At 38.7% G+C, this 108,062-nt stretch overlaps 1 protein-coding gene and 1 long non-coding RNA gene across 2 annotated transcripts in view; both read right to left on the reverse strand.

Annotated features, from left to right (window-relative positions):
- LOC140530932 (uncharacterized) overlaps nucleotides 1–4,280 on the reverse strand; it is an 8,805-nt gene extending 4,525 nt beyond the window's left edge. The window contains exons 1-2 of the long non-coding RNA XR_011976181.1: nucleotides 3,268–4,280; nucleotides 1,204–1,289 (exon numbers count right to left, since the gene is read on the reverse strand). This is a non-coding gene — a long non-coding RNA (uncharacterized lncRNA). The remainder of the gene's footprint in view (nucleotides 1–1,203; nucleotides 1,290–3,267) is intronic.
- A 12,367-nt stretch (nucleotides 4,281–16,647) lies between these two features.
- Nucleotides 16,648–107,226, reverse strand: LOC140531807 (A-kinase anchor protein 9-like). Its single transcript, XM_072650519.1, has 20 exons — nucleotides 107,170–107,226; nucleotides 106,564–107,016; nucleotides 91,464–91,709; nucleotides 81,380–81,424; nucleotides 78,418–78,468; nucleotides 77,912–78,082; nucleotides 70,875–71,030; nucleotides 63,386–63,589; nucleotides 57,932–60,337; nucleotides 56,085–56,171; nucleotides 52,916–53,016; nucleotides 50,518–50,714; nucleotides 46,976–47,202; nucleotides 33,499–33,649; nucleotides 27,578–27,787; nucleotides 26,565–26,603; nucleotides 25,093–25,328; nucleotides 23,538–23,657; nucleotides 20,969–21,025; nucleotides 16,648–18,532 (listed from the first exon to the last, which is right to left on the reverse strand). Exons 1-19 carry the CDS (start codon nucleotides 107,224–107,226, stop codon nucleotides 20,978–20,980), a joined length of 5,205 nt encoding a protein of 1,734 aa, XP_072506620.1. The 3' UTR covers nucleotides 16,648–18,532; nucleotides 20,969–20,977.
- Nucleotides 107,227–108,062: the final 836 nt, after the last annotated feature.

Genomic DNA, 108,062 nt, shown 5'->3' on the forward strand with positions numbered 1-108,062 from the left:
GCAAAGCTCCTTGAAGGCAAAGACTCTTTTTATTTCTGTTTGTATTTGTATTTCCAATAATTACTCAGTGCTGATGGAGCCACATTGATTAGTGATAAGGACATGATCCTAGAGAGATGGGCTGAACACTTCCATTGTATTCTCAACAGACTATCATCGATCAATGCTGAGGCCATTGACTGTTTACCTCAGGTTGAAGTCAATCCCTCCTTAGCTGAACTTCCAACTGAAGAAGAGGTTTTGAGGGCCATTAGGCTCCTTTCATGTGACAAAGCATCTGGTGCTCATTCTATTCCAGCTGAGATCTACAAGATCTACAAGATCGTACAAAAACTGACTGAGATTTTCCAGGTTATATGGCAAGAAGAAGTTATCCCCCAGGAGTTCAAGGATGCCTCCATTGTCTGTCTCTATAAAGGTAAAGGGAATAGATATTCCTGCGACAATCACAGGGGGGTCTCTCTCTTCGTCATTGCTGGCAAGATTCTTGCAAGAGTCCTCCTTAATAGACTGATCCTTCACCTGGAAGATGGTCATCTATCTGAGAACCAGTGTGGCTTCAGAAAGGGCCAAGGAACAGTCAATATGGTGTTTGCTGCCCGACAACTCCATGATAAATGTCAGGAGCAGAACAGAGGTCTGTACACAACGTGTGACATTGTTAGTCTTGAGGGCTTATGGAAAATTATGTCAAAATTTGGTTGCCTAGAGAAGTTCATCAGTATTGCGCGTCAATTTCATGTTGGCATGTTTGCCTGGGTTTTGGACAGTGGACAAAGCTCTTGTGCCTTCCCAGTCACCAGTGGAGTGAAACAGGGCTGTGTGCTTGCTCCCATGCTTTTTAGCATGATGTTTTCAGCCATGTTGTCAAATGCTTTCACTGAGGATGAACACGACATCAAGGTCAACCACCATAGTGATGGTAAGTTCTTCAGTTTGAAAAGGCTATAAGCCAAGACCAAAGTGGAGGGAGTGTTGGTGCATGATTTTCTGTTTGCAGATGATTGTGCACTCAATGCAGCCTCTGAAGCTGAGATGCAACAAAGTATGGATCAGTTCTCTGCTGCCTGTGCTCATTTTGGCCTAACAATTAACACCAAGAAAACACAGGTGCTCCATCAGCCACCAGCACACCATCCATACTTGAAACCATTGATTACAACAAATGGAGAAGTTTTGAATGCTGTGGATAAGTTCACTTACCTTAGTAGTGTACCTTCCAGGGATGGACACATTGACAATGAAGTTGATGCATGCGTTGCCAGAGCTAACTCAGTGTTTGGGAGACTCTGAAGAAAAGTTTGGGAGAGAAGAGGTATTAGACTGACTACCAAACTGAAGGTCTACAGAGCTGTTGTGCTGACCTCATTGTTGTATGCCTGTGAAACATGGATGGTTTACCAGCGCCATGCCAAGAAACCAAATCGCTTCCCTTTGAACTGTCTTAGGAAGATTCTGAGGATCACCTGGCAGGATAAGGTACCAGACACTGAAGTCCTTGCTCGGGTGAACTGCCAAGCATTCAAACTATGCTTCAGAGAGTGCAACTCTGATGGGCTGGCCATGTTGTTTGAATGCAAAATACACGCTTTCGAAAAATACTATTTTATGGAGAATTCACATGAGGCAGGCGATCACATGGTGGTCAGAAGAAGCGATACAAGGACACTCTCAAGGTCTCTCTCAAGAACTTTGGATTTGACTGTGCCAAATGGGAGACACTGGCACAGGACCGCTCAGCATGATGTGCCCACATCAGAAACGGTGCTGTGTTATATGAGCAAAGCAGAATTGAGACAGCACAAAGTAAAATGTGGGATGCGCAAATTTTGAGTATCTCCCCCAAAAATTCATACGGAGTATTACAGATTGTAATCTACCCATGTCTTCTTATCTTTTGTGACTGTTGTCTATATCCTTCCATAAGTACATCATGGAGGCTCTGCTTGTTCTCACCCTAGAATATTATTATATTACAGACCAATTATGTTAAAGACAAATGATAAGTGAGAGAGTGGCGATAATAGAAGAGGCAATCTTCTGATGAGTACCCTAGTCTAGAACCTGAGCTAGTAGCTGCCCTCTGGGAACCCAGTTCCACTGAGTGCAAATTGGATGAAGCAGCTGAGAGAGGGTGTCACACATAAATGAACTGATACAAAATGAAGAACCAGAAAACAAAGTACACAATGACCATGATGATATAAATAGAAACAACAACAACAACAATAAAATTGAAACTGAATGCTGTTTAATTATAATGATTAAGTTTGTCCCCAGAGAAGAGAGGAGGAAATGGACCTCTTCCCCTTTATGGAAAAGGGGGACTGTGGGTTTGGAATATTGCCATCAGACTTAGTTGATACATTTGGTTATTTACATTGTCCTTCTTTGTCACAAAGGATGGCTCTTGGGGTTCGGGAGGACTTTCTGGGATCTTGGGATTTTGTGAAATGGTGAGATGAAAGTGACTTGGAAATCAAGATGATGAAAAGATTTTTTTTTTTAAAGTAACTGAAGGAATTTTACTTATTTATTTTTACAAAAAGATTTTTTAAAAATCCTTTTTAAGACTCTCATATTTGGAAAGATCACAGGGATAATGATTCTTTACTGGCAATTAATCCCTGCCGTTTAACACGGTGTCTGGCATTTAATAAGTGTTTAATGCCTGACTGAACTAATCCAGCCCTGGACATCATTCCCAGTGCTGTCTCTAACCACCCTCTCTCCATTCCCCCCTCATTTTCTTTTAAGGACAGCTTGATCTGTAATCGAAGTGTCAATCACATTTTTAACGTCTCGGTAGTACTGTCTTTCTAATCAGTTTCATTTTTTTCCACAACAAAGAGGAGATGGCTGTTCTGAACTCTTTTCTCCAGCAGATTTGAATGCAGCACAGTGAGGCAGACCAGACACCAGCCAGTGGCAGTCCCAAAGCCAGAGAAGCCTTTTGTTGGAGATAGTAGCAGCCCGCACAATGAATGTAGGCGGAAGCTTCACGAGATCGCTACCCTGAGGCTTGCTTCCTTTGACTTCTTCCAAATTATTATTACTTTTTAGTTAAACATTCTAACCCACAAACATATTAAAAACAAACGCATAATCTTTTCAAAATATTATGCCTCAGAAACAATTAATTCCTGGAATCAGGAAAAGTCTACCAAGACACAAACAGTACTCCAACCTCAAACCCTCATAGGGTGAAAGAATGCAGGACTGACCAGTTGGTCTCTGCTAACGAAATTCGATCTACGAGTTGCTTACCTATTGTTTATCGAGCTGATTTTGCTAAACTGTAAGGTGCACCGCCGGTGGGCTCAGATCACACACGGTCTCCAGTGTTAACCTCCAAGTTTGATGCGCGCACAAAATGGCATTTTTTGGACGGTTGATTGCCAACAAAATAATAATGAAAGCCTTCAAATCGATATCTTTACCACCTGAGCCAGCTTCTACAACCCTGGGAGTGTATGCGTGTGTGGAACAATCATGGGTGGAGCAATCTCTCTCTCTCTCTGCCTCCCGCCCCCCACCCCCCCATCTCTGGTGTAGAACAATTGTGGGGGCAGCAGCCGTTGAATAAACCAAGAAACGCAGAATTAAGGATGGATGTAAAGCTCTTTGAGAGGCTTTCAGCGCTCGGTAAATGCCGGCTGTGGTTCATGTCGTCATTATTGTCATCACGACTGCTGGTTGCCGCTGCGAATGAGCAGCAGCGCGATGGAGATGAGGCAGGTGGTCCTCCCGGCGCACGCTGCGTGACCACAGGTAGAGACAAGGCAGGCGTGGGCATGCTGCTGCATCCTCCCGTGGTCTCCTGCTGCCATCTGCTGGCACCTGCTCTACTGGACCTTGATGCATTCCCCCGGCCTAGAAAAGCGGCCGGAGCTGCTGAGGACAGGACGGCTACCCTGGCTGCATCGGCGAGGGCTGCACTCCATTTTGGTTCCTTCCTAAATTCCTTGCTAACTTCTCCTTTGGACTCTCAGCTCCGCAGGAGTTTGTGGCTGTGTGCAGGGGCCTCCACCCGGGCTGTGACCAGTGGTGAGGGGAGAAAGAGTTGCAAGTCATTGCGGCGGCTTAGACATCGTGACCGTGACCTTAGCCATGATACAACTCTTTATGGTACCCAGCCCATTGGAGCCTGGATTACTACTTTGACCCAGGGCAGGATAAAAAGACCCTAAGCTGTTCTCCTCAGCCTCCTGTTAGCTATGAGTGTGGCACTATTGGCTGGACCTGGGGTAGTGGTGGGAACGAGTTTGAACCCCTTCCAGGACTCCCAGGGTCCCTCTTCTGCTTCTTTTTCCTAGGGATTGGGGTATGGGATTAGAACTTTTATCCCTGTCCTCGCTTCTATTTCCTCTTTCCTCAGTCAACCGACATGCATTTATGAAATGTTTACTGTATACCAGGCCTTGGGAATGAAAATACAAACATGGAAACAATCCCTCCTGGTAAGGAGCTTTCTGTTTCCAAATGGGAACCATTTCCCAGAGACTCGGTACTTAGAATCATAGGCTGATCGATTTACAGCTAGAAGGGTCACTTAAACTTACCTAGTTTGATTCACTTTTCCCATTTTACAGGTGAACAACCACGGTATGGAAAGGGAAAGGGATATGCCTAAGATCAGTCAATAAACATTTACTGCTGACGTAAAGAAAGGCAAAAGATTGTCCCTACCCTCAAAGAGTTTATAATCTTAAGGAGGAAGAAAACATGCAAAAGGAAGCTGAAAAGGGAGGGGAGGAAGGCAGTGTGTGTGTGTGTGTGTGTGTGTGTGTGTGTGTGTGTGTGTGTGTGTGTATGTTGTTATCTCCATTCTGCCCTCCAATCAAAAAGGATCTCAGACACAGAGGATCCTGACAAGGCATGAGTTCCAGGTCTGATGTGATGTTGCAGGATGAAAGGGTTCCTGGGGACATGATAGAGAAATGTCCAGCAGTGGGAAATGAAGGCACTATTTAGCTAGTACGTACCAGGGTCAGGATTTGAACCTCTAACTACAAATCCACAAGGTCTCTCGTAGCATGTTGTTATGGTTAGTCTCTGGACACAGTGACCTGCCCTCCCACGAAGGAGGGTGCTGGTGCATTTCCGGTAGTGGCCATTCATTAGAACTGTATCTCTATACCTTTTTCATGTTAGGTGGTTAGGTGATTCAGTGTATCTAGCACTGGGCCTAGAGTCTGGGAGACAGGAGTTCCATCTCCCTCTCCTGCTCATATTTACTAGCTATGTGACCTTGGGCAAGTCAGTTTACCTTTGTTTGTCTTGGTTTCTTCAGCTGTGAAATGGAGATAATAGTATGACCCAACTCCCAAGGTTGTTGTGGAAATCAAAAGAAATGATATATGTAGAACACTTAGCCCAGGGCCTTGCAGATAGTAGGAGCTGTACACATGTTTGTTCTCTTCCTGTTATGTCTGGATGAGGCTTTTCTCGTGTGGGGTGATCTGACTTCCGAAATGCTGTTTGGGAGTTGGGAAGATGGGTGATGGTAGTTTCTCAGAATGCATTCCTCCTGCAAAGTAAAAGGACTTTAGCTGTTGTTGCTGTTGCTGACTTGTTTCAGTCCTGTTGGACTCTTCATGACCCCATCTGGGGTTTTCTTGGCAAAGATACTAGAGTGGTTTGCCATTTTCCTCTTCAGCTTCTTTTACAGATGAGGAAACTGAGGCAAATAGGGTTAAGTGACTTGCCCAAAGTCACACAGCTTGCATGTGTCAGAGGTCAGATCTGAATTCAAGATCAATCTTCCTCACTTTAGGTGTGGTACTTTATGCAATAGCTGCCCCCAAGAAGGATTTGTGTCTCCACTATTTTCTATTGGAGTACAATTGTTACAGATATTAAGATTAGACAGAATTTCATTATGGATAGTAATTACTTGAAGAAAAAAAAGCCTTAATTTTTTTTTTTACATTGTTTTTAGTTTTCACATTCTCTGTTACTATAGGATATTCCACTTTTTAAACTTTTATAAAGTAAAAGTCGCAACTGTTATTTAAATAACAAAATCAAGGATGGTTGTATTTCAGAAAACTAACCTACCTAACCTGGGTTTCAACTACCTTTTCAGCCTTTTGGGAAGTTTCTCTCCCTCTAAAACTCTGGGAATCAGCCTGTCTTTCTTCATTCACCAGATCATCTCTTATTTCTTTGTCCTTGCACTGACTGGCTCCCATGCCTGGAATACATTTCTTTCTTGCCTCTACTTCAAGAGGTCCCTCTCCTTCTTTGAAATGTGACTTAGGCACCTTCTTCTGCCCTCAGACCCCTGCCTCCCTCCCAAATTCCCTTGTATTTAACTACTTTGTGGGTGTATAAGTGTAAATACGTAAATGCACATGCACATACATATATGTATCAGCTTTATATCTGTGATGAATATATTTTTATACATATTTGTCCTTTCCCCTTCCTGCCATTAGATTGTAAAGTCATTTCAAGTAGGATCATTTCATTCTTTCTCCTTTATCCCCAGCACCCAGCTACAGTGCTTGGAGCAAAGTAGATGCTTAATAACACTTTATGAGTAATCTATTGATTGATTGGTCAACCATGCAGCATTTATCCAGTGCCCACTATACATCTGGTACAGTTCAGTTAAATCCTTTAGATGTGTGGAAAAGGAAATAGATTTGAAAACCTGCTTTGCAGAGGGTTCACCTAGAAGAGTTAGCTTATGCTGCCACCTGGTGGATCAGCTTGAAAATGGATGATGATAATTAGGATTAGAACTTTAGAACTGGAAGCTTTGAGAGATAATTGGATCAAACCTCCTCATTTTACAGAGAAGGAAACTGAGGCCCAGAGAACTTCAGTCATCCAAGGTCACACAGCTAGTAAGTAGCTGAGTCAAGAGTTGAAGCCAGGTTCTCTGAGTCCAAATCTAGCATATCTTCCACTGTGCTTCACAAGTACTCTGTGGGTGTTGTTATCCCCAGGTAGTATACCCATTTTACAGATGAGAGAATTAAGGACCAGAATTAAATGTTTTATGCATGCCAGATAATGTACCAGGTTTTGGAATACTAAGATAAAAATGAAAAACATTCATAGGATCTTAGATCTGGAGCTTGGAGGGGGAACCTTAGAGACCATGTAGTCCAAAATTCATTCTATGTCTGAGGAAATTGAGACCTAGGGATGTTAAGTTGCTTCAGTCAGACCTGAGTAAGGTGCCAGCATGGGGCACTGAATACTTGGGAGAGAGAAACTTACCAATTGTGTCACCTTGAGCAAGTCACTTAACCCTGTTTGCCTCAGTTTCCTAATTTGTAAAATGAGCTGGAGAAGGAAATAACAACTCAGTATTTTTGCCAAGAAAACCTCAAATGTGGACAGGAAGAATTCAATGTGATTGAAAATGACTGAACACATGCAATGCCTCATAAGTTTGCCAAGGAGGGGCCTCTACTAGAATGTAATGTGCCTCCACAACAGGATTTAAACTCAGGTGTGGCTCCATGATACTTTCCATTATATTAAGTTACCTCCTTTCCTATCTTTTCCTTAATATGTATTTTATATTTTTAAAAGCATTTTCCCTTTCATTTTGGCTAAATCTCTTGAGAAAGGCATCTATGATCAGCGCCTCCATTTCCCTCTCACTTGATCCCAAGCCCTCTGTAATCTCACTTTTGCAATTGAAATGGCTCTCCCCAAAGTTTCCAGTGATCTCTTAATGGCCAGATCTTTTGGGTTTTTTCAATTCTCTTGCACCTTGTTCTCTCCTGGATACTCTGTCCTCCCTAGGTTTCTGTGATACTGCTTACTCCTGACTTCTCCTTCATAGACTCCTTTACTGGTTCTTTGTTCATGTCATGCCCGCTAACCTTGAGTATCCCTTTAGGTGCTATCTCAGGACATCTTCCCTTTTCTCTCTATACTGTTCGTATAGATCTCAGCAGCTCCCATAAATTCAATTATCATCTCTATGTAGGATGATTCCCAGATGAAGAAATTTAGTCCTAGTGTCTGATGAGTTTCAGTATCATATCTCCAACTCCCTCTTGGATATTTCAAACTAGATGTCCCATAGATATCTTCAGCTTAACAAGGTCCAAAACAGAATCCACTATCTCTGCCCCTCCTGCCCAACTTTCTTTCTTTCTGAATTCCCCATGTTCTGTCCATGGTACTGCCACTCTTCCAGTGACATAGGGTTGCACCCTTGGTGTTATCTGGACTTCTCACTTGGGAGCCTCTCATCCTCCCTACCTACTCTGTTGACAAATCTTGTTTGTTTCTACTTTCCCAATATCTTCTATGTATAATCCTCTTTCTCTACACACATAGGCACAACTCCATTCAGTCCCTAGATTACTGCAGCAGTTTTCTAGCATGTCTTTTTGCCTTAGGTCTCTTCCCCACTCTGGTTATCCTCCATTTAGCTGTCAAGGAGATTTATCTAAAGTATAAGTGGTGACCAGGTTCCCTTGTTCAGTAAACACCAGTGATTCCCTATCACTTCCAGGATTAAATATGAAGTCCTTTGGCATTTAAAACTTTTCACAATCTGGCCTCTCTCTCTTTCCAGTCTTATTCCCCTCTACACATTGACCTATTTGTAGTTCCTCAAACACAACACTCCATGTCCCACCTCCATGCCTTTGCACCAGCTCTTCTCCTTGATTGGAAGGCTGTCCCTTGTCATCTCTGCTTCTTAGCTGCCCTGTGCTCATCTCATTGCTTGTCTCAAATCCCATCTGCAGGAGGCTTTTATACCTTTTCTCTCCCCTCCCCTCCTCCCTCAGCTTCTAATGCCTCTCCCTTTCAGATTACCTTCGTCTACACTGTGAATATTCTCTGTGTACCTAGATATTTACATATTCTCTCCTCTGTTATATTGAAGGCCCACATGAAGGATAGGAGTGTTGGTTTTTATTTTTTTACCTTTCTTTGTATCTCTAATGCTTAGTGAAGGCTTGTCGGGCACATAATAAGGGCTTAATGCTGGCTGACTGACATTACTTAATTGGATCCTCAGACTAGCTCTGTAAGACTGGCAGGGCTGATGTCATTCCTCCCCTCCCCATTCTCTCATTTAAAAAAAATTAGATCTTTGATTTTCTTGGTATAGGAAACTTCCTCTCCCCATCTAGATCTGCATCAGCCCTGTAATTTATAGTTTTATAGAGTTTTCTGGGGGCACAGGGTCATACAGCCAATATACGTCATGGACATATTTTGAACTCAGGTCTTCCAAACTCTGAGGGCAGCCCTCTGTCCACTTAGAACCTTTGCTTCCTAGGTCACTGTTCTTTCCATGAATTCTGAACTGGTTGCAAAAATAGAAGATTTGATTTGTTTTATATATGGACCAGGAGGTTTATGCCCTTTGGAACATATGTGCTATGCTAAGTCCTACTAACATATCTGTGACTTATTTTTGTATTTCACATAAGCTTAAAAAGAAGCAAACATTGATTTTTCTTGGTTACGTTGGAGGGTGCATTCGTAGGGAAAATACTTTTGAATTATTTTACTAACGATGTCTTAGGAAAGTTCTTGTTTCTCTCCCCCTCCTCTTCCATTCTTATGGTTAGTGAAACATTTAAGCAGCTTGATAAATATGACATGATTTTGGGAAGAGGAGAACACAAACAAATTAGGGGAATCAAGGAAGACTTCTTGTAGGAGGTAATACCTGAACTAGACCTTGAAGGAAGCTAAGGGTTCTAAGAGGGGAGGGAAGAGAAAGGACATTCCAAGCATATCAGAGAGCCTATGCAAAGGCATGGTGGTGGGAAGTGAAATCTCCCTTCCACCTTTCAGCCTCTGTCACACAGTAGAGACCCACAGTTCACGACATCCATGACTAGGATTTCTCAGCTAGAGAAACAAACACCATAAAATATCAACAAAAAATATTCAAATGTGGCTTTTCTCACAGATGGCAATTATTCAGCAACTGGCAAATGGATGAAAGTTAGGTCCTACGGGCCAACTGCTGGGCCAACTCCCGAAGCCTCATGTGCTCCAGGCATGACCGCAGAGGGACGGAGGTTTGCCTGGTAGAGGTTCTCCTAGGTAACATTTTCAAACAGAGTTCCTTATAAGCCCCACTGCTAATTAGAACTAAGCAAAGACTCCTTTAAATACCCAAAGGGAAAACTGGCAGCAGGCCACTTGATCTGTGAAATGTGTTAGCCTCAAGCAGAGAGAAAACACACTGATAACTCTTGGATGCATTTCTGTTTATTTTCCTCATACTTTAGTGTCTGTTTAAAAGAATGCACAAGCTGTTGGCTTTGTACGGTTAGTCGTCCTTCTATTCCCCCTTGAATAAATCCACTGCCAGTTAGCTGTGCTGGGCAGTTCTGGAATGGGCTACACTTGGGTGCTCTGTGTGCGCTTCAGTCTGGGCTGAAATAGTCTCAGGAAGCTTGTCTCATTTGAATATTGAAACAGAAGTCGTCTAAGGCTTTCTTGACCTGATCCAATCACCAGGCTAGGCCCAGTCCTCTAGCCTAATTTTCATTATCCAACCTCCAGGCAAGTCCATTGTCTCAAGTGGAAGGAAGCCAAACATTAGCACAAGTCAGTATAGGGCCCAGCTTGGTGCTGAAGCTGTATCCAGTGGTTTGGATGTCAAGTCTAGCTTAGCCACTTCTGCCCATGGGACCTCAGGCAAGAGAGCTAACCTCTTTGGGTCTCAGTTTCACATCTCTAAAATTAGGGGTTTGGGTTAAAGTCCTTTCCAGCTCTACATCCATGATCCCATGGGACAGTGGAGAAGGAACTGCCCTGTTAAATGGTCTCTGTTTCCTTCAAACTATGAATGCTGAAGCTGGAAAGAATCTTAGAGACTGTCTTATAGGTGGCTAGGAGTCCAAATCCAGCCATAGATACGTACTAGCTGTATGACCTTGGGCAACTCATTTAACCTCTGTTTGCCTCAGTGTCCTCATCTGTAAAATGGGGATAATAATAGTACCTGCCTCCTAGGGTTGTTGCGAACATAATAATTGTTCACATCACACAGTGCCAGGCCCATAGTAGGCAGCTAATATTTCCCCTTCCCCCAACCCCCTAAACTGATCCAGAGCTCTCATTTCATACATGAAAAGACTGAGTCCCTGATTCCATGATCAAACCCACCCATTCTCTCTGCCAGGTGCCTTGAGAGGTGTGCTTGTTTTCCATTTTTTTGTCAAGGCCTTAATGATAATACCTGTGATTCACCAACCTAGATTGCAGTTAATAAGTTTCCATTTCTAGCCAGAGAGGGAAATGTATACATATTAAACCATGGGTTTCTCTCTTATCCAGAAGACCATTTAAATGAATATACCAGCAGTATAGCTTCCAGGAGTGTTAGTCATTATCCATCTACTATTTTATTGCAATACATTGATTATTCCCACCAGCCCAAAAGTACTTACTAATCAGCATGGCTTTGAAAATCAAGGTGCATGGAAAAATAGGGGATCTAAGGATATAAAATGTCGCAGAAAAGGAGGTAGTTCCAAACATGTATAGCTATAAAAGCACTTATAGAATACTTTAAGATTTGCAAAATGCTTTACAAATGTTATCTCACCTGATCCTTGAAATAGGTGCAGTTATTATTTTCCTTTTACAGGTGGGGAAACTGAGGCAAATAGAGGTTAAGTGACTTGCCCAAGGTCACACAGCTGGTAAGTGTCTGAGGTTGGATTCAAACTCCTGTCTTTTTGATTCCAGACACAGGGCTCTATCCACTGTGCCACCTGGCTATTTAAGCACAGATCACAGAATGTGATGTACTATTGATTATGTTAGTGGTAGAAGTAGACAACCTCCTGACATAATCATAATGAAAAGATCCCTGGGGTTTTCTAGTATGGACCCCTTCTCAGAAGAATGTTTTTTAATGTGTAAAATAAAATGTCTAGGATTACAAAGTAAGCCAATCATATTGAAGTACAGTTGTTAAAATATTAAAAAATACCTAGTTCATAGACCCCCTCAGTGAAAGGAGCCCTGATTTAAAGGGCGTTGAGGTCTTGTTAAGTCACCACACCTGTGACTCCATACTCAGCTTCTTCTTCCAGTCTTCTAATGCCAAGCAGTATGAGGAACCAGAACAAAGATTCTGCGATGCAAGTGGTCTGGGTGAGGTGGGGAGGTGGTGAGTGCAACTGAACGGGTGGCCTACTAAAGATGAGCCTGTAGCATGCCAACCTGTCAGGAGTTTCAGTGATCAAGGTCTAGTCAGTGTGGCAATGGTGTGGATCCATGGCCAGAAACCTTTAGAGAGTCAGCTTGGTGAGTGAACCCTTGTTGCCATGCAAATCAGAAATCTGAACAGACCACCCCATTCTGACCCAATGCAAAGACTGAAAATTTGGGGAAACTGAGAATCTCAAAGGGGTTAAAACCCCCTAAATACTTAGGTTTTGGGGGGTTGACATCAAAGTGGCATATTTTTAAACTTTGAAGTGAGTTTGAGACTTATTAACACTGACATCCTACCATCTTTCTGGTGCTTCCTCTTCCATGCCTTAAGTCTTGATTGAGTATTTCCATAATAATGAAACAGTCTTCCCCCAGCCTGCTGTATAGCCTACTGTATACAGTAAACACACCCTTGCCTATGGTAACCTGAGTTCCCCAAAACACAACTTTAGGTAAAATGCTGTGTTAGGAGGAAGTTAGTTTCAAAGCAACCATGTAATAAAATTCATAAGATAAATAGAATTATAAATTATAAAATTAATATAATGAAAAGTTTGTGAATAGCTAAAACTTGGGCTTTTATTAAAATTGGTCTTCACAGAGACCTGAGACCCTATTCGACTTGAACTGGGCAGCACTTCTAAGGGCAGAAGTAGAAACTCAACAGGTCAAGACACCAGGGACGTTGGGGCAGAGCAATGAAAGATAGTCAGAAACCAAGAAGCCAAGAATCCGGCTACATCCTGGAAGGAGAAGGGAAAAGAGGTTAAGTTCCTCCCTTGGAATCCTCCAACTTTTAGTTTAAATTCGAGCTAGGGATGATAGCTCTTGGGTGAGTCTGGATATTGTTTCTGTAAACAAGGGGCTGAAAGAGTGAAGGAAATAAAATCTATAGTCCACAACTTGGGCAGATACATTCCTTTCCCCAGGAAAATAGCAACTGCGAAGTAATGAGAGCTGGAGGTTGGGGATTCAGGAACCAAACCCCCCAGATATCCCACCCTCTCTTTTCAAGGGACTGAAGAGCAGGGCAGCCAATGGGGTAGTAATTTAGAGTAAAAGGTTTAAAAAAAATTCAAGAATTTCGTGTGTGTGTGTGTGTGTGTGTGTGTGTGTGTGTGTGTGTGTTCCAAAAGCAGCTAGGTGGAACAATTAACTCAATAGTCTTTCTAGTAAATGGGGCCCTGACCGGTTTGTAGAAAATGTTTTCACGTCAGTGACATTTAACTTTGCTCCTTGCGAAAAGCAGACTCAGACTGGGCACTAGAACTGAGTCGAGCAGGTCTTCTGGATTCATTACTGTCCGGAAATTCTGACTTTAGGGTGGGGCTTAGTTATGATGCATTAATGATGTTATTGCAAAGTGATGTTGGCCAGAACAACTTTTTTAGAGAAGTATGCCTGCACATTTTAAAATTATACTCCCAAGTATGCTGTATTTAGACATGTTTATTTTGATTTTGTGTCTTGAGGCAGTGTGCTGTAGTTAAAGGAGCCTTAGGCTGGCAGTCAGGAAACCTGGATGCTGGCCTCATTCTGCCACCAGCAGCAAAACAAAAGGTTCTAACTCAAGGATTTTCTTCCAGCTGGTCTGAGATCTTCCTCTGGATTCTCTCTTTGGTACTTCAAGTGCCTGTCCAGTAGAGGCGGTGGGGCAGAGTATATGGCATGTTAAGTTTGAAGAAGAGAATGCAAGGGTTCAAATCTTGTCTCTGACACTTACTAACCATGTGTCCTTAGCAAGACACTTAACGTGGCTGACCCCGGGGTTCTTTATTTGTAAAATGAAGGAGTTAGAGTACATCAGAGGTTGCCAACTAGGAATATGTATATCTCTAGCAAGTGTAAGGTACTTGTCAAGGGGTTATGAAGCATATAGCTATACTATCCTACTGAGATATTACTAAAATAGTAGAGGAAGCTAGGTCACATAGTAGATAGAGTGCTGGGTCTGGAGTTCAAATCCAGCCTCAGACACCTTGGGCGAGTCACTTAACTTCTGTTTACCTTAGTTTCCCTAACTGTAAAATGGGGATAATAATAGCACCTATCTCCCTACCTGGTTGTGAGGATCAAAGGGGATAATATTTGTAAAGTGCTTAGCACAATGCCTACCACATAGGTATGTAAATGCTATCTATTATCATTGTAACAAGTAAAAAAAAATTACAGATCTGAGAGAGAATGGTGTAGAGGCTTCCAGTGGGTTGGAAGGGAAGGGAGCATTGTGGAACATTTGAGTAATCTGAAAGACACTGAAAGAATAATTTCTATTGACCAGAACCAAATGAAATGAGGTTTAGATATAAAACCGTTTTCATATTTAGTTAGAAAAAGTCAGCCACAATGACCTAGTGAAAGATGTGCTTACTGATCTCCATAATACCCACAGACTCTCCCTGATTTTTAGTTTCCTTTTGTGTCTTGTTCCACCCCTCCTCCCCTACCCCAGGTTGTAAGCTCCTTGAGATCAGCCATTGCTTTTTGCCTTTTTTTTTTGTATCCCTGGTGCCTGGCATAAAGTAGACGCTTAATAAATGCTTATTAATTGATTGACTCTAAACCGATATTCAGTCAGTGAAGCTACCAAATGTTTTGTGTACCTTTGGTGTATATATCCCATTCTGTGCTTCTCCCAGTGCTTTCATTCTGTTTGTAACAACTTACCTCTGTGAATCAAGAATCTCCATCCTGTTCTCAGTCAAATCCAAAGCAACAAATGAATTGGAGGTTGAATATGAAATTTAGATATCTCTTTCAAAAATTATACTGAGAATTAAACTCTTGGTCAACAAGCAACAGAATCAAGATTCTCCCTAATTTAGTTAACTATGGTCTGATAAACACCAACTTCAAGACACTAAAAATGCTATCTACCAAATAAAGTTTTCTTTATGAAAAATCACTTTCTTTCATTTCCTACATGAAAATTAATAATAGAAAAAAGCATTTATTATGTGATTTTATGTGCTGGCCATATAGCAAAAATGTTGATCTTAATCTGAATCATGTAAGTTCTAAGTGTTGGGGGAACAACAAACAAATACAAATACAGGCAAACAAGACGGTTCCTGTCCAATAAGGAAGAGCATGGGAAGGTCGTATGGAGTGGCAGGATGTTAGGGGCTGGCTGCTCAGGCTGCCACACGGTTATTTTGATGTTAGAGTGAAGTGAGTCATTTGATAGTTAACAAAGGGAGGTTTTTTTAGCCATAGCCTACAAAGGATGTTCAACAAAGACACTCCAGCATGTAGAACCGGATGTGGTCTGAGCAGCAGGGTGTGGTGACTTGGGCAATTTTGGAATATCTACCAAGTCTGAACGTCCCCAACGCTATGTGAGTGGGCCTTATAATAATATCCGTAGTTGACCAGGAAGTCATGTCAATATGGCCAATATGGCGCCTTGAGACTGCATCAGGGGAGGCACAACTTGACCTTTGGCCACCAAATGCTGGGATAACTTTGGCATCTTTCAGGGAAAAACTAGCCTAATTCATGTTGCAGGAGTATGGGGGAGCCTTAGTAGATAGTGGTCTGATCAGAGACTGCTTGGAAATGTCTAGGAGGTAGCGCGATGGGCCCAGGACTGACTGAGATAAGGTGAAAACTTACCCATCAGAGCGCAGGATCCCAGGGGGAGAAAGATCCAGTTCTTTTAGAAGGAGAAAAGAGAAGGCCAGAGTACAAATTAGATGACCAGAAAGTTTATCATATGGATGAACTTAGCATTTATTTCCTTTCATATTTGGTCAGTCACTAAACATTGTTTAAGTGCTTGCTGTGTGGCAGGAACTATGCTAAGGGCTGGAGATATAAATACCAAGGGAAAAAATGTCCTTGCCCTGAAGGAGCTTATAATCTAATGAGGGAAAATAACACTCAAAAGGAAATGAAAAAAGCAAGGGAGAGAGGGAAGGAAGGGAAAGTACCCAGCACAGAAGCATGCTGGATAAGTCCAAAGGAATGCAGTCAGATGGTGAATGAATTTATAAGGGGAATGGGAAATTTTCTGAAAGTCAAGGGGTAGGAGAACCAAATATGATTGGGAATGCTTAGAATAAAGGATTCCCTTCCAGATTTCAATTTGTGATCCTATATTTGATCGTTAAATACTAGTGCGTAAAAATAAGCATTTGCTTATTAGAGCCCACAAGCAAGATGATAAATTAAGGGTAAAGCTATTCATTAGACCATGTGATCTGTTCATTAGAGCATTATGCCTCTTAATTGGCCAAATTTTGGCAGACATCTGTCATTTGCCAGAGGCTCGTGACCAGGCAAAGGCTTGTGACTGTTACCCATCACAACCGAGCATGTTTCAAGGTGCCAGCCCTAAAATTTGACATTTCACAGTACAGGACAGCGGTCTGTGACTGCTGGCATGCCTTCTTTGGACACAAATGACAACCGAAGTGGATTGTCCCAAGATCTCCTTCCTTGATGCTGTAGACTTTGGGTTTCCACATGCTACCCTTTTCCCTTCTTCTTCATCAAATGATCAATCAACAAGTATTCATTAAGTACCTATTATATGCCATGCACTGTTCTAGGCAGTAGGGATACAAAAACATGAATGAAGCAGTCCCTACTCCCAAGGAACTTACATTTTATCAGAGGAGGCAGATCTGGTCTCTTGTTTTTGGTGCAGACCAGATGAGAGTGGAGTGGAAAGCTCCCCTCAGAACCTCCATTTAAGGAGCACACCCAGGTTGGCCAACTCTTCATTTCCCATCCAACTGTACTTCTTTAGGCTTCATCATCCTCCCATCCTCACCTCAGCTCAGAAACAAGAAAGCAGTACCCAGGATGCCATTCCTGGCTCCCAGAAACTCCCCCTAATGTACCAAACTCATGCTGGATCTCTTCCAGGGACAAGAGGAGAGGAGGGAAAAATGGGGATACTGCTGTTGTCTCTCAGGTCTCTTGTTGAATCCATGGACAGGAGAACCAAGGGGTTTAGCCCTTTTATCATTGAAACTATAGAAGAAATGATACCTCACATTTCTAGAGCTTTACTCTGGTAGGAGTAGCTAACTGCTAATATTATTCTCATTTTGCAGACTAGGAAGCTGAGGTTCTTACAAGATGAGCTTGGGCTTATCTAAACTAATCAATGCCAGAAACGGGACTTTGATGTTAGTGGGTGATTCTAAATCTAGTGCTCTTCTCTATAGAAAATGTGAGTGAGAGTGAGAGCCATGGCCTCTCACATGCAGAATATTTGGGGAAAGAAAAAAATCATAGATTTAGAGCTAGAAGGGACTGTGATGTTCATTTGATCCGATCCACCCATTTTAAAGATGAGGAAACTGAGGTTCATTGAAGAGGAAGTGACTTGCTCATGGTCACATACTAAATGGCATAACTAGAAATATCTAATAGATAGGGGGAATATCTAATAGATATCATCTAATATTGTTTAATAGACAGAGGGAATATTTAATAGATTGCATCTAGTATTTAATAGAGGGAATATCTAGTAGATAGTATCTAATATTGTTTAATAGAGGGAATATTTAATAGATTGCATCTAGTATTTAATAGAGGGAATATCTAATAGATATTATCTAATATTATGTAGTAGAGGGAATGCCTAATACATATTATCTAATATCTAACAGATACTATCTAATTGTGTGTTCATCCTTCGTTGCCAAAGAAGGCCATGCCATCAGAGAAATAATGACATGACTTGCGCTTGACTTTGTTTTTGAGTGAGGGAGGGCTGTGCAGGTCACCAGCCTCACTTCTCCTCCAGAGCCATCTGAATCCAGTGACCAGATATTCATCAGGATGACTGGAGATGACCCAGGAGGAGGTAATTGGGGTTAAGTGACTTGCCCAAGGTCACACAGCTAGTGAGTGTCAAGTGTCTGAGGTGAGAACTCAGGTCCTCCTGACTCCTGGGCTGGTGCTTTATCCACTGCACCACCTAGCTGCCCCTATTATCTAATTATGTAGTAGAAGGAATATCTACTAGATATTATCCACTATTATCTAATAGACAAAGGAAAGAACTGGAGTATCCATTAGAGTGAGGGGAAAAAGTCTAGCACATTAAGGGACTCTACGTGAGAACGGTCTGATCTAACCCTAAAGAGAGAACAGAACCTCTCTCCATTTATAAACACCAGGAACAACTTATTAAAACCAGTTTCCCCATAGCTTGTCATTTTACTCCATGTATCTTTTAATCCCTTAGAAAACTTTTAAAAGGTTGTGAGCTTCTTATAGGAACAAGAAGATGGCAGAGAAGATATAAAGCATGTTTTCTCCTTGTTGTGGGCCATGGAGGAGAGGGATCCTGGTTGAAAGCATCATTTGATAATAGCACAGACAAGCCAATCCTTGGGACCTTTAGGGAAAAAAAAGAACTAGGTTAAGGGTGGCATACATAGCATCCAGAAAGTGACAGGTGACAGTCCTGTTGTTTCACCAAGAGGTGGTGTGGCATAGTGGGACTCTTGAGTCAGGAGAGACTAGTCTTCACCAGTAATTACTGGTGTGTGTCCATGGGCAAACCAATTAAGTTTTCTGGGCCTCACTCAGTTTGTAAAATGGGGATAGTAATACCTATCACACACATAGGGTTGAGCGAATACCTATAATGGGCTATGAAAGCTTTGAGAGATGTCATTGTAGGGCGTCTTTTCCTAATTTTCCTGTTTGGTGTGGCTATTTTGAGTTGTGTTTTTCACTAAACTCAGGGCCTGAGGTCCCCCCCTTCCCTCCACCCCCATCTAGTCATTTCTCTGCTGTTCAGCTGTTGAAGACACAAATCCACCCCTGGCTTAAGCAGGTAAGGGAATGAATCAGTAAAATAAACCCCAGCACCCAGACACAAACAGAAATGGTCTTCTACCCTAACAGGGGATTTATGGCCTAATACGCCTTAAATCTCTTTGATTCTCTATCACAGTGGGAAGTCATGGTTTCTTTAGAATTCATTGATCTTGTGGCAAAGCTTAGGGTATGGGGTCATCTATCCCTTATAGTTTCTTGAAAACCTCTCGGGGGGCAATCTGGAGAATGCTGACAGCCTTTCCCTTTGCTTTGGAATCATCAGGTATCAGCTTCAGCTCCCCAGTCCCAGATTCCTTGGTCATGTTCCCTTCAGTCCACTGTTTTGACTGTATGTTTGCTCTTAGACTTTCCTGGATCTGCTCCAGTCCACTCTGCTCTTCTCTTCCCCATTCATACCTTCCTTGCTTATTCAAGTGATTCATTTTTTCATTCTCTCACCTTGTAGACACTCCCCCCAATTGGAATCTTTACCGGTGACATCACCAGGTTGAGGCCAGGCCAGAAATTTTGGGAGATGTTGTCCAGTCAATTTCTCTGAGAGAATGATGCCTTTTCGGATCCAAGCATTGCAGAAAATAAAATTCCAAAGACTGATTGATTGATTGATTGATTGGTTTATGTATTTATTACCCTTTTGCTCTGGTCAGACCACATCTGGAATGCAGTGTTTACTTTTGGGGAGTCACATTTTAGGAAAGATATTGCCTCTCTGGTTAGCAGTCAAAGAACAACCTTAAGGGTGGTGAAGGGCTTTGTGATCGTTCTATATACTTATAGTTGAAAAAAGTGCAGGTATTATTTAGAAAAAAACTTAGGTCAGACAGCATAGCTGTCTGCAAGCATTTGAAGGTTTCTCATGTAGACTTGGTCTACTTGATCCCATAGGGAAGGAAGGAAGGAAGCAAACTAAGCCTTTATTGAGTACCTACTATGTACTGGCACTGTGCTAAGAATTTTACAAACATTCTCTCATTTAATCCCCGCAACAACTTTGAGAGGTAGGTAGATGTTATTCTTAACCTCATTTTACAGATAATAAAACTGAGGCAGACAGAGGTCAATTGACGTTCTCGTGGTTAGATAGATATTAAGTGTCTGAGGCTGGATTTGAATTGAGGTTCTTCCAGACTCCAGGTCCGGGGCTCCATCTACTGGGCCACCTAGCTGCCCTATTAGGGAAGAATTCAGAATAACTAGTGGTAGCTACAGATAACCAGATGGAGGCTATATGGTAGGAAAACTTGCTATCCTTTAGAATTATTCAAAAGTGGAATTGGCTGCCTCAGGAGGTAATAACAATAATAGTATTTATATAAAATTTTAAGATTTTCAAGGCCCTTTATGAATATTATCTCATCTCATCCTCACCAACAACACTGAAAGCGAGGCGCTATCATTATCTCTATTTTATTGGAGAGTAAACAGAGGTTAAGTGACTTGCCCAGGATCACACACGTAGGTTCAGGGTCTATCTTGACTCTGAGCATCTAGTTCCCTGGCAGTGGCTTTTTTCTCATTTGAGGTATTAAAGGGAAGGCTGGAGGATCATTTGTTTGGGCATATTATAAAAGGGGTGAGTTACAACCCAAGGTCCTTTGCCACTCTGAGATTTTGCAGGAAGGAGGAGCAATGGCCCCTGCACATGTGAATAAGCAGAAGGCCCCTGCTAAGGAGAGAAAGGATGAGGTACACCTTTGATCGGTTACCTTGGCCCCCTTCTTCTAACCCTTTACAGGCTTAGCTGCCATCAGTGACTCTGAGTGAGGAGAGACAGGAGGTCCTGTGGTATAGGGGCAGTGGCGCAGGATTCAGAATCCAAGGACCTGGGTTTACTCCTAGCCCTGACACTTAATCCTTATATGATGCTTAGGCTTTTGCAGGTTGGTCTGGGAACCCAGCCACCATTTATAGCATTGTTTTAATGGGAAAGCATCATACAACTTCCAAAGCAGGAGACTTAGAATCTAATTCTTGGAACACAACCCACCTGTGCTCTTCATGTCTCGGAGCTGCTCACCCTCTCTCTTGAGCTCGAGTATCCATCCTGTACAAAGGAAGCAAAGTCTTTTATAAGGACAGACAGGCCCAAATAGTCAGTCTCTTGTAAGATAGGCTGTCTTATTTAAAGTAGGTCATATGTAATGGAACGTGGCATAAAATGGGCCTGTTTTAAATGAGGCGGTCCGTATGACATTCTACATTTTCAATCAACCATGTGTTTAGTTTTGTGTGAAAGCAAAAATTTCAGCCTTATTTTGGATCACAAATGTCGGCTGCTCAGATAAGGGGTGCAAATATCACCAAGTAAAAAAGAAAAGCAGAAATTGGGCCTTAATTTCTCCTGGTTGCCACTTTTAATAAGGAGCGTGTCAAACACAGAGATTCCAAGGGATGGTGAAGATGGTGTTGTTCACTGAAGTCATGCTTTATTGGATCCTTATTTTTTTTTTAATATATGAATGCATTATATCACCCATCAGGATAAGTTAACATGTCCTGTGCCTTTAAAGCTTGGTAGAAAAATAATTTTAATGGCTCCAATAACAAGTCCAGATTAATGCTGGAAAATAGATACTCCAAATTGTCAAATTGCATATGCATTCTTTGGCTCCATTGGAGTCAAGAGTAAATGCTGCTTTTGTACTGAGTTTTCCTGACTGCCAGTGGAAGGACTGTAACACATTTATGAAGAACCAAAATTGGAATGAAGCATGTTACAACAGAACTCCAATTCATTCCTTCTTGCCAATTGGATTGAATTGAAATAATAAATCATTAGTACAATAAAGGAAGACAAGTTGAAAGGGTGTCTGGTTAAAAGCAGGAATAATTTAATTAAAGAGATTTGGGAAAAAAGAAAAAAGAGTTCATAAACAAGCCATTTGTGATCCCAAGTTTCCATTAAAAAGCAACAATGATAAATGTGTTTTTCTTGCTATCTTAGAAGTAGAGGAAATAGAAATAAATGTGTATGTTTAAATGGAAAAAAACCTGAAGAGTTACAGTTGTGAGTTTAACTGCAGTGGGAAAAATAGCTGAAAATCATTCCTTACAAAGGTCATCTCCTTCTGTTGTTCACAGCAGATCCAAGTGCACATGGTACAGTTCTTTGTGGAAGAGAGGATTCATCTTATAAATTAATTACTGCTGTTTGTGAAGAACACAGTGTGTTGCAAAGCAAGGCTGAGTAATCCATGATGACCTTTCCTGATAATCAAAGCTGTTGTCAATTAGATGCCACTGATTTTAAGTTCTAAGCACTCCCTGGGCCATCAAAGGCAGCTTACTTTGGGAGATAAGCTAAGGATGAGGTGACTTTTAGGCAGGCCTTCAAACTCTGGAATAGTTTTCCAAAGTGTCAGAGGGTAGCCTACAACTCCATCAGCTGCAGGAGATCTCTGATTTCCTCAAGGCACATGTCCTCCACTCTTTATGCTAATACTCCACAACCTTGTTGGAGCTGCAAGAAGCAGGGCAGTAGAGTGGAATGGAGGATGAACTTTGGAGCCTGGGAAACCTGGGCTGCCATTTTATAGATAAGGAAACAGAGGATCTGAGTGTTCCGTGTTCTTGGCCACAGTGATGAGGTGGCCCTCTATACTCCAGGTCTATTGCTCTTCCCACTCCAACAGATTCCCTGGAGTCAAGAGTTTGAAAGGCTGTCACGGGAAAGATGGCCTCCTGAGTATAGGACTGGAGCAGGAGGTAGAAGTAGCAGAGAGGGAGACAGAGGTTCAATGGAAGGAAAAGATTTCTAACAGTAAGAGCTATCCCAAAGGGGGATGGGGCCATTTCAGCAGGAATGAGTAAGCAGAGGATGTGTGACCAACGGTCAGCAGGACTATAGAACAACTTTTTGGTACAAGAGTTAGACTAGATGGCCTCTTGGATTCCTTTCAACTCTTGGGATTCTGTGATACAGTGAGTAATCAGTTTGCCCATAGAAAATCCTACCTCTGACAAACAGGGCTGAGTCACCCAAGTGGCCTAGGCAGTTAACTCTTCATGTTGAAGTTTCAGATGAATTGCTGATGCACATTTGGAAAGAGTTTCCCCATTCGGAATTCCCTATGAAACCACACAGTTTTAGTCAAAGAAATGGTCTCCTTATTTGTACATATTTTGAAATCACTGAAGTGCTTAATTCAAGAAAAGTGGAGCACAGAGGTATGTATATTTGACATTTCATTTTAACGAGTGAAAACAAATTTGATTACAAATACAGTAAGTGAGAAGCTGCCTCCCTGTGTCTGCAGCCAAATGTTTATTGAAAATGGAATAAACAAAGCCCCAATGCTGTTAAACGAAACCATGGACAGCATGAGGCAGTGACAACTACGCTGCAGCTCTCCCTATCCCCACAAAGAGATCCAAAGAGAAGATTCCAAATTTCAGTAAGTGCATCAAGGGCATTTGGAAGACACGGAAAACTTTCTACAGAGAAACAATATCAATTTCCCCGTTTTACTTTCTTGTTCTGAAGAATTATTTGTTAGACTAGATTTCTGGCTTTCCCAGCACAGCTGTTTGTTTGGACCCCTGGTCCCAAGCCTTACCTCTCTTGTCTGGTCTTCACTGACAGGCTGGAACTTAGGGGTAGCCTTCAGCTTCTGTTCTAGTTTCTGAATTTCTTGCTGGAACACATCTCTTTCATGTTCTCGATCGAATGCTTGTTCCTAAAATTTGAGTATAAGATTAATAGAAGAAACAGTCATTTAGGTGCTATTTTTCTTTAACATGATTTTAGACAGTCTAGCTTCAGGTACAGTGCTGATTGAACGCGAGGAGCTACAAGAGATGACAGCATGAAGACTTGGCTAGCTCTACAGTTCTTATGATGGTGCACTCAAAGCAATGAAGCTTGACTTACAACTTCAGACAGAGAGATAAAATGAAGTCAAAATGAATGTCAAAAGCATAATGAGTCAATCGAATTCAAATGATGTGAAATGCAGGGAGAAAGAAAATAAGCACGTTATAATAATAACAGCTAATATTTATTGAGTGCTCACTATGTCAGGCCCTGTATTAAGATCCTCAAGTGACATGCCCAGTGTAACACAGCTAGTAAGTATCAAAGGCCAGATTTAAACAAAGGTCTTCCCGGATCCAGGCCCAGTGCTCTATCCACTGTGCCAACAGCTGCCTCCATACAGAATACAAAATGTGAAAAAACTTGCTAACTATATTCTTAAAATTTATTTAATTTCCTGCACAAGAGGAACACTATAACATTAACTTGGGATCAACTGCCTGCAAGGTAATAAGAATTCTTTTATAAAGGCATACTGAATAAATGAACATTTCTAATCTGGTAATATGTCAATTCTAAAACACTTAAGTGTTTGGAGTATAGACTAGAAGAGAATTTTGAAACCTTCAGGACAGCCCCCAATACCTCTTTCTTCCTTAAGAAAAATAAAAAAAAATTAAAACCTATATAGTACACAAAGGGCACTATAGATACATACTTTTATTTTGCCAGGCATACACCTGGTTGTGCAAGCATCTAAAGGATTTTCCCAAAGTAAAAAAAAACACAAACCAGCACACGCCTGACTAGAATGTTTTTCATGAAAATCTCCCAGTGGCATGACGTGATGCTGGTGGGGTCACTGGCTACTAAAGGCCTCAGCCCTGGAAGAAGAGTCACTATTTACGTGCCACCACCTGTGCGCTGGACTTTTCTCTGTTCAACTGCTGGCACCAACGGTACTGCACTGTTCTCAATGCTGAAAACCCTTAGCACTTTGAATTGATATAGAAAACATCTGCAGATTTTAAAAGCAGCCATTTTTACACATGTGATATTGAACTGTCACGAGGTTAAGGTTGGAACCTGGAAGGTTATAACTGTCATTCTACTGGATGCAGTGGAAAGAATGCTGGATCTGGAGTGAGAAGCCAGGGGTTCGAATCACAGTTCTGGGTAATCCTACCAGTCATTACAGGTTCCTGGGCCTCATTCTTCTCATTTGTAAAATGGAGTGGTCTATTAATGATGCGATCTCACATTCTCTCCATCTCTAAATCTATGACACTGCCAAGACAAAATCCTCCAGATCTTCAAAAAAAGAAGGCAGATACACCTCCATTTTTCTTCATACTTACATCTAAAAATTTTCGCATTTTCTCCAGCTGCTTCTCCAGGAACTGGTTTTGCTGTCTCAGATCCATCACTTCAGTAGTCTTTTCTTGTTCCAGCTCCTTAAAGCGGCTGACTTGTTCCTCTACGTCTATTTCCAGAGCTTTCACTTGTTTCTGAAGGTCACCACAGACCTTTTCTGCTTGACGCTGAACTTCTAGTTTTTCCCTCGCTAGTCTTCCTGTTTCTTCCAGTAGTTCTGCTAACAAATGAAAAGTCACTGCAGGTTTTGTTACCAAGTTAATGATGGAGCACACCACAATTCTACGTACAGGATTAAACCACATGAAACAGACAGAAAACCTGGATTTTAATTCAAACACACAAAAGAGGCAATGAGCTATGCTTTCTTTTTCTCTTTAAAATATTCAGAATATCTAAACTTACCATGTATCATGCCACCATAGATCATCATTATAAGCATTATAAGCACAAGAGTACTATCACTAAATGGTGATTCTTATGGGGAAAAAAAGCAAAGAAAGTCAAAGTTATATGTTTTTACTCTAGGGAAAGGACAAAGTTACCTAATGCAAAAACCATCACTTGATTTACACAAAGTGGTTAATTTGTTCTCAATCCAAAAATCTATTTTTTATATCCATGCATTTCCCTCATTTGAAGAACCAATACTATAAACCTTTATGTAGGACCGCTGAGAAATATAGAAAGAGCAATGATTTGATTAGAATGAGATTTTCTATTTTGTCCTTTTTCAGATACCCATTCCTGAATTACCTTTCACGTGCAGCAAGGGAGGACTGGCAAGTGTGTATCCAATGCAAAGCTCCTCTGCTGGGAAAAGATGTAAGTCATGCTGGTGCCCAGAGACCAGATCATTGACTGACATCTGTGATATTAATGTGGTCAGTGCTAGGAAGCTGGAGACACTGACCCCCTTTCTTTTATTTCTGCAAACACTACTGATGTTAATAAGGAATATAAACACAAAAAAACCCCAGAAAACTTTTGTTCACTACACATCAAAGATTCTTCTGATGCCATCATCTTATATGCTACTTAACCAATTCCTCATTTAGACAATTATCACGAATCGATGTCAACAGCACTTGGCAAAAGTAATTAATTGTCTATATTAATTGTATTTGGAAGTTAAGAGACACTAAGTTTTATGAAACTAAGGTAGTCGTAATTACTTAACTACTTAACTTAATTACTTAATAACTTAATTACTGTTCAAAAATGAATACAATAAGATGATGGTGAATATGAATCTCTTGTTAATTTCAAAAAAAGGAATATGCTTTTTAACTGTAAGAAAATTTTTGTTAAAGGAAAAGACTAAGTGTGAAATACAACAGCAAAGTTTCAGAGTTAGAGAAATGGTTAGTTGGAAGTCCAAGAATCATTATTTACTTAATTTTAGGAAGTAAGTCTATCACCCGATTAAAGACAGCTATGTAGTACACAAACACACCTGCTTCTGGTGCTGCATCGACTGCAGCATCTACTAGCCCTAAGAGAAAAGGAAAAGGAAACAAAAGCAGAATAATTTACACACCATCTCTTCTTCAAGTGGGTTAATATAAAAAGGGAAAATGAAGCAAAAGACAAGACTGAAGTTCACTGACATTAGCAGCTTTTCTTGGAAATTCTAAATATTTCTCATTAGTTCACTCAACATTTATTAAGCACATACTAGATACAAGGCATCATCAGATTTGTTCTTCAGATGTGAAAAATGCCAACATTACACTTGAAATTTTTCAATACATTAATTTGAGCAACCACAACACCACAAACAGTTCTTCACTGTAGGTCAGAAATTTCAGCATTATTTAAACATTGCTAAGGAAGTTTGTGGGGCCACAAAATTTGTAATTGATTGTAATCTGTAATGTAAAATGGACATGGCTTGAAAGAGACAAAATTGGGAATTCACTGCAAGTAATTCAAATGCCGTACTCACAAAAAACTTACGTTTTCTAAATAATTAGTTTTCACCCTTACCCCTGAACTCTAACTGTAATTATTATTATTAAAAACAGATTAAACTAGGTGGCAACCTGCTTTTAGAAGTCATTAACTTTCTCACTCTGCTCTACTCTACAATCAACTATCTCACCCCTCCAAACTGCTCATCATTTGTCAGGAAGTACTGCTCAGTAACCAACTAATTTTTTTTTTTCATTCTCTGCCATTAGAGTATATACTTTTCACAAGTTCTTTCATATTCTGCATTATCAGCAACTTCCACTTGGGGTTAAGTGCATAAAGTTGAAGGAGGAAGTATTCTTTCCTACTGATACCTGGGGAAAAAAATAGCTATATCCCAGCTACTGACTAATAATACCAATAACATGCTCTAACATCTTTAAAGCAAATGTAACGTGCTAAAGCCACCAAAGGGAAAACTGAAGTGAGTCAACTCAAAATGAATGTGCATATAAATATCATATCTCATAAAAAAATAGTCCAAATAATACATACCTTGGTGAGCTTGTAGTTTTTCAGCTTTCCATATAGCTATCTCTCTAGAGAAAAGTTTTCTTTCTTCCTCTATTTGCTCTTTTTCTTCTTCTAACTCTTCTAATTTTCTACCTACACATAACAACTCCTCCGCAAGGTAGTCAATTAGGTTACCCTTTTCCTCAAATTCACGTTCAAAAAGAGCTTTTTCTTCTTCACCACCAATGATGTCTGGGAAATAAAATTATCAGAAGAACAGGATTGTTTTAGCCTGTGGTTTTATCACTGGATTTTCAAAAGAAGAACTGATGCAGTATCATGACAATTTATAACTTGCCTACATACCATTTCAAATAATACTGAATTGTTTATTAAGAATATTAAAAGCTTATGTCTTGACATGGTAATTAAAGTGCTATTTGGTTTTTTTCTTGGTGCTTAAATGCTATTCTAACTTACAAATGTCCCTCATAATAACAGTTTACTTTCACACACTTTACATGTTGCTTTTTGGAGACTTAGAAGGACTATATTTACAGGTGGAACAAGGAGGGGGTATGGTCCAATGAAAAGTATACTGGATTGTAAAAAAATGTTTTATGGATGTGTTTTGTTTTTATATTGAGAATAATTGCAGATCACCTTCACTCCATGAGCGGTCTGTTTAACAGAGTGAAACAATTAGGCAAAACTAATAATATGACGATGTCATCTAAAAAGTGCATCACATGCCACATTCCCCATGTGCAGCACCTGCCTCACCTTTTTACTTTTAAAAGTTAACAGAAGTCTAATTTCTCTCCCTTCCATCCAGTATCCCACTGGGGGCAGGGCGGGGGGAAGAAGAAAAACATTTCTTGTAACAAATGTGCACAGACACGCAGAACAAATTCCTTCCTGGTCTATATTGAAATATAAATGCAAATATAGTCTATTACGTATATGTATAGATACGTGTGTGTGTCTCATTATACACCTTAACTCTGTCCTCTCTCTGACATGGAGAGCGTGTTTCATCACTGGTCTTCCAGAATCATGAATGGCCATTAAATTTGTCGTAATTTTCTGTGCTTTTAAACTTGTTTTTCTACTATTGTTGTTACAGTATAGACTCTTCTCTTGGTTTTGCTCATCTCATTCTCTATCAGATTATGAAGTCGGTATATCCTTTGAGCCAGCTATACTACTGCTAGGTATCTATACCCAAAAGAGAGCAAAGACAAAAAAAGGTACATGCGCGCGCGCGCACGCACACACACACTCTCTCACACATTAATAGCAGCTTTTTTGCGGCAACAAAAAACTGGAAACTAAGAGGTGTTACATAATCGAGCAATGACTGAGTGAGTTGTAATATATGACTGTGATGGAATACTATTGTGAAATAAAGAAACAGATTTCAAAAAAACATGGAGAACCTTAAATGAAGTGATACAGGGTGAAATAAGCAGAAACAGAAGAAAAATTTGTACAATTAGTATCAATATCCTCACATTTTTTTGGAAGACTTTGATAACCTACTGAAGAGGCTGGGTCTGTCCTAGGGGATGTGGCCCCAAACTGCATCTCCGCCCCTTTCTCCTGATGTGACTGAGGTCATGTCCCTTGTCTTTTCTGGATCTAATTTTCTTGTAGGGAAAATGGAGGACTTGGACCAGTCTGAAATCTGAGATTTGCAGTTCAGTATCAACATGTGATTATCAGCTACAATTTATAGATGAGGAAACTGTCTTGCAGCTGTAGGGCTCGAACTGAAGTCCTGACTCCAAGTCATTCATTCACTTGTTCATTTAACCAGGGTTGGTTTTTTTTAATAAGTTTTCTTAGTGTCTTTTGTTTCTATGCCACAAGCATTCAATCATTTTTAGAAATACCATTCCCTTCTGAAACTCCCAACCTTATGGAACTGAACACTCTTTTATACAAAGAAAAACAGTTAAGCAAAAGCAACTGCTAACCATCGCTACATCTGATAATGTGGGTTTCAATCAGCCCTTGCCTCCCTACCAAGAAGAAGGAAGTATGTTTCATTCTACTCAGAAGTTTTTTTAATAATGCAAAATTAATTCTTCTTTTGGTTTACACTGTGGTAGTCAGTGTACATGTTATCCTTCTTGCTTTCCTTCTCTCATTCTGTATTCCTTCACACACATCTCAGATTACTCAGTTTCTCATGTGTCTAATTTCTTATTGCACAATCCAATGCCACCATATTCAGACTGTAAAGGGCTTTAGACACCAAGCAGAACAATCAACATTCTATCCTAGAGGATTCAGTTTTGTTTTTTTTTTTGAGCAGAGATCTATGTTTTGGAAATATAACTCTACCATCTATGGAAGATCAATGGAAGAGAGGAGAGGTGATGAACAGATGTGAGTAAAGAGAAGGCACTGGATGTGAGGATGTGAAGGCTTATCTGGTAAGACCTGTCATCTATGATTTGATAGGAGAGGATGGAGTTACAACCAAAGGTGTTATTTGAATTATTATTCAGTGGGCACAGTAGTACATGAAAAAGTGACCTGACGCAGTATTACAAAATAGCAAAATGAGAAGAATATTTGCAGAGTTCCTTGGACAGAAAAGAATTTCAGAGGCAAAAACAACATAGTATATACAATAGAAAGAACACCGAATTTAAGAGCCAGAAAGCCCAGGTACAAATTATAGTTTCAATATTTATTGGAAGTGTGACCAAGGTCAAATGACTTTACCTTGCTAAGAATATTTCCACACCTATAAAATAGGGATTAACAATTTATTTATGTACTGTGTGGGAAGAAAAGAAGGAGGAGGGGCAGAGACAGAACCGTATTAATTCCTCTCTCGATATGAAATGTTCCTGGGAAAATGACTATTTTCTCTCTGTGGCCCTTCCCTGTGTCTCTTCTCCACCCATGTATCGATCTCTAATAATGAACATACTGGTAGGGTCGTTCAGTGGTTTGAGAGTCAGAGTGCCTGAGTTCATTCACAGGCAGATACCGGATCTGTCTAGCCCTGGATTATTCATGTTAAACTCTTGGAGTCACAGTTTCCTTGTCTTCAAATGTTGCCAGGCCTAGAGGCCTGCGTGGGCTACCCGAGTCTTCTTACCTCACCTCCGAGGTCTTCGGTTGGCCAAAACCGGATGCTCATATGAGAGAAAGGACGTTCCAGAGTCGAACAAGGGCTGAGCTTTATTTCAGGGTCTCGGTTACAAGTGCAGGGGGGTCTTCCTTAGGAGGAAGAGGGGGAGATTTCCTAAGGAGGCTAAGATCTTAAGGGATTAGAAGTAGAAGTACAAGCGGGGAGAGAGGGGGAGGGGAGAGAGGAAAGAAGAGAAGAGGAGCCTACTGTCCTCTTGGCTCCTCACGTGCTAAGAGAGCTTTCAGGCTTCCTCAATCCTACTTAACCTTCAGCCGCATAGTTTGCATCTGAATACCATGCTGTTAGATAACAATAGTGTGCCCAGATCCGGGACAATCTCGAGGGCGGGGAGATCTCTCTCCCATCACGTTTCTCACAGGAAGAGGCGGAATTACTCGAGATGGCTCGGTTCACCTCGATTCCCAGCCGTTTCCTGGGGGGGTCTCGTGAGAGCTCTAACATTTAGAAGCTCCCACCTTTACCCGCCCGAGACTGTCCACACGGAATTGAGCTTCCAATCCCAACAAAATGTCAATACTTCAGTGGAGTTTCTGTCACATTAAAGAGGAGCTCCATCCAATGGTTTGGATTGTGCATAGCCCCTAGGGCATCTACCAGCATGCAGGGGCCTTCCTTTGACACTGTAGGCATTGCTGTCCAATGACAGATGCAGCTTTTGCTTCTGTGCCTGTCCTGGTGATGTGTTATAGAATCTTCATGCCCCAAATGCCTCTCTTGTGCTGCCCCTTTGGAGTAACCCGCAATTTTATTTCTTAGCCTGTGATGTTCCATGCTCCACAGCCAAATAGAATCAGCAGAAAAATATGGGTGTTAAAAAGATGGAATTTTGTTTCAAAGAGAACACTGGGAGTTATGAAAAGGAAATCCAATCTACTACTCAATTCTAGGGCCAGTTTACTGTCCAACTGCAACATATGACCTAGCCATATGTCCTTCAGGACTACCTCTCTGAGCTGTGCGTCCAACTGTATAAAAGAGCCAGACAAGAGTACTACATTTATTTGCTTTGTCCTGATTGGACAGTGAGTCAGCCTGAAGACCTTCTCTGGGTAGACTTGGTCTCATCCAGTTACTTACTCTTCATATAGCACACTGGGAGCCAAAAATGGTGACTCCACTCTCACTAAAAGAGAAATTAGTTTGTTAGAGATATCTTGACAGATCTTTCCATTTATTGTCATTGTCCTCCTGGTTTCATCTTTGACGATTCTTGAGATAACTGTGGAATGATCCACAAAATTTTACAAACGAGCTTATCCTAACTGGTCTAGGTCTTGCCCACCCTATTTCTCCATGTGTTAAGAAAATCAACTCTTTGTTGGCTTTAAGCTCTTTAGATTCCTCACTGTGGCAACTGATTTATACTGGTTAAGCTTCCTTGGAAAATTGTGAAAACACCTAAAAAAGGACCTGCTCTCTCTCCACATAGAGGAGATCATATCAGACAAGTGTCATTCAGATTTTACTTAAAGACTAAGTGAATGTGAATCTTCTACTCCTGAGACTGCTCTTTTCACTTATGGATAGCTCTAACTGTCACTAAATTATTCTCTAAATCAGCAGTTCTTAAATTGTGTGCCATGGAATTCCAAGGCACCACAGCAAACTCACAGGGAACACCACACAAACCACTAGTTCAAAGTAGATTGCACTACAATTCTCTCTCTCCATGATGTTCTCAAATGTCTGAGATGGGGTTCTATTCACTTGTACTTTCAGCAATGCCAGCAACTTCTTGAACCTCCTTTATGAGATCCTATTGTTTCAAGTTGGATTTTCAGTGCATAAAAAGCTGTGATAAAAAGCAAGCACCTTAAGAAAATCATTGTGGAACACAAAATGAAAATGGTAGTGTCCAATCTGATTCCAAGGTTTAAGAAGTAATTCAGAGCCCAACAGGTGCAGACATCTCATTAGTAATTGTGGCTTTTTAAGGATAGATGAAAAATATTTTTTCTTCAATTTCTGTATATTATTTTTTCAAATGGCCACTACATTATTGGGACGTAAATACTTATTAAGTTGTTTGGACCTAATTACTTAATAACCAGAACTGTAAGATATATTTTGTGGCCTAGGATGCCATAAAAAAGTTACTTATACAATAAGGTGCCATGAACTGAGAACATTTAAAAACCTCTGTCTTCCATCAAGCTAAAATTAACGTACACAACTTCCACCCACTGATGCACATTCTGGCCAATGGACCAGAATAAATAAATAATAGGTCATGAAGGTACTGAAATAAATATTCAAATTAAAATTTATAAATTATAATTTATAGGATTTTATATAATATATTTATACATATACATTATAAATTAAAATTTATCTTTGACCATATAAAATGTGGATATTTATAGTATTCATTAACACTGTTTTGCTTAAACAACGAGATGCACGGCTAACATATCTGGGGAAAAGATTTTATAGAATGAAATGAGGCCATTTTATTAATACAAGTTAAAGATTTAATTAATAAGTCTTGTATTTTTAGAAACACCTCTGCAAACCAGAAGGAGATAAAATTCTAGCTTCATGCTTTAGGAAAAACTTCTCAACTTTGGTCATAAGCATTTAATAATCATAAAAAAATGTCACATCACATGAATTCATAACAACGTTTCATAAAACCTAACTGTTTACAGTTTTCCATAATTTCATTTAATTTACATTTTACTCCTCATCCATTTAGGAGAGTGAGCTAAACAATAACTGGTGAGCAAAGCCAAGCCTCCCAGTATGTGCATCACACTACGTGTCAACACCCCCAAACCTCTCTAGAACTCACATTCTGTTCTGCCCAGTTCTGAGTCCAGATGCTCCCTGGCTTTCTGCTCTTCACTGACTGGCTCTTGGAATTTCAGAAATTTTGAGGTCTTCTTGTTCCGCCTGAAAGACTCGCACACCAACTCTGTCTGTGTGACTTTGGCGTGTTCAAGCTAAATTAGGAGAAAAGTTGCGCTGATGAGGAATTCATTGCATAACAAGTAAACTGAGGAAATTAAATGCATGCTTGCCTCTCAGAGGCAAAAGTTAGAATTCATGCTTAAAAATAAAGTGAAGAACAGCCTTACTCTATTTTTTTATTATAATTTATATGGAATGAATCCCAGGATAATTTGGTATAAATTAAAAGGAGATATCAATAAAAAAAGACAAGCCTAAGAAATTTGCATTAATTAGTCAAATCAGTCTTTTATTTAAATCCTTTCAATGAATGTTATTTATTATTAGCATGTAGAAATTACAGGGACCCTGTTCTGTGCTGTCTTCTCTCATCAGAGTGTGTGATCCTTGAGGACATGTACTTGTATTCCCACTGCTTAACATAATACTTAGTGTATAGTAAACACAGTAAATAAATGCTCCATCTGTATGTTTTATGAGACTGAATTTATATAATTGATCTGCTTGGTGGGAACAGAGAGGGGATTATACTTGTAACTCAGAGAAACTGTGTTGACATACTAGACCAACTCAATTGCATATAGTTACATATAGTTACAAAGCTAAGTTTAAGTTCAGATTCAAAATCAGGTCTTCTGACTTCAAGTCCAATATGTTTTTTTTTTTTTTAACAACTGACATAATTGTTTAATCAGCTTCTCCACTACAGATAGAGTGATTTCACACATACAGTGCTGGCACCATGGAAGTCAGAATTTAGGTACACAAGGGTTTGAATGTCACCAAGGTGGAAAACTTTAGAGCTGTACCCCATCCAGGCTTTGGTTTCCCTCCTAAACCAACTCCAGTGAATTCCTGGAACAACAGTCCCGTCAGGCATTCCAGACAAAGCAAATGCCCCATTAGGAAAAACTCAATGGCCTAGCATACTAAGGGTCTGGCTTGTTAAATGGCTCTTCAAAAACAAAGAGATAAATAGACAGGAAGGCAACAAATACCCAGACACCCAACATGCAAGTAAGGAAACCTCCAAGAATAACAGTTTGACACTTAAGAAATCACATCCAAGTTTGATCCAAGTAACTGGTTTTCTTCCCAATGATCAAAAAAGGTTAACTCTGCAGTTTTTCCCACACCTTTTTTCTTTACAGACTTTCACAACTTGGGAAAATGAATCAGTATGAGATCTACTCTGGAGTGTTAGCTTAGATAGGGAGGCCTGTGCCTTACCCTCCTCTCAAGGAACACCACAATACACTTCCACTAGCAACAGAGAATGCTTTGGTCTTGGTAGTTCAGCAACTAGAACAACAAAGAAACACATGGCTCCTATTTGCTTTCAAATCACAATCTCTCCATTCTCCAGTTTATGCCACTCCATTACAAAGTGGTGGAGAACAGCGGATAATAAAAGCAGGATCTAAATCAAGGACCCTCGTATTCACACAGAAAAAGGTAGAACATTCAGCCTTACCTCCTTTTCCACTATGGGAAAACAAACAGTAGGATCGAATGGCTCTGAAACAGATTGGGGGAGAAGCAAATTTTGTTTGGATAAAAGCTCCAAATGTGAGCCCATATGAGCTGGGGGCCAGGCTACCTCCTCAGGGGAGTGAGTTCTCAGCTACTTGTACTATCTTTGGCAAAAGCATAAGACATGCTCCAGTACACCCAACAGGAACAGGTAGTACTTGCTGGGTGGCTAGGTGGAGCTCACCAGTATTCAGACAAGTTTAATATATTAATGGACTATAACTTGTTTATTTTTCAGTTGGTAAAGAAGGAAAAAATCAGCTCATTTCAGTTCCTTATTAATTTTTCTTGAAAAAAATAAAACCATGCTAACCTTCAGCTAAATAGTTTTGTCCTTAAAAGATGCATACAATCTATCTATACTATGTGGTGCTGTGTCCTTTATCTTCGTCTACTTGGGACACTTCTAGGAAATGTTAGCCCAGATTATAATTGCCCAAATGTGGGCAAACTACCAGAGCAAGACCCAGTAGCTGCACCAGAGCTACTGCAATTTGGAGACCAAGGAGCCTCTCTCGAGCTATAAGGTTCCAAGTTTGCTTATTTGCTTGCTTGCCCTGATAATACTCTTTATGAATATTTAAATAACATTGATTGATTTCACCTATTTCTGTGACTTTTGCTTCTAATTTACGTTGCGTTTGCTTAGAAAGCAGTTAAAAATTCAAACCAGCTAAGCCACAAGATTTTTGTTTATTTGTTTCTTTTCAATTTTACAGAATAAGTCAAGAGAATACAAACTTGATACACATGCTTTAAAATAACTCTGGTTATAACTACACTTAGGTTTTATATTAAATCAGATTTTGGCTAAAAAAATAAGTAAGCCTTACTAAATCCAATATGACACTATAAAATTACCAATAACGAATTAATTTTCCCATTTGAAATACAAAGTTTTACTTATAGCCAAACTAATTTGCTGTAATAGGTATTTAATAAAATAAAAACAGAGCAGAAGGTAGTGTGATATGGTACAAACGCCATTTAGCTTGAAGTCACAGGTCACTTAAAATCCATGCAATTTTGGGAAAGTTCCTTAACTTCTCTGACCCTCAACTGTCCTAATATATAAAGTGATGGAGTTGGGGAGGGTGACCTCTAAGTTGCCCTCCAGCTTTCTTGCTATCTTCCTTTTGTCCTATAAAGTCATAAAATCTTTTCTTAAAGAAGCAATATTTCAGTTTATGAGAACTGTGTGATATGATACACTTTAGTTGAAATGATTTACTACTACTTTGCATAATAATATCAAATCTTAAACATTTTCACCTAAATATTTTAAAAAAATACTTAGTGAATTTGTGAATTACTACTGAACTTTAAATGAGCGTTTTCAATATCCCTGATAAAATTCACTGTCACTTTAATATAAGTTACAGGAAGGATAATAAAAGTTTTGAAAGCCACCTGGCTTGGGTGGTTAACATTTGTTAAATATTAGCTAAGTATATTATAGTTTAAGCCCTGAACTTCACAAGAATGTGGTTTATGTCACATTAAAGAACATGGAGGGGTGATCAAAATATCTATTTTAGCAGTAATGAACTTAAGGCAAAAATACTAAATATATAGTATTACTTATGAGAAATACTTACTGTATAATGATGTTACATTTCCTGTAAAGAAAGCACAATATTTTCTCACAGTGGTATATTAAGTATTTTTAAAATAGAAAAGGTTCCACATAGAATTTCTTTCTAATTAATCTTATTAGATAAAATAATTAAATATCTAATTAGATAAAATTATTAAAATTTCTTTATTTAAAGATAATCTAATTAAGACATTTTCAATAAATGCACTGAAGGAAGCCAAAAGGGGTGGCATAAACAAATGGAACAGCTCTACTACTACACTGTTAAATTTGATACATTTATTTCTTAAGAAAACACAATTGTACATAAATTCATAGTTTCGTATACAAGCTTATTTCTTTTTGGTATACTGAAAAGTTTGTTGAAGATTAAGTTCAAAATTTAAATAAAATTTAATTAAAAAAATACACCCCTTGACTCCTGTTATCATTTCATAGACTGAACAACTTTTCCTAAGGCCAACCACAGTAAACTTCTCCAGAAAGTGCCTAGTAGGTCACTTGAACTGGAGAACAGTTACACCAGTCTATTTTTCCTCAGATTCAGAGCACACTCATGCATTAGGTCACTGAAAGTCACCCAAACCTAATTCACCTAAAGCTGAATGGCAATGATATAAACGAAAAACCAAAACAAACTCAGAATCACCAATGAATAATTTCAGTACTTACTGAGTATGGTGGGGTAGGCAAGCAGATTTTAGAAATGAGCTTTACTATATGCCCATTTCTTTTATTACTAAAATGAAAAATAGAAGTGTTAACAACGATTGAATTATTTTCATCCAGCTGTTCACTGAGAGGAAATGGATCTGGTCAAGGCACTCGCGATTCAACCTCATACATGTCTTCATCCTGCTCTTCCAACCACAAGCCACTGAGGGTATCTGAGGCCCAGTAAGTTCTATAGGAATCCATTCTAGAGACGGAGTCACTGATGATCTGTTTGACTGACTAAGCAGGTTGGCTACCTACGGTTGATTAAAGAGGGTTTCTCTCCGAGATTCTGAAGATAAACACCAGGACAGCATCAAAAAAGTCTCCTTGTCACTGTCTTAGGCAGTGAATCTTCGACAATTAATGAACGCACCTGAGCAATTGAAAGGTCCAACATAACCTCACTTTTCAAAAACTAGATGAGTGCCATTCTTCTCACAAGTGATAAAATCCTTGAAAAGCCAAAGAACGAGACCAGAAGCAGCTAGTCAGCAAAGCAATAAATATTGGCACCAACCCTGTAAGGTGCAAAAAGCAAGAGACGCAAGCACAACTTGGCAGGGAAAGTCAACATTTGAAATCTCCATAGAAGCAAAGGACGAGAAGTGTAGCTCATCTTGGTTCTGGCTGCTTGACTTGGTTCAAAAGGAAAAGCTCTTCTGAATTGTTACTCAAATAGGCCATCGGGCTATGCAAAAGAATTCTTCTAGTCAATGTTCCCTCAGGAAAAGTTCAAGGCAGAGGGAGTGGTTTTAATGTCCTTACCTCTAGGTGAACCAGAAGGTGGAATCTGAATTACTACGCCCACAAAGAAGCCAGCCTAACAGGATCCAAGGACCACGTCAGAGCTTTGCAAAAGGTGTTTACACAAGTTTGTGTTTGTAAAATAATCTGGTCATTTTTCTCTACGTTAAAAAGCTAAAAGACATATACACTGAATTCATGGGACCATTTTATCAAAGAGCTTATTCAAAGCCTGTAGCATGCCCATTATTTAATTTGGGGAAATTTTACTGACATTCTACCTCACATTTCACTGACAAACAAGATCCATCCTCTTGAGCAGTTAGTTGATAAAAGTAAATGGCTCAACTATAAACCATTTTCATATTCAAACATATATAGACTAAGATTTGTTCACCAAATTCACATTTGTTCACTAAGATTTGTTTTAAAAACGAAGGTGCACAGTGCACCCAGCTGCTGAAGTGAATCCAGTTTGTGCACTCTGTGAAACAGCGCATAACGACACAACAGGTGTGAACCAGTGTAATTAGGGGCTCTAAAATGAATACTGACTCTAGCAAGCCACTTTCAATTTTTTAAAAAGTACATTAAAAATTAAATGATATGAGTTTAGATTAAACAAAAGACATTCTTGAAGTATCTTCTCTGAGGCAACTATCAAATTATCTTGAACTTGACAATTCTTTCTCACATACAATAAGCATTAGTCAGGCAAGCAGATGGCTCTAATAAAATTCAATACCACTTACAAATTCCATTAATGGGTATCTTTGTTTTATTAGATGTTGAATAAGCAAGGAAAATCCCCAAATACCTCAAGGAGAGTTTTTTTGGTAGTGGAAGGAGATTTTTAATTGGAGTGGGGTATCTGACCCAGAGTCTAAAGGCAGATGACCTTCAACTTCTTCAAGTGAGTCTGTTGTTCTCAACATGGCCTGCTGTGGAATTTGTCTGGATTAAAATCTGTTGCATGGACAGAGAATTAATTTTGCCATTCCCAATGCTTGTCAACTGGCTTTTTAGCAAAACAACATCTAGATGCTACAGTTATTAGTGAATCTTCTTAAAACTGTTCAATGTTATCAAATAAGTGAAATTATTTCTTGGTGGATCAGACAGATATATGGCTGAAAAAGCACACCTTTTCATAGGACCATTACAGATGGTACTCTCCAGTCAAAAGACTGGAAATGGCATTCATTGGAGAACAGGACTGATTATACAGTTAAAGCTGGGAAGAGCTACGTAGCTCATGTAGTTAGCTCAGGTTACAGATGAGGAAACTGAGGCCCAGAGAGGTGAAGGCTTCCTAGGTGGACAGCAGCAGAGCTGAGATACGTCCAACATTCTTCCCACTTTTTCGAGCTGCCTCTGTGATTGGTTTTCTCTGACTGTTACACTATTCAGAAGCTAGCCCTGCTCTTCCTGTTCTTTGTGAAAATAAGTGCAGAACTGCAAACCCCTTCTTATTGATTAACATTTCCTCTGTGACTTGTTATTTAGCCACCTTGACTACCCTGAATGCAACCAGGAATCAGCAAATCAGCAAACTAGGTACAAGTCAAAATAGATGCTACAGAGGACGTACATTAAAGCTCATGTACTTTAGGATCTTAGAGAAGAGCATTTTTATGATGATATATATGACAAAACAGGCTTGGTTCACTGGTTTTCAAACCCATAGAAGCATTAAATCAATTAATTAATAAGCATTTATTAGGTTACTATTATATACTCTGTGCTAGGTGCCAGGCCTTCAGATGTCAAGAATAAAACAATCCCTGACCTCAAGGAGCTTATAGAAGCAGGAAACTGAAATGAATGTATTTATATTTGAAACTCTGTTTCAGGCAGACATAATGCTGATGGCAATTAAAAGTATTAGGTAACCTTATAAAGCGAAAGAGAATGCTTAGAGGCAACGAAAAGCACAGAAGCACCTAGGCTACCTTGAATTTCACAAATTTATATCTGTGCTGTGTGTATTTTTACATGTATTTATTATCTCATATAAGCTCAATGCAAAGGCACACAGTAGGCACTTAAGAAATACTTGATTAACTTTGAATCAAACAAGGCTCAATTTTGTTAAGTACATTCTATTTAAACAGTAAGGGGTATGTATAAAACACATTAAAATATAAAACACAACAAACTGCAGTGAGAGAGGATGACTGGATTCTTGGGGGTTTCACGTGGCTGATGTTCTACTAACCTTCCAAACTGGTTAACTGTAAGGCCAAATCCTGCACACAGAGCACAACCAAAACTCTGACTAATGCTCACCAGAGTGGGAGGAGGACCATACAAACTTTCTGTTTGCTATAATTCTATCTAAGCTTTTCAAAAAGCAAACAACTCAATAGCTGATCATTATGTAGCTCACTCATTTTCAGAAATACCCTCCCTTCTGAGAAAACAAAACTGTTGACTATTTTAATGGGTCACATGACATTTTTCTCAGATGTGGAATCAGTAAAACTCTAAAGACTTTATCAGATAATGAAGGAAACATTCTGTAGGAGTAAACAGCTCATTCATTAATTTCTCCAGGCCCTAAGGACATCACTTGGAAGATTATCATCTTTGGTCCTAAAATTCTGAAAAGCATCTGTGGGTGGAAAACTACTCCTGTAAAGTAAGTAGCTACCTGTAGTTCATTCAGTTTGTGAAAGCTGCATCCAAAGCTTACCACCAAAAAAGATCACCTTTCAAGGAAGAGTAACACTCTATATTAAAAAAAAAAACCCAGCTTCTTAAAAAGATACTTTTCTGCTAGTGTGAGGGAAGTCTTTACTGTATGCTAATTACACAGCCTCTGATTTACTGTTTTCAAATAGACCTGAACCTATAATTAGCTAGTCTGGGCAAAATCCAGCAGGACTATATTATAATAGCTAATTATGACATGGAGCTGGATACAAAACAACTACATATAATAAGTCATTAGCCTCTAAGATGTATATTAATTCTCTATCTTGATACTCATGTTATAATCATCATCTATCTTCTTAAAGTAAAAACTCATTCGTTAACTCATCCAGTGAAAGAAAGACATACCTATCAAACCCTGGAACAGCACAGACACTTGCACAGGGTATCCCAAAAGTCTCTGTGCTGTTTTAATATGCTTTATAAAAAATGCTTTAGTAGCTTAAAACAATACAGCATATAATATAATGTGTTAGCGTACGGTTGGTTGGTAGGTTGGTTGTCATCCTTTGTTCTCAAAGTGGACCAAAATGACATCACCATGATAAACTCAGGTTTCACTGTGTCTGACTGTGGCTGATCAGACCAGTCCAAGCTCAGAATGCTCTACCACAGGTTGGGCACAGATAGTCCGGGTGAACATTTGGGGTAGATACTCCAAATTTGTGCCTCCTGAGTTTACTTTGTGCTGTCTCAATTCTCCTTCGCTCATACAGTACACCACCCTTTCTGATGTGGGCACTCCATGCTGAGCGGTCCTATGTCAGTGTTTCCTATGTTGCACAGTCAAATCCAAAGTTCTTGAAAGAGACCTTGAGGGTGTCCTTGTATTGCTTCTTCTGACCATCATGTGATCACCTGCCCCGTGCGAGTTCTCCATAAAATAATCTTTTAGGCAAGCACACATTTTTCATTCGAACAACGTGGCCAGCCCATCAGCATTGTACTGTCTGAAGCATAGTCTGAATGCTTGGCAGTTCAGTTCAAGCAAGGACTTCAATGTTGTCTGGTACCTTATCCTGCCAGGTGATTCTCAGAATTTTCCTAAGACAGTTCAAATGGAAGTCATTCAGTTTCCTGGCATGGTGCTTGTAGACCGTCCATGTCTCACAGGCATATAGCAATGAGGTCAGCACAATGGCTCTGTAGACCTTCAGTTTGGTAGTCAATCTAATACCTCTTCTCTCCCAAACTTTTTGTCTGAGCTTCCCAAACACTGAGCTAGCTTTGGCAATGCATGGATCAATTTCATTGTCAATGTGTACATCCCTGAAAAGTACACCACTAAGGTAAGTGAACTTATCCACAGCATTCAAAACTTCTCCATTTGTTGTAATCGATGGTTCCACCTAGGGATGGTGTGCTGGTGGCTAAGGGAGCACCTGTGTTTTCTTGGTGTTAATTACTAGGCCAAAATGAGCACAGGCAGTAGAGAATTGATCCATACTTTGTTGCATCTTAGTTTCAGAGGCTGCACTGAGTGCACAATCATCTGCAGACAGAAAATCATGCACCAACACTTCCTCCACTTTGGTCTTGGTTTGTAGCCTTTTCAAATGGAAGAGCTTACCATCAGTATGGCAGTTGACCTTGATGCCGTGTTCTTCCTCACTGAAAGCATTTGTCAGCATGGCTGAAAACATCATGCTAAAAAGCATGGGAGTAAGCACATAGCCCTGTTTCACTCCCTTGGTGACTGCGAAGGCATGAGAGCTTTGTCCATTATCCAGAACCCAGGCAAACATGCCACTATGAAACTGACGTGCAATATTGATGAACTTCTCCAGGCAACCAAATTATGACATGATTTTCCATAAGCCCTCATGACTAACAGTGTCAAAGGCTTTGGTCAGATCCACAGACGTTGTGTACAGACCTCTGTTCTGCTCCTGACATTTCTCCTGGAGTTGTCAGGCAGCAAACACCATATCGACTGTTTCTCAGTCCTTTCTGAAGCCACACTGACTCTCAGATAGATGACCATCTTCCAGGTGAAGGATCAGCCTATTAAGAAGGGCTCTTGCAAGAATCTTGCCAGCAATGACTAAGAGAGAGACACCTCTGTGATTGTTGGAGGACAATCTATTCCCTTTACCTTTATAAAGATGGACAATGGAGGCATCCTTGAACTCCTGGGGGATAACTTCCTTTTGCCATATAACCTAGAAAATTTCAAAAAGCTTTTGCATGAGCAATGGTCCCCCTACCTTATAGATCTCACCTGGAATAGAATGAGCACCAGGTGCTGTGCCACAAAAAGGAGCCTAATGGCCCTCAAAACCTCTTCTTCAGTTGCAAGTTCAGCTAAGGAGGGATTTTCAACCTAAGGTAAACAGTCAATGGACTCAGCACTGATTGATGATGTTCTGTTGAGAACACAATGGAAGTGTTCAGCCCATCTCTCTAGGATCATGTCCTTATCACTAATCAATATGAGTCCATCAGCACTGAGCAGTTGTGATACACCATAGGTTTTTGGTCCATACATAGCTTTCAGGGAATCATAAAAGCACTTTGGATTTTATGCTGATAGTAGAGTATATAATATAATGCATAGCATATAGTATAGAATACTTTAATATTATATGCATGTGTTTTGGGCCAAGAGTGTAGGGAGAGGAGGGACTGAGAGAGGCTTAAGGACGGATGGAGAGGTATGGAAAAACCACTGTGGTAAATGGGATAGCAAGTTAATTAGGAAAGTATAAAAGAATCTGCCTTGTAGCAACACAGGGCCCAGATGAATTTAGGTAATTAATCTGTAGTGGACCAAGGTAGCATGGTTTCATGATTTTCTCCAGCTTTGTTCAGTAGCACATGCATAGAAAAGAAGGCAGTGGATGGTAGAGGCGATAAAAGGCTGAAGCTTGGCAGGCAAAGTCTAGTGACTTGTGAAGGGGGCAAGAAGACAGTGAAGAGTTGAACTGATTCACTAAAGAGTCAAGATGGGGAAGGGAGGAGAGCATAGCTCCTACAGGGATGAAGGCCAGGGACTGGAGGTCACAGTATGATCAAAGAAAAAGATTTGGGGTTAGAGGGGAGAAATGGACTGAAGACAGATTATGATCAGATAAAGAAATGTCAGAATTCATGAACATGGAAGTGGAACCTTTGTGGGTGATGACAAGTTCAGGAGTTTGACCCTTTGGTATGGCTCAGGTGGGGTGGAGAAGTAGGTCATGAGACATGAGTAAGTTGAGGAACTGTGAAGTTGGGGGATTGGAGTATCACTATATATGTTCAAGTCCCCAAGTATAAAGGCAAGACTTGAGGAAAAAAGACGATGAGTCAGACACTGAACTCAGTTAGGAAGAAGGGGAATATCTTGGACATTGGTTGATCACAGTGACTAGAATTCTGATTTGGTGATGTTTCTGGACTGAATGCACCACAAAGGAGCAGAGGTGACTGAGTGACGGTGGTAAAGACAGAACCAAGGCGTACTCCCAACTTCCCTCCCTCTACCAGAGAGTGAAAGGGCAGCCAGGGATGCTGTCATCAAGGAGGTATCTTCTCTCAGTGAAAAGTAGAAGCTGGAAGGGGTGAGAGAGAAAAATATCTAAGAGGAAAGGAAGTCTGCTGCCTATGGAGCAGGCCTTCTAGAGGGAACTGGGAAAGAGACAGAACATCCTGGTGGAACACTGCATGCCAGTGTGGACCTTCCCTCTTTTCATGTGAATAACTTCATCTTATGCACAATACTCTCCTTCAGCGAAATCAAGGGAGTTTATAACCTTGATTGTTCGTGTATTAGAACGTCTCTTTTCCAATAACACAGCTATTATTATAAATAAAAAGTCTCATGCGCAGTAAGGAACAGCGATAGTCTGTCTTCACACTCTCCACACTCTGCTAAATACAAGCTCTATACAGTACGAACGTTCCCTGCAAAGTGCCTTTAACTCTATTCACATTTTGAGATATATCTCTGAGTCTAGAAAAAGACCATAAGAGTTCCATTTCCAGGTTTCTTTGTGAATATGAGTTCAGCACCTAACGAAAGAGCACCTCAGAATGGTTCCTGGTTGTTCAGATATATTGTGAAAAAACCAAAGTCAAAGTGAAACATTCTATTACAAAGAAACCAGATTAAAATATATGATGAAGGCAAAAAAACCCCATTCATTTAGGCTGTTGATTTGTGTTGCTTTAACTACCAAATATATGCATCAAGTTCAAGATCATTTTAATTACTGATTATCTTGGAAGTGCAGCTGAATAAATCAGAAGCTATCATAACTATTTCACATCTTCCTAAGAATTCAAAACAGATTCCGAGATGAACTATATTTAGGTTATAGTAATATCTGGGGAAATTCCAGAGTCTTTACAATATCTTGAGGATGCAGTTGAAACATTCAGATTCAGTCATGACACTTCCAATCTAACCTGAACAGCTACTTTAGCCTTACTGGACCTGGCAGACACTTTCCTGGGAAACCCAAAAACTTCATTTAGATGAACAGTGAAAAAGGTTAATATTATGTGAACAACCTCTATAGGAATATTTAATGGTTTACTCTGTAATCTTTACATCAAACTGAGTACAACCATTCAGAAAGCCAAAGAATTCTGGAGGTAGAAGAAACCTTAAAGAAATATATTCATAAACTGAGTACAGACCGTTCTCATTTTACATAAGTAGACTGTTCTGCAAACCTCTATGTAAAGACATTTTTATGTGATGTGAATTTGCCTGCAGAGGTGAGGAAAGGAGAGAGGGAAGCAGGAAGGTGGCCACATACTAAAGGAAGAAGGGGGCTGGCACACTGTGCAAAGACGTGCAGGGGCCAGGGACAAAAAGTAAAAGCAGGAGGAGGAACATGTGAGGGCCTGGTTGATATTAAGACAAACAACACACAGAGGGCAGACATGTGACGGCCAGACATGGATGCAGACAGGAGAGGATGGGTGACATGTGTGGGGCAGGGACAGGCATGAAGTATTCAAGCTCAAACAGATGGAAGACAGAGATGCAGGGGCCGGACACATGAGTAGGTGGGAGCAGTGGGGCCAAGCTCTATCTTGCCAAGCCCCATTCAGTGGTGGTGGTAGCATCTCCAGGCATCTGTTCTGCCTTCACTCAGAGGATTTTTCTCTTTAAAAAGGTTTTTTTTGGGGGGAGTGGGAGGTCTCCAAGAGCTGAGCTAAGGGGAAGGAGCTGAGAGACAGAAACAGAGACAGATAGAGAGAAACAGAGAAATAGAGACAGAGAGAGAGAGAAAGCGACCAAGCATGGTACTGTATAGCAAAATTAACATACATTTCTTCTGAAATGCAAAGTTCTTTCAGAATTCGAATTTGTACAATAAAAATTTACATAAAAAGCCTGAACTATCTGCCTATCTATGCCAGGCAGGCAGTAGCATTCTGTAAATGCATGCCATCTATTGTAGAATTTTCATTAGTTGATAAATAGTCTGAAATAATTTTTAAGTTGTTGGTTACTCTGAATCCATGGTTCTACTGACAGTGATCTCTTGGATGCAGAAACTTCCCCGACCGATGCAGATCAGCAACTTCTCTGCAGCTTGTTGGATGAAGAGAGTTTCTTAGGTCACTGGGAGGTTCAGTGACTCTCCCAGGGTGACACAGCTAGGATGTGCTCAGGGGGCCTGAACCCCAGTCTTCTGTGGTTCAAGGCCAGCTCTCTTACAGTCTCCTACAGTCCATCACACCATTTCTTAATTAAGGAGGTGGGAGAGTCAGTGTGGAGGAGCAAATGGCCAGGCTTGGAGTCAGGAAAAGCTGATTTCCAGTCCTGCTTCTGACGCATCTTGGCTGTGTGACCTTGGGCAACCCTCTTAACCCTGCGATGCTTTAGGCCATTCCCTAAGACTTTAAGATGAAGAGAAAGAATCCATGTGATCTTCACTGATTGAAGGTATTGCCTAGACCAGTAAAATCAGAGGTTGGGCAACCCTGCTCAGAATCCTAGTGCTCCTTCACTCCTTTGGAGGAGGCTTGTGGATTCAGGATGCCATCTCTTCCAGCAGTTTAAACCGGAGCCTACTAGAGCCTCAAGAGGCATTCAACACATAACAAGTCTTACCTGACTATTTGGTCCTTTTACGGCTTCGAGAAGTTTTTCAACTACAGCCTGCAGCCGACAGCTAACATTTAAGATTAGTTCTTCACTTTTAAGATTGATTTTAGCTCCAGAAAGTTTGCATTGTAGAAGGTGCTGACACAGCTCTTTTTTCTCCTCGGTGATTTCTGATGATGTGCCAGGGGCATTACTTGGTGTGCCACTTCCGCAGCAAGAGACTAGGGGCTCTTCTGTAAGAAGAATAAGGTACTATCATGAAATTCACATTTAGAAACTACAACACATTTTGAAAATTAAACAAGATATTAAATTACAAAGTCCATTTATGAAAATAACTATGTGGTCATTTGGGGCAGTGCACCACAGTGCACAGAGCACCAGGCCTGGAGTCAGGAAGACTAATCTTCCTGAGTTCAAACCTGGCTAGCTGTTTAATCCTAGACAAGTCATTTCACTCTGTTTGCCTCAGTTTCCTCATCTGTAAAATGAGCCGGAGAAGGAAAGGGCAAACCACTCCTGTACCTTTGGCAGGAAAATCCCAAATGGGATCATGAAGAGTCAGACGTGACTGAAAACGACTGAACAACAACAGGCAGTAATTATATTACTGTTATACATTGATAATCATATGAATATATACCTTTCACAATTGTAATGCCATCAAACAAATTAGGACATATTTAACAAATTTATATCTGATTGGACACATTTGACAATAAAAAAAATGTAATGCTACTTTTCTGCTCAACAGCTAGCAAAGAAAAGGGTAAAAGAGAGAGCAATAGAAGCTTCGTAGAAAAAAAAGTTTGGATTATTTAGGATTTTTGACGTTTTCTCCTTGTCTTGCTTTTGATTGTTTCACTGGGTATATCCACTTTTTCAGGTGGGAACTGAAAAAGAAACTATTTAAACTCAGACACATTTTATACTTGCTGATTTGTTAAAAGGTTCAGTTAATGTACTAAACTGTAACAAAAACAGAATTTCTAATATAACTCAATTTAATTCATCTATACTATTCCTGTTTCCTAGATAATATAAGTTGATTCTATGTATTCAAAATTTATAAAGCATGTGTGTGCCTTCTATGAAGGAAAACTAGAGTGTAGTGCACCCATTCCTGCCACTTGTGAGAATTACGTCACACAGCATTCGTGACAGACTGAAATATGGGGAACAGCTGGAGCTCAGGGGGAAGAACCAGAAAAGAATATATCTATCTGATCTCTCTTCCTCATGACAGTCCGGCACAGTCTCAATAGTGAACATGGCAGAGCAGAGACAAGAAGATCAGGATTCAAATCCTTCCCTTCATTGGCTAGGTGATCACAGACAAGTCACTGTGCTTCCTAACTGTCCTTTTCAAATATGAGTGCACCCAAAGACTCACTCTTGGCTCCCTTTCTCTTTCTCTACTCTCCATGACTTCATCCACTTAATTATTATCTTGATGCTGATGACCCACAGAGCATAACAAGTCATGTAAAAAGACAGATGAGAAGGGGTTTCATTAACCCAATTAAGAACCTAAAAAATGTCCTATCTCAAATTCAATATTCAAAACAATCTGGTACTGGTGGATCAGTGTAACAGGTTAGGTACGCAGTACACTGTAGTAAATGACCATAGTAATCTAGCATAGAAGATCCCAAGTTTTTGGGACCAAAAACTCATTATTTAACAAAAACTGCTGGAAAAATCAGAAAGCATTTGGCAGAAACTAGGTATAGATTAACATCTCACACCACATACCAAGATAAGGTCAATATGGGTACATGATTTACACATAAAAGGAGAGCATGGAATAGTTTATCCCTCAGATCTAAGGATAAGGGAAGAATTTAGAACCAAAAACATTTTAAAAAAACAACAGCTAACCGATGAAAATTTTGAACATACACTTCATCCTCCTCAGAGGAGTTCCATTAAAAATACTACGGTCTAAAGCAGAAGGTTTTCTTAAAGGATGAGATGTGCTGATGAAAAAAACTCCGGTCCAGAGAGGTTCAGGGACCTGTCAGACCAGTCACTTGATGCTCCACCAGGTGTAAGTGGCAGAATCAGAGTCTGAGCCCTCTACTCCACATCTAATACTCTTTGTACCATACCACAATACTATGATGCCTCCCTCATGTCAGTCCTCTGCTCAAGAACACTTCCCTATCATCTCTAGAACAAGATATAAAAGCCTTGATGTGGCTCTTAAAATTCTTCGCAATTCAGCTCTCCCTTGCCTTTCCAGGCTTATTTCACAACTTGCCTCCTTCACAAATCCTTACTCTAGCCAGATGGGTCCCTCTGCTATTGCCTGTATCCAGTCTTCTGTAACCAGACTCTCTGCTCTGGTCCAGGTTGGTTCTCTTGCTGAAAAGTGCAACATTCTTTCCTTGACTCTGAGGATCTTTAGCTTTTTTCCATGTCTACTCAGGTACTAGTTGAGAAACAATTCTTCCTAATTTCCTTTATTGGTAATGCTTTTTTCCTTTCCCAAATTACCTCCTATTTGCTTATCTATTTATATGTTATATCCCTTAGTAGAATATAAGCTCCTTGGTAAAATGAATTGAACCTCAACAATGAAAGAGTAGAAAAAAAGGAAAGATGTTATTTCTGCAGAGCTGGACGATAATTAGTGGATATGTTCAAAACAGACCTGGGGATTAATTGAATTAGACTGGATGTGTGTAGAGAACATATACTGGGCACTCATAAAAAGGAGTGGACAAAAATAATACTTTAAGGAAATGTTGAAATAGAACTTAAAATTAAATGTGAGAACCTATAGATGAAAATAGTCATGGCTTTCTTCATGTGGCCATAAGGGGCAGCTGTCCTCCACGCTAAACTAAGGTATACAGCCATTTTCTTTCTACCTCCTCCAGAATCCAATCTTTCCCTGTCCTCTGACTCTTACAGCTTTGCCCATCCTTACAAAACACGGACATGGGGAAAGAGAAGAATCAGAGGCCAGAAAGCAAAGATAAAAATGTGAGATGGGCTTGTATAACTTCTAGAACTACTGCTGGTGCATTAGCCAAAGTTAGTCTCACGCTCTGGCATAGGACTCTTTCCTCTTAAATATCCTTCTCACCTTTGAACAACCTTATGTTTATATAGGGGTTTTCTTCTGGGAGCCTTGAAACCTTAATTTTTATTTCTTTACAGCTTCTCAAATTATGACGCATTTCAGGAGGATGCTGATGGTATGTACGTGTTCTGGGCAGGGAGGTGGATATTTTCTGTCACTGGTTGAGAATTTGGTCACACAGCGACTTCTCTTGTTCAGGTGTCTTCCTGACCTTCCAGGAAGTGTATTGTTGGAGGCACCCTACAGAGCAGCACTCTGATCGAGACTAAGCGCTAACTCTGAAATACTGTGAAGAATGTATTTAGAAGAACAGCCCCTCAGGTTGATTTCGGGGCCTTTTGTGTTGGCAGGTGCTTTGATAGCTTCCCAATGCAGACTTTGTACTGCTTTTCACCTCAGAGATACTTAACAGATGTTTATCAATGAAAATGACAGCAAGATTCTCAAGAACTGGTACCTTCTTTACAGATGTAGTACTGCACTCTTCCTTCCGTCTCTGTCTCCCAAAGGACGTTGGCTGGTGATGTGACTCTATAAGATGGATCCAAAACACCAAGAACGTCAGGGCCAGCTGTTTCCTCAACAGCTGCTATGGTCTTTACAACTTGTAAAAGGATCTTTACAAGTCGGTTATTAGCTTCCTGGAGAGGATTTCTATACATGTAAATAAAGATTAATTAGATTATTTGACACGTCATGAAGTGTCATATACATAAAGTGCAGTATATAAGGAAATATTCATTAATTTTCAGAGTATAAACCAGTATGACTGACAACACTGTCATTTTTAGTGAAGCCTTTGGATGTTTGTATTTTTTAATTAATTTATTAAAATGTCTATTTTAATTGATTCTTTTAACTAAGTGATTTGGGTCAATTACATATAATATTTCGAGATGCACAAACTCTGAAACAAATGAAGGGACTTTATAATTCGTAGGCCTGCCAGCCCACAAAGAACACTTTACGGGGACCTGTCTAAAAAGCAGGCTCCCCTTCCACACTCTTTCTGTGCTGCTCTAGGGGTGATAGTCCAGATTTCCAAACACTGCAAGCTCCAGCTCTGCAGAGGCCAGATCAAGATGGTCAGAACTGAGTGGAGGTAGTAGGACAGGAGAGGCCGCATCCAAAAACACAAAGCACAGATGCAATGAATGTCAGGAAACTTAACTGAGAAATCTTTTAATAATCCAATACCTGACTGCTTCTAACAGCTAAATTCAGCAAAGACACTCCAGTGTCTCTCCTTACATTGTATTTATATTTTTATATGCACACCTATGGAGGTTAATGGACAGAATTTCTGGGTGGACAGTATGTCTCTGAAACTAATTTCTTTTCATAGCTTCATACTGTAGGAGTGGACTACTAAGAATAAATGACACATCAGGCATGTGGCGTTTTCAGAGTGATAGAAAATTTTCCTTCCGTTTCTGTTAAAGAAATAGTGATTATGCTGTTTGTACACGTTAAGTCACATTCTCTGACTATGTTATTATTATTCATTCACATACCTTCACACTGAAAAATTAAAATCAAGATCACTTAAAAAAGAATTTTCATTTTGTTTTACTTATTTTTTCCAAACTTCTTTACTACCAACACAAGAGGGGTAAATTTCCCCCATTAGAAAAATTATTTATTTCTAAAGGTTCCTTAAGAATAAACAAAAGTAACTGCCTTTATGTACAGCTAGAAAAACAAAACCATCAAAACTACTTATTACCCAAATTTATACAAATATTCTACATTTAGTAACCAAGTCTACTGATTAGAGAAGAAATATAAAATAAATCATGTTATTTTATATTTCTATGGAAATTTTAGTTTTCGTACACTGATACACTGTTCTTGTCTGAGCTCCACACTGATTGTGTGCCACGCTGAGGATCCAACGGGGGAGCCAAAATCTTAGGGGCCAAATGCCTCCATGCAAGCTGAGGAAAGGGATTAGGAGGATTTGAGAGGGGAGGCAATTACGGGAGTCAGGAAGGGAGAAAATGAAGTTAGTAGACATTAACTGCAGTTTGAAATCATATAATTTATACTCATTTGAATAACAATAGATTTAAATGTAATTTAAAAATTCTTAAGTAACACAGACATGGTTTATATTTTGTACTGATGTTATAAAATGTAATCACTCATTCACAATATTTATATAAATAGGTGAAATAAGAAAAGTTTTTGACATTTGGCTCATTTTTTTTAATGTACTGGTACATGAATTAAACATGTTTGTATGTTGTGCTAAAATGAACTGACTAAAAGGAAGAAATCTTAAGAAAGAATTACACAATGTTTTGAGTATGAAAAACAGAAAGGAACTATTCTGTGATGCATCTCTCTATATATTAAATAATGAAATGTTCTGTGATGAATCACTACAATTGTATTCCTGTGGTAGTGAAATGATATATAAAGCTGTAAAAGTGAGACAAGAGAAATTCTAAGCAATCAGAAGGCCAAAAAAGGGATGGTTTTAGGATCACTAGCAAGGTCTTTCAAAGTCATCTATCTGGGACAATTCCTTAATTTTTCAAATGAGGAAACTGAAATCTAGTCTCTTGCCCATGGGCACAAAAGTCGTAAGGACCGGAAGCAACTTCTCTGACTCCAAATCGAGTATTCTTCAAGGCTGCTTGTCAGTTTCAGTTTGTCTAACACAACTTGGAGAAGACCTGGCACTACTCTTCATACGTATTGATAGCTTTGCTGCAGAAGGGGCATGTTGTTTCTCAGACAAAATATAAAAGATCAACCACGCAATAGTGCTACCACTAAATGGTTTAATGTAAACAAAATAACCGTTCAAAAATAATCAAAGTATAAAACTACACACACGTCTTCCGTACCTGTCTTTAGTGACGCTGTCAGGAGACACAGCTGGACCACACTCTTTCAGTTTCTCTGGACACAGCTGTACTTCTTCCACTCCTTGTTTCTCACTTCCATCCTGCATTAGTTTTTGTAAAGGGAGGGAGAATAAGAGAAACAAAACCATTTTTTGAGCGATCATTTTGGAAATGGCTAGTTGTTCTTCTGCTTAGTCACAAAGTGAAACCAAAAAGTTTATATACAAATTAGATGCTCTTTGAAATAATATTTAATTAGACCTTAGCAAGAGACTAGTATTATCAAGAAATGACAAAACACTGAAACACAGAACTGAAAAAAGATAACCATACTTCACAATTACAGAATACTGACTAGAAACCAACACTGTTACTTTTTATATTTAACATTCCTTTGACAAAGGACAAATCTGGAGGGGAACAAAATGATTTACAAAAGGCAATTAGAAGGAAAATAAAACACTTTCTTTTTTTCTTCTAAATACGTTTTGACATTATCTAGTTCTTGCACAAGGCCATGAAATGACTTCTTTTTCTTTAGCCTTTTTTCTGAATGAGACGCACAGTGGTACAGGGGAAAGAGACGACAAGACCTGGGCTCAAATATCACCTCTGCTATACAATATGGTGGAAATCACTTCATGTTTCAAAGTCCTAGGTAACTTTTTAAGACATTAAATCACATGACAGGTGCTGACCTGCAATGACAGTGGGAGTTTTCTCTTTATATTAAGAGAATCTTGGGTTCTGTACATTTTTGGAAATGACTAGCCAATATTTTGATATAAAAAGAAAAAATATCATGATATGTATTCAGGTCTTAAGACTTATTCTTTTTACCTTTAGCAAATATAGCTGATATTTGTAGATCTAGCCAAAAAAAAAAAAAAAGAATTGATCCTTTGCCTTTCCTTACGGTATCATGGTTAATAAATGTAGTAATACCATTTCAAAACTATTTATTTGTTAAGGGAAAAAGATGTTACTAAAAGATGAAAATTTAAATAACTTTTTCAAGACATTACCAACATAACCAAAGGAACAAATGTTAGTGAAACATAAGCTACATTAATCTGTATAGTAGCTAGACATATAAAGACTGAACTAGAAAGACATGGATTCATTTGTAAGAGGAAGGCAATACAATTTAGACTTGAAGCTTTGTTCTATAGTTAAACAAACTCTTGTAATAAAGTGTTTATCTCAGGGCACTATGTTGCTTTAAGAATTCAGGTTTCTTGCTCGTACAATAAAACCAAGCTTCATTAAACCCTTAAGGGACACATTTAAGCTTCGGATTGTCTGAATGAATTTATCTTTTACAAGTTAGGGTAAATGATGGGGGAAAAGGGTTATACCAATATATTACCATCCACTGGTGTATGCCATTATGGAATTCTGCTGGTTATTAAAATTCAGCACCTGAACAGCCTAAAATCATTGGCAAACAACATTTCTGCAAGTGTAGCAGGTACGTAAAGGGGTTGGAAAGTGAGGGGAAGCTATGCAAATAAAATAAGGAGTAGCATGCTAGTAATACATAAGCAGTGAGCAACTGGTTTAGCAAGTAACTGAAACTGGCCTGATAACCTCTGGCAATGTATCTCATAGATAAGCTGAACTCTAAAAATCTGAAAATAAACAAGTGGAGTTTCCAATAATTTTGGGAAAAAATATTCTTTAGGAGAGCAGAAATGTGAAAAAGCAGAGGATGAAATGTATATAAGCAGATTTTGAATAATGGCAGCTAAGACAAAAAAGAGATTCTGATAAGCTATCTTAGCACCAATCTATAAAGTTATCCTATTATATTGCATTCCTTAGATCAGAGATGGGGAACCTGTGGCATTGAGGCCACATGTGGCCCTCTAGGTCCTCAAGCACAGCCTTCTGACTGAATCCAAACTTCAGAGAACAAAATCTTGCAATAAAACGATGTCTTCTGCAAAAATTGGACTCAGTCAAAGGGTTGCACACAAGGACCCAGAAAGCCATACATGGCCCCAAGGCTGTAGGATCCCCACTCCTGCCTTAGATGTCACTGGACTTTCGTTGTTTTAATAACAGTGAATTACCTACATGCTGTAATTGGGAGAAGTTACAAACAGAATTTAGGGAGATGGCAACACCTTTAGTAATTCTTTCTCTCAAGTTATGTGCTGGCAAGCAAATAGCAAATGAAGGTCTAGAATTCTCCAAAGAAGTATACATATGTTGTATCTCACAGCAGAACATGAGCTCTTTGTGGAAAAGAACCATCTTTTCAACTCTGTTATTTAGTATGGTGCTTTGCATATGGTAGGTACTTAGTAAAATCCTTGGTGAAATATCACCAAGTCAGAGTTCTGGTCAGGGCAAATGAGGAACATGATTCCCTGTCTGGTTAAATCTGATCAGCAGAGTGTCCAATCAGGACTTGGCTGTTTCAATTATCGTGCTATAAAGTCGAGGTCATCTAAGGGATAATATGCATGCATTTGTATTTACATGCTCAAGAAATATGAGATACGACATCTCGGATAATGAGGTCAAAGTTACATACTCAGTTTCAGCCTAGGATTCACCATATTCAATGGGCTAGGCATAACACCCACAAAACTTATGGTGTTAAAGAAGTACAGATGGAAAGTACTGTATGAAGCCATCCCCACTACTGAAGAAACAGCAAATCAACTTGGCCCAATTAATGAGGTTACTAGTGTTATCTTCATACAAAGAGTACAGTTATTAAAGTGGTGGTAACAGAAAAGGCAATGGAGAAGCAGAGGCATGAGATAAAGAAGGGATAGCCTGAGTGTTCCACTAGTATTAATGGAATGTCAAGGGAAAGGCCTATCATATGATCAGGGGTTATGTGGAAAGGCAATATAGAGTAGGAAGGGCTAGACAACTTTGTGACCTGTACCTCTTCAGGGAGCACCCACATAAACCTCCATCAAGGTGTTAAAGGGAGACACTGGGTATTGAATAGGAAACCAAATTTGAAAGCAGAATCATTTGTTATAAGAAACTGACAATTTGGAAATGGTCCTTATGTCAATTCAATCATCAAATATTAATTTGAAGCAATGCTATTAATGATAACAATACTAATTTCAGTAAAATTTACAGAGCCTGGGCTTTTGCACTCATAAAAAGGTTTTAAACAAAAAAAAAACTGTAGACTAACCTTAGCCTCTTCCTCTTCTTCTTGGGGCTGTTTCCTTGAAACCTTAATAATACCCATTTCTTCTTTCCTTACATTTTCATTAGAAAGCTAAAAGACAATATCCAAATAAGACATTTATATATCTCTTACTTATGTACTACTTGTTATAGAAAAGAAGAATCTTGCCTTAGTTATGAATACGTGAAAATTTCTATATACTGGACTCTTGAGAATAAAATCTAGGTTCATCTCAACCTCGGGAGGTCTACAACTGAGACTTATTACCTTCTCTTGACTAAAGAGAAAAACTGGTCTGGCTTCTCCCCTAAACTACCTTGTTTCCATTAGTATCACTACTCTCCTTTTGAATGACCAGTTCAAAAACTTAGTCATCTTTTGACTTCTCCCTTAATTTCATCTTGTATATGTAGTGTTATCATATTCTTTCTTTGAAATGTCTCTTCCCTCTTTCCCTTCTATTCCATTTTCACCATTAGTATCCTAGATAAATCCCTAATGATTCCATGTTGCTGCCTAATGGATGGTAAAGCATATTCCTTTACATGTCACTTGAAGGCCTCCACATCTATCCATGCTTAGTAAGCAGCAAGTATTTAGTGAAATTTAGAGGAAAAAGAAGTAAGGCACAGTCCAGAAGACAGGAGAAGAAGAGTCAGGTCAGTGCCGTTCCAGTGCCCAGAACAGTGTTTTGAGCACTGCGTGTACTAAATATTTGTTAAATTCAAAACTGGTTATTTCCTCATCCTGTGAACCTACCATGCTAGATTGAGAAATCTAGAAAACCACAAAGGTCATAAAGGCTATCCCCTTTATGTTACAGATAAGGGAACTGAGGACAGAAGGATGAAATGTCTTTCCCAAGGTTATACTGGTAATTAATAGGAGAAACAGAATTGCAGAATTGAGGTAGGAATAGGAGCAGAAAATCCATCAGTCCAAAATAATAATACAACTAGATAAAGAAATCAACTTCTAGTACGCTGAGAGCCGTAAGGAGCAAGAAATATCTCTGAATGTCTATGGTTTGGCCTTGGTCTCAGCCCGTAGAGTAAGCCACGCTGTCAAAAGGAAACTGACGAGGCAAAGTGAAAGAATTTGCTCTAATACATTCTGTACCAGTGATCACCTTTAAGTTACTTAACAAAAAAAAAAAAAACCAAAACAATCCATTCCTTAAACCATAGTAAGGAGATGGGAGCTACTTCTACAATGGTCAGAAAACTGACCATCTAAGCAGTTGGTCTTCGAACACAAGTATTGTCTCCTAAGAATCTTTCACTCTACAAATTTATGTGAGTTGAAACCATCACTATCTCTAAAATAATCAAATATTCTATAGATTTAAGTAGCTCACAGGTATCAATTTCTTGATTTCTAGATTCATCATTAGATCACCATAAGGTGACCTTATTACCTAGAAATGCGTTTTTTAAAAAAAAATCGATCCTGGTTAGGCAGTAATATGTATCATCCTACTTGTAACTTCCATATCATTCTATAATAATTTTCATTAATTAGATTAATGTTCACAGTATTACAGTTGGCAAAATATAAACTGTCAAATGTTTCCTCTGGCTTTATCTGAACATATAAACTGTTTTCATTAGTTAGTTTTTAATGTTTTTTGGATCCAATATAACAATTACAGAAAATTAGGATAATTTAATTTGTCTATTTAAAATCTACCTGAAAAATAAGTTACAAGCCCTAATGAGAATAACTTGAAAAAGGTTAATTTTATTCTTCTTTTCAGAATGTTCATTTATATTTTTGTAAAGAACAAAAATATTTTCTAATTGAGGTTTTTCCCTCTTCTAGCTTAATCACACATGAATCAGTAAACAAACCTGTTCAGATTTCAGAGGACTGAGTTCCTGCCGAAGCTGGTCATTTCCACTCTGTGCAATAGCTAAAGATGATGCTAACGACTCATTAGCCAACTGGTCAGTCACAGAGTCCATGGGAGCCAAAAGAGAATTCTTCTCAGGCTTCACCAATTCTTGCTCGCTTTCTTTTCTAATATTCATCTCTATGATCTTTGCCCCTTCATCAAAGTCTTTATTTATTTTAAATACAGGAGCTGCAGAATCTTTATTTCCCTGTGTTTGAATACCATTTTTAAAATTGCATGGCTTAAGTTTTAACTCATCCATGTGTTCTGCTCGACTATGGCCAACTATGATTTCTAGCTCTTTGCATCTTTTTAAAACTTGTTCTTTCTCTTGCTTTAGTGATTTAATTTCCTCACTTAAGTGATTAATTTCACTATGTTTCTGCTTGAACTGTTCAGAAAGATCTGACAGTCTCTCTGATAGTTCTAATTTCTCTTGCTGGGTCACCTCAAGTTTCTCCATAAGTTCTGTAGTATCTTTCTCAACAACTTCACCAATTTCAGAAATTTCTGCTGTGAAAGACTTGTCATCTTTACAACTTTCACAATCTGCACTTTTAGTTTTCACTAAAAGAACTGGCTTACTTTTCTGTAAATGATAAAGCTCATCAGTAAGAGCCTTTAGCTTCATTTCATATTCTACTTCCTGTTTGCTTTTACTGTCCTCTAAATCAGATCTTACCTTTAGAAGATAAGCATATTCTTCTCTTAACTCCTGGTAATTTGTCTCAAAGTTTTTTTCAGCAAATGAGTATGTATTCCTTTGCCTCTCAATCTCTTCGTTTAGCTGTGTGCACTGTTTTGTGAGTTTTTCATTTTCTTCTAGGAGTATATCAATTTTTTTTTGCCACTCACATTCTTCAGATTTGGGCTTAACTGAATCTATGAAAATAAAACCTTCTTCTTTGCTAATGGGAGAATATATTTTCAACATGTCTTCTAGAGTTTTCTTTTCATTTTTAAGAATGGTATGTTCAGTTTCAAGTTGTGTAAATTTTTCTTGAAGGTCATCTTCTTTCTCCTTTATTTGCCTCTCCAAAAATTCTGTTTTCAGTTGTAACTCTTGCACTTCTTGTTCCAGTGTGCCCTTTTCCTTTTCTTCCTGTCTGAGTACTTCAATCTCTTTCTGAAGCTCCTTAATCTGAAGAGTCATTTCTTCTGATTTTGAATTTACAAGAGACTGCTGTAAATCTTTCAGCTTTGAAATTTCTAAAAATAATTGATTCTGCTTAGTTATTAAATCGTCTTTTTCAAATTGGATGCTTTCCATCTCATGACTCATTTCCTTCTGTAATTCCTCTATCTGTTGTTTATCGTGAACACTTAAGTTATCTTTCAGTTTTTCTATGTTCATTTCATGCTCAATTTCTAAGCCTTCCCGGAGTCTAGTTAGTTCCTCTTCGTGGCTGAATAGCAGCTGAGTTCGCAGTCTTTCTAATTCAGCTTCCCGAGAGTCAGCCATTCTATCGAAAACAGAGTTCTTTTCTTTCTCTAGCATTTCAAGCTTTATCTTGTAATTGCTGACTTCGGCCTCATGCTTTAACTCTAAGTCCTTCCTGAATTCAGACGCAGACACGATCTGGGCTTTCAAATCTTCCACACCGCTAAGCAATTTGTGTGCTTCGTTAAGTTCATCTTCTTGTTCAGCTATTGTCTGTCGAGCTCTTTGAACCTGCTCCCTAGAAAAGCTTAATTCTTCAAAAAGGTCTTCAAGTTGACTCTGCAAAATAGATTTTGCTCTTGAAATTATTTCTAACTCCTTGCTTATTTTTTCCTTTTGAGAAATAGCATCTTGAAGTTTTAGATTCAATTCAGTAATTGCCATATTCATTAACTGTATTTGATTTTCATTTACTGGAATATCTGGACATGTTTTTAAAGCATTTTCCAGTTCTCCTTTATGTTGTGCATTAAGTTCATCGAGTTCAAACAGATGCTGTTTTATTAACTCTTGTTTCATCTGCACAATCTGCTGCCCATACATTTCATCTAGCTCTACTCGGAGTTTCTCCAATTTCTGCTGAGTCTGTATTTCCATTCTTTGTACCGTCTCAGTGTCAAGTTGACTTTCCTTACGACTTTTCTTCTGAAGTTCTTCAACAGTCCCCATTAATTGTTTTATTTCACCAGAACGCTGTCTTTCTTTTTGTTCAGAATTCGCTAATTCTAGTCTTATATTACTTATTTCTTTGTCCTTTTCTACAATCTGTTCTTTGAAATCCCCCAGTAATTTATCAGTAGCAATGAGTTTATCCTTCAGCTCAACTGAGTTTTCTTCTTCTTCTACTAGTTTTATTTTTAACTCTTCCATGACTGAATCTTTTTCCTCTAATTCCTTTTTACTTGAATCTTTTTGTTCCTTCTGAAAATAAGAGAGAGAATCTTTAATTGATGGCAACTTAGCACATAGCTTCAGAACTCTGTCATCTAGGTTTGATAGTAAAGCATTCTCCTTTCATTTTATAGTATACTAATTGCCTTAAATAATGTGATTTGTATATAACAGGTTTAAAATTGATAAACTTTTATTCTGAAGTTTCTTAAAAGATCAACAATGTGCATACACATCTATTATTCAGTTAGGAAGGGGGTCAATAAGCATAACCATGAAGAAGATCTGTATTCTGCATGACTACTAATGACAAAATCTACTACTGACCTAGATCTTGCTGGTAAACCAGAGGTGATTCATCGGAAAAGGATGGAGAAAAAGTGTATTCACAGATGCCTGATGCCTTGCCAGTACGGCGGAACTAGAAGCCACCTAATACAGCAAAACTCCAAGCCAAATCTGGGACAACTATCATATTCTGGCTTGGCAATCCAACCTCAAAATTCTGGTTTCAATGGAAATTTGGAGACAGGGATGAACTTTTTCCTGACTCCAGCTCAAGACTCAAGTTGTAGAGTCATGGATAAGGAGAACTATGCCTGATAAGAACTGATGACATCATGGTTTATGGACTATGAGCCACTTGTTGAGTTAGACTATTCCTTACGTAGTTTACCTATCAAAAATGTTGATCTTGTTAAGTGATGTATCTCTTCTGCATTTATTAATTTTATACAGTAAACTCATTAAATCAATACTAGTTAACTGAGAATAGTTCAAGATGTGATATAACCACTATACTATGAACATTTATAGTACCTGCTATGTGCCAGTGCCAGGCACTATGTATGCTAAGCACTTTACAAATATAATCTCCTTTGATAGTAAAATACTTGGAACAGTCAGTGCCTGGCACATAGTATTATTGTTGGGCTGATTAGTCATGTACGCACTTCATAAATATGTGTTAAGCAAATTAATCCCCAAAGCTACCTACATAGTTTCCTGACTTGAATAGCCCCACGTACTGCTGGCAGAAAAATCTCTGTAAAGACCTTCTTAAATGTTGGACACGTAGTAGGTTCTTCATGTTTGTTTCTGTTCCTTTTTTTCCTAATGACTTCAGCTTCTCTGCTTAAAAACTTTCAATGGCTCCCTACTGACTACCCAATAAAGTTCAAGTTCTACAATGTGGCGTTTAAGACCCTACGTGACCTCGCCCCACTGGACCTCTACACTGGCTTTGCTCTAGCAAGCTACTAATGGTTCACCAGATGTGCCTTTCTCCTTGTTCAGGGTGTTCACTCCACCTGTGACAGGCATCTAGTAAGCATATAATTAATGCTTATTGATTTGACTTGACTTGGAATATACTCTCTTTCTGTATCTACCTATTGGAATACTTCCAGTTCTTCTAAGATCAGGGCAAACTCAATCTTCTCTGTGCAGGCTTCTCTCTCGGCTTCTCTAATATTATATAACAATTCTTCCACTTTCTTCATCTGGCACAAATCACATTCTACTTATACTACTATTATAGTTCTTTCTGTTGGTGGTATCTCCCTTTACTGGGGTCTTAGCTTGTGGAATACAAGGACTGTGGTTTCATTTAGCTTTATACTCACCAGTGTATGTGTATTTTTCACATAACACTAGCAAAATGTCTGTATGGCAATTCCAAATGCGGCACTTTGGTCCTGATATGCCTTCCTTAGCTATATTTAAACATCAAGACTTCTCCTGCTCATTGCTTCATTCTCTAGCATTTATGTCAATGATTTCCAGTGATTTCTGGGCTTTTTACATATAATCATTGCTTAATTTCATAAATTCTCTTTTCCAGCCAGCTAGTTTTTTAAGCATGGTATCATTCTTAATACTTCACTCATCTTCACAGCTCATATTCAATTAAGTGCATAGTACTATGGATTGTAGCTACACAGAATTGCTTGGATTTGTCCCTTTCTCTCCTCTACACACCACACCCACCCCAGTTTTGGCCTTCCTCACCTCTCACTAGGACTATTTCAATGTCTCCCTCACTGGTCTCCCTACTTCCAGTCTCCTCCCTAATCATATGCCTAAAACACAATTCTGACCATGTTCCTCCCCTGTTCACAAAGGTCCAGCGGCTCTCTAATGCCTCTAGACTCCTCTGCCACCTCTTTCTCGCACTCTACCTTCTAGCTCAGTGACTTGCTTGCTGTTCCCCATACTTGACATTCCAGCTTTTGTCTCTGTGTCTTTGCAGAGGCTGCCCTCCATGGCTAAAAGTCATTCAACGTAGCTTCAGACTTCTTTCCAAGTTTAGCTCCATTGAGATGCCCTCAACAAGCCTTGTCTTGATGACTTCCACCTACCTCTGGAAACTGTATTTTCTTTATTTTGGACATATTTTGTATTCATCAGTTTTCACATTTCTCCCCCAAAGAGAATGTAATCTCCTTAATGACAAGGATTGTTTGGTTTTTGTTTTCATATTATTTGTGCCTATCACAGTGCCTGGCATGAAAAAGGTCTTTAATAAATGTTTTGTTTTGATTTTTTTCAGCAAATAAGTGATATTTGATTTTTTTTAAAAGGGAATTAAAATTTTGCTTTGAGAATTTTTTTCAGAATTTCACAATATGCCTTGAAAATACAGGGATCTTCTTAGGTAAAATACTAACAGGGTCAGAAATCTGAGTCTACATAGGAACATTATTAATGTCAGTTTCCCTTTAATGTAATCTGCTTATAACACCTAATTAGCATGGATTTATGCTTTTCCAAAGGCCTTAATCATAAGACCTAGCACCAGGAACTCATCACCACATAAATGTTTAATTTGTGGCTTAGAACTCAAGACTTGAGTTATTATAATGGGGCTGTAAAAAGTTACAAAATAAATTATTATTTTATCCATGAGAAGACCTTTTCTTCACTATAAAGCTTTTGTGAGTCATTTGAATAATAATGATGACATGAATGTTTATTTCTAAAGTTTCTTAAATGAGTTCAAAGGGAGATAAAAAGTCAACATAAAATTAATTGCAAAGTTACAAATCTTTTGGTAGACTATCACTAAAAAGAACATACCATCTCCATCTCATAAGTTCCAATTTTCTCTTGCAAGAAATTAATCTGCATTTTGAATTCTTCTTTCTTCTTGTGATGATCTTCTAATAAATGGTGTTGTTGTTCTAGCTGCTGCTGCTGCCAAACAATTTGGTGTTTAGCTTGAAGTAAATGTGCAGCTGTGCTGCTGTGATTAGTATTTCTCAGACTCTGACTAGCCTGTAACTAAAATTAAAAAAGGCAAAAAAAATGAGACATTAAAAATGTTAGCAGCTATACTGGCACAAAAAAAGGAAGAAAAAGAGAATTCTTTCTTCTTTTTTTTTTTTGTTTTGATACCAGGGTACCTCACTCTCCACCCCCACCTCACTTCCCAAATAAAGTTCTGAAAAATTCCCATCTTGACAAGTATAAGAATCTCTTAATAGGGTATAAATTGTTTAACAGAAAAAGAAGCACCCTTCCACAAAAGTTATATTACCATCATGAGTTAGAAACTGGAAATTCGCTATGAAACCATTCAACTGGGAGCAACATTTGGTAAAAGACAGATCTGGTCTGATCCCATCAAAAAGGTCTCAAGTAGGTCTAAAATCCCTCCAGCCCCCAGTTAACTACTAGCTGACTACTTTAAAGCTGTAAGCGATCTTGTAATAATGAGAGCTACAGAGAGTTTCATGATGAGATTTCAATACCTATTCAATAAAAGTATATAAACATATGTAGAAAAAATATAGCAAGTTTGGCATTTGCCTAGGGGACCCCTAAACAGAATATATCGGTCCAGTTCCAAAGACCACCCTCATAAAGGAGGCAGCACTCCTAAAATGAAATTTCTTTGAAAGGGAAAAAACCTTATGGATATAACCTGAAATTTAATTGCCATGATAAATTTAATGCCATGATAGTTCCCACTAGTTTAGTCTCCTTCTAGGCAAATGCAAAGTATATACCTTGACGAACTTTTTCTATATATGTTTACATATTATATAGCTACTGAAATCTCATCATAACCCTCTCTATAGTTCTCATGTCCTTATTACAAGAAAGCTCACAGATTAAGTAGTTAACTAGGGAGTTGTGGGGGCTGGAGGGAGTTTAATCTTTTTTTGTGCCACGAATCCCTTCTCAAAATAACTTTTTAATTTAACTCAATTTTATTTTCATAAATATCTCCTCTCCCTCCCACTGACCTCCAATAAGAAAATGATACAAAACAAAACCTCTATTACAAATATTGTAATTAAAACAAATACCCACATTGGTCATATAAAAAAATACACACACAACACACACACAAACATCTCAACATGCACCATGAGTTTCTTATAGCAAAACAGCATTAGATCACATACATATATCATTTCTTCAGTCATTCCCCAAGTGATAGGCACCTTTTCAGTTTCCATTCTTTATTGCAATAATCCCAAAATACTGTACATATGTGCCCTTTTCCTCTTTCTTTGCTCTCTATGGGAGGACAGACCTAGTAGCGGTATCAATGGATCAGAATAAATACGGCTTAGTTAGCTCTTTGTATATAGCTCCAAATTGCTTTCTAGAATGGCTGGACCAGTTCATAGTAATGCAGAGTTAACAGCATATTATATACTTTTTTCCCACAGACCCTCTAGCTTTGTCATTTCTTTTTCTGTCAACTTTACCAGTCTGATAGGCATAAGGTGGTACCTTTGAGTTGTTTTAATTTGCATTTCTCTAATTATTGATTTACAGCACTTTTTCTCATACAGTCATAGGTCACTTGGATTTCTTCCTTTACAAAGAGCCCATTCATTTCCTCTGACTATCACTTTGGGAAACGCTCTTACTTTGACAGGTAATTTCTTCTTTGCTCCTCTAACCTGTTTATGTCACCCTTCTCTCTGAATTATGTCTTTATTTGGAGTTTGTCTTATTATAGGATGAGAGATATTAGTCTATAACTAGTTTCGGTTAGACTGCTTTATAGTTCTCTCAAGTTTTTGTTTGTGAATTCTGGGATATTTTCGTTTATCTAACACTACACTCATTTGCCCCTATATATTGTGTTTGACTGATCAACCTCTCCATTTCTTACTCAGTATTAAAACGTTCTGATGACTACTGTTTTGTGGTAGGTTAGTGTGAGATCTAGTACTGCTAGGCCCTTTTTCTTCCCACTTTTTTTTTCTCATTAATTCTCCTGATATTCTTGATCGTTAGGTCCTCTTGATGTATGTTTTTTCCTAGCTATATAAAGTGATCCTTTGGTAGTTTGGTTGGTACGGCACTGAAAAAGTAAATTAGAACTTGGGTAGCGTAGTCATTATTGTTTTGGCTCAGCTTAGCCCACGTCCAGTTAATATTTATCTAATTACTCAGATGTCTTTATCTGTCTAAAGATATCTTACACTGCAGTTGTTCTCATGTAGTTCTTGTTTTTGCTTTGACGGGTATGTAATACTGTTTGTAGTTATTTTACTGCTGAATTATTTTAGAACTATATACAGAAACCCTGATGTTTTACGGGGGTTTGTTCTATATCCTAAAATTGTGCTGAAGTTAATTGTTTCAATTATTTTTCAGCTGCCTATCTAAGTAAACAGTTATCTAAGCCCTATCTGCAGAAGTGCTAGTCGCCTCCTCTTTGCCTGTGCTCGTCCTCTAAGCTTTCTTTCTTCTCTTCTGGCTGTAGCTAGCAGGCTGAGTATTATATTAAACAGCAGTAGTGATGATGAACCTACTTGCTTCATCCTGGGTCTTAAACTAGAACAAAGTCCTCTAGTTTATTCACATTACAGATACGCTGGCTCTTGATTTGACTTGCACTATTAAATGAAAGATTCAATTCCTATGTTTTCAAGAGTTTTGTTTTTTTTTTTTAAATACACATGAGTGTGGCAGTATGTCAAAAGATTTTCTTGCATCTATTGATATAATTTTAAAAAATTAATGTGATCTATTATATTTATAGCTTTCCTTATACTGAATCAGCCCTACATTCCTGGTATAAATCCAGCTTTGTCAGAGTTTGTAGTCTTTGCGATATGTTGTAGTTTCCTTGCTGACATTTTATTTTAAAAAATCCTTTTTTGTGCATCAGTATTCATTAGTGATACTGGTCCAATTTTTTTTTCTCTGTTCTGCCTCTCTTTGGTTTATGTATCATGATCGGGTTTATACATATAAGGAATTTCTTGTGATCTCTTCTTTTCCAACTTTTCCAGTTTTTGTGGTATTAGAATTAATTGTAAAATGTTTGAAAGAACTCATTTGTAAATCTAACTGATATTGGGGTATTTTTCTTTGGAAATCATTTATGGCTTCTTCAATTTCTTTTTCTAATGTTGGATTGTCTTCTATTTGGTAGCATTTTAATCTGTTAATCTGAGCATTTTATATTTTTGAAAATATTGTTTGACTTCATTTATACTGCCATTTTTTGGTATATAACTGGGCAAAACAGTTCCCAATAATTTATTATTTCTTCTTCATTGGTAGTAGATTCATCTTTAAAATTTTTTTTTGATACTGCTAATTTGGTTTTCTTCTTTGTCTTTTAAAAATCAAGTTAGCTACTGATTTACTTTATTTTTTTTAATAACAGCTTCTAGTGTTATTTATTAATTCAATGATTTCTTCTTTTTAATTTTGTTAGTCTCTTCTTTGATTTTCAGAGTTTCTATTAGTTGACTTACTCTTTCTTTTACTGATAAAGTGTTTAGAGATATTAATTTCTCTGAAAGATCTTAGTTATATTCCAAAACTTTTGATGTGTTGTCTCATTATTGTTCTTGTCTTCAATGAAATTGCTGATATTTTTCTATGATTTGTTCTTTGATTCATCTGTTTTTTTACTGTACATTTTAAAATATTTAATATTTTTCTGTTACATGTTAAGTTCCAAACTGTCTCCCTCCCTCCTTTCTCCACCCTGAACTAAAAGGCCATCATTTGACACAGATTTACAAATAGATGTAAAACCATTCTATGCATACTTCTATTTATCAGTTCTTTTGCTGGACGTGGACAGCATCTTCCTTCATAGGTCCTTTAGGTTGATTTGAGTGTTTAATACTCATAATAATACTCATAATAACTTAGTTGTTGACAATTCTTCTTCGAACAACATTGCTGTTACTATATATAATGTTTTCTTGGTTTTGTTCATTTTACTTTTCATTATTTCATGCAAGTATTTCCATGTTTTTCTAAAATCAACCTGCTTATAATTCTTACTGCAAAGTAGTATTCCATCGCAGTCATACATCAACACTAGTTTGGCCATTCCTCAGTTGATGGACATCCTCTCAATTTCCAGTTCTCTGCCATCATAAAGAGAACTGCTATAAATATTTGAGAACATTTAGGTTCTTTTCCTTTTCCCCTTATCACCTTGGGAAACAGACCTCACAGTGATATTGCTAGGTCAAAGAGTATAATCACGTTTACATTTTTGTGTTTCTCTCAAGTCCTGAGTTTCTTTAACTGAGCTCTGATCTTTCTACTAGGTATGCTTGGAAGATTTCCATTTCATTACAAAGCCATTTTTCTCCTTGTAGTGGCTGAGTTATTCTTAGCTCTAAGCCCCTAGATTCTTTGCCTTCTGGAACATTCTATTCCAAGGTTCCTGTTCCTTTGAAGTGGTGCCTGGGAAATTTTGTGTTATTCTAACTATGGCTCCTTGGTACTTGAATTCTTCTTTGCTGTCTGCTTGTAGTGTTTTTTCTTTGACCCTGAAACTCTGGATTTTGGCTACAATATTCCGGGAAGTTTTTGTTTTGGAGTTTCTTTCAGGAGGTGATCAGCTGATTCTTTCTATTTCTATTTTGCCTTCTGGTTTTAAGATATCTGGAAAAGTTTTCCTTTACAATTTCTTGAAACATATCTAAGCTCTTTTTTGGTCATTTACTTTCAGGTAGTTCAGTGGTTCTTACATATTTTTTTCTCTTCAATCTGTTTCTCACATAAGCTGTTATTGCTATGAGGTACGTTATATTTTCTTTAATTTTTTTTTTTTTTACTTTAACACTTCTTGTCTTATGGACATTAGTTTCTATTTGATCAATTCTAATTTTAATAATAATAGCTAATATCTATATAGTGCTCACTATGAGCACTTACGTACTGTGCTAAGCTCTTGACAATCATTATTTCATTTTATCCTCACAACAATTTTGGGAGGTAGGTACTAGTATCACATACATCTGACACATGAGGAGATGGAGGCTAACAGAGTTAAATGACTTGTCCTGAGTCACTAGTAAGCTAGTGAGTACCTGAGGCCGCACTTGAACCCAGGTCTTCCTGACTTCAGTCTTGGCACTCTATCCACTGCTTCTCCCAGCTTCTAGGGAGTTTTTTCTTGGTAAGGTTTTGTACCTCTTGTTCCATGACATTAATAAACTTTCCAAATTTTTTTTCCCACAGCTCCCATTTTTTTCCTCAATTTTTCTCCTCTAAGTCTCTCATTTGGTTTCTAAAATTATTCTGAGTTCTTTCTAACACTCTTGTTTCCCATCTCCCAGGAATTCTGGTTAAACTTCTGTGCAAGTTACGTTTATATCTGAGGCTCTGTTTGTAGACATTTTGGAGCCAGTCTCTTCTGAGTTTGTGTCCTGAGTGTTTCTGCCATGATAATGCCTCTTTATGGTAATTTTTTTTAGTTTGCTCATTTTTCCAGCCTCCTTCCTGACTTTGGACTTGATGTTAGGACTGGGCTCTGTGCATTTCTGGGAGAAATGTCTGAACTGAGATTTTGTTGTCTTGGATCCTTCTGATGCTTTCCTGGAGGGCTGAGTGTTGTTATATAATTCCAAGACCTCAAGGACCACTCAGCTTGGACACCTGAAACCTCTTAATGCTCCTAAAGCAATGTGATCTGGGGCCATGTCTGATTATTGCCCTCCTGGTCTGAGCTCTGCAAGTTTCTGGCTCTGGTCTGGGAATGCAAACACTGGCGTTGGCTTGTTCTTTATTGGAAGCTCCAGTAGACTGTGGCTGGACTCAGACAATGTCATTGGTTCTGTGTGACCAAAATGCAAGGTCCCCTTTTGTCTGGGATTCCCATCTTCATTATTTCACTGGAGGCTTCAAACGAGGCTGGTGGCTAGAACAGAGACCCTGCTCTGCTTCTTGGTCAGAGTCCTGGACTTGCTCCTCACTCAGGACACAGCCTAAGGTCCACCACTTTTCCTTACCCTGGGATGCCACCCCTAGGCATAGGTGCCCTCCTGAGTTCACCTTGGGTCTGGGGCAGGTCTGTCACTGGGCACCTGTTCCTGAACAAGGCTGGGTCCCTTTCTTGCTCCGGGACACAGCCTCAGTCCTTCTTCATTTCTGGCATGTAGCCATATGTCTGGACAGATCCTGTCCCCAATATCCAGAGAACTCTTTGTCTCCCTATACTAATCTTAATTACAAAAGAAATAAAAAAGCCTTGCTGTGATTTTGTTTCTAAATTTCCTGATCAGGAATTGACTTGGTGCATTTTCTAAATCTTTGAGGAAAGTCTGTGTTGGAGGAATTGTGTCATACTTGTTCTGTTATTCTGCCATCTTGGCTTTCCCCTCTCAGAATAATGTCTTTAAAAGTATAAAATTAAAAAAAAAAGGATGACAAAAGAAAGTAGTTACATTGGAATGTGGTTACCAAAACACTGAAAAATGAAGCTCCTGGACCCCAAGTTAAGAATCCCTGTTGCAGGCCAAGGTTCACACGGTCAGTTTCTCCTTCTTCCACAAAGTTTCTGGGTGACCCTGTAAGAGGTGTCCTCAAAATGAACCTGGAGGAGAAAGCCCTGGCCTTGCTTATGAAAATGTGTTCAATAAAGTCCACTGAAAAAAGAGGTAGCATGATGAAAGGTAAATTTCAAGCCTGAAATTTGATTTTTACAAATTTTTTTTTTTTTGCAGTTAATATCATGCTTAATTCATCAGCTATGAAGGAAACAATCGTCATGAAAAGAAAGAGACACCCATCTGGTTATTAATTCTACCTCTGCTTATTACCACTTTATCTGCAGATTTTTGATCACTTCTGCTTCTATACACACACACACACACACACATTACAAACTACAAATGAATGGTAAAGGAGTTTTTTGAGGGGGAGAGAAAGAATAACCATGAGCCTTATTATTTGCTCAAAGAATTTTTTGTTCTAAGGAATTATTATTGCTTAGAAAATTATTTAGCTCTCCTACTATTTTGAGGACAAAGCTCAATCTCAGACATAGAAGCCATTAGTAAACAATGGTAATGTAAATCATGGAACTTTCTATCATCTGTAATTCTTCAAATGGAAAACAAAAGGAGAAAGCAGAAAACCCAACAAAAAGGAAACCACCAAGGGGAATATAAACTGATGTTTGGTTAATGAGATTAACTGGCACCCATTATTTTCCTTATATAATAATCCATAATAAACAAATATTAGGTGAATATAATATTTATCCTGAAAGACACAAAAGTTGCAAGAAATAAATTATACTATTATCAAATAATGAAAATTTACCATCAATCAGACTTACATGATGGAACTGTATTTGCAACTTCTGACTTTGTTCTGTCACTTCTAAAAATTCTCTCATAGTTTCATCTTTTTCTCTTCTTGCCTGCTGCAGGGTAGCCGTAAGTTGGGTTATGATGCCATCTCTTTGCTTAATTGCAGCTTCAAATTCTTGAAGCTATTAAAAAAAGTGAAAATGGGTGATCAAAAACAACTCAAAATACAATTACAGGTTGATTACTATTAAAATGATTTATGGCTAAACGTTGACATAATATGCTAGATTCTAAATCTTATTGAAGCAGACATTTCCTTCTTCTTTCTGAAGAGCAGGTTTCCTATCTCTCCTAGGACAGAAGCCCAGGCGCTATTTATGAGTCCAGTCTTACTCTAATTGGCACAGGAGCTGGAGACTTCTATTTCCAACCTGGTTCAGTTTGGCCCTCCTCAGACAATATGGTAGCTTCCCAGACCCTGGGGTTCATAACATTCAGACACCTGATCAGCTTATCTCATTGCAGTTGGGAATACCAAGGATATCTGCAAGCCTCAATCTCCCTGGCAGCACAGATCAGAGATATGTTCTACCACATTTTTCACATCAGATATCTTTATAAGTGTCTGAATTAAACAGAAATTTGAATCATTTTAATTAAATTTAACAATTTATTAAATGCCTACTACATATGCAAAGCATCGTGTTGGGTGCTGTTGGGGATATAAAGATGAACAAGATGTGAGAGCTTTGGATTTCAAGTAGTTTACACTCAAATGAGGAAGATAAAGACTTTGAAGAAAGAAAAAAACAACAACAAACCCAGATACAAATTAAAGTATGATTGATCCAGGAGAGCTATAACATGGTTCTAATGAAGGAGAAACGAATTACATCTGGGGGGATTAGAGAGGGCTTCAAGGGAGTGGTAGCAACTGAGATGGGCCTTGAAGGATAGGAAGAGTCTCAAAAGATAGAAATAAATACAGGTTAAAGGTAGATTAAGAGTCTCCTAACGGAGTGTTAAGAACGTTTACTTCTAGCTGCCACTAGGTGGTACAATGTATAGAACACTGGGTCTGGAATTGAGAAGCCTTGAATTCAAATTTGACCTCAGATACTACTAGTTGTGTAACAAAAGTTATTTCATCTGTTTGCCTCAATTTTCTTAACTGTGAAATGGGGATAATGGCAGTATCCATCTCAGAGGGTTGTTGTGAGCCTCCAATGAGATAATATTTGTAAAGTGGTTAGCACAGAGTAGCCATTATAGAAATCTTGACCTCTTCTCTTCCCTCGCTGACTTGGGTTGCATTTTTGGTTTGTAAAGAGCCTGAAACCCTAAGTGGGTGGTCATTCTGCATAGCTTCCTCTGATAAGTTTCTCCTAATACTCCCACCCAGAAAAACAGAAAAGTGAAGTCTAGCTAGCTGCTAGTTCAAGGAAGGAAATCTGATCTCACAGTTGTCACTACTGAGCTTCAGTGGAATGGACCTCAGGACTGAATGGCTCTAGAAGCTTTCACCTATCTGACTTCAAAAGAACATGGCAGGGGAAAAGGTGGAGCAAGGCAGGTCCAGAGACTTTGTCTAATAAGAAGCTATTTTCCCGGAAGGACAGCCAAGAGCCCACAGTGAGAAGTATGGTGAAGCATCTAAGTAAATCAGTCACCAGGGGCAGATAGAGAAGGCAAGCGATCAGGACAGCTGACTACACACTGCCCAGACACACACTGAGGAGGAAGTGGGAGGGGCAGCGGCACAGAGAGGGTGGGAAGACAAGAAGGTCCAATGAGGTCCCCATGGTCAATGGTGGGGAAGCCAGACTCGAAGGGCCTCAGGGGAGTCCCAGGTACAAACAACTTTTTCAGAAAGTCTGGCAGCGAAAAGGAGCAAGAGAAACAGGTGGACCAGGTAGTACAATCAGGGGAAGTTTTGATATACTTTGCTGTCTTCTTAAATGGAGGATGCTGAATTTAAGTGACCTTTTTTCTTGATGACTCAGGGTTCCCACTGTGAATAAGTTATTGTGAAAAGCCAAAGACATAACTGTAGAAAGAGATGGTTTGTGACAAAGGAAGGAATAGGAACTGCCTAGAATGGGCCCTAAAATTTGCTCTCTTGTGGGAAAAAATAGCTCACATTCATATAACACTTTGGAGATATTTTACAAAGATGATCTATAAAATAAGTGTTGTCACTCGCTCGCCATTTTACAGATAAGGTAACTGAGGCTCAAAGCAGCTAAGACACGTGCCCGGGATGACAAAATAGGTCCAGTGCTCATCCACAATGCCATAACACCTCCTGCTTTCTGGTCATTTGCTTGTTTGTCATCATAATGGTGAAATGTGAAGTTGTATAACCTAAGAACATAACTTTAATTTAAGCACTGAACCCAAACTGAAACAAGCCTTTTTCTCATTTTTTTTTCAATCTCTAGAAAATCTTTACAGTTTCTACTAGTCTTCTGACTTGTCAGCAGCATTTAGAACTATCTATGATCTATGTATCATTAAAGAATCTATTTGACAACCTGAACCCACTTGTACTTACTGCATTTTCATGGACACATGAAAGAGTTTCCATAATTTTAAGAAGTAGGTGTTATCTCCATATCTAAGGCATATTTTTTAGTTAGAGCCTAGTGCTACATCTTGAAATGGTCACAGATATTATTCCCTCATGCTATAGTAACAAATTTAGTATATATACTAAACATGGTGGGTTCAAGATGTCAAAGACATGCCTACAATTTATTTGAGATTTGGAAATAGTGGATTCTGTCTTTTAGAGAGATCTTTGTGGATAAGGTGGATAAGTAGGGAAAATAAATGATAATTTTACAATTGTTCTTCATGGCCCCCTGTGGGATATTCTTAGAAGAGATACTAGAGTGGCTTGCCATCTCTTCACCTCATTTTACAGATGAGGAAACTAAAGCCAACAGGGTTCAGTGACTTGCCCAGGGTCACACAGTTACTAAGTGTCTAACATTTGGACTCAGGAAGATGATTCTTCCTGACTCCAGACTCAGGACTCAATCCACTGCGCCACCTAGCGACCTGATAATACAATGAAGTGAATTCAAAACTGGCTGAACATTCAGGGGTGGTGATTAAAATAATGATATCAATTTGTAGGGAAATATCTACCCGCTCTGTCCACTAGATACTCTATCCTTGACCCTGTTCTGTTAAAAAAAATTTACTGACAGTTCAGATGAAGAATTTTATCAAATATATAGTGAAACAAAACTGGGACAGATAATCTCCTGCATGACAGAACTGGGAACACAAAAGATCTCAACAGACTGGAACCATAAGATAAAATAAAGCACACAGACATAAGGTGCTGAATTTAGGTTAAAAAACAAAAGTACAAGTGCATGCTGAGGGAGATGAATCTACACACAGTTCCTGGAGAAATGGTCTCTGTGTTTTAGTGAACTTTAGAGATCAATGAACCAGCAACATTGCATAGTAGATCAAAACAAAATTGAATATAATTTTAGGCTACATTAACAAAAGTGTGTATGTCATTCTAGTGCCCAATTAGCTAAATGAAAGCAACTCATGATCAGATTAATTTTAGGATGACGAACTTGGGAGCCACGGAAACTCCTGAAGACATCTAAATAAATTATGGAAGGGTTGCGATTCCTTTGTTGACCAGAAGGAAGGCCTATACTTGAGAAATCAAAGTTTCCTAAAATAACAGTAACATAGTAAATATCTTCACTCCATTAGACTAGCTTCTTCCCATTCCCTCATCCCTACAGTCAAACAGTTGTCAAAAATCGCTAGTTCTAACCCTCAACCCTCTCTCAGATCTGTCGTGTTCTTCATTAAATCAATCAGCATGTAGTTCAATACATGCTATTATATAATATATGTATATATACATATATATATATAATATATCATACCAAATGCTATAGTTATATGAGATACAAATATTCCCATGGCCATCACCCTAGTTCAGGTCCTCATCCCCTCTCCCTATGTTACCGGATTGCCTCCTAATTGGTGTCCTTGCCTCTGGCCTTGCCCAAGCTGCATCGCTGCTAAACTGATGTTCCTAAAGTACAGTGTGTCTGACCATTATATGCTTCTGGTCAGGAATGCTCAGTGGTTCTAGTCTAACTCTAGGTAAAAATTATTCATGGGCTCAAACAATTACTGCAAAGGATGACAAGGTGTGAATGGACCGTTACTGATAACAACGGTAGGAATACTCATATCCATGTGATCATGAGACTATAGACTGATATATAATGTCTTCATTGTCTTCCTTGACAAGGACATCACCAATATCTCTAAACGCCAATAACACACAGAGTACTTGTTACATTTTATTTTTGAGTTATAATATCTGCATTGTTACTATCATTATTTTTCATCTTGACAATAAAATCACTCAATTATTCTGAACAACTTCAATAGGCAAGAATATTAAAATCTGTAATTCTGAATTTGTGTTTTCCCTAAATAAACTTTTGCTTTGCATTTTTTCTAAGGAAAGTTACTATTATTTTACACAAAATTTCTTACCTATGTATGCCACAGACATACCAAATGGAGCTTTCAAAGGAAAGCACTGTTTTACTCATAATATTTATTAAAGGAATAAATCTTTTATTCCGGACATATACTTGGTTAGCCATAAAAGATGGATGACAGTAATGTTAGTCATAAAGCTGAATGATTTTTAAAGTGATTTTCCTGGTAAAGTTAATTGAAACACTGGGTTCTAGGATTTCTGGTCCAGAGAGAAAAACAAAATCATAGAGGAAATGAGAATCCCCTACCAAGAGACTTTATAGTAAAAGAGGAATTATTCCTGAATATTTATGGAGAAAATACAGAATTTCTTCCTAAATATGGAGGAAATAGACACATGATTTAATTGAGGTACCCTTCAAAAGAATTTCATAATCAATTTCATAGCAAAATTCTGTCACATAAATTTAGAATCTTTCAAATATTCAATGATATAAAACATGTTACAAATCATCCAAAAGCAAAAGCCTGTATTCCTCTTTCCCAAAAATGGGTAATACTTTTGCTAGTGCAATAATATTATGCAAGCAGGGTGCAAACATGTGGTCACCAAATTCTTTGTTTTGACATATTCCCATACTTCTGGGAAAATAAAAATACAAAACTAGTAAAACCATTCCGTATACTCATGAAGTGTTTTCAGTGAAAACTGTTCAGCATTGGACTTCATTGCCACAGGAGCTTTTCTGGAATGTTCTACCTTCTTGATGGTCTTAACAGAGAGGGTAGATGTTATTTTTTTTAAATAGCAGATGGATGTATTCCTATTAGATCAGTCAAATTAATTTCTTCTACCCTTGTTCTAAGTTGGTACTTTAGATTTTCTGACTCACTAGTTTAACTGAAGAGTATTTTGATTTCCTAGTTTGACAGAATATGAAGACATGTTAACTATCCACTAGGAAAAAGAAAATTCCACCTTCCCTCATGTTCATTTTGAAGACATCAAGTAAACAGAATATTACTGACATACCCTTATTCTTGTCTCTATGAATACCTACTAAGGAACATGTAGGAGTGCTTTCTTCTGTCAGCAATTGTAATCACCAGAAATGTCACTCTAACTACAGTGATTTTTTTCTCTTTTTCATTGTATCCTAAGGAGAACAGGCCTGTCATCAGTGGTCACCCAATACACTTGAGAACCCCCATAAGAACTCACGCCAACTATGCAACCGCAGTGCTTTAAAGTCACAATTGTCTATGTGGACTGCCATAAAACAGTGTCCAACACTGTTATTACAGGATGACACATGAAATACAGTGAAAGACATGAAGACAGAAAAGCCAGTATCCAGGCTCACTTCTGTCTTTTACTAGCTGTGTGACCTTGGGGTTGAGCTCTGAGCCTCAGCTTATTCATTGGTTAAATGTGGATAGTATCATCTGCTCGATCTACCTCCTAGAGTTATTACAAGAATAACATACGTAAACAGTTCTTTTAAAACAACTTTAAGAACTTGAAAAATTCTTAAAAAGAACTAGGTAAATCATGAAGCACCATACAAATTTATGGCTGTTATTATTATAACTGGGGCCTCTAGGTAGTCCAATGGATAGAGCCCCAGGCTTAGGGTCAGGAAGATGCCTCTTCCTCAGGTCAAATCCAACCTCAAACACTTACTAGCTGTGTGACCCTGAGCAAGTTTGCCTCAGTTTCCTCATCTGTAAAATGAGATGAAGAAGGAAATGGCAAAACCACTCTAGTATCTTTGCTAAGAAAACACCAAATGGGGTCATGAAGAGTCAGACACAACTGAGAAAGACTAAATAACAAAAAATTATAACTAATCTTTAATTCAGTTACCAAAAAATTAACCTCCTGAAATTAACCTATTGAATAGCAATCGAAAACACAGCAATAAAGAATTCAACTAAATACTGCTTAAACTACTAAAGGTTCTTTAGAAATTACTGCAAATAAATGAAAAAAGGGAATTTTTGTAAAACTTAAATGCAGAAATATGAAATACAAAGCAATTAAGAAAAATAAAGACCAATAAATTTTAAATGGAATGAGAAACAGACAGTTATTGTAATAATACAAATTTCAATGGTACCAAAATCTCAACATGTTCAAAAGACAGGGCTCTTTTAAATCAAGAAGCAAATGATACATTTTCATATTCTCCAAGTTCCACTGTATATCTGCAGCCTATGGTCTGCAGCGAATCTGGTCAGGCATAGCAAGAATTCATTCTCTGCGCAGGCTGATACCAGGAAAGCTTGATGAATAAGGTTTTCCTATTATATACTTTAAAAACCTCCAACAAATGGCTCTAAGATTTATTTTCTGAATATTATCCACACAATGTACAAGGACTGAAAACTGTGACCATGGAATATGAATGAAATGTGTCAGGAGTCCAATTTATATTAGGACAACTATAACTTTAACATTCCTGTTTAAAACCATCTCTAAATAATGGTCATGCACTCCTAATTGTTATCAGGGTTTCCGTTTAATAAGAGATAAACAGAAAGCAACATAAGGTAAGCACACCTGTTGGAATCCTTCCGTGCCATATGCTGCCCTCATTTCCTCAAGTTCTCTGTTTAGCTCTTCAATCTCTTGCTGTTTCCCAGCCAATTCATTCTCCATCATCTCTAGTTGTTTCGAAGGAAACTGTGCTCCTTGCTCTGAGTAAGACTCACCAACTCCAAATTCTTCTTCCTAAATCAATTCAAGTTCCTTAAAAATCAGTACTTAAAGCATTCCTCAAGAGGAACTTATTCAAATTCTGATTTCCATATCATCTAAGAGCTTATTGACCTGCTGTGTGGTTAATGTAATTTGAACTTTGCAAGTTCTGACATAAAGAATAGTTGAAAATTCTGTTAATGTTAAGCTTTTTAACAAAAAACAAATGTCTTGTATGAGGTTAAAGGCATGTATACATCACAAAGATAGCACCACATAAAGAAGAAAAGACTGATTAGTAAGCTAGTAGACAAGTGCTCTTAGTATTAAACATTGTTATTGTTATTAAATAACTGGTAATACTGTACCATTAATAAATTGGTAGGAATATCTGCTTGCACCAAACTGCAACCATTTACCTGTATAAGAACAATTTCTTAATATGTCATGAACTTAAAGAAAACAATCTATAGCTAATAGAAATATATTTTTTCTCTAGAAAACTTGTGACAAAAAATGCTTCATTAGTAATTTATTCAATTCAGACTAAATTTTTACAGATGCATGATAAGGATATGATAATGAACTGCAATTCAAAATAAGTACACTTTCCATTTCAGAAGGATAAAATATTTCAATTGTGACAAAAATAGTTAAGTTGTCTTAACAAAATTGTGTGAAACTAGTTCAGTTCTTATGAAACATCTCATCAAAATTTTTCTTTTCAATTGCTATATTTAAGGTACATTCATGCCACATCCCATTTCCAATCCAATGGCTTACTAGTGTTAGGTTAATAGTACAACATTAATACAAATATTCAGGAGGCTGGTAGTAAGATGAAAATGATGTTAAGATGGAAGCTTACATAAAATTACTAAAGACAAGGCTTGGAACATCCTGCCAATCCTGCCTCTCTCCCCACCCCCACTTGCCCTACCAATCTTCACCCCTGACCAATCTATTAAGAACATCCATCTCCACATGACTGTTTTTTTCCTTATTTCTGCCCTTTTGCAGGTCAACACAGGTTAATCTCCAGTGTTCTTCAACAGGAGCCACTACAGCTCTTCCCAAGAGTAGAAACATGAGCCAATAGAAGGATGGAGTGGCACTATTCAACAGAACTAGGAAAGTTAGGAAGGAAGAATTTGGGGGAAAACATGAGGACACATGGAAAGAAAAGGATGAGAACAGGGCAGAAAAATCTGGGGTGGGGACTGATGGACAGAACAGCTATTTCTAGCTTTTAAAAGAGTGCCACGTGATCAATGTGTGGATCTGCTTTGTGTGACTACACTTTTCTTATTATAAGGGAGGAAGGCAGCTTTTTTGCTGGGGCATTTTGGAGAGGTGGTGATAGTGATCTCTAAAAGAAGAAAAAGCAAAGGAAAAAAAGGTGGATGAATAATTTAAAAAATAAACAGAAGAGAACCGAAGGGCAATGCAGATACGGAGGGCAGTGTTGGACTTTCATCTTAAATCTGAAGCACAGGAAAAACACCCAAGCAGTTCATAGTAGACAGTCATAGATTTACATGAAGTCCCCTTCGTAGAGAAATCCTTGTGTTTGTGGGTGCTTGTCATGACCACAATGATAAAAAGGATTTTGTCTGAAAAGATCACATTAGGTGTTTCTGCTGCTCTAACTTGGGCAGTGAGCAACAATGACCTGATCTGGCATAGGTGGACTTAATGCGGTTTGGCTGAATCTCAAAGAAGTTCCAAATGAGGTTCATTTATGCAGGTAAAAAATGATTAACTTCAAAATACCAAAAGAAATAAGATTTGTTATTCAAGGATGTAATTTCACACTATGATACTTGTCTGCTTAAGAATTTCAAGGGGGTCCCTACTATCTAATTATAGATAGGTCTTCATTGCTAAGAGGAATTCTTATATCTCTTATTTTATTAACTCCATATTATCCTTCCCAAACCTTGTCCCTTTCTCTACCTCAACCTTTCTTTCTTATCACTCTCAGATGGAGCTGATCCCTACTTCTTTTTGTTGAGATCAAGGTCATAAAAATTCCTTAAACTTCTGTTTTCATTCACTTCAAGCAACACCAAATGATTCAAAATACTGTTATCATTTTCTGTAGCATGTTTTCTGTACATAATAAGAATGCAGAAAATTTCTCAAAGGAGCCAAGATAAAGATTGCCTCACAAGTTGTTAGTAAGAGGATCAAGATATTTTTTCATACCAAATCTATAAAGTCCCCATTACTACATTTTTTGTTTTTGCATTTAAAAATTCAAATTTGTCTTGAGGGGTTTTGTTTAACTCTTCTCTCTGTTAGGATGATGATAAATTTTTAGCAGCACTTCACTGGTCCTACAGTATGCAAATCAAGGACAAATTTGCAAATAAATATCCAGATTTTCCAGTACTAATTTCCCTTTCTATAAGTATTTTTTAAGCAAAAAAAAAAAAATTAGCACTTTTTAATCATGTTCTCATCATTTCATATCTCATCTCAAATACTAAATAAATGCTTCTATACAAACAAAATTCTTAAAAACTTAAATTTTCATTCCCCTTACAGCCTACAATTAATTTAAAGTTGTTGATTTTTCTTCCCAAAGTAACACCATGATGCTTTTTTAATTAAACACCGAAGGAAATGAATATTTTTAAGTGTTTAGGTCAATGGATCTAAATTGAAGGGCTGAACCATTCAGATAAAAAATACTATTTTCTATGTCTCTGGGCCAAAGAAAATAATAAAATCAAAGAAAGGTAAATGAAATCACAAAATGATGTATGTTTACATGTCACTGATGTAGAAACAAGATATTTCTTACAATTATGCAATTTCTAGATCAGCTTTACTATCTAAAAAGAGTAACCATATCTCAACACTTTTTCAAAATAAAAAATTAACATAATTAACAAGAATTCAAGCAGACATTAAATATTAAGAGAGAATTACAGAGCATATTCTACTTCACGTACATGTAGCAATCTTTCAGTTGTCACTTATACTAGGAATACAATAATAGGAGATATATATGTGTATATGTAGACGTGTGTATACATACATGTTGGTACGTACATACATACACACACAACCACATAAATGGAAAATACAGAAACAATAATGGAAGGTCTAAGTGAATAAGACTGAAACGAGTCAAATAGATTTACTACTTTAACAATTTCAAGAGAGACCATAAGATAAAATAATTTAAAATGTTTTTTTAAATTTATCATCTTATGATATACTTTAAAAATAAAGTGGGGGAAGGGTTTGAGCCACTAGAAATATTTAAAACTCTTAGTTCAACTTTTTGATATCTGAAACACCAAGATCATTTAATCTTACCTCTGAACTATAATCATCCGTAGTAGTTGAAATTTCACTTTCCATCTAAAATGAAAACAAACAAAAATGTTATAATGTGTTTACTATTTTTATACTTTACTATAATTAACACGTAGAAAGTTTAAAAATCTCTAAAAACAAGTCAAGTGTTTTAAATTCTCATAACCTGATCTGAAAATTACGAATGTCTTTCAACATGGTGAGATGTTCGAGACTTATCATGAGGTATTTTCACCAAGGGCAGCTAGGCTAGAGGCCTTGACCTGGAGTCTGGAAGAGTCATCTTCCTGAATTCAAACCTGCCCTCAGACACATACTAGCTGCATGATCCTGGACAAGTCACTCAATCTGTTTGCCTCCATTTCCTCAGCTGTAAAACGAGCTGGAGAAGGAAATGGCAAACCCCTCCAGCACTTCTGCCAGGAAAACCCAAAACGGGAGCGTGAAGAGCTGGATGTGACTGAAATGACTTAACAACAAAAAGGTTTTTATTAAATATATAATACCATAGATTACTTCCATTTACAATGCCTAGGACAGTGTTCTATACCATCCAATTGAACAAAGGATTAGTGTACATTGCATAGATTAAAAAATAAATCACATTCTATTGATCTTTACCTAAAGGAAACTTAGAAAGCTGCTTTCACAGAAGTCTCACTACTTTGACAGGAAGAACTACAGAAATTTAGAGTTGAAGGGAATTTTGAAATGAGCTAATTATTTTAAAAAAGATGGTTTATTCATTCAACAAACATTTATAAAATGCCCTTCATCTTAGTCTATTAAAATATTTATCCTGCCTGTGCTATCAGAAAAACCTGGACTTCCACGAGCTGATGCAAAATGAAACGTACAGTGTACAAAGTAACAGTAATATTCTAAGATGATCAGCTGTGAAGGATTTTGCTATTCTCAGTAATATGATGATCCAAGACACCTAGAAAGGTCTTATGATGAAAAATGGTATCCATCCCCAAAGAAGGAACTGACGGTTGCTAAAACTTGCAGCCCTTGTCTGCACTTGGTGGTGTCTCATTGTTCATCTTTCCATTCCCAGTGCTGAGAATGCCCGAGCTAAGGCACCCTACCACCCAAATCCCCAGGTCCACTTCTGCCCGGGGCTCCTCCCAGCACCTCCATTCCTTCCCGTCACTGCATGGCTCCCTGCTCCCCCCTCCTGTAGCTCTCCCTCGCCCTGCTCTGCAGCCAGTTTCTCAGTCCCCATCTCCCTTGCTCCCTCCTTGGGGCGATCCCAGACGCTGCTCTTCTCCACGCAGATGCCCAGAAACTTCACGTTTTCCTACCACTTTGTTATTATCGGGCATCAGTTGCTCCCAGAACAGTATTTCATCTATTTCCCCCTGAAACAAAATAACTTGCAGAGCCATAGAAGCCTCCAGGAAAACAACCAGGGTGAGTGAAAGAAGAGAGAGGAGTGGTGGAGACTCATTCCTCCTACAAGTGTGCTCACCGCCTTTCTAGCCTTCCAGGTTTGTAACTTTGGCACTATACTTGACTCCTTAATCTCTCCTACCCCACATTTCCTATCAGTGGCCAAATATTTCTGTTTCTAGTTACACATCTTAGTATACAACCCTTTCTCGAGACTCACACAGCCTCCACCTTAATTCAGGCCCTCACTACTTTTCACCTAGATTCATTGGTTTTTGCCTGTCAGATAATATGGAAGAGCTCTGTTTAGCTTTTAAAGCTCCTTTCTTTTTAACTGGCCCCGCCTGTCTCTCTGGTCTCCCAGAACCTTCTTTACGCTGCTGATTCTTGTCTTGCAGCCTGGGCCCTGGCCCTCCCACAGGCCTACGATGCATTGTCCCTCCTCACTGTGGCCTAAGAGAATCCCTTCATTTCTTTAACACACATATAAAGCAGCATCTTCTGCAGGAAGCCTTTTTTGATCTCTCCAACCGCTGTCTTCTCAAATTACTTTGTATTTAACTAATTTGCATTCATTTTCCTTATGTTTATTCTAAATGTTTGTACATATTCTTGTTGTCTCCCCGTCAGAATATAAGCTCCTTAAGAGTAGAGATTGCTTCATTCTTTCTATTTCTGTTCCAAGCACCAAGCATGCTGTAGGCATTTAATAAATACTTGATGAATCATTGACTGACTGACTGATACGGAGACAGGCAAGTATACAGGATGTAACTTACAACAATTTAAAACTTGTCAAGCCTAACTTGAACGACTACCACTACCACTTCAGTATAGGGAAGCTTGGTGGTGCAGTGGATAGAGCATGGGGCCTGGAGTCAGAAACACTGCTCATCCTGGCTTCAAATCCAATCTCAGGCACTTCCTAGCTAAGTGACCCTGGGAAAGTCACTTAACCCTGTGTTTGCCTCAGTTTCTCATCTGTAAAATGAGCTAGACAAGGAAATGGCGAACCACTCTAGGATCTTTACCAAGAAAACCCCAAGTGAGGTCACGAAGAGTGGGCTATGACTGAAAACAACTGAACAAATACACATGTGTATGCATATAGACACATACATGCATGTCTATCACATAGGCACATCAAGTTTATGTTCATACGTATACATATAGACAAAATACACATTTTATGGAGGCAGCTAGGTAATTCAGTGGATAGAGCACTGGGGCTGGAGTCAGGAAACCCTAAGTTAAAATCTGGCCTCAGATACTCACTGGCTGAGTGACCCTGGGCAAGTCACTTAACCTCTATGTGTCTTAATCTACTGGAGAAGGAAATGGCTAACCACTCCGGTACCTTTGCCACAAAAGCCTTATATGGGGGTCACAAAAAGTTGGACATGACTAAATGATTGAACAACTAACCACTTCTGGGATTCATCTAAATATAAGTGATACTTTCAGAAGGAATCTATAAAGAATTACTAAAGTTTGAAAGTCCTGCACAAATGAAAGACTCTGCAGTATGGGTGGTAATTTCATAAATGCTATTCATCAAAGGCAAGAGTTTTAGTTGGCATGCAATAAATGAATTTGAATTTATGGGCCACAGCTTACATAATAAAAATGGCACCTGGACAGTGAAGCAGTATGCATAATAATGGCTAAAAAGAATAGATTTGCCAGTAGCTGGACAAATGTAATCCAAAGGGCATACTAATAAAACTGATGTTATATAATGCCTTACAATTATTTTCTAGTTTTTCAGAATAAAACTGGAAAATAATTGTAAGGCATTATATAACATCAGTTTTATTCTCAAAACACTCTATTATCATCTCCTTTTTACATACATAGAGAAACTGAGGTAAATAAGATTAAGTGGCTTGTTTGGGGCAGAATTTGAACTTAGGTCTTCCAGACTTCATCCACATCCAACACTATCCACAGTGTCACGGCTGCTTTTAAGGTGAGTGTTTAAAACGAGAAGGCAAAGGGAAAGTCAAGCTTGACACAGAATGGAACAACAGTAGTGGCACCTACACATTCACAACAGCCAAGGTGTAAGAAAGAAGCCAGAAATAAAATTGATAGCTCCAAAAGCTGCAACAAGTACACAATGGCATACAAAGTGTGGGTGACAAGCAAAACTGACTAGTGACCCCAATGTCAGAAGGTAAATTTGACTTCATAATTGCCAGTGAGGGGAGATAAGACTTAGATCTAGAATACTTTCTGGAAGCACGCATCTTATTCAAAAGGAAAAGAATGGGGAGAGTGCTGATTTTAAGAGAATATACTTATATTTTCTTCACCTGCGCTAGGTGGAGCAGTAGATAAGACTGCTGAATCCCTTGGCAAGTCACTTAACCTCTGGTCTGCTTCATTTTCCTCATCTCCCAGGGCTGCTGTGGGATAATATTTATAAAGCACTTGGCAAACCTTACAGTGCTGTATACATGCTAGCTATTATTCTTATACTTATTATTGGAGGAAATCTATAAGCCAGAAGGGGGAAACATGGATGAGGATCAGCAGGGGCAGGGGTTGACGTAAACCTCAAAAACTTGGTTTCAAATTAGGAACATAATCGAGAAGTCTTCAGCGTAAAACTGAACTTGACTGATGAGTCTTCTGGGCATCCACACTGATTCTCCTTCCTTCCACAATCATAGATATCCTTATTTGTTTCTATACTTTAGAGCTAATCCCTCACTAAGGCACCAGTGAGACAAAAAGTTAGAAAGGTAGAACTGAAAACACTTTGCCCTAATTAGATGTGTGAATATTAGTTCCTGGAAGGAACTGATTATTTTTCCTTTTTCTTTATGTCCCCAGCATTTGGCACAATAGTTCATGCTTAATAAATACCTGTTGATTAAGGGAAATTAAAGTCTCAAATACATGTGACTAGAAAGGGAGTGTTGTCCTATAGAGAAAAAGGGGGTAGGTGGAGGTGGGCAAGGAAAGACAAGTTCTGTTTTGGACGCAGAAAAGTTGAGAAGCCTACAAAACATCACAGAAGGGGAGAGGAAACACAAACCATGATCTACTGAAAGCGCTCTGCCACACACTATCTATAGCTCTCAACCTACCGAGCCCTCAGATAGGACTAAATCATTTCTGGCCCTTCAAGAGTCATCTGCTAATTCTACATCTCTTTCAAAGTATTCTGGAGTCTGGATTAAATGAGATGTATGTGTAGTACTTAGCAAAGCTAAAAGTGTCACCTAAGTATTAGTTATTATTCAAAATAATTTCATAGCAAAGTATGGTGGAAAAGTAAGTCCCACTTCTACCACTGATTAGCTGGGCAAGCACCTTCAGCTCTATAAGCCTCAGTTTCCTCCTCTGAAAGAGGGAGATAACAACATTTTGTACAATACAACCTACTTTATGAGACTGTGGGAAGAAATGCACTTTGGAAATTTAGTCTAAAACTGGTTAGTGTAAGTAAGCTTTTGCGTGTGTGTTCGTCCTTCGTTGCCGAAGAAGACCATGTCATCAGAGAAATAATGACATGACTTGCACTTGACTTTGTTTTGAATGAGGGAGGGTTGGGCAAGTCATCAGCCTCACTTCTCCTCCAGAGCCATCTGAATCCAGTGACCAGATATTCATCAGGATGACTGGAGATGACCCAGGATGAGGCAACTGGGGTTACGTGACTTGCCCAAGGTCACACAGCTAGTGAGTGTCAAGTGCCTGAGGTGAGATTTGAAGTCAGGTCCTCTTGACTCCTGCACTGGTGCTCTATCCATTGCACCACCTAGCTGCCCCTAAGTAAGCTTTTATTGTGTTGGTGAATCTCCAAGAGACACTAGAAATAGGTTGCAGGTCTTTAGTTTGAACTTGTAATATGAAAATATTATCATGGGATCTTTAGAATTTAGAGATGTTAAAAAATGTAAAAAAAAAAAAGATGTAAAAAAAAAAACAAAAACCTATGAGTGTGCTGCCAGAAAGCAGAAATAAGGAGTATTTTTTCAATTCTGTATCTGCAACTATAATAACAACTCCTCTGATTTGCTTGGAGTTTTTAAAAGTTTAGAACATAACATTAACTTTTCTTTCAAAACAACTGTGGGAAAATCGCAGGACCATAAACGCAGAGATAGGTGAGCCCTTAGAGACCCTCTAGTCCAATGCCCTCAGGATTATCCCTCTTTTAAAAAAGCAGAGGCTACCTATCCACCAAGGGTCACAGCTGAGACTAGAACTCAGATCTCCTAATTCTAAGCCTGGTGCTTTTTCATTTATACTTTGAACACTTAGACATGCATTTAAGAGTCCCCCACATTCAAATGAACACATAACCCTGGGGTTTTCAAGGCTCTGCTAACAAACAGTAAAAAGACATGACTCCCAGCTCTGCTTCTGATTTTCTCTGGAACTTCCCTGGGCACCTGGGCTCTACTTCTCCTGAAACACCATGTGGTCATGCCAGCTTCCTTATCCCCCTGGATCTCCATATTGGAGAGAGCCTGGGACAGCCCACCTCCATTCCCTTTCTGGCTCTGCTCCTGACTCTCTCACCATTATTCCCACCCTCCCTCCTCACTTTTCACTTCCCTTTTGTATGGTGCTATGCAGCTCCTCAATGAGGGCAGGGATGGTCTTTCTTTTAACTCAGATCTGTATCTCCAGTACCTGCTTCCTCCAAGGCCTGACTTGTGGCTGTTCTCTGGGTAAATGACTAAACCTCTCAAAGTCTCAGCTTCTTACTCTGCCCTGGGGAGGTTTCTAAAAGAAGCACAAACTAGAGACCTGATAAATACCCTAAAGGGGTTGGACGATCTTTTTTTCCCCAAGCAGCAACATCCCGTCCCTTGGCTTGGCAGATAATACTAGAAACCTAAAAGAGCAGCAGCTGATGCATTTTTTACAACAAAACTGCAGGACAGTAAAATGCTGGTTCTATAGGGTGCCTAGGTAAAAAGGCCCTGGCTCTGGGCTTCTGGAGGAAACAGGAGAGCTTCAAACTGTTTAGGAGAAAATTCCCAGTACCTTCATAAAAATCCCATATCCTCAAAAAGACCTTGGATTTTTTTGGGGGGAGGGGTGTTCAGTTGCAAGACCTTGCTTGACTAAACTGTTACCTTTTCCTATCAATATGTATGAGGTGGGATTATAAAAGAACAATTTCATTTTTGAATTAGCATAAATTTAAATTTCCAAATGAGGCTTCAAGGAGTCATCTTGGGAGGATACAATTATTCCAACTACAATGCTACTGTTCAAAAATATTTTTTCTAACTCTTTTTTTGGAACTGACATCGAGGCTTAGCACACTGTCATTGGTGGCTGGTATTCGGTCCTTTGACAAAGGAGAATCTATTGGAAAAATCACTGGTATTGGAATAAAAGTACTGAGGGTTCAAATCACTGGTTCAAGCCTCTGGCTCCGTGTCTCAGAACCTCAGTTTCCTCGTATGTAAAAATGAAGACAATAATACTTGTACTACCAACCACAAGATTGTGAAAATGGCACTTTGAATTGGGTTTTACTTCGATGGCAAGCACACATGGGAATGTCATATGCAGGATGGGCTAGTCAGTATAAAGAGGTTTTTGTGAAGAAGGCTGGCATATATATATATATATATATATATATATATATATATATATATATATATATATATATATATATATATATATATATATATATATATATATATATATATATATATATATAGTAAGGGACTTTTAAACTCCTTAAGGATTAAAAGAAGCATCCTGTTTTTAAAAAAAAAATTATTTTCATTTGTCAACATTCACTTCCACAAAATTTTGAATTTCAAATTTTCTCTCCATCTCTACCCTCCCCCAACCCCAGGACAGCATGTAATCTGATTACCCTCTCCTCCAATCTACCCGCCCTTCTCTCAGCACTTCCTCCTTTATCCCCTTCCCTTCTATTTTCCTGTAGGGCAAGATAAATTTCTATACCCCATTGCCCATATATCTTATTTCCTAATTGCATGCAAAAACAATTTTTAACACTCTTTTTAAAGATTTGAGTTCTACATTCTCTCCCATCTCTCATCCCTATCCACCTTCATTGAGAAGGTAAGCAATTCGATAAAGGCTATATATGTGTAGTCATACAAAACATTTCCCTGACAGTCACGTAGTAAAAGACTAACTATATTTCCCTCTATCCTGTCCTGCCCTCCATTTATTCTATTCTCTCCCTTCACCTGTCCCTCTACCAAAGTGTTTGCTTCTGATTTTCACTTTCCCTAGTCTGCAAACCCTTCTATTATACCCTCCCTTCTCTCCTTCCCCCCTACTTTACTATATGGTAAGATAAACTTCCATACCCATCTGAGCATGTACATTATTCCTTCCTGAAGCCAAATCCGATGAAAGTAAGGCTCACTTATTCCCTCTCACTTTCCCCCTCATTCCCTCCATTGTACAAGTTCTTTCTTGTCTCTTTTATGTGAGATGATTTACTATACTGTAGCTCTCCCTTTCTCTTTTTCCCAGTACATTCCTCTCAACTCTGAATTTTCTTTAGATATCACCCCTTCCTATTCAGCTCACCCTGTGCCCTCTCTCTTTTTTTTTCTTGTTACAGTATTCTCCATTCCAGACTAAAATTCCCCCGATTATCCTCTGAATCAGGAGGAAAATATAACTCCTTTGATACCATACATCCTGGAAGAAGTCAGCGTTAGTGTTCTGTTTTACCTCCAAAGATAATACCCTAGATACCTGATTCTCAAATTTTGGGGACACCATAGCAACCCGGTGAAATTTTAAAATTCTGAGGGAAACATGGACACAAACACCACAGGAAATGAGGATGGTGGTGTTAAATCTAATTCCAATGTTTAAGAAATTGTGCCTAAAAAGTATACACATCCCACTTTGAAGTAACTATGGTAATTTAAGAACAAAATAAAAAAACTTTTTTTTTCACTTTATGTGCATTATTTTTTCAAATAATTATTACTAAGTTGTTAGGATAGGAATACTTATGAAGTTGTTTGGAACTAAGTACTTAATACGCAATACAAATACTTAATAAGTACTGGGTATTTCTTCTGGCCTAGAGAGCACTCTGAGACAACACAAAGTTTGAGAGCCTTTGCTCCAGATACTGAAAAGTGGAACAAGGAAAATTCTTCTCACACACAAGTTTTTGTAGCTACACCTACAAACATACTCAAAATATGACAATGGGTGAAAGGAGATATGCTATTTCATTTAATGAAAATGCTAATTAGTTAGCTATTAAATTTTGTTATTTTAAACCTTATTAAGGCTATTAAGCAATCCAAATTATTGCAAAATTAGTTCAATTGCTACTTAAATGTAAAAAGATGTTACAATTTTATCAAGTTAATAAAACGTCAACTTAAGAAATTTAATTTCTCCAATGGATCTAATATAGATAAATGAGTTATAAATTTGTATCTCTCAGACTAATTTGAAAAAGACGTCAGGTCTAAACACTATTTGTCCACAGTTGAGGTAAGTGTAGTAGGTACATGACCCTGACAACAAGCCTCATGCTACACCCAGATGGGAAAATATGATGCCAACTCTGTATAAAACTACTTAGGTGTCTTCCTTTCCATTCTAAGTAACCACTAGCCTATAATGTCCTTGAATAAGCAGATAAAAAGGGAACCAACCAGAATTGGGCCATTTATTTTTATGATGACTGTTTCAATGAGGACCAGAGGCATTTCCCAAAAGTAGTCAGATGAAAAGTACATTAACACAGAAAAAGACCAAAAACAGTTCAGAAAGAGTCACAGAATGATTTTGTTATCATTTTATATATGAATTTAATATATCTCTTTAAAAAACAATGTATATAACAGGAGTTCAAGGCTTTGTGTATAATCAACTTTTTTGTTCTCATTTGCATATTTAAATGCTTGCTGATAACTTTTCATAGTAAAAAGCAAAACATTTTTAAAAGAAAGTACAGGTATTGCTTACGTAAGAAATATGAATATCCAAACGGGATCAAAGAAGCAAGGAATTCAGAGGTGAAAGTGACCTTACAGATTATCAGGGTTATTAAGCTCTTAATTTTAAAGATAAGAAAGTGGAAACTCAGACAAGTTAAGTGACTTACCCTAGCTCACAGAGCTAGAAGTTGAACTTGAATTCTCTGAATCTTCTGTCCCTCAAAAACTCCCCTTCCCACCTTATAAAATTGCATTTCTTTCTTTTCCAAGCAAAAGAAACACTATTATTCCTTTTAAAAAAGTATATAGGACACTTTATCATATTGAAATAATTATTTCTAACTCCATCCATCTCCTATTGTAAAATACAAAAAATCTACAAGCAACTTTATGGATGCAAACAACTTTACTGGTTTTCTATTATATTTACGATCTTGAACTACTTTTTAAAAAAACTTCATTTTCCACCATTAGTTCTTTTGTAGCTATTTTCAACAAAAGAATATCTGTGTATTTAGCTTATCTGAAAAATGAATGTTATGTAATAAAAACAAAAAACATCAATAAAAGTTGAAAAGAAAAAAAATCCAATGTGTGTTTGTATTTTACAAAGAAGGACACTCATTTTTAAGTATGACCACTTGTGAAATTAAAGAAATAAAGAAAATATTAAATGGTACCAAAATGAATAAGGGATGTTACTGTTGTTATCATTACAAAAGTTTCATTCAAAAATCTTTTTCAATCTGGATACTTACTTCAATAGTGTAGGACTGGTCATGTTTGATTATTTCTCCAGTATGTAAAGTTCTCGTTATATCAGGAGTCACTGATGCTCCTCTTTGAGAACTAGTCATGTACAACTCATCACTCTGTGACTGATCAATACTAGAAGTATGTGAAGATTCTTCACATTTTTTAGCTGATGGCTTTTTCTTCCCTTTCTGCTGTTTGGAAGAATTCTGTGCCTCAGCCCGAGCTTTCTTTAGCTGATACTGGGCAAGCTACATTAAAAAAAAAAAAAAAAGAATTAATTTGGAAAATTTCCTATTTTATTGCCAATAAGTTCTATCATATAAAAGCTTCTGACTCACTTCTTAAAGGATCAAAATAATGATATTAAGATATTAAAATGCTACAAAATTAAAAATATATATTCTGAATGAATTTCAACATAAGCTTAATCAATTACAAATAAAATGAAATAATAAATAATAAATTTTTGACAGTCAAAGATTTCACACTACACTCAATAACTAGCACAGTGATCTGTACACAGTAGGAGCTTAATAAGCATATGTTATAATGTAGTGTTGCAATTTAATGTAGGCCCACTCAAGGATAAAATTTTGGGAAGCATACTTTTAAAATCTATTAAGTCAAAGCACAAAATCAACACTACATTTTAAAATAATTCAATATATAATTCGACTCGACAAGCACTTAGGTATCTACTATGTCCAAGGCACATAGAGATGGGATGGGGATGCAGGACACCAAGAAAAAAATGAAAAATATTCCCTGTTCTCAAGAAGCTTAATATGTATACAAACTAATTTGAGAAGGGAGAGAATGCTAAGATTCGAGGAATCAAGAAAACCTTCCTTTTTGTAGGAGGTGGTGCCTAAGCTATACCTTGGGGAAGTTAAGGATTCTAAGCATCGCAGATGAATCAGCAAGTATTGTATGACTAGGCCTGTGCAAAAGCAGAGTCGCAGAGGTTCAGGGAAAAAGTACATACATGAATTTGACAAAAATGAATCATGTAAGGAAAATGCAAAAGGTGCCTAGAAGTTACACCATAAGCAGGCTTTAAAGACCAATCAATTCATCAACAAGACTTAGTAGATATAATAAGTATACCTTGGGGTATACCCATGCTTAGCAAGCAGGAGGCAGAAGATGATCTAGCGGGAAAATGAGAAAGAACAGCCCCGGAAGAGGGAAATCCAGAGAAAGCAGCTAACTAACAAAGAACATTTCACCAATTGTTAAGCTCCCCAAAAGAGAGCCAGGGAAAAGTATGACTTGTTATTGAAACCATTCCATCTTATTCCCTTGTGAGGGTGAAGTATTCAAATGATGGCTAAACTCAGGGTTTCAAGAGTGGTAACAAGGACATAAATGGACAGGGTTATATATAACTCAAGCTCCAGGCCCCACTTTAGGAAAACTGAAGACACAGAAGAGATGACTTACGAAAACAAGTTTAGGAACCAATTCTCTTTATAAAGGGATTTAGCTGCAAAGTTCCTTTCATACTTCCCAGATACATGTAACTGTGGATCATTAACTATTACACACAGACACAAAAACTCGAAGAGAAAATGTTAGAGGAGGCATTACCAAGGAAAACGTCACCTGAAGCAGAGATAACACAGCTGAAATTATAATATAACTGCAGGAACTGACTTCACAAAAATAAATTTTGCGGTTCTTCTCCAGTTAAGTACTGCTGTCGCTTCTCTAGGCATACCTTACTTTCACACAATGACTGCAACTGAAGATATTTAAATCAAGGATTTTAAAATTTTATGTCGAAACATCTTCAGTGCAAATGGCTATTTAAGAGGATACTAAAATTAGAAGAAATGTTGAGCTTTGCATATAAGTGACCATGGATTTCTGAAGGCCTCAAGTTTTTCAGCAACCTGGAAATGCTTTAAGAATGGCCCCATGACCCCAATGGCCCACCACAAAGTTACCAGGAGGAAGAGCAAGTTTTGTCCCACAGCAACACAAAAGAGTTTCTCCTAAGATATGAAGAGGAAGAGGGAAAGCAGGGGCTGGGGATTTGATGTGTGTCCATGAGAGAGTATTATCACCAACAAAATTACAGATCCCTGAAGTGATGAAATTGGATTTTTAGGACATGTCCTTGGTAAATTAGATGATGTCATATGAGATGATCATGACCTTCCAGGACATGGCCTATGATGCCTTTGTCAAAATTCGGCGGCTATTTGGAACACAGGTCTGACTCAGTGTGGCAAAGGTTACCTTTTTCTTGTAAGAACTTCATCATCATTTGAAAAGAAATGAAATAGTTAAAGGGGAATTACTTACCTTAGAAGGTAAGATGAAAGCATAAGTGTGGCTTCAGCCTGCCTTATGGACAATCTTTTTTTCTGACTGATTTACCTTTTAGGGCTCAGGCACACTAATCATGAGGTTTTACAAATCCCTGTATAGAAGTCCTTTTTACTTGAGAATAATTTCTTTTACAAATTTAAACTTGTTTTCTTTGTCTGACTAGCTTTGGGCAAAATTGGGACTCATGGCAAGAAAATTTCTGTCCCTAAGATTTCAACTCTGAATACTTTAAGAGGGAATGGAGATATTTCTGTCTAAATATCGAGAAGAATGATCTCTGAGGTGAGACCTTGGATATCTTTCATGCCTTCTTGTAGACAAAATGGAAAGAAATGAGCTAAATAAGAGTACATTTACACCAAGGGTTCTTAATCTGGACTCAAAGAATTTGTTTTGTAAATATTTTGAATGGTGTATTTCAATGTAATTGATTTTCTTGTAATCCTTTGTATTTTCTTGTATGCATTTAAAAACATTATTTTGAAAAGATATGTAGGTTTCACCAGACTGTCAGGGGGCTCAAGATACAAAAAAGGTTAAGACCCTCTGACAGATTTCACAACTGGCTGAATGGCTATCAGCCTAGAAAAAGGTCCACAGTAGAGCATCCAGGGATCTGTGATTGGCCCCATGCTATTTAACATTGTTTAAAAAAATAAATGGTTGGGATGAAAGCATAGGAGGTATACAGATCAAATCTACAAATGAAGAAATCATGGGAAGATGGCATAGAGGTTTCCGAGGGGCAGCTATCCTGCTACTCCCACCATCCCTGCAACCCTTGTGGCTGCTATACGTTAGGTATGCAGTTTCTAAAGTTAACCCCATGTTAGTGTCCTGGGAGAATCTCATAACCACAGGGAGTTGAGGCCTATAAATAAGACTAGCTTCAAGGTCCAAGAAAGTGAGGGGATGACAGTAGAGTAATGGAAAGCTTGGGGGACAAGAAAGGACAGAAAATAATAAAAATTAATACTGCACAAGAGGACAGAGCTAATAAAGAAAAGGAGTAAGAAAAGGGGAGAGCACAGACTCAAATGCAAAGGCTTTTCGAAATACTCTTCTTCAAGACCTCTTCCTTTAGGGTACCTAAATCTAGTGCCCTATCTACTATGCCACACTACCCCTCAAGTAAAAGGTAGGTCAATTTTAAAACTGCATTAAAAAATTTTTTTTTGTGAAGAGCAGTAGCTGTAGAGAGGTACCGAAGGTTGAGGACTGAAAAAGGACATCCGATTTAAGTTAAACTGCCACTGGTGACTTTTTGAAAGGGCAGTTTCAGTAAAGGGAGTGAAGAAGCAGTGCAGAAAATGAAGATACCTTTTTCTTGGAGCCTGACACTGAAAGCGGTGGGGGAAGAAAGGAAGGAAGGGAAGTGTGAAATGAAAGTTAAGGCATGTTTGTAGACAGCAGTGACAAGTCAGGGGAAAGGAGAATGAAGGTGAGCAAGCTTTGGGAAGATATTGGAGAGAGAGAATGGAAACTCAAGGCGGAGTGTGGGGGGGTGCCAAACAAGAGCAGAAAGTGGCAAAGTCTGGTCAGAGACCACAGTGCCAGGGCAAGGATAGACAAAGTCTGGCCACAGAAGGGAGGGGCACTGGAGAGGGCCTACAAAGGCTCAGAGGAATCTAGGCAGCAGTCAGAGAATGTGAAGTTCCAGACAAGAGGGGCAAGAAACGAGAGGAGACTAATGTGGATCCTAGACAAAGCAGAGCATTTCTTTCTAAGAAAACTATGGATTTTGGGGATGGAGGGCTAGTATCACCGGCTTTCCCATGACATAGGCACTGGCACAGAAGGATAATTTCTGAGCATACGAAGAACTAGCCAAGCAGATTCCACACATTTATTCTGGGCAGCTATGGCCAACTGATTCTATGGCCATAGAATCAGAAATGAATGAATGGAAAAGCCCAACTCAAAAAAGAATTTTAAGCAGAAAGGGCCTTAGGAGAGTAAGCAGATATTCTGGGAAGAAGGCTATGAGAATTCCGATCTTTTTCTACCTCTGAGGACAGAATAGTAGAGGAAGATGAGATGGACTGTAGTGCTTCACAGGAAATTCTCTTTAGATACTTAAAAGGTCGACATGTTCTTACTATGGAACTGAGTAAAGTGAAGGAAACCTGTAGTTTTCTAGCTGTCTGAGGGCTGGGGATTTGGGGACCCCAGTAAATAAGGAAAAATGATAGTAGCATGAAATCTGAAAGAAGAAGTGATGAGCCAAACTAATGAAAAAAAAAAGGTTACAGGGCAAGAGTGCTTCTAGGAGCTTACAACTTATAAAAACTATCCTCTGATCCAGACCACCTTTTCTTTCAGGACAGTGCAGTTATAAATCCAAATTTAAGTCAGAATACAAATTTTGAAATAATTATATGTTTAGTGAGGTCTTGCCTTGCTCACTCTGAGTCACAAGTTGTTGGGAGTTACAGGTTCTGTCCTCCCTCTTGGTTATCCCTGAAGCTGGGACTCAGGTTAAAGAACAATCCTGCCCTGCAGCCTCAGAGAAGAGAGGAGATATAAGAGAAATGAAAAGATAAGAGGACCTCTTTGCATCCTAAAAGAGTGCATCAGAAGGGCTTACTTCAAGTGTTAGAGGAAGGTGGAACCGAATGGCTACAAATTCACCTTGGACATACATGGAGTGGAAAAGAGGCCCTTTTGAAAGGATCAGGAAAAAGTTGCCCCTTTGGTCAACTGAAAAGACCTTTTCATGGAAGGCGGGCCAGTCAGGTAGAAGAATACATATCACTTCTTATCAATCACACTAAACTTCAAAAAAAAAATCCTAAAAGTAGCTCAAAGGAACAGGTGCAAGACCAGTTACCTCACTTGTATGTTGCTGAACTAGTCTAAACCTCATTTGACCCATTTGGCCCATTCAATATTTAATCTCAAAAAAGTAGCCAACTGTGGCACTATCATAAGATAGTTATGCATATCTTTAAAAGAGCCCTCAGAATAATGAAACAAGAAAACCTGACAATAAGGATAAATACATTATTGATACTTGTCTGTGTTCATACTCAGAAATATTCTCAAGGTCATTTGGACATTAGGACAGATTAACTCAGTTGAGCATGTAATCCTAGGTTCTTGAAGGCTAAGAAAGCAGAGACCAGGCTCAGCAGGCCCGTAGCAGCCTTCAGGCCCTACAAAGAAGGATTTGAGTGGCCCAGCAACAAGATGTGTCTACTTTACAAGGTCCAACTAGTGAAGTAAAGAGAAGTTCATCACCAGTAGCTAGCCACTTGGTGATTAATTCTTCAGTCATAGCAATTAATAAAACAAAGAAAAATATAAAATGGTTCCAGTCCTACCTAATACCACTTCTGCTTCAAAAGTAATAGAAAGGGTGCTAAGAATCACATTTTTGAAAAATGCACACAAATACCAAATGTTCATAAAGTAAATGTACTTTTGGAGCGGAGGGTAAGAGAGGAACAGTTTGAGGGAACAGGAAAGGCTTCATGTAGGACATGGCACTTGAGCATAAGGTCCAGAAGAAGTTAGGGATTTGACAAGGTCAAGTGAGGCAGCTCAGCCAGTGCAGAGGCACAGCCATAGGAGATGGGATTTCCCACAGCAAGGAGGCCATTTTGGCTAAAATGTAGCACGTATCAAGTGATATAATATACAATAAGTCTAGAAATGAGGGTTGGAGCCAGGTAACACAGAATTTCAAATACCTAGCAGAAGAATTTACATTTGATAGTAGAGGCAATAGTGAGGTATTTTAAAATAGAGGAAGGACAATAATTAGACCTACATTTCAGGAACATCCCTGATATCTGTGCAGATGATGGATTAGAGAGGGGAAGGACTTGGGGCAACAAGACCGATGGGAAGGCTATTGAAATACTCCAGGATAGAAACTATGAGGACCTGAACACGGGTGGTGGCTCCCTATGTAGAAAGGATACTGATGAGAAAGACTCTGTGGAGAACTCGCAAGACTGAGGAACTGACTGGTATGGGAAGTGAGGGGCAGTCAAGTTTCAAGGGTGACTGAAAGGTTGTGAGATCTTTGTTCGATGACTAACAAATGGAACTGAAGGAACAAAATACCATTTTTAACATTCTCACTACAAATTAATCCAGAAGGCAAAAGAAGTTAACAATGCAAGGATGGCCCACAGGTTCCCCTTTTAGAAGCATTAAGTTGGCCAGGTCTTGGTTTCTAGTCAGGGTGGCATCAGGAACCTGGTGAGATAGCCAGGAAATTAAACAAAGCCAGTCTTAACAAGAAGCCAACCCTAAGGTTGGCAGAACACCTTAGGTTGACTATTTCTTTTAATGTTTACAACAATCCTGTAAGTGCACTGCCATTATCATCCCCATTTCATGGATGAGAAAATTGCTAATAAGTATCTGAGGTAGGATTCAAATTCAGATCTTGGGCTAAAATGCTTTTGGGAAACTGGGTGACATTTTTTTTAATGATTCTAAGCCATTCTCTGGGGAAAAAAGGCTTACATTTTTGACATTAATATTATTCTGGTGATATACAGCTTTGATTTGTGTAACATCATAGTCTCCAAAAAAGTAACAATGGGCAAACCTAAAAGCAACGAACAGAGTCATGTACTGAGAACTAGTGACGATCAATGAACACACCACGGCATCCAGAGATCCTCAAGCCTCCATACAAGGTCAAGACAACATGGAGTCACATAAGAAGAGAAGTGGATGGACCTGTTTTGGAAATATCTATCACTGAAACACCAAGAAGTAAAAGGGGGGTAAGAGTGGAAGAGGCAAAGGAGGAGGAAGAGGGTAGTGGCAGTGTCACAACCTAGGTGTCATCGGTGACTTCTCTTTCACCTTCTCATATTCAATCTGTAGGTAAGTCCTGTCAATTCTACCTTCACAATGTCTCTTTCTATATATAAACTCTCCTCTTTCTTCTGACACTGCTACCACCCTGGGTCCTAACCTTTACCACTTCATGCCTAGATTAGTGTTAACAGCCTTCTGGTTCATCTCCCTGCCTCATCTCTCCTCACACTCCAGTCTACCCTCCACTCAACTATCAAAGTGATCTTTCTAAATATAAAATATATAAAATTTGCAATCTATTCATCTCATTCAAGTTCCACTGCAACCCTCTGAGCCTGGTCTCTATTATCACCCCAATTTATGCATGGGTACAATGAGACCAAAAATGGTTAAGTAATTTGCCCATGGACAAAAGTATCATAGTTGAGATTAGAACTAAGGCCTCTCTGACTTCCAAGTCCAGTACCTATCCACTGTACAATCCAGCCTCTAAAACCGGAGCAGCTGAAGTCCACAGTTAAGTGATCGTGCCTTCATGGAGCTCATATTCTAATGAGACACACAATACTATCAACTACATGCAAACAGGATATATTCATGAGAATGATCTCAGAGCCAAGTAAAATAACTATGAGGAGAGGTTGCAAAGAGGCAAATTTAGGATTGCTGTGAGGAACAACATCCTAATAATTTACCTGCCCCCAAGTAGAATGGGGTAGCTCTTAGGTAGTGGATTCCCTTTCACTAGAGGTCTTCAAAGGGTCCATGATCATTAAACCATAAAAAATATGGACCAGAATTCAAGTCCCTGAAACCTATCTCAGTGCTCTCTGTATCTGACAATTACTGTAGCATTTCATATACAGACTTTCAGAGTTGGAAGGGATCTTAAATCCAACCCTTAATCCATTTTATAAATTTAGAACATGATACCAGGGAAGTGGATTCCATCAAAGGGTCATGCTTGAGGATTTAGAGGGCCACATGTGGCACTGAGACTGTAGGTTCCCTAACCCTGAGCAGGGGAGCACAATACAGCACAATGCTACAGTTAGTAGTGATGGTTTAATAATATAACACTCCACACTTCAGAAAGCACTTTTTTCTCCTTATTATAGATAAGAAAGCTGAAACTTAGAAAGGTAACTGATTTGTTCAGTCATACAGTTAATAACGTAGCAAATACAAAACTCAAACCCAAGTCTTCTGTCTCTAAGTCCAGTGTTTTTTCCACTACACTATCATGAAAAGTTCAGAATTAATAGAAGCAAACTATAATTTGCAAATAAAGTTTAAATAAAATTAACTTTTCATAAGGTGCTTTAATGGTATGAAAATTTAAAATGAATTTTACTAGTATATAAAATGAACAAGGAAATTCCTTATAGCTGATGATTCACGGCAAGAGAATCAATTTGAGTTTTTCACATATTGTGCATTTTGAGATAAAATGTAATTACATGCATTTCTACTGAAATGCAGACAGAGCGTAACAGAAAAATAATGTTTTGTTTTAATATATACAATATTTTGTAGAGTCTAGTTTTATTTCATTAACTTTAAAAAGGATATTTGCTTCATGGAATAATGTACTCTTTACCTGTGACTCTTTCGTCTTCAAATACATTCCTTGTTCACTTCCTGTTTTGAATGTTCTACTATCCAACTTTCAGTTTCACTGGGATTGTTAACATATACGGGAACCCTCCTTGTTAACTCTATCCTTATTGGATTGCATTCTGCCTTTCCTATGGGATGACAGATCTACAGCTGTAAAGTCATCTGATTTAATCTCCTCATTGTACAGAGGAGACCCAGAAAGATTAAATTCCTTGCCCACAGTCACCTGAGTAGTTGTAGCTCAGCTGCCATGTGAGGCCAGGTCATCTGACTCCAAATCCAGACTTCTTCAGTTGTATCATGCTGCCTCTCTTTAACAGATCACTTCTATCTGCTCAGTTCTTCTTGCCTTCCTGGATTCCTAGTTCCTTCTTTAAGAGCTTCTTCTATAAGAAGCTTTAAATAGCCCATTTTTCAGTCTCTCCTCTTATTCTATCCCTTCACTTAGTTTCATCCTTTGAGATTTATATAGTTTTCCAACAAAGCTCCAATACCATGAAGAACACTTATAAATTGTACACATTTTTCCCTTGCTATTGGCAATGAACTGATTCCAATTGAAGAACTTAATAAGGCTCACAGATTTATAAAATTACAAGTCAAAGGATATGACCATGCAGTTTTCAGAGGAACAAATTAAACTATCCATAATCCTATGGAAAAAAAAATGCTCTAAATTATTATTGATTAGAGAAATGCAAATTAAAACAACTCTGAGGTACCACCTCACACCCATCAGATTGGTTAATATGGCAGAAACAGAAAATGGTAAATTGGAGTTGGAGAAATTGTGGGAAAATTGGAATACTAATGCATTGTTGGCAGAGTTGTGAACTGATCTAACCATTCTGGAGAGGTATTTGGAATTATGTCCAAAGAGCAATCAAACTCTGCATACCCTTTGATCTAGCAATACCACTTACTAAGTCTGTATCCCAAAGATATCATAAAAATGGGAAAAGGACAGACACATACAAAAATTTTTATAACAGTTCTTTTTGTGGTGGTAAAGAATCAGAAACTGAGGGGACGCCCATCAATTGGGGAGTGGCGAACAAGTTGTGGTATGTGAATGTAATGGAATACTATTGTGCTATAAGAAATGATAAGCAGGTGGATTTAAGAAAAACCTGGAAAGACTCACATGAACTGATACCGAGTGAAATGAGCAGAACTGGGAGAACATTGTGCACAGCAACATTGTGCGATGATTAACTATGAGAGACTTAGCTCTTCTCAACAATACAATGATCTAAGACAATTCCAAAAGACTTGTGATGGAAAATGCTATCCATGATGCAAGAAAGAACTATGAAGTCTACTGTGCTATAAGAAATGATGAGCAAGAAGATTTAAGAAAAACCGGGAAAGACTTGACATGAACTGATGCTGAGTAAAGTGAGAACCAGGAGAACACTGTGAAAGCATACTGTTTTCACTTTATTTTTGTTTTTTTCTTTCTTGTGGTTTTTCCCTTTTGTTCTGATTCTTCTTCCACAACATGACTAATGTGGAAATGTTGAACAGGATTATACACGTATAACGTATATCAGATTGTTTGCTCTCTTGGGGAGGGGAGAGGAAAGGAAGAAAGAAAAATTTGGAACTCAAAATTTTATAAAAGATATGTTGAAAACTATCTTTACATGTAATTGAGGAAAAATATTATTTAAGGGGAAAAAAGAAACCTTTAAAAAAAAGAACTGAATAAGACTCAGTACTTGTAAACAAGCATAAAACAATGCTGAAAGAAAGTTACTTTCTTCACATTAGAATAATGTAGCTTTAATTTCCAAGGTCCAGAAATTATAATTTTTTTCCTTACTCATAAGCTCAATACTTGAGAATTTGTGGGACTGAGCAGTTTAATTACCAATATAATTTTTTTCACTGCTTTTCATGTAGTATTAATGTGGTACTGGACATTTCCGGCGAAAACTATTTTGTTTATTGCTGAACATTTAGTAAAAAAGACTAACAGTCTTACCATTCAAGCAAAAAAGCATGAGGCCACCAAAAAAGAATGTTAGCTTAGTTTTAATGTTACTGTATTGACTTTTTTCCTAAGAAAAAAGGTACTGTCAGTTATATAAAATTCTGTACATTAGTGTACTGCTGTGGTTTGTGGGATTTTGCTGGAGAATTAATAGAATTTTATGAAATACAGAGTATGCATTTGCACCTCTAATAATTTACTGCGGATTTTAACAAAACCGACCTTTACTTGGTTCTGCTCACAAATACCATAATGCTCTCTTTTTATATAAAGTTGCAAATATTTTTACTTTGAAAAAATAATGCAATAGTTTTGACAGGAAAAGAAATTAACCATTTAGTTCTGCAGCATGGGCAGTTTGTTTTGCCTTTCTCAACAATACATCTCTATAATACCATCCAGAATGATGCTAGCACAGTTCTAGAAAAAAGAAATAAATGATAACGAAGATGGAAAAACAAAACAAAACAAAAAATAAACTGAATATTAGTAATTATGACCAAACTTGGCCCTGGAGAATCAATCAATTAAGCCATTATTAAATAACTGCTATAGCACTGTACAAGAGATACTAAAAGAAAATGAAACCACCCCTGACCTTAAGGACAGTGTAGGATAGACAAAATAAATACAAGATAATGGGAGACTGGAGGAGAGATAATAATTGAGAAAATATATTTACTTCCTTTCTTTGAAGAGGTAAGGGACTCTTGGTGTGGAATACTGCATACACCGTATGTCAGTCAATAAACATTTATTAAATGGCTACCATGTGCCAGTGGGGCTAAGAGTGTTAAGCAGTGGAGATATAAAGAAAGACAAAAGATACTTCCTGCCCTCAAGTAGCTCACAATCTAATCAGGTAAATAATATGCAAATAAATATGTACAAACAAGCTATATACAAAGCAAAATGAGAAATAATCAACAGAGAGAATGCACTAGAATTAAGAGGGATTGTTGGTTTTGCAGAACTGCCTTTCTTTCTCTTTCTTTTAAAATAATTATTACAAATGACTGTCTAACAGGTCCAAGGGAAATACAGATTTAGAAATGAATATAAAACCAAAAGACATCAATAAAAATAAGATAACTATGTTTAGGGAGTAAAATGTGGTACAACTGTTTGCCTTTGGAGGTTAATAAGAAATTTTTTATTTCTAGGGCTCTAGACAAAAGGCCCAATTATAAGTAACTGATTTTAGAAAATAAAGTACATTTTTTGCTCTTTTCAACCTAAGTACCACTAGTGTCAGAAAATTACTTTTCAAAAGTCTTTCTCAAAAAAAGTCTTTTAAAAAAAAAAAGTCTTTCACAATTAAAAAAAAGATTTCAATTCCACGTGGCAATATCAGTATTTTCTTCTAAAAGAAAGGTTAAATTTCTAATAGTAGGAATTTATGATTTATACAGGGTTTTCTGTCCTTACAACTCCATGAGGGAGAGCAGCAGAAATGTTATTATCTAGACTTTAAATATAAGAAACCTAAGGCTTAAAGTGATTAAGTGACTTTCCTGTAGGCACCCAGATAATAAGCAAGATACCTTAGAGATCAGCTACTACAAACACTGGCCCCCTCCTCCCTTTTAAACCCTGCTCTGTTCAGCATGCTTATGCAGCTTCTCTAAGCAGAATCAGGTAGGAGGAATAGGGGTTCTGACCTTTCTCATGCAGAATTGTCAAAGACAAAATTTTAAAAACCCAGAAGATTTATAATTCTAGTTTTGTGAAAAGAGTCCTGGGTTCAAGTTTCCTCTCTGATCCTGGGTGACCCTGAGTAGGTCACTGAACTTCTCTCACCTCTGTTTCTTATCTGTGGGGTTTGGGATCGGGGTATGGACTGCATGATCTTTATAATGCTGTCAGTCTCTGAACCTTGTGAAAAAAATGATACACTGTATCACTGTCCAAACAATAAGCTATGTTGTTTCAGAATGGTTTTATTTTCAGTTAAAGAATGATACCTGGATTGAAGGTAGAGAAAATTCCAGGTTAAAAGTCAAACCAGGATTTTTGTAAAATCAGATCATGTGATCAAAGCTTTAGAATTATAAATGTCCTTGAAGGTCAAAAAAATCAACTCCCCTCTCTTATTTTACAGGTAAGGGGACTTCAGACAAGAGAGAATAAAAAACTATCTCTCTTAAGGTCACATGGACATTAAAGGTGTCCTGGACTGACCAATCCCGAGTCCCTGGCTCCCAATCCAGCAATCTTTCACTAAACCACATCTTCTTTGATTGCTTTTTTGAAGATATAGCCTCCTTGCTCCCTCAACTTGTACACAAACATCAAACATTCTACTCAGGAACTCGGAATGCAGCAACTGAAGCAGCAATAAAGAGGCTTCTAAGAATGTTCTCTTCACTCCCAGCACTTAAAAAACCCAACTGAATAAATTCAGTCACTCAAGCCTTGACTCTAAATAAAGTGAGCCCAGATGTATTAATGTGAAGACTCAGTGAAAGCTGTACTCACTAAAATCTTAACCATTAACACCAATTTGTCTACAGATAAAACTTGGTTCTGTTGTTGAATTCACTCGGGGGAGGCCAGTTTGAAAGGAACAGCCAATCATATGGGCAGGTACAATACCGGTAGTGACACTGGAAAGCTATGCCAGCAAATTTGGCAGGACTTAGAAAAGGCTAAAAAAGTATGGACATGGTTCCTTATTGGAGGACCTGCCTAGTTAAGTTTGAAAAGGCACAGCAGAAGCAGGTTGGGCTACCAGGTGCTGACTATTTGGTTAGGCCACAGCAACTCAAATAGAAGGGGAGGAAGGGAGATTTCAAATCAATGATAGGTATATCCATATCACGAATCCTTTCAGTACTTAAATACTAGTAATTATCTTTAAAATGACAGTTTAAAACTCTTAAGTCATGAAATACTAAAACTTATCTTTAATAAAGATGGTCTGAATATGATCCAAAAAAGCCCAAAGGCATTTTAGAGCAATAAATATTCTCAGAAATGTTTTTTTAAAAGAGATTATTATAACTTGCATCTTGTCTACAATAATAGCTGATACTTTTGTAGCACTTTAAAGTTTACAAAAAACATTGGATGGATTAATTAATTTGACGCTTACAAAACCATAAGAAAGGCACTATCCTCCCTACCCCCACACTTTGCAGAAGAGGAGAAGTGATTGTCCATGGACAGCAGCTACTAAGTGACAGAGGCAAGATTCACACCTCCGTCTCTCTTGACTCCAGGTTATTTTCTACACCACCAAGTCACTTCTCCCAATAATATGTTTAGTGTAAATCCGTTATGTAATAATCCACAGTGAAAATTTTGCCTCAAACACTTACTAGCTGTAGGAACAAGAGCAAATCACTTAACTTCTGGGTGGGTTTCCTTATCTATGAAATAAAAATAGCACCCACAGGATGGTGAAGATCAAACGTGTAAAGTGCTTTGAAAACCTTAAAGTACAAGGTCAGTGATTCTTACAACCACAGGTACGATACAGCTAAAGTATCTCCAGCATAGATAACAAAAGATAGAAATAACCAGTGTTGTAACGGCTCCTTGGGGAAGCTGTGATCTGATCCAACCATTCTGAAAAGCAATTTAAAGTCACGTTAAAAAATAAAATTAAAGTGATTAAACTGTCTGCTCGCTTTAACCCAAACACATCACTGTTGAGCCAAGTTTGTCCCGCAACTGTGGAACATGCCGAGCGATCCTCCCTGAAGCCTCCGTTCACCTCAAGGCCGCTAGCCCCCTTCCCACCACAAAGAACTGCAAACGTCAAGAGCGAGAAGAGAGGTCACCCCTCTCCTGAACACACGCCCCCCTTCCCTGCAGGATTTCACAGCTGGCACTCGTGGCACCTTCAGGACATAGCTGCGCAGGGCCGTCCCCGGACAGCTGTCACAGGCCGATCCCGCTGTCCACCAGCGCCAAACCCGGGGTGGGGGCCCCCCTGCGACTGTGCAGGGAGGAAAGGAAGGAGCCCACCTGTCCAAACCTGCACCTCAGCTGCGTGCGTGGGGGGGGGGCCCAGGGGAGAAAGGGAGAGAAGACAAAAGACACCGCAATCTGGGGGGCACAGGGAGCAGACAAGACCCCGCCCCGCTTTTCCGCCTTCCCCAAGGGGGGAAATCGGCAGAAAACCACCGAGGAGGAGACAAAAGCCGGGTCTCAGGAAGGCTCCCCCGGGCCGGGGTCCGCAGCTGGCGCGATGCGGGGCGCAGGCACCGGGGAGCCCAGCCCCAAGGGGCGGCCCAGCGACCCCCCGCTGCCAAGACAGCGCCCTTCCCCGCCACCTCGCGCTGGGAGCAGGGCCCGAGCCCAGGCCCGCTCTCGCCCCGGGCTTCCACCTCCCCGCCCTCCCCGGGAAGGGCCAGGCTTACCAAAGCCTTGCCGCGGATCAGCTTCTTCTGCCGCTCCTCGTCCTCCATGGCTTGCGCTGGGAAGGAAGAGGGACAGGGAGGGAGGGAAAGAGAAGGGAAAGGTCTGATTGAGACTGACGTCTCGGTGGGCCGGGACTGGGCACCGCAGTGCTCGGCCACCGGCCCCGCGCCAACTCTCCACGCCGGCTCACGGGAGGACCGCGTCCGGCGTAGCCGCCATCCTCGTCTCCACGGAAACACTGAGGCGGAGGGCGGGAGAAGGGGCAGGAGAACGTTCGCGCAGTCGCCGTGGACAAGGGTTCGGGCAGGTGCGCCGAGAGCCCCGCCCCCTGAGCCCCCCGCCGCGTTCCAGGCCCCACCCCCCAGGCCCCCCGCCGCGTGCCGGGCCCTCTCCCCGCCCCCCCACTCCCGCCTTCCCGGGCCTCGGGGGATGGAGACCAGCCTACCTGGCAGCTAGGTCAAGCCAAGCAGCCTAGATGAAGGGCACACCACGTGGCGTCTGGCCTTGGGCTACGCGCTGGGGGGCGGGGAGGGGGTGCGCCCAAATGGCAGGTCAGCCCGGGTGCTCCAGGGGGAGATACTCCGGGCAAACCATTGTGGACCAACCGAAAATGGGAGGATGATCAACAGCATGGAAAAGGGCCCTGCAACCACCTCCCCCATCTCACGGGTGGGGAAACTGAGGCCAGCAGAAGTCCCCGCAGGCAATGAGGAGCAGGGAGAGGCAGGATTCGAACCCAGGAATACTGCCTAGTGGTTTAAAGTGTGCTCACTCTCTGCTTGGAGAGCAGGATTACGTTCTGGCCCTGAAGCGCCCCTATTGGGTGGCTTTATTCAAACTTGGGCCCAAGGATGGACCCGTGGAGACAGCCCTGGATTTGGGCTTGGAGACCTTGGAGAGCCAGTGTGGAGGTCAAGACACAGCTCTGGACCTCGGGAACGGAGCCTCTGGGTTCTAACCCCTGGCATCCGCGAGCCTCGGGCCCCCGAGGTGGCATCCGCGAGCCTCGGGCTCCCCGATCTGTAACGAGAAGGAAGGTTGGCCTTTCTAGGCTTCTAAATTCTAACGTCCTGGATTTAAGAAATCCCTTTAACGTAAATCCCTTGAACTTTCAGGACCTCAGTTCCCTCCCTTCTAAAATGAAGGGGGTTGGACTTTTTTGTGTCGTAATCTCCTGTGACTGGCTGCTGAAGCCTATGGACCCCCTTCTCGAAATGCTGTTTTTAAATGCATACAATAAAATGTATAGGATTACAAAGGAAACCAGTAGAATTGAAATACTTATTATATTGAATTCCCACTTACATACTGAAATAGTTAATTAAAATAAAACAATTTCATGGACCCCAGATTAAGAACCCCTGTAAGAAATGATCCCAAACTTCTCCTTCAGCTTTCAAAACAACTTATCTTTTATGGAGATAGTAATAGCACTTCCCTCCCAGGGTTGTTGTGAGGATCAAATGAGATAATGATGGTAAGTGCTTAAGACAGTGCC

This window comes from Notamacropus eugenii, chromosome 3, assembly GCF_028372415.1.
Source record: "Notamacropus eugenii isolate mMacEug1 chromosome 3, mMacEug1.pri_v2, whole genome shotgun sequence".
Classification (NCBI taxonomy): Eukaryota; Metazoa; Chordata; class Mammalia; order Diprotodontia; family Macropodidae; genus Notamacropus; species Notamacropus eugenii.

Excerpts from the sequence above, each read along its gene's own strand:
- LOC140531807 (XM_072650519.1), bottom strand. The coding sequence starts at position 107,226 with ATGGGGGAGGTGGTTGCAGGGCCCTTTTCCATGCTGTTGATCATCCTC. Across the intron at positions 78,083-78,417 it reads TTCCTACCAATTTATTAATG|GAAGAAGAATTTGGAGTTGG; the intron begins GTACAGTATTAC and ends GAATTGATTTAG. Across the intron at positions 50,715-52,915 it reads GACAGCGTCACTAAAGACAG|AAATCCTCTCCAGGAAGCTA; the intron begins GTACGGAAGACG and ends TTACATGTATAG.